This window comes from Dendrobates tinctorius, unplaced genomic scaffold (genome assembly GCF_039654945.1).
Source record: "Dendrobates tinctorius isolate UK_male_01 unplaced genomic scaffold, ASM3965494v1 ptg000063l, whole genome shotgun sequence".
Taxonomy (NCBI): Eukaryota; Metazoa; Chordata; class Amphibia; order Anura; family Dendrobatidae; genus Dendrobates; species Dendrobates tinctorius.
Window position 1 is genome coordinate 4,239,003 of NW_027361731.1, and position 110,552 is coordinate 4,349,554.

The 110,552-nt window shown below is 46.2% G+C and overlaps 1 pseudogene; it reads right to left on the bottom strand.

The window, feature by feature from the left end:
* Positions 1–2,052: 2,052 nt before the first annotated feature.
* Positions 2,053–66,148, bottom strand: LOC141094182 (uncharacterized; annotated as a pseudogene).
* Positions 66,149–110,552: the final 44,404 nt, after the last annotated feature.

The following is a 110,552-nucleotide window of genomic DNA, read 5'->3' on the forward strand; positions in this document are numbered from 1 at the left end:
TGGACATGTGACCTCTCAGCTACTACTAGGTGTTCTTTGTTCTGCACTGAAGGGGGGGTTTATAATACCAGGCCAAACAAGATACAAATGATTGACATGAAATTATATCTCCAATATTTGTCACACTATTAAAATAAAAAATTAATTAACCTGGTAGGTACTGTAAATGTCACAATCTCCCCCAAAATGGTATCATCATTAGCTCAGGGCACAAAAAATACTGTAGGGGAGGCTATGGGGTGCATAATACTGTATGTATAACTATGGGAAGTGAATTATACTATAATTATGACTACAGGGAATGAAGTATACTAAATGAAGAACTATGGGGAGTGCATTATTCCATATGGATAACTATGGGAAGTGCATTATACTATATGGATGACTATAAGGAGTGCATTATACTGTATAGATGACTACGGGGATTGTATTATACTATATAAAGGACTATGGGGAGTGCAGTATACTGTGCGGAGGACTATGGGGAGTGCATTATACTACAGTATATGGGAGGATTAAAAAAAAAAAGTCCCTATTTTTGTCATTATCTTTTAAGATACATCTGTATATCACCTTGAAAAATAACTTGTATCAATGTACAGGAGCGCAATGTGCCCAGAATCCTCTAAAGGATATCAATATGCATTTTTTAACAAATTAAAACATTAGTACATTACATTTTTTCAATTGTTGAATTTTTTTTTTTAATGGCACCTTTCCTTTAAGGAAATGTCTCTTCTCAACAGCCCGAGAGCTGGCAGCTCCAACCTCTATTGGTTCCGCCTCAAGTAGGTGGATGGACTTGAGAAGAATGACTGAAACGTTCTGCCGCTCATCACATGTCTCATGAATTCTTCAATCGATTTGAATGGCCTTTGTCATGGCCTCCCCCAAAGGAACAAGGTGGATCTTTCAGAATATCTGAGAGGCCTCTGTGGAACTAGCATCTCAGAACTGCATCATTCCACAGCACTTCAGTGGACCATTGCCGAAACTCAGAACTAGAGTCTTCAACAGTGCAGCCCCACTGTGTCAGGTTCATGATCTTTGACTCCGCGATCTTGATTCTGTTTAGTTCATCATAGATCATCCCTAAGGCGTCAAAAAAGGTGTCAACTGAAGACCTTTCTGGGACAAAAAAAATGCCCAACTTTGAGTTTTTCCTCGCAGTAGGGACATGATTATCCTACCCACTAGGACTACTCCCTCAGAGACCGAGGTTGTAAGGTAAACAGTCTACAGCTCTCCCTGAATACCCTTGTTTGGTCTTTTTCACATAAAAAAAACATCAGGATGAGCCACTACTGGTTTGTGAGAGACCAACTGAAAGTCAGAAAGTACCGAAGTCATAACTACAGTCAGTAGCGGAGAGCTTTGAGAAGCAACTTATAGTACTAGAAAACTGGGACTGTAAAGATTCTAGCTTCTGGTGCTCCCTGGACTATCTGGATAAGATTGATCACCTGATAACACACAGGTCAGAATACCAGGGAGATAGCGGATCAGTGCAAAGTTCAGGCAGCAAAAGATCAACAAATAGTGCACAGAAATACAAGGCAAACCACTGAGCAGATGCTACGTCTTGCAGATCTGGGACTGACATGTCACCTAAGTAGCTAGATAATCTCGTGGAACAGAAAACATCTGAAAGACGTTTGGCACCTCCCAGACATAGAATTTACAGCTGAAATATATCCATCAAAACATCGACAGCTCAACAAACCCCTGCACCAGATTGGAAGACTAAGCTATCAGTCACCGGATCCAAGACACACTGAGCAGAGCAATCGTGACACACTGATGTTTATTAAGAGTAGATTTCTGTGTAAATTATAAAATATTTCCAACATGAAAAGGCTTCTCCCCTATGTAACTGCTCTGATTTCTAAGAAAAGATGAATTCTTCACAAATCATTTTCTACTTTCTGAACAGAAAAAAAGGCTTCTCCCATATGTGTTAACTGAGCATGCTCACATGTTAGTCATATATATTAATATGATTAAATGCTCAAAATGTAATCGTAAACATCAAAAAATAGAAGCTCAAAATGATTTCAAGAATAATACAAAATTTATTTAAGCATAAACAATGTGACAAAAAGAGTGTCTGGGTACGCACACATGAAGGTAGGAGAAGGGAAAAAAGGGAGAGAGATTTTCCGGAGTCCAATGATAAAGATAAACATGTTCACAATAATCATTTATACATTATGTGACCCAATAAATTGTAAACACACCCCAGACAAAAAAGGGGGGCGGAAGCACTCCTCTGAATCCACCACACAGGACACCGTAACTAGATCAGTAATGAAAATGCCAGTCTGATACAAGTAAAGGCCTATCAGGGTTAAATTACCCAAGTCTGAATAGGATATGTAGTGGCTAAGTTCTAATCTGCACTATTCAGAACGAGGTACTGACAAATTTTTTTTGAATTTTATTTATTTTTTTTTTTTTTAATTGTTTTGGTTTTTCTTGGTTTAATTAATTGGTCTAGAGGCTCTTCCACCTGACTATGTGGAATAGTTTTTTGGTTTAATTCTCCCATATGTGGGTTCTCTGGTACTTAACACAATTTGATTTCTTTGTAAAATATTTTCCACATTGTTAACAGGAAAAAAAGCTTCTTTCCTGTGTGAGTTTGTTGGTGTAAAACAAGATTTAATTTCTTATTAAAATATTTCTCACATTCTGAACAGGAAAAAGACTACTATCCTGTGTGGGTTCTTTGGTGCTTAACCAAATCAGATTTCTGATTAAAACATTTCCCACATTCTGAACATGAAAAAGGCTTCTCCCCTGTGTGAGTTCTTTGGTGTAAAACAAGATTCCAATTTTTGTTAAAACATTTCCCACATTCTGAACAGGAAAATGGCTTCTCCCCTGTGTGAGTTCTCTGGTGGTTAACATAATCACATTTGTATTTAAAAGATTTCCCACAATCTGAACAAGAAAAAGGCTTCTCCCCTGTGTGGGTTCTCTGGTGTTTAACAAAATCTGATTCGCGGTGAAAACATTTCTCACATTCTGAACATGAAAAAGGCTTCTCCCATGAGTGGGTTCTTTGGTGCTTAACAAAATCTGATTTACGGCTAAAACATTTCCCACATTCTGAACATGAAAATGGTTTCTCCCCTGTGTGAATTCTCTGGTGCATAACAAGATTTGATTTCTGGTTAAAACATTTTGCACATTCTGAACAGGAAAAAGGCTTCTCCCCTGTGTGAGTTCTCTGGTGACTAACAAAATTTGATTTATGTGTAAAGATTTTTCCACATTCTGAACATAAAAATGACTTCTCCCCTGTGTGACTTCTCTGGTGACTAAGAAGGTCTGATTTCTGGTTGAAACATTTCCCACATTTGGAACAAGAAAATCTGTTCTCTGTTGTATGAATTATTTGAGGTTTAAGAAAAGACTTTTCGAGGGGAAAACTATTCCCATATTCTGAATGTGAAAACGGCTTCTCTGCGATAAGAGCAGTTACGTTTTTAATGCTTATTTTGCCACTTTGATTTTCCTTAGTAGTCGGCAATGAATCAGAATACAGGACCTGTTTCAATGGATCAGATGATTGACCTTTGCTGTGAAGGGATGATGGTATATCTGGAGTAATCGAATTCACTTCAGTTGTATCTTGTGGGATCTCAAGATCATCTGATTTAAAAATTGAAAATGTCAGCTGTCCCTCTGATCTCCTGGTACTGTCATCTGCCAAGAATAAAACCAATTATTATTTTTAAAATATCCTTTAGATTTTTTATCATTTCTACTTAAACTGTAAAAATAGCAAGTTATTAGAGATGAGCGAGCGTTAAAATGCTCAGATGCTCGTTACTCGAATCGAGCAATTCCTAAAGCTCAAATGCCCATTTCGAGTAACTAGTACGGAAAGTAGGATAGTCAGACCCCTTTACATTTTTCACTCTTTGTTTCTTTGCAGCCATTTGGTAAATTCAAAAAAGTTCATTTTTCTCATTAATGTACACTCTGCACCCAATCTTAACTGAAAAAAAAAAAAAAAAAAAAGAAATGTAGAAATTTCTGCAAATTTATAATAAAAAAAAAATACTGAAATATCACATGGCCATAAGTATTCAGACCCTTTGCTAAGACACTCATATTTAAGTCACATCATGTACTCAAGGTTCCTAAGAGCACAGTGAAAGAGTGAAAAATTTAAAAGGGGTCTGAATACTTTCCATACCCACCGTATAATGGGAGTCAATGTGAAATCTGAGCATTTTTCAGGCAGACCCTGCAAAGAAGTCTACAGGATAGTGAAAATGTCAAAATGGATGGATAAAGTGCTGAACAGAAGTAGAACAGCATAGGGGAGACCCCTGGAAGCATATCCGACTCCCAGATTGCTGCTGAGAACAATGGTGTCACACTTTTACTCCACTTTAAGGACTAACAATAAAACATTCAAAATTAACAAGAAACTATAGTTTACATGAAAATAAATGTCAAGAAATATTCTTTCCTGTACAATTAGTTTTATATAAGGCAAAATTTAAACAGGATTTAAAAAATAAGAATATAATATTTTCAGCCCATGTTATTGCACTTTGTGTTGGGCGGTATGATGATAAAGCATTATTTTTGACTTTTTTTAAGGGGTTCACTAAAGGAGTTAACTAGTGGGACAGTTTTATAGGGTGGGTAGTTACGGATGTGGCGATACTAAATATGTGTACTTTTTTTTTATTTACAAAAATAAATGAATTTATTGGGGAATATTTTTTTCCTTTATTTAGGAATTTAAAAAAAAAAAATATTTTTACACTTTTTTTTTTTTTTTTTACATATACTTTTTTACTTAGTCCCAGGGTGGGACATTACTATATAGTGTCAGATCGCTGATCTGGCACTTTGCACTGCACTGTGTCAGATCAGTGATCTGACAGGCAGTGTAGGAGGCTTCTCAGCGCCTGCTCTCCGCAGGTGCTGAGAATCCCCTTCCCTGCAGGACCCGAAAGGACCCCACAGCCATCTTGGATCTGGGGGCCTGCAGGGAGGAGGCCCTCAGAACAACGCGAGCACATCACGTTATTCCAAGGGTCTCAGGGAAGCATGCAGGGAGCCCTCTCCCTGCGCGATGCTTCACTATACCCCCCGGAACACTGTGATCATGTTTGATCGCAGTGTGCCAGGGGTTAATGATGCAAAAACAGAAGCCGCGGAGACACCATCACATGTTTCTCAACGCAAGCAATGACTAGCCAGGTCTTTCACCGGGAAGGAACAACCACGGGAAGGGCAGTCTCCAATGAAGGAAACCACCTATGCCAAAGCACGGTATCCATCCACAGACAGCTGTTTCGGGGTATTGCCCCTCATCAGTGTGGAGTAGGAGCGGTCAGAGACTGATCCTGGCACATAGTGCCTGGTGTCAGCTGTGATAATCAGCTGACACCCAGCCGCGATCAGCTGCGTTCCCCCCGTGAGCGCAGCTGATCGCTATGACGTACTATTCTGTCCATGGGCATTAAGGCCCAGGTCACATGGACGGGATAGTACGTCATATTTCAGGAAAGGGTTAAATGTCTGCTGGCAAATGCAAGAAGTATAGCAAACAAAATGAATGAACTGGAGACTCTTATGACAGTCACAGAATACGATGTGGTGGGCATTACGGAAACCTGGCTTGACGAAACCCATGACTGGGTGACAAACAGAGGGTTACACTACATTTAGAAAGGACAGGAAAGATTAAAAAAAAAGGTGGAGGGGTGTGCATCTCCGTAAAATCCACATTAATAATAAATAATAATAAATTTTATTTCTATAGCGCTGACTTATTTCGCAGCACTTTACATTTCAGAGGGGACTTGTACAGACAATATACATTACAGCATAACAATAATCATATAGATTATAACAAATACCAAGAGGAATGAGGGCCCTGTTTGCAAGCTTACAGTCTATGAGCTAAGAGGTAGACACGAAAGGTGGGTGGTAACATTATGGCTGGTCCATACAATCAGGGCAACTGTTAAGTGTGTAACAGTACAGATACAGAGGGCTAATGGATGCATAAAGCATGTGGGAACATGATGCGTGGAACCTGGTTATGGTAAAAAAAACTTTTGGCTGTGCCACACAGGGATAGATTAGGTTACTGTGTTGAGGCAGTAGGCCAGTCTGAATAAATGCGTTTTCAGGGCACGCTTAAAATTGTGGAGATTGGGGACTAATCGTATTGACCTGGGAAGTGCATTTCAAAAAATTTGCGCAGCACGTGTATAGTCTTGAAGACGGGAGTGGGAGGTTCTGATTATTGAGGATGCCAACCTCAGGTCATCAGCAGAACGGAGGGCACGAGTAGGATGGTATACTGAAACAAGGGAGATGTAGGATGGTGCTGAGCAATGAAGAGCTTTGTGGGTGAGGGTAATAAGTTTGTACTGGATTCTGGATTGGATGGGTAGCCAGTGTAATGACTGGCACAAGGTAGAGGCATCGGTGTAACGATTGGCGAGGAATATGATCCTGGCAGCTGCATTCAAGACAGATTGGAGGGGGGAGAGTTTGGTAAGAGGGAGACCGATTAGAAGGGAGTTATAATAGTCAAGAAGAGAATGAATAAGAGAAACAGTCAGAGTTTTTTTAGAATCAAAAGTAAGAAAAGGTCGAATTCTAGAAATGTGTTATGAATGAGTCACCGAAGGAGGAAAAAACAAAAATACAAGCTAAGTCCAGAAAACCGGAGAGGTTGGTAGCTATCGGATTGCAGACCCCTGATCCTATCCACAGCAACTAACAGTAGCCGTGGGGGGTTCCTACGATGCCCTAGACCCCTCGATCACAGCCAGAGAACTAAATAGGCCCAAAGAAAGAAAGGGGAAATCTAAACTGCCCCAGAGCAGACCTCAAAGCAATAGGCAGCCCCCAACATATAATGACGGTGAAGCAAGATGGAAACACTAACACAGATAGAAAGATAGGTTGAGCAAACGATGGGGCCCAAGCTAACTAAAAAGGACAGGATAGAAAAGCTGCTGTCTGCAATGCTTAAAAAAAAACCCTACCAAAAAATGTCCCAACCGTCTGATAGGAAAAACAGGCCCTGAAGTCGCTAGGACTTCAAAAAGACTATATCAGCACTCAGGTAAATTCTGAAGACAGAGCAAAGAGACAAACTGATCAGAGACAAAAATGGAACTCAGCACACCCCCGACCGGGGATGGCTGAACTCCAAAAAACAAGGTAAACAAAACAAAACTAATAAGTTCAATAGCAGAGCAAAAACTTATCTTTGGGAAGCAGGAATCAGACTGCTTCTCCATGGTCTCCCTTCCTGCCTTCAGCGGTCACGTGGTACCGCTCATTAATCTCATGAATATGCGCATATTCATGAGTGTAATGAGTGGTATCACATGACCGCTGAAGGCAGGGAGACCATGGAGAAATGGGGCTGCAGAGACCGCGCCAGAAGGGGGTAAGTAGGGCGATATTCACCTGTCCCTCGGTCCATCGCTGCTCACTCACTGCTGTCTGCTGCGTCCTGTGTCAGTGACATTTAGCCAGCAGAGGGCAGGGTGACGTGGTTAGTGCGCGCTGCGCCCTCTGCTGGCTGAACAGTCACTGACACAGGAAGCGTCAGACAGCGGTGAGCAGCAATGGACCCCGGACAGGTGAATAACTCAGGTGCCGGGTCCTGAGCAGGAGAGGTGAATATGGCATTTTTTTTTGCATCAGCAGCATATGGGGGTATAATATATGGAACATCTTTTGGGGGCAGCATATGGGGGCATATTCTATGGGGCAGTATATGGGGGCATATTCTATGGAGCAGCATATGACAGCATAATCTGTGGAGCAGCATATGGCGGCATATTCTATGGGGCAGCATATGGGGCATATTCTATGGGATGTGAATTGGCCATATTCTAGAATACCTGATGCGTTAGAATCAGGCCACCATTTAGTATATATTAAATGGGAGTATATTTGGGCCCACAGAACTGGAAAAGGATTTGGGGACTTTAACTTAATACTTTGCTGCGTCACCTTTTGCTGCAATTACAGCTGCAAGTCGCTTGGGGTATGTCTATCTGTTTTGTACATCGAGAGACAGAAATTCTTGCCCATTCTTCCTTGGCAAACAGCTCGAGCTCAGTGAGGTTTATCGTTTGTAAACAACAGTTTTCAGCTATTTCCAGAGATTCTCGATTGGATTCAGGTCTGGACTTTGACTTGGCCATTCTAACACCTGGATACGTTTATTTGTGAACCATTCCATTGTAGATTTTGCTTTATGTTTGGGATCATTGTCTTGTTGAAAGACAAATTTCCGTCCCTTTGATTTTGGTTTCATCTGACAAGAGCACCTTCTTCCACATGTTTCGTGTGTCTCCTAGGTGGCTTGTTGCAAACTTTAAACAACACTTTTTATGGATATCTTTGAGAAATTGCTTTCTTCTTGCCACTCTTCCATAAAGGCCAGATTTGTGCAGTGTATGACTGATTGTTGGCCTATGGACAGGCTGTACCACCTCAGCTGTAGATCTCTGCAGTTCATCCAGAGTGATCATGGGCCTCTTTTGGCTGCATCTCTGATCAGTCTTCTCCTTGTTTGAGATGAAAATTTAGAAGGGACGACCGGGTCTTGGTAGATTTGCAGTTGGTATGATACTCCGTCCATTTCAATATGATCGCTTGCACAGTGCTCCTTGGGATGTTTAAAGTTTTGGAAAATCATTTTGTATCCAAATCCGGCTTTAAACTTCTCCACAACAGTATCACGGACCTGCCTGTTGTGTTCCTTGGTCTTCATGATGCTCTCAGTGATTCAAACAGGACCCTGAGACTATCAGAGAGCAGGTGCATTATACAGAGACTTGATTACACACAGGTGGATATTTATCATCATTAGTCATTTAGGACAACATTGGATCATTCAGAGATCCACAATTAACTTCTCGAGTGAGTTTCCTGCACTGAAAGTAAAGGGGCTGAATAATATTGCATGCCCCACTTTTCAGTTTTTGCATTTTCACAAAAATATAAAATAACCAGTAAATTTTGTTCAACTTCACAATTGTGTTCCACTTGTTGTTGATTCTACACCAAAAATTTACATTTGGTATCTTTATGTTTGAAGCATGATATGTGGGAAAAGGTTGAAAAGTTCCAGGGGGCTAAATACTTTTGCAAGGAATTGTAAGTACAGTTGTGGTACTCATCCACTCATAAAAGTTCTGCACAGTGCAAAGCCTCCCAAAAATTACAAACAGGGTCATCCATGCACCCATGAAAGCACTAACTGTACTACCTCTGTCAAAAATTAATTAACCAAACAAAGGGGCATATGTAAAAAAGCTCATCCATAAATTAATATCAGAAAAACCCTAAAAAATGGATACCAGAGTGATATTAACCATACAAAAATTTTATTGGTATGTATAAAATAAAAATCACATAATCACACAAAAGATAGTTAAAAAAGAATAAATATAAAAGGAGATCGACACCCTAGTAACACGTCAATGCAGGAATGTGAGGCACGGTCTACACCTGAAGTAAAAGTTAGAACATGTAAAAAAAAAAAGTCAGATGAAATCCGTATAGTAAGCCCCCCGAAGAAGCATTAAGCGAAACGCGCATAGAGGACTTCCACATTTTGTGCAGGTCTGTTTTGCAGGTCTTTCATCATTATTTTCTTATCGTTACTTATTGGTCTGTTGTGGGCAATATTTATAATTTTATGAAATGCTGTATTCTTATTATGGGATATGATTTATTCATATATTATGGCACTATTCACTTTATGTAAATAATTATATGCCACCATGGATATTCACCTGAAAATGTTATTTGTCTATATACTGTGGCATTAGACACCTTACAATTCATGTTATATATTTATTTTTTTCTATTTATGTTATAAAGCACTACGCACTTTATTTTTAAATTTTACTTTTTTATCTATCATTACTAATCTGTGCAGTGTTTTATGCCAATTGATTGGATTGAAGTTATATATATATATATATTTTTTATGGATCATTTGATTTTGGTACTTGCATTTTTTTTATATATGCGATTCCTCTCACGTACTAGACGGATTTCATCTGACTTTTTTTTTTTTTTTTTTTTTTAACATGTTCTAACTTTACTTCAAGTGTTTATGTAGACCTTGCCTCACATTCCTAAACTGACGTGGCACTAAGGTGTCATTCCCCTTTATATTTATTCTTTTTTAACTATCTTGTGTGGTTATGTGATTTTATTTTATATACAGTATACCAATAAAATTATTGAATTGTTAATATCGCTCTGGTATCCATTTTTGGTTTTTTTTTCTTTCAAATATTGGTAGCAAAGTATAGTTGTGGTACTACTCTACTCATAAAAGTTCTGCACAATACAAAGCATGTCAAAAATTACAAAGCAGGGTCATCTATACACCCTTGAAGGCAAAAACTGGACGGCCTCATTAAAATATTAAGAAAGTGTACACCTGTAGCAGGCCAAATTTTGTTTTTTTATTTCAAACCAACGAAGTTTCACACAATACAGGTTCTACAGTATATTACAATAATCAATTTTTTACCAAAAATATTTTGTGAACTGTACGAGGCCAAAAGTGTTTTTTAATAATAATAATCTTTTATATAGCGCTAACATATTCCGCAGCACTTTACAGTTTGCACACATTATCATCACTGTCCCTGATGGAGCTCACAATCTAAATTCCCTATCAGTATGTCTTTGGAGTGTGGGAGGAAACCAGAGTGCCCAGAGGAACCCCACGCAAACATGGGGAGAACATACATAAAAAGTTTTTTTTTTTTTTTTTGTAGTTTAATACACCGGCAAAGTGTATCAAAAACCACGTTACAGTGTATGGATGAATCATTGAATCCATAAAACATTTTTGAAGGTTTTTTTTTTTTTTTAGAGTTTAATATACCACCAAAATGTAAAAGAAAGCACGTAATTCTCTATGCATGACTAATTGAATCCATAAATTGTTTTGGAAGGGTTATTATTTTAGAATTTAATATACCAGTAAAATATTATGAGAACCTCGTTAGAGTGTATGGATGAATCACTGAATGCATGCATAAACATTTTTTCAAGGCTTTTGGGGATTTTTATATAACACTGAAATGTAACAGAAAGCACATAATACTGTATGAATGAGTAATTCAATCCAAACAAATTTCTCACTGCTTTTTTTTGTAGTGTTATATACTAACTAAATGTACCACAGACCAGGGAATATAGTATGGATCAGTAATTGAATCCAAGCAAATTTTTCAATGCTTTTTTGAAGAGTTATTTACCACTGAAATGTACCACAGAGCACGTAATAAAGTATGGGTGAGTTACTCAATCAAGAATAATTTTACAATGCTTTTTGTGAGTGTTAAAATACCAATGAAATGAACCCCAGAACATGTAATACTCTATGGATGAGCAATAGAATACTGATTTTTTAACAATTTTTTTGAGGGTAAGATACCACCGAAGAGGACCCAAGAAAACATAATACTCTATGGAATCAACAATATAATGCCAATACATTTTTGAACAATTTTTGGGAGAGTTATAGGTCACCGAAATCCACTATGAATGAGCAATATAATATTGATACATTTTGAATCAATTTTTTGAGGATTATATACAGTGGGGAAAAAAAAGTATTTGGTCAGCCACAAATTGTGCAAGTTCTCCCACTTAAAAATATGAGAGAGGCCTGTAGACCACAACTATGAGAGTCAAAACAAGAAAACAAATCCAAAAAAAATCACCTTGTCTGATTTGGCAAGATTTATTTTTGCAAATTATGGTGGAAAATAAGTATTTGGTCACCTAAAAACATGCAAGATTTCTGGCTCTCACAGACCTGTAACTTCTTCTTTAAAAGGCTCCTCTGTTCTCAACTCATTACCTGTAGCAATGGCACCTGTTTGAACTTGTTATCATTATAAAAGACACCTGTCCACAAACTCAAGCAGTCACACTCCAAACTCTACGATGTTGAAGACCAAAGAGCTGCCGAAGTACACCAGAAACAAAATAGTAGCCCTGCACCAGGCTAGGAAGACTGAATCTGCAATAGGCAAGCAGCTTCGTGTGATGAAATCAACTGTGGGAGCAATAACAAGAAAATGGAAGACATACAAGACCACTGGTAATCCCTGGATCTGGGGCTCCACACAAGATCTCACCCCTTGGGTTCTAAATGATCACAAGAATGGTGAGAAAAAAATCCCAGAACCACACAGGGGGACCTAGTGAATGACCTGCATAGAGCTGGGACCACCGTAACAAAGGCTATCATCAGTAACACTACACCGCCAGGGACTCAGATCCTTCAGTGACAGACATGTCCCCCTGCTAATAGGGAATCTGTCAGCCTTTTTTTCCAAATATGAGCTGCCGGCACCGCCATCAGGGGCTTATCTACAGCATTCTGTAATGCTGTAGATAATCCACTGATGTAACCTGAAAGAAAAAAAAAAAGTTAGATTATACTCACCCCGGCATCCATTTCGGTCCGATGGGTGTCGCCGTCCAGTCCGGCGCCTCCCATCTTCATATGATGCCGTCCTCTTCTTTACTTCCTATCATGGCTCCAGCGCAGGCGCACTGCTCTGCCCTGTTGAGGGCAGAGCAGAATACTGCAGTGCGCAGGCGCCGGACCGCTCTAACCTTTCCCAGCGCCTGCGCACTGCAGTACTCTGCTCTGCCCTCAATAGGGCAGAGCAGTGCACCTGCGCAGGAGCCACGACAGGTAGGAAAGAGGACGGCATCGTAGGAAGATGGGAGGCGCCGGACAGGACGGCGACACCCATTGGACCGAAACTGACTTTGGGGTGAATATAATCTAGCTTTTTTCTTATCTTTCAGGTAACATTGGGGCTTATCTACAGCATTACAGAATGCTGTAGATAAGCCCCTGATGGCGGTGCCGGCAGCTCATATTCGAAAAAAGGGGTGATAGATTCCCTTTAAGCCAGTACATGTCCAGGCCCTTCTGAAGTTTGCTAGAGAGCATTTGGATTATCCAGAAGAGTATTGAGAGAATGTGATATGGTCTGATGAAACCAAAGGAGAACTGTTTGGTAGAAACAAAAAACTCTGCGTGTTTGGAGGAGACAGAATGCTGAGTTGCATCTAAAGAACACCATATCTACTGTGAAGCATGGGTGTGGCAAAATCATGCTTTAGGACTGTTTCTCTGAAAAGGGACCAGGACGACTGATCCATGTACATGAAAGAATGAATGGGGCCATGTATTGTGAGATTTTGAGTGCCAACCTGCTTCCATCAGCAAGGCCATTGAAGATGAAACGTGGATGGGTCTTTCAGCATGATAATGATCCCAAGCACACCGCCAAGGCAACAAATGAGTGGCTTCGTAAGAAGCATATGAAGGTCCTGGAGTGGCCTAGCCAGTCTCCAGATCTCAACCCCATTGAAAACCTTTGGAGGGATTTGAAAGTCTATGTTGCGAAGTGACAGGCCCAAAGCATCATTGCTCTAGAGGAGATCTGCATGGAGGAATGGGCCAACTTACCACCAACCAGTGTGTGCCAACCTTGTGAATACATACAGAAAACACTTGACCTCGGTCATTGCTAACAAAATTTTGAGATGAACTTTTGTTAATGACTAAATACTTATTTTCCACCATAATTTGAAAAATAAAACTTGCCAAATCATACAAGCTGATTTTTTGGATTTGTTTTCTCATTTTGACTCTCATAGTTGTGGTCTACTTATGAAGTCAATTACAGGCCTCTCTCATCTTTTTAAGTGGGAGAACATGCACAATTGGTGGCTGACTAAATACTTTTTTCCCCACTGTACCAATAAAAGTACCCAAGAACACTCTATTCATGGGTAATTGAAAACGGATACATTTTTTAACGCTTTCTTAGAGGGTTAGATATCACAAAAATTTACCCCACACCACGGAATAGTGTACGGGTGAGAAATTTAACCCAGCCAAATTTTTTAACGCTTTTTTGGAGATTTACTTACCACCATAAAGTAGCAATAACTGACTTAAACTGTATGGATAACTACCCATAAATAAAATTGGGAACTAAATATTTTGAAAGTGTAGTTTATGTACTTATACACTCATAAAGGAAAAAATTATCAGAACTGTCATCCATAAACCCCTGAAAGGCAATAACTTTTGGGCCTCATTGAAATATTTTAAAATGTAATTGCTATACTCCTACACTCATAAAAGCTTTGCACAAAGTACACAGCCAGTAAAAAATTAAAAGGAGGATAATACAGTAATCCTCTTCAGGTATCCACTTCTTCTTTACCTTCCTCGGAAGGCTGGGTGGACTGCCTCCCTCTGTTTCCTGAAGCCTGATTCCCAGGTGCCTGTGATGTGACCTGGATTCCACTAGTGCTGTAGCCTCCAACGTATAGAAAAACACCATTGGCTGCTCCTGCAAAGGAGGTAGGGAACCCCAAGGATAGAACGCTCTCTAGAGGATTGTAGTAGCCATGTCTCAAGCCGCATCAAAGAACCTCTCCCAGGCCCATTCATTCCTTAAGAAGGATTCATCATGCTAACTTCCTTTTGATATCACGCCCACTGCATTCCAGCGATGTTGTCCCTCCATTTTGAGGAACGTAACTCTGGTTCCAGCAGTAGGCTCTTGCAGCCTTTGAGGCAACTTTTCCGTCTCTAATGCCCAACGGTTGCAAAAGATATGATGATGGGTCCCAAAACTCTTTAATGTACCCCCTTCTCCCCTGACGGTCGTAAGTAATGACCACACCCCGGGATGCCAACTCTTGGTACATTGCAGCTAGCGGGCCCGATAAGATTTCTTCAAACCTGGTCATGGCTCACTTCTTTGTCTCTTTCGACCAGCCAAAGCCCCACAGTCCGCTTACCAGCTACTGGATCCTGGCTCTCCCATCCTCAGTCTGTAAGAACCCCAGGGGTAAAGGATGTGTCCTGGGTTCGGGCCTTGGTGGTTCCAGGAAATTGACCGGATCCAGACCACAAGCTCCTGCCACCTCTGCTGTTGCGCCAGCTTCCTCTGAATCCAGTGTCCCTCTGGTCACTCCCTCAGGAGTCTTGTGTGGTCTGCCGTCTTTGTCACCCACTAAGCACGTTACACTGTATGGATGACTAATTGAATACAGCAAAAACTATTAAACACTCTTTTTGAGTGTTATATACCACATAATTGTACCCTAGACCACGAAATAGTGAATGGGTGAGAAATTTGACCCAACTAATTTTTTTAATGCTTTTTGAGTGTTATATATCAAAGAAATTTACCTCACACCACGGAATAGTGTATATATGAGAAATTTAACCTAGAAAAAATTTTTATCGCTTGTTTGGAGTGTTAGATAAAAAAAAATGTACCCCAGACCACAGAATACTGTATGCGTGAGTTTAGTCCAGAAATAAATTTCAACACTTTTTTGGAGCGTTTTATAACACCAAAATGTACCACAAGGCAAATAATACTCAATGGATCATACAATATATTCAATTTTTTCACACCAAAAAAAAATGTTGTGGCTATATATTTTCCGAGCAACTGCACAGCCATAATCCCTTTCTACAGACTGTATTCTGCCACTCTCCCTAATCCTGGATCTCTTTCCCTCCCTAGATTAAATGCAGGATGTTAATGATACAAACAGTAAAGCAAACAATTAGCCCTTAGAAGGGCTGTTATTATAATGGTTCAGCTTCAGCTCCAGTATCAACACTACAGGACTCTGATTCATTATACTGTACACACAGGCCTAGACAAGCACTCTATCTTAATACAAAGTATCACAGAGTTGTGCAATGGCGTCAGTATGCCAAGCCGGGCGGCACCTGTTCTTTTATAATGCCTGATGTCAGCCAAACACAGTAATGCAATTGCCAAGATGGCTACCACATTACAGTGACTCTGAGACAATCCCCTCATGCCTATGGGTTATGTAACAGGTGTCAAACAAGCAGGGTGGGAATTTGAATTTGAAACTGAGCAACGCCCAATGCTCGTTGAGTAACGAGCACGTCCGAGCACTCATATACACGAGTGATAGCTGAGCGTCACCGAGCATGATTGCTCATCCCTATAAGTAATGTAAAAATATTGGATTATTCACGAAGACAATGACAGTTCACAGACTAATGGAAAACCTAATAGCATGACCTAGTAGACCGTGGTGTTCAACTGTTTGTTCATTCTGCCTCACACCTATTGGAATAAAAAGCCACCAACGTTATGCAGATGAAAATGATACCAATAAAAACTTCTACTCGTCCTGGGAAAAAAAAAAGTCCCCACTCAAGTCCACCATCTGTCAAGGGAAAAACAGAGTTTTACACATTAGTGGCTCAAAGGCTCTTGAAAAGCAACATGACTTCCATAAACCAATCCACCAATATCCGCACACCCAAAATCAAATCTCCCCCTTGCTTCTGAGCCTTGCAGTATGCCCAAACCACATTTAGTATCCATGTACAGTGGGTACGGAAAGCATTCAGACCTCTTTAAATTTTTCACTCTTTGTTTCATTGCAGCCATATGGTAAATTAAAAAAGTTCATTTTTTTCTCATTAATGTACAGTACACTCTGCACCCCATCTTGACTGAAAAAATGTAGAAATTTTTGAAAATGTATTACAAAAGAAAAACTGAAATATCACATGGTCAGAAGTATTCAGACCCTATGTTCAGACACTCATATTTAAGTCAAATGCTGTCCATTTCCTTGTGATCCTCCTTAAGATGGTTCTACTCCTTCATTGGAGTCCAGCTGTGTTTAATTAAACTGATAGGACTTGATTTGTAAAGGTGCACACCTGTCTATATAAGAGCTTGATAGGAACTGAAGGAGTTAAATTGAGTTCTGTCTATGTTGCATTCTCTTGTTTAAAACCTTATCTGTTCTTCGAGGAGATGTCTCAGACATCTCCCTTGTGAACCAAGGTCAAATACCTCTGCTTTTTCGCCTAAATGACTTTCTTTGTCGAAAACAAGTTGTAAAATCATTTGTACTGCGCATGTCTGTAAAATGTTTAAATTCTTTACTATAAAAGACGGAAGCCTAACTGATAAGCCAGAGGCGTCTTGGAGGCATCCCGAGTGGTATCATACAGCCGTGTCTGTGTTATCCTTCTCGACGGAGCAATTGATTAGAGACATATGGTGCTTCACACCTAAGAACATCGGTCCTTCAGATGAAAGAGTAATCTGAGGGATCCCGACAGTTTCCTGGCGCCCGAAACAGGGACCTGATATAGGCACCTCTCCAAGACTACCCGATCTACAGACCACTCCAGTTACTGATGAAATTGTGAACAGCAGACCTAAAGACCTGGCCAGGTAAGAGATCAATTTTTCTCTTCTCTGCTCTTCATAATCTATCATTATAACTAAGGTCCGTATAAAGGGGAATCTAGTAGAGGAGGGGGCCGTAAAATCAGGTCCATATAAGAACTCTGAGGAAATCGGGTGTGACACGCATATGTAATTTCTGCTCGAATGAGAGGTTACTGTAGGTTCTGTCTGTGCACAGCTATTTTTAGAAAAAGAGCTGATGCAAATCAAAATGGGAGAGGTCTGACATTACGGAATATAAGGCTGGGTGAACAGTTCATACTGCGCAGCCCGGACGGACAAGTTTTTCACAATAGACGGTTCCGCACTAGGAATAGAGGAGGTTGTTGAATGGCTACTTTGATTTGAAGGACTGTGGAAAGTAGACAAATAAGCTGCACAGTAGGTATTCGTTCAAAGAGTGGTGATATTGCCTAACTGGGTCATGTGACAGCGTCCTTTCGGGGAGGTCACCGCCTAAGCTTAAATAAACACCCTTTACGAATAAACCTTGTGACAGATAAGAGTGTGACCGAATGAGCACAGGACCGTGAAATGAGCCTGTGACAGGATATGACTGAAGAACCCCAGTAGATGGACACTTTATTTACAATCCTGTGTGTTGTGGGAGTATTTCTGTTCGGATGCTACATAGCATATAAGTACACGAAACACGTAGTACACCGAGGAACAGACACTCCATTTAGCCTGTTAGCACCTTAGGAAGAAGGTAACGAGGTATAGTAGAGCCTAGTCTTGAGCTTACCCAATACACCACCTAAGGCAGGGGACTAACAGGAAGACAACAAGAGAGACAGGATAAGAATAAAAGATAAGATGGGGGAACAGTCAGGGAAAGACACCTGAAGAAGGAAATCGGTTATGTGATATAATTGAGGATAGATATGGAAGTAGTGCAGCAAAGAACCTGGAAAAAGTATTAATCAAATCCAAAGTGCAAGATAGGCAGGCTGTGTGAATCCTTGTATATATGTCTATGAGAACCTCTGAATAAGATGAGAGATGAGTAATTGAGTATAAAAAAAAAAAAAAAAAAAATCAGTGAATGAGCACGTATGAATGAATCATCACACATCATTTTTGTGTCAAGAGATTTGTGACCTTTCTAGTTGTGGTGGAATCCCGGACAGATGCGTTCTAGATATTTCAAATCTACATCTGAGACTGAATGAATTGAGTAACGATATAGTTCGTGTTATATGTGGCATTACATTGTAAAGTTTCCTGAATGCATTTGGCCAGAAAAAGGGCAAGGCATGGTTAATCTCATTATACAGTTATCTGCCCTTACAGTGAAATCCCGTGATTTTGAGTTTCTTTGTAGAAATTGATTTTGATAAGTCTAAAGAACTACAGAATTCTGTGAAGGACGACGCTGCATTCTGATGGGAGGGGGGGAAGGATGGCGCTGCGCAGTTTTTCTTCTCCCTTCGCTCTTATCTCTGCTGAGTGTGAGCTGTGCTCAAAATTCTCTGTAATTCTATCCGTAAGGTACGCGCTGAAAGATTTGTGCATTTTAAAGCAACAGTACTTAATTGAAGATTGGAAGTTAAAAGTAAGATATGGTGCCTAATTTAGAAGGGAATTGTAAGTGATTGTTTGGTCATTAATGTGTTTGAACCTGCTTCTAGTTGTGTGATTGATTTGTATAGCAAATTGTGTCAAATTACAAAAGACAGAGAAGGAAGGAAGCAGTAAAACAAGTGGGACAAATATTGAAAAAGGCAAAAATACCAGAGTGTGAATGTTTGGATGTACAAAAAGGCACAGACAAGGGAAGAAAATAGCAAGTGAATAAATGATGCTTGAGAATGTGCAGCAGTATGGGAGGTGTATTATGAATGTTTGATTGACAAAGTGTAACCAGAGACCCAGACAAAACAGATGGACTTGTAAACACTGTGGTCAGACTCAGACAAATCCAGACTGAATAGCTACTTGTGTGACCTGTGCTACTGACCTAAGAGAATTGCACTAAATCCTATCCAGACTAGATCATAAGAAGCTGACATAATAGTGTGGATAGTGGGTAGTGGGGACATTGGCCCTTGAGGAGTAAGCTGACAGTAGACATCAGACGGCCAACCCCATCAGGACCTAGAAGTGTGACTAGAATAAGAAAGATACAGGTGTATTATCCCTGGAGCCCCTCTGACCAGCTAGCTTTGCTGAAGCAGCTGCCTGCCCCTGAAGACCAACCATTCCCGTTTTACAGACACATAAAGGAAGTACAGCAGACATATAAGTGTACCTGGGCAGACCTAGAGAGGTTGGTGAGTTTAAAGGCAGGTGACGCACTAGATCATATAATTAAGACACACACAGATGTGACAAAGAATCAGGCTTGGGGCATGGATGATAAATCTGCACGATCTGGGGAGACGTACTGTGAGTCACTAAGACAATGGGCTGCAGTGGAACAATCAGAGCAGTCTGTACTCCTGACTAATGTGACACAGCAAAGAGGAGAGAGTGTAGAGATATACCTTGGACGGTTACAGCTGAAATGGGCAGACATGGGGTACATTTGCATAAACCCACTTGATGTTAGAATACTGGTGAATGCATTCATTGACGGTATGAACAAAGACTTACGAGACGCAGTACAGACAGCCAGACCTGAATGGAGACATGTAGATCCGAAAGACCTCCTTAAGGTAGCTAAAGAAATTGAGCAAACAAGGACAATAAAACGACCTGTCATGTATGCTGGAGCACAAGGAAAAAAGTGGAGACGTAATAGGGAAGGCATGTGAGATGACACTGACGTTTCTTTTGACAATCTATTCCCCACATGACATCCATGCCATACTCCTACAAGTTCAACCAAAACATCTGTCTATGGCCAGACAGCTCCGACTTGAGTGTGCTCTACTAATTCCTCAGTATGTCACTCCTCAAAAGATGTAACGTTCTGAATCCAGCCACCCTCCTGCCTGTGGATTCAGAAAAGGGGGAATTGGTGACCGTATTGGCAAGTGAGGAAGGATACTTTGACATGACGCATGAACATGTCTGCATAGAACTGATGAGTCAGGAGACAGTTGGGTTTGCACACATTCATGAAAAACCTGTTCCTAATGCAGACTTTGAGTTTCTTTTTTGTAGATGGCCCCAGATACCACCAGGATGGACGATTCTACACTGGATATGCAGTAGTATCCTCACATGAGGTAATCCGAGCGGAACCACTCTCTCCTCACATGTCGGCGCAGGAGGCAGAGTTGAAGGCACTCACTGAGGCGTGTAGAGCCGCTGCAGGTAAAGTCGCTAATATTTTCACAGATTCGAAGCCCATTAAAAATGCAGAGCTGGTGAAACAATTGATGGAGGCATTGATGTTACCAGTCCAGGTTGGCATTGTCAAGGTAAAAGCACACACAAAGGTGACTCCGTGGAGGTAGAGGGCAATAGAAGGGCGAACGAGTCTGCTAAAATAGCACAAGGCGGCCTAGAGAGAGCAGTGGACGGTGGCGGGGAGTCAGCGTATTCCAGCCACATTGGGTCTAGATGTCCTGAAATCCCTCCAGCAAAAGGCTGCCCAAACAGAGAAGGTACACCGGGGGAGACTGGGAGCTGAGCTGAACTCAAATGGAGTATGGGAGAATAAGGATAAAATGTGCCCACCAAAGTCCCTGTTCCCAATCATGGCGCAAGCAGCACATGGCCCCAATCACACCTCAAAAAGTCACATGTGTGCCATGGTAGATGCCTTCTGGATCGCTCCTGGCTTCAGTTGCGCAGCCGCGAAACTTGTACAATCATGCCTCATCTGTGCACAGCACAACCCAGGTAAAACAGTAAAAGTCCCTAAGAAAGCGACACCTAGGCCTCTCTACCCATTTCAGAGACGGCAGATTGACGACATACAGCTACCAAGGTAGGAGTGTATGCAAATATCCTAGTATGTGTAGATCTCTTCTCTGGATGGCCAGAGGCCTACCCGGTGAAAACGGCTACAGCTCGAGCCACTGCAAAGACACTGGTGATGGAACTAGTACCACGATTCGGTGTCCCTGAAACAATTGAATCAGACAGAGGTACACACTTTACTGCTGAGGTAATGCAAAATGTAATGCAAATGATAGGTGTAGAACAAGCATTTCATACACCCTACCACCCACAGAGTTCAGGGAAGGTAGAGAGAATGAACGGGACACTAAAATTGAAAATACAGAAAACCATGGAACAAACCCATAGACCATGGCCAGAGTGTCTCCCATTAGCATTATTCTCAGTAAGGTACACACCCACGGGGAAAACTAAACTGTCACCCTTCGAGATACTGTTTGGAAGACCACCGAACACAGGGTTGTACTACCCACAGGTCTTAACACTCAATGTGGATAATTTGACAAGTTATGTAATCCAGTTGCAAAAGCATTTAACTCAAATGCATTCTCTAGTTTTCTCTTCCACTCCAGATCCAGATAGTGTGGAAGGAACTCATTGTCTACAACCTGGTGATTACGTATATGTCAAGAAACACTCCAGAAAGACCCTTGAACCCTGATATCAAGGACCTTACTAAGTACTCCTAACAACGCCTACTTCTGTTAAGTTGGAAGGACGACCAACCTGGATCCACGCATCGCATTGCAAACTAGCCACAGGAGTTAACAAAGCATAAGAGTAATATACCTTGCAACGAGTCATCTGGATATGAGAAAGGAACTCCCACCTGTGGAAATCCCGATGTAGGGTATTGTAGCCCTTAAGGACAACTTCCAAATTGGTGTATGCTTCAGAATGTATCTGCGTTCATAGATTTAGTTCATAGACTGGTATTACAACATTCAGCCCTATGGGACCTACCTAGTGACATGTACTGGATATGTGGAGACAATGCATATAAATGGTTGCCAGTAGGGGTAAGAGGTGCTTGTACTCTGGGTCGTTTGACTCCAGCTACCTTTGTTATTCCGAATGACCAGTTGAATACTCAGAGCATACCTAAACACACGTTGTACAAAAGAGCTGCTGACAATACACCTCGCCTCTCTGGGAGACCACATATAGTGCAGATGAGTGTGGCTAATAAAATTGTCAGTTCTATTTTTATTTATCCTATGATTACTCAAATGTGGGATAAATTAGTCAGGGCTACAGATTACTTAGATGACCAAATATGGGATATATTGGATATATTGAACACCACCGTTGCTGTCCAAAATCAGCTCATCATAGCCACTAATCAGCATACCATAGTACTAGATTATTTAACTGCAGCGCAAGGAGGTATGTGTCAAGTCATCGGACCAGCTTGCTGTCATTATATAGATCCCAACAGCATTATAAAGTTAAAATTGAAAATAGAGGATGTTCAAAAACTTAGAGATCAGTACGATAAAGACAATGATCGTACTAAGGATAGTTGGTGGTCAGATACATTCTCCTTTCTTAATCCAGCTAATTGGTTTAAGGGTATTGGAGGCTGGATAACTGGGATTATACTAAGTCTATTACGTATTGTTGTTTGTATCTTCGTAATATATGTGCTATTGAAACTTGTTTTTTGGTGTATCTCTGTATGCAAGAAAAGATGTAGAAATAGATAAGGAAGTTTGACTGTAAACAACAAGAATTTAACTATTATTCCTTTGAGTCCTAGATTGACATCTCATTTCTGGCATGAAGGAGCGTACTCTTGCAATGATGGACGTGGCTTCAGTATCTGGGGGATGGAGAAGGTAGAAGACCTGTCTCCCTTGGGCAACCCGTCGGCCTGGGATAGTACCTGGTGAACGAGCCACTATCCACTGTTGTTGCAGGATCCAGTGTTCCAGATTGTGGAAAATGAAGATGTCAAAGGGGGGAATGATAGGAACTGAAGGAGTTAAATTGAGTTCTGTCTATGTTGCATTCTCTTGTTTAAAACCTTATCTGTTCTTCGAGGAGATGTCTCAGACATCTCCCTTGTGAACCAAGGTCAAATACCTCTGCTTTTTCGCCTAAATGACTTTCTTTGTCGAAAACAAGTTGTAAAATCATTTGTACTGCGCATGTCTGTAAAATGTTTAAATTCTTTACTATAAAAGACGGAAGCCTAACTGATAAGCCAGAGGCGTCTTGGAGGCATCCCGAGTGGTATCATACAGCCGTGTCTGTGTTATCCTTCTCGACGGAGCAATTGATTAGAGACATATGGTGCTTCACACCTAAGAACATCGGTCCTTCAGATGAAAGAGTAATCTGAGGGATCCCGACAAGCTCACAGTGCATGTCAGATCGAATGAAAATCATGAGGTCAAAAGGAACTGGCCGAGGAGCTCAGAGACAGAATTGAGGCAATGCACAGATCTGGCAAAGGTTACATAAGAATTTCTGCAGTACTCAAGGTTCCTAAGAGCACAGTGGCCTCCATAATCCTTAAATGGAAGAAGTTTGGGACCACCAGAAGTCTTCCTAGACCTGGCTAGCCAGCCAAACTGAGCAATCATGGGAGAAGAGCCTTGGTGAGAGGTAAAGAACAACCCCAAGATCACTGTGGCTGAGCTCCACAGATGTAGTAGGAAGATGGGAGAAAGTTCCACACAGTCAACTATCACTGTAGCCCTCCACCAGTTGGGCCTTTACGGCAGAGTGGCCTGATGGAAACCTCGTCTCAGTGCAAGAAATATGAAAGACTGCATAGAGTTTGCTAAAAACAAAAACACATGAAGGACTCGCTATGAGAAATAAGATTCTCTGGTCTGATGATATGAAGATAGAATTTTTTGGTGATAATTCTAAGCAGTATGTGTGGAGAAAACCAGGCACTGCTCACCACCTGCCCAATACAATCCCAACAGTGAAATATGGTGGTGGCAGCATCATGCTATGGGGTGTTTTTCAGCTGCAGGAACAGGATGACTGGTTGCAATTGAAGGAAACATGAATGCAGCCAAGTACAGAGAAATTCTGGATGAAAACCTCTTCCAGAGTGCTCTGGACCTCAGACTTGGCCGAAGGTTCACCTTTCAACAAGACAATGACCCTAAGCACACAGCTAAAATAACAAAGGGGTGGCTTCAGAACTACTCTGACCTTTCTTGTGTAAGGGGGTGAAGTACAGGAAGAGCCGATGGAGGGTTGCCTCCTCTGCTCCGTGCCCAGAACCAGGGCAGCAGGTTCCCCGGGGGGACACAAAAGCAGCCTGTTCAGCAGTCAGGAACAGGAAGGGAGGTGAGCTGAGAGCGGGAAAAGCGCACGGGCTTTCTTCAGCGCTGAGCAGACAACAGACAGGGGAGGACGCTGATGTAGGGAAGGTGACCTGACGGACGGACGGACTAGTCAGAGTGAAGAAGGAAAGGTTTGCACAGTGTAGGTAGGTGTCAGTTATTACAGTGGGGAAACAGCTAGGAAAGTGTAGTGGACATGCAGTACCTTGGGTTGACCATTAGATGGCAGGGAGGAGTGTGCGCAAAGGACTTGACATCAGCTTAGGGCTTTAGAAACCGTTGGTCATGGGGAGCTATAAATACTGAGGGAGGGTTCCAGAAGGTTCCAGTCCCCCTGGGGGAGCTCCAGTGACAGGAGGACTGCGACAGTCTGTGTGCTGTGAGGAGAATGAACATCAGGGGGGTGGTCCTGACAGGAAGAACTGCAGAAGGGACGAGGCACTGGGTGTGAGACACCGTATTTGACACGACGACTGATCAGTGGAATCGCTGTTGGTTTACGTGCCTAAGGCGGCCACAGTGATGGACCTGTCAGGAGCGTCGACGAGTGAGGAGGGGACGGTGTGTGCAGACACGTCCCTAGTATAAAGTACGGTGTGAGAAGCGGCTCTGGAAACGGAGGGCCGACAAGTAAAGTGTATTGCTTTGAAGTGCGGTATACTGTGGAGGCTGTCAAGTGGACGGCCAGAGAATAAAGCTTGGACCTGTTGCACCCTGAACTTGCCTCCATCTTGTCTCTGTTTCGTCTCTGCGCGGTAAGAAGAGGGACCACCCCCCAGCTCGGCCCTCCTACCCTACATTTGGCGTAGTCGGCAGGATCGCCGCCGCTAATACATCATCTTCTGCGGCAGGCCTGCCTTAAAGAACTTGGACTGTGCTGCTTGGATTAACTGTGGATTACAACTGGCTTACCTGTGGATTACAAATTGGGAGAGCTGTGGTGACTCAGTGGAGCTGACAGAAGATCCGGGGCAGCATCAGGCATTACTACAGCGCAGGGGAGAGGTCCGGGTGTTTGCAGTCGTGTTGAATGGACTGGGACCCCCTCCAACGTACCCCCGTGGACAGCAGGATGTGCCCGGAGGCCGACGCTCCCATGTACTGGACCCTGGCAGATGGGTGGAAAGGCCTGCCGACGCCCCACCCCACGGGAAAGCTGGGGTGCGGCTGCTTGGCGCCATTTGATTACTGCCCACCGGACGGTATGAGACGCTGCGGGTGTCGGGGCATCGGCCGCCTGGAGTGGCGATGGCGGCGAGAGAACACGTCATCCTCGGGTCCCTGGACAAGAAGCGGAGCTGGTGCTGAGCCCGTGCGGAGCCAGAAGGAGCGGCCGCCATTGATACCGGCGGAGAACTACCCCATGGAGCTCCTGAGCCTGGAGGCTAGGCCCGCTGAACACCGAGTTGGAGAGCAGAGAGACTGCGGGAGGAGCCGCGTGGTGACGTGGTGGAGACCGCGGCGCCGGGGAAGGTGAGAATTCCCCCGGCTCTGCCGGCGGCTTCACAAGCGGCCCCTATCATTCTGCCACAGCAAGCAGTCTCCAGCATACCGGAAGGTCTGGCTGCAGAGGGCCCTATGGTATATGCAGAGTTGAGTAAGGGCCCTGCCCCCGTCCCTGGGCCATCCCGCCCGGAGTCATCAGGCCGGAGCTCGTTTGCGGAAGACACGGCTGTGCTCCCTCGGCCGGAAAAAGTTCCATCACCAGAACCGGCCGTCATTTCGGCCCTGCTGGAAGAATTGGATGTGGCCTACCCTGCGGCCGCGGTTATGCCAGCGTTAGAACCGGCTGCGGCCTGTTTGAGGGCTGGAGTTACAGGGCCTGTCAAGGACCCGGCTGTCCCCATCCGCCACCCGGCCCCAGCGGCTGCTGGGCCGTAGATATCATCGGCCGCCTCTGCCCCACGCGCTTTTACAGCGAAGTCCGGCCCACCGGACTCTGGGACTGGCACGGCACCCTCCGTTTGGGTCGCGGAGGTGATCAAACAGAAGAAAGTCTGCTCCACTCAAAGGGGGAGGCTGGCATGGCGGTGCAGAGATCACGGGGACGGCTGGTATACACCGTCGACAGGGGGTACGGCTTCATCCGTGACACAACCGGCCAGAAGGTATATGTGAATGTGGCCTCCATACAGCATGGTCGGGCGCTTAAGGAAGGGGACTGGGTTTCCTACTATAAAGAGTACTGCCCCCGCGGGTATTATGTGGTGGCAGTGCTAGCGGAGCCCGAAGGAAGCGAACCCCTGTAAAGAGGACTTGAATGGACACCCTCAGTATTCCCGGAACTCCACGGCTGTGGGGTCCCTCACTACTGACTGCTAGAAGGCGGATTGAACTGTCAGGAGTTTGCAGCAGGTTATAAGGACAGTTGCATTTGAAAAAAATATGTTTTGTTGATGTTTATCTGATGCAACTATTTTTCTCTCTTTCTTTCTTCTTTCTATGTTCCTTGTACGTAAATATGTTTACGTACAAGGAACATAGAAATGTTCGTATGTAAATATGTTTCAGTTCCTTTTTATAATACTATATGTGGGTCTTGTATGTGGTTGGGTTTGTATGTCCACAATTAGTGTTTTTTATTCTGTTTTAATATTTAATGTATTTGATTTTAGTTTATAAAGATTTTCATCTGACCTCTCTTTTCATTGAATCATCCTCTTGAAGTGGGACGTGCTAAGTAGGGATCTCTTGAAGAATTTTCTGCATCGTTCAAGAATTTCTACTACAGTATACTGTATATAATATTATGTACATTACAGTATGGTTAAATGATTTATTTTACTAGATTGTAGTCTACTTTTGTATATTGCAGTATTTTGGTTTTGTATATATATTTTTTTGTATATATTACTTTTGTATTGTACTATTGGCTATGCTAATGTATTGACATCTCATTTATATCATATTTTGGCTTTTTTAGAGCTTCCCTAGAGATGATACAATATCTGCTTTAACTGCTCTGTGGAGTGCGCATGTCCGGCTCGTTCAAACTCCGACCTTTGACGGGCGGACAATGGGAAAGTAGTGCGCTTGCGCGGTCGTCTTGACGACGCGCCGCCGCTTCTGGTCCGGGTCCTCCCATCCGTGGTCTCCTTATAGGGAGTGTGACGCCAGCGGCACATGCGCCATGAAGACAGGAAGCAGTGATACGTAATGGGGTCGGATTGCATGTCAATCTAGTGACGTGCATATGTTGCTAACTTTTGATTGGCCGTCCAGTATATTTAACACCCACCCATCTAGCCGTTAGACACGCCTCCTGCCGAAGAAGCGAAACGCGCGTTGGGGCGAGTGGGAAGCCAGCGCCATTACTTATATCTTGTAAGTGTCCTTACCATATTGTTAGTATGTTTGTGTATTTGCCTCACACATATTGCTCATAGCTGGGCTCTTTTAGTAATTGATACGTGATCACGGAGTGGTTGTGTGTATACCCACTGTGGAAAGTACTGTGAGTTCAGTAACATTTGCGCTGTTCTCTTTTGGCTATTCAGCTAGATGTAGCAAAGTACATGCCACTCTCTGATCAATATTTGTAATTGTTCCATATCTGTATTTACATTTGGTTAAACGGGCACTAGTGCAATATGGCTCCTGCTTTGGATAGCAGTCACCCTTGTGTGTAATTTTTATCTCTGTATTTTTGTATTCAATAAAAGTGTTAATTTTTGGGCAATTTATACTTATTCTTGTTGTTTATGGATTCTAATCTGAGTTTTTGCCGTTATTATTCATTGGGTTTTTGTTGTTTAACGTAAATATGTTTGCCTTACAGAACGGGAATACGGAAAAGCGGAGGAGTGTCCTGGTCCAAGGAAGGGGGGAGGACGAGAGGGGATCTGCAATGTTATGTTGTATTATGTTGGTTTTAAAATGAGCAAAAGAAAACGAAAAAAAAAATATAAAAATGGGTACTTGTGCTGTTATAAAGTTGTTTAATGTATAATATGCCAAAGTAAAATGCAACAGGTCCGGGTAAGGGAAGGTCTGTGGGACCAAAGGAAAGTGTGAGATCCGGTAGGGATCTAAGAGTTGAGGAGGTCTGGGAGACCGGGACGCCGACCATGACATGTAATTGAAAGAAGGGAAAATGAGTTGGAAGACGTGAGAAAGACAGCCGTCCTAGGTCAGGTCCCCAACACCACGGACACCCCTGAAGGAGGAAGGCGGGCGCTGGTAATGATCTGGAAGGTAAGAGACCTCGATCATGGAGTACCGAATAGTGGAAGGTGACAGTAGGGGAGAGTAGGCGAAGGTACACGCCATAGAGAGAATATGGGTGTACCTAGCCCAATTTGAAAGACGTCATGTGGCGTGCGCGCTGGTGAGTAGCAGTAGGCTGCTCAGAGCATAGTGCTCCCAGTATGGTTCGGCCCCCGCAGATAGTGGGTTTGGCTCAACAGCTGGTCCGACAACAGAATGTAGGTGTAGCTTCAGAACGACGAAGGCAGGGATGATGATTGTCAAGGATGACAATGGACAAAGGAAGGGAGAGTGTAGGGAAGGTGACCTGACGGACGGACTAGTCAGAGAGAAGGAAAGGTTTGCACAGTGTAGGTAGGTGTCAGTTATTACAGTGGGGAAACAGCTAGGAAAGTGTAGTGGACGTGCAGTACCTTGGGTTGACCATTAGATGGCAGGGAGGAGTGTGAGCAAAGGACTTGACATCAGCTTAGGGCTTTAGAAACCGTTGGTCATGGGGGGCGGGGTTACAGTGACAGGGGACCGGGAGAGCTATAAATACTGAGGGAGGGTTCCAGAAGGTTCCAGTCTCCAGGGGGAGCTCCAGTGACAGGAGGACTGCGACAGTCTGTGTGCTGTGAGGAGAATCTAAACAAGGGGGACTGAGGAGAGAGAACGTCAGGGGTGGTCCTGACAGGAAGAACCGCAGAAGGGACGAGGCACTGGGTGTGAGACACCGTATTTGACACGACGACTGATCAGTAGAAGCGCTGTTGGTTTATGGGCCTAAGGCGGCCACAGTGACGGACCTGTCAGGAGCGTCGACGAGTGAGGGGACGGTGTGTGCAGACACGTCCCTAGTATAAAGTACGGTGTGAGAAGCGGCTCTGGAAACGGAGGGCCGACAAGCGAAGCAAAGTAAAGTGTATTGCTTTGAAGTGCGGTATACTGTGGAGGCTGTCAAGTGGACGGCCAGAGAATAAAGCTTGGACCTGTTGCACCCTGAACTTGCCTCCATCTTGTCTCTGTTTCGTCTCTGCGCGGTAAGAAGAGGGACCACCCCCCAAGCTCGGCCCTCTGACCCTACACTGCCACAGACGGAGAGAGAACTCCGATATAGCCGCCAGAGTCAGAGAGACCGCGGACAAAGACTGCTGACCATGAGTACGTGATGCTGGGTACTGCAGCGTCAGGAAGGTTGCGCACTCCTCCCTGTGATAAGATGCTTCCCTGCAAAGAGACTGTGCTCAGTGACAAGATGCTTCCCTGCAGAGAGACTGTGTTCAGTGACAAGACGTTTCCCTGCAAAGAGACTGCGCTCAGTAACAGAGCTGTGACTTGCTTAGAGACTGTACCACGTACGAAGGTCCGGTGACCTTTGTGTTAATGCAGAGCCCCTGATTCTGGTGAGGAAGCACCGCTACGGAGTAAAAGAGAAGGACTTGGAGCATAGGGGATATCATCAGTCTCATACCCCTCTGGCTCCCACAGTAACCCCACATACCCCGGCTGGACTTTGTTAAAGGCACAGGATACAGAGTACCTCAGACGACAAGCGCTGCTGGGGATTCGGCGCCAACGTTGGAGAAGAGTGACCCCTTCAATCAAGTCCCCTGCAGACTGATAAGTTCTACCATAAGTTCCAATTCACTCTGACCAAGGCGCCTGTTTCCAGGGGCGAGTGATGGAAGAACTGTATCGCATGTATCAGACTGAGAAATCTCGGACGACGCCTTACCATCCCCAAGGAAATGGGACCTGTGAACGGTTCAATAGAACCTTGATCCAAATGTTAAGGATGTTAGAGGAAGACAGAAAAGTTTGCTGGCCTGAGTTTCTGGCTGAACTAGTTTGGGTGTACAATAACAGAGTACATCGCACCACTGGATACACCCCATACACCATGCTGTTTGGCCAACTGGGGTGATAGATCACTGAGCTGGAGTTGAAACCAGAGGAGGAATTCCCGTGGACGGGGATGTCCACCTGGGATCGAGAACATTGTCACCGTTTGCAAACGCTACATTGGCTCGTGCAGACCAAGTTTCAGGAACTTGAACATCCTGAAGTGACTTCCCTACGAGGGACAGCTCTCAAGGCCGGAGACCGTGTATTAGTCCAAGACAAATGCCCCTGAGGCACGTTGCAGTTCCGATGGGAGAACCCGTATCGAGAATGAGCTCTGAAGGTCCCGTCTATGAAGTCCAACTTGAGGGAAAAGAAGATGCTCCCACTCAGGTCGTTCATCAGAATATACTACGTCCTTGCCTGTCAAGGGATCCTGACAAAATGGAGGACATGCAAAGTATACCTGAGGTATCACCGCCTGCAGCTGTTGATGATGATGAGGAAGAATTTCTCGACCCGCCATCTCTTGGCCCAGGAGAGGAACAGGCTCCTGAAATGGCTGCTCCTTTGGACTTGGGCGCATCTCCGTCCTTGCCCACTCAACCTAATTCTACTACCCAACATGATTCCACTACTCAAACTGACTTACGCCGCACCGAACGATCAACAGCTGCAATACCCCCCAACAGATTCAATCAGGACCAATTTATTTGGCAGTGAATCATCCAGAAAATGGAAGAATGTTAGTGGTTACTGCAGGAGCCCTCACCCGTGGAATAGCGAGCAAAAGGAGAGGGGGAGTGTAAGCAGAAGGCCAGGGGTACCTTTCTTGTGCCGGGTCCGGAACTGTCGGGCCTGTTTCCTCTGTTGTCTGGGGGAAAGCTTAAGGAACTGGACCAACCTTTGCACTTGGCAGCAGGGGGTGTGTCTGAGGCTAAAAAGCAAAAGTGCACGTGGAAACAGGCAGACATGGCGGGAAGAGACAGTGCACAGCAGGGGAAGCGAGTGCCCCGTCCCTCGAGCATCATAGCAGCGCAGGCCTGCACCCGGGCATCCCTGCTGCCACCCTCAGAAACTGGGAGCAGAGGCTTGCAGTGTGCCCATTGACTCCCGTAAAGCATGGTGCCAAACTCTCCAGGTCCGTGAGTACTGTGCGCGTGCTGCATAAGAAGGACCAGGTGTGTGACCAGGAACTGTACCCTGGCCACATTGGGTTCCGATAGTGCTGTGGCCTGTGCCTTACCCCCCCACCGCAACCCCTGCACCAAGGATCCCACAGGAGACATCAGAGACTAATCGCTGCCAGCAGGACTGGGCTAGATGTCGTCTTCAGGACCTTACCGGACCAACCCTGCACTGACCGTTGTTGGCACCATCGCTTGTTTTGTGGACTCTACAGTCAGGAAGTCATCTGATCGGATAACTTACATCTTAAGAACTACAATTGCCATTATTTCCTGCAATTCCAAACCGCATACCCTTTTGTTTCATATTACCTGTATTACTCCTGTTTAACTGTTTACCTCCGTGTGTGGAGTATAACCTTGTTAAAATACGTTAATCCTTGCTCTGTCTACTGTCCATCACTGCATCCCGCAACATGCTCACAAGTGGATCCTCCAGCTTGTAATCTATTCTATTATTTCTAAACACTGTTTTTCGGTGATTCCTTTGTGTCCCCGTTCATACTGCACCCACAAACAAATGATACACCATTTGAAAGGAAAACTTGCCCCCTTCAGCAAGAAAATAGCCAAACAAACCACACATCCACGATTTCATCACAAAATATAGTTTACACATTCATTTTCATAAACCTGGAGTAAGGAAAAATGACCTGCAAGTGGCACCACAGTACCCCAAAGCACACTATCAACACATTCGTATACATGCACTGCTTTTTTTGGGGATTACTTCGCCCCACACACACATATGATACACCATTTGAAAGGTAAACTTGCTCCCTTCAGCAAGAAAACAGCCAAACAAACCACACATTCACGATTTTATCACTAAATACAGTTTAAACATTAATTTTCATAAACCTGCAGAAAGACACAATCACCTGCAGGTGGCACCCTCAACTGGAAAACATTTTTTGGCCTCTACTTATCAAAACAATTTATTGTATTACTAATCTACATATATAAATACCTGTCTGTGTTCATCAGCTCATGAAATACATTTACATTTGACCAGCTAGCTTTTTCTGAAATTGCCTGTGCCCACGAAGAGCAATGTGCGAAAATTTCGCACAGGCCAAGCTAGTTTCTAAAGAAAAGGGCTTTCACAATTTCTCAAGGTAATTCTGTGACTTCTCTGCATTTAGTGGTTACTACTCACCTGGGTAGCCATATGTAGGAATCTCCTCTCACATATGTCTCTGTAGTATTAATATGGGTCAAATCTTCACCCTGGAACAAATATTGTAAAAGTCACAGAGAGATGGAGAAGTCACATATATGATCAGCTCTAATCCTGCCATCTCCACCATTCTCATTATGCAAGTATTTTGTCTTTTGCAATGATGTCTTTTTTAAGGACAACATCAGAAATATGCTAGAAGTGAGCAGAAGGTACGACTACCCCCTGTGTTTACATGTACTACATTTCTTTTGCCTTCAAACTTACTCTCACCATGCTGACATACGCTCTATCAGTTTTGGCTCCATTACTCCTCACTCCTTCGCTATCCGCAAACCCCAGCACCCGCTAACCAAATATTAATCTCGCCTTCCCTCTTGCCACCCCACCTGAACTCCTCTGCTGACCTACTCCTCGACTTCAGAGCTCTCCTAATAAAATACAAAACAAGCCGCCCACTCTCCTTCTCCCACCTGCTCTCCCTCTCTCAGCTTCTCCTCACTGCTGGCAACATATCTCCTAATCCCGTACGCCCACAGCTCATACTTCCCATTATTATCCCCTTCTATCTTTCCCAACCCAATACAAACACCAGAAATCTTTCCCACCTTAAATCTGTGCCCTTGACAACCACCACCCTGCTCCCACTCTCGGGATCACTCTGGAATGCCCGTTCCGTCCGCAATAAACTCCATGTTATTTACGACCTCTTTATGTCTCGTACTTTTTCCTTCTTTGGCCTCACCGAAACATGGCTGACACACTTTGACACCGCCTCCCCTGCTGCGCTATGCGAGAGTGGACTCCACTTCACCCACATTCCTCGCCCTGGCAACAGACATGGTGAAGGAGTGGTCCTTCTCCTTTCTTCCAACTGCACCTTCAACCCAATCCCACCTCTTCCATCCCTAACCCTCCCCTCTTTTGAAGTCCACTCTGTCCTTATCTACTCCCCCTCCAACCTCCAAGTGGCCATCATTTACCGACCTCCAGGCCCTACCACTGCCTTTATTGACCAATTCTCCACCTGGCTCCTTCACTTTCTCTCTGCTGACATTCCCACCATCATCATAGGCGATTTCAACATCCCCATTGACACCCACCAGTCAGCAGCCTCCAAACTCCTGTCTCTTACTTCATCTTTAGGACTTACTCATTGGTCCTCCTCAGCCACCCACACAGACGGCCACACATTAAACCTGGTCTTCACCCGTCTCTGCTCCCCATCTAACTTCACAACCTCCCCTCTCCCTCTATCTGACCACCATCAACTCACTTTCTCCTCACCTGTCACCCATGTCCAGCAATATGCACACCCCTGCAAAAACCTTGCACATCTAGACACTCTCTGACTCTATTCTACCACTGTCCTCCATAGCTTCACTCCACGACACTGATACTAGTTTCTACAATGCCACTCTTGCATCAGCCATCGACTCTTTCGCCCCTGTCATCCATAACAGAGTGCGACAAATCAATAGACAATCCTGGCACAATAACACCACTAAAAAGCTTTGGCAATCATCCAGAATTGCTGAACGGTGCTGGAAGAAAACACATTCGCAAGGCGACTTCACTGCACTCAAAAAGGAAACACTCGCATTCAAATCTTTCCTCACCTCTGCTAAACAGGCCTGCTTTACATCCCTTGTATCTTCCTTATCCCACAACCCCAAACAGTTGTTCAATACTTTTAACTCCATCCTCCGCCCACCACTGCCCCCTCCATCTTCCCTAATCTCTGCCGAGTACTTTGCCGCAGACTTCAAAAACAAGATAGACCAAACACGGCAAGTCTTTATTGCTCAACCACCACAACCCTTTGCACGCCAGACCAATGCCCAAACCCCATAAACTCCCTATCTAACATCACTGAAGAGGCTCTTGCTCATCATCTCTCTAAATCACACCTCACCACTTGTGCACTTGACCCTATCTCATCCCACCTCCTCCCCAACATCACCACCACTCTTATCCCATCCCTAACCCACCTCTTCAATCTATCACTATCTTCTGGTACCTTCCCTTCTGCTTTCAAACATGCCACAATCATGCCTATCCTTAAAAAGCCAACCCTCGACCCAACAGCCATGTCCAGCTATCACCCAATATCGCTGCTTGCATTCGCTTCTAAACTCCTGGAGCAGCACGTCCACACTGAACTTTCCTCCTACCTCTCATCTAACTTGCTCTTTGATAATCTACAATCTAGATTCCGTCCCCATCATTCCACTGAGAAAGTTCTGACCAAAATTACCAACGACCTACTTACAGCCAAAGCTAACGGACAATACTCTATACTCCTACTTCGAGACCTGTCCTCTGCTTTTGACACAGTTGACCACTGCCTCCTACTAAAGATCCTCTCCTCCTTTGGCATCAAAGACCTTGCCCTATCCTGGATCTCCTCATACTTTTCCAACCGCACATTCAGCGTCTCCCACTCCCACACTACCTCCTCATCCCACACTCTCTCTGTTGGAGTCCCCCAAGGCTCTGTTCTAGGACCCCTACTCTTCTCAATCTATACACTTGTCCTGGGGCAACTCATAAAGTCCCATGGATTCCAGTACCACCTTTATGCTGATGACACTCAGATCTACCTCTCTGGCCCAGACATCACCTCTCTGCTGTCCGGAATCCCGGAGTGTCTATCAGCCATATCCTCCTTCTCCTCTCGCTTCCTCAAACTCAATGTGTACAAACCTGAACTGATCATCTTTCCCCCATCTCACAGATCTTCCTTACCCGATCTATCTACAACAAGTGACGACATCACGCTTTCCCCCGTACCAGAGGTCCGCTGCCTCGGAGTAACCATTGACTCTATCCTTCAAACCGCACATCCAAGCTCTCTCCACCTCCTGTCGCCTCCAGCTAAAAAATATTTCCAGAATCTGTCCCTTCCTCAACCCTCATTCTACTAAAATGCTTGTACATGCCCTCATCATCTCCTGCCTCGACTATTGCAACATCCTTTTCTGTGGCCTCCCTGCTAACACCCTCACACCTCTTCAATCCATCCTTAACTCTGCCGCCCGACTAATTCATCTCTCTCCTCCTCTGCTTCTCCTCTCTGCAGATCTCTTCACTGGCTCCCATTCCATCAGCGTATCCAATTCAAATTACTAATACTGACCTACAAGGCCATCTATAACCTGTCTCCCCCATATATCTCTGAACTAATCTCCCGATATCTTCCCTCACTTAATCTCCGATCCTCTCAAGACCTTCTTCTCTCCTCCACACTTATTCTCTCCTCACCCAACCGCCTTCAAGACTTCTCCCAAATATCCCCCATCCTCTGGAATTCTTTGCCCCAACAAGTCCGACTATCAACCACACTCGTATCCTTCAGACGGAACCTGAAAACCCATCTGTTCAGGAAAGCTGTGTACCACCACAGATGGCGCTTGCTGCCCCACGCTTCCAGCTCATCTCAGGACCTCTGCCTGGTCCCTGCCAGACCGGACTTTTACATATGGCACTTTAGTGAGGTTTGAAAAAGACCCGACATAGGGTCGAAACGTTACCTCAACGCACTATTCCCCTGTGGTGTCTTCAATAAAAAAATTTTTGCATTGAAAATCAAAATTTCCCAGAGTGCAGCTGTTTTCTCTTCACTGTACCCATAACTGCACCTCCTGTGTGAACAGGTCCAAAACCTGTTCCTTCCTATTCCACTCCTTCCTTCCTGTATCCATACCTGCACCCGCTGTGTGAACAGGTCCAAACCTGTTCCTTCATATTCCACTCCTTCCTGCCTGTATCAGTACAGGCACCCGCTGTGTGAACAGGTCTCTACCTGTTTCTGCATATACCACTCCTGCCTGCCCTATGTCTCTCCTGCCCTGTGCCTCAAAGCCGTGCCTGCTTGCCAGTGCCTCAAAGCTGTGCCAGTGTGTCTCAATCCATGCCCGCATGCCCTGTGTCTCAAGCCGTGCCCGCCTGCCCTGTATCTCAGGCGTGCCTGCCGTGTCTACTTGCCTGCCTGTCGGTCGCACCTGTCCAAGTGCCTTGTCCCCGAGTGGGATCAGCAGTCACAGCCAGACACCACCCTGGAGTAGAACCTGGCAGCTACCTGCTGCACAAGCCTGACCTCACCATCAGAGGCTCCAGCGAAGACCGAGGTAGCTGTCATAGTCATGCCCCTTCCAGGGTAGTCTGGTTTGTGGCACAGAGGGACCACAACCCCCCGGCTCGTGCCAATGAGCCAAGGCGCGAGCGTGACAGAATCAATAATAATAAAAGTATAAGACATATAATACTGGTGGATAAAACAAGACTGAGCACAAAACGTTCACAGCCGTCTACACATCATAGGGGAGATCTCATGACACCTTCTCTCCATCTACCTGATGATCCTGAGGAACATTGGGATCTTCTTGCTTACAGTCCTGTGGAAGAAGAGGATGGGGACATATCTCTGGTGTTGTCCTCTTACTGGATAGATCTGGAGGAAACACATACAGGGACTGAATTCATTCTTTACTTACAGATAATTATAGGCCGTGTGTATTCAGTCCTGTCTATTACCTGGTGATGTGAGGGGTTGGGGAACCTCCATCATGACGTCCTTGTACATATCTTTGTGTCCTTCTAAATACTCCCACTCCTCCATGGAGAAATAGACAGCGACATCCTGACATCTTATAGGAACCTGACACATACAATGATACCGTCATCCCCCGATCCCTTCATACTGTATAATATCCCAGCATTCCCAGCAGTGTCACCTCTCCAGTCAGCAGCTCAATCATCTTGTAGATGAGTTCTAGGATCTTCTGGTCATTGATGTCCTCATACATCAGGGGGTGAGGTGGAGGTCCCGTGATTGGGCTCAGGGGTCTTCCCTCAGACACAGGGTCCTGGCAGCGATCACTAGAGGTCTTCTTCACTACTGTGTACTCCTGGTTATGGAGAGACACATTAATAAATCTCACTACAGACATTTCCAGAGTCCTCACCTCTCCAGTTCTGTCCATCTGTATATTCCCATAGATAACAATGATATAATGTGACGTCATCAGAATCTCTCACCTCTCCAGTAAGCCGGAAGAGGATCTCTAGGGTGAGATGTAATATCCTCTCCGCCATCTTGCCTCTGTCCATATCCATCCTTGATGGGTAAATCAGGAAAATTCTCTTATATAGAAGATCTTCACTGACAGGATCTGATATTGTAGAGAACTGAATGAGGTGAGCCGATGTTTCCTGGATTCTTCTTGTGGGAATTGGCTGTGATATTCCCTGTGCAATATATTTCTAGTATTAATGCGCCAGTAATGGGAAATCTCCAGCACCGACCTCCACCCTCAGAGCCGCACTCCACATAGAGAATAATGGAGCCTCCGGCACTTACCTCCAACCGCAGAGCCGCACTCCACATAGAGAATAATGGAGCCTCCAGCACCGACCTCCACCCGCAGAGCCACACTCCACAGAGAATAATGGAGCCTCCAGCACCTACCTCCACCCGCAGAGCCACACTCCACATATACGGCTGCTCTGTGCGCACAGGACCTGTGATGAGGTCACAGGGGGGAGGAGTCAGGGGTCACATGATCTCCGGAGTGCAGACGCTAAATGGAGACTTCTCCTCAGTGACCTTCCCGCCATTATTCCCCCGCGCCCCCTTTTCTACACAGTGTTATGTGTGGAATGTAACGTGTGATTTCTCTGGAGACAAATAGACCCCACACATGAGGGAATTATCACCAGTTACCGGACGTTTACTATATGGCGGCATATGATTGTGCTATCGACTCCATACCAGGAGCTAAAATGCCGACATCTCATGTATAACCTCTTCCAGGGAGGGCAGCCTTCACAGACTATATTAAGAGTCCGGCTAAGGGCGCATTCACATTAGAGTATTATATAGAGAACTAAGAAAGCAATCTTTTATACAGAACATTCCAGCAATCGCCCAATATCGCTGCTCCCATTCGCTTCCAAACTCCTGGAGCAGCACGTCCATGCTGAACTTTCCTCCCACCTCTCATCTAACTTGCTCTTTGACAATCTACAATCTGGTTTCCGTCCCCATCATTCCACTGAGACTGTCCTGACCAAAATTACTAACGACCTACTTACAGCCAAAGCTAACAGACAATACTCTATACTCCTCCTTCTAGACTTTTCCTCTACTTTCGACACAGTTGATCACTGCCACCTACTACAGATCCTCTCCTCCTTTGGCATCAAGGACCTTGCCCTATCCTGGATCTCCTCATACCTTTCCAACCGCACATTCAGTGTCTTCCACTCCCACACTACCTCCTCATCCCACACTCTCTCTGTTAGAATCCCCAAGGCTCTGATCTAGGACCCCTACTCTTCTCAATCTATACCCTTGGCCTGGGGCAACTCAAAGTCCCACGGATTCCAGTACCACCTGTATGCTGATGACACTCAGTTCTACCTCTCTGGCCCAGACGTCACCTCTCTGCTGTCCAGACTCCCGGAGTGTCTATCAGCCATATCCTTCTCCTCCCTCTGCCTCAAACTCAATGTGGACAAATCTGAACTGATCATCTTTCCTCCATCTCACAGATCTTCCTTACCTGACCTATCTATAACAAATTACGACATCACTAGAGATGAGCGACGTTGCCTTTTTTAGGGTAGTCGGGTTTCATGAAACCCGACTTTTCTCCAAAGTCGAGTCGAACGAAATCGGCCGATTATAGGGAAAAGTCATGAAACACGAAACCCAATGCAAGTCAAAGGAGAGAAAAGTTGGCAGTGAGTGGAGGACTGTAAACACACCTGGAATGAATTTTAACCCTAGAGGCGGCGAAATCTCTCTCTCTTCCCTCTCTCCCACTCCCGCTACGCTTCTCTCATTGGCTGAAAAAAGTCACGTGCAAGCATTCGGCGAAACACGACTTTGGCGCTTGGGTCGCAGACCTCATGGCCGACTTCACACTGTGGTCGGGTTTCGTTTCATGAAACCCGACTTTGGCGAAAGTCGGCGACTTTTGAATCTGACCGACCTGTTTCGCTCAACTCTAGACATCACTCTTTCCCCCTTACCAGAGGTCCACTGCCTCAGAGTAACCCTTGACTCTGTCCTGTCCTTCAAACTGCACATACAAGCTCTTTCTACCTCCTGTCGCCTCCAGCTCAAAAATCTTTCCAGAATCCATCCCTTCTTCAACCCTCAATCTACTAAAATGCTTGTACATGTCCTCATTATATCCCGCCTCAACTACTGCAACAGCCTTTTCTGTGGCCTCCCTGCTAACATCCTCGCACCTCTCCAGTCCATCCTTAACTCTGCCGCCCAACTAATCCACCTCTCTCCTCGCTACTCCTCCACTTCTCCCCTCTGCAAATCTCTTCACTGGCTCCCATTCCATCAGTGTATCCAATTCAAATTACTAATACTGATCTACAAGGCCATCGGTAACCTGTCTCTTCCATATGTCTCTGAACTAATCTCCCGGTATCTACCCTCACGTAATCTCCGGTCCTCCCAAGACCTCCTTCTCTCCTCCACACTTATTCGCTCTTCCTCACCCAACCGCCTCCAAGACTTCTCCCGTATATCCCCCATCCTCTGGAATTCTTTGCCCCAACAAGTCCGACGATCAACCACACTCAGATCCTTCAGACGGAACCTGAAAACCCACCTCTTCATGAAAGCTTAGAGCCTGCAATGATCCCTGCTGCCTCCTCACCACTGCTGGAGCTACCGCCTCACAATCACTGGAGCTGCTGCAACCCCCCAACCTACTGTTTCCTTCCCCATCACACTGTAGAATGTAAGCCCGAAAGGGCAGGGTCCTCTCTCCCCTCTATATCAGTCTGTCATTGTTAGTTTGTTTACTGTAAGTGATATCTGTAATTTGTATGTTATCCCTTCTCATATACAGCACCATGGATTCAATGGTGCCTTATAGATAATAAGAAATAATAAACTAACAAAGCAATCTTATATACAGAACTAAGAAAGAAAACTAAGAAAGCAATCTTATATACAGGACTAAGAAAGCAATCATATACAGAACTAAAAAAGCCATCTTATATACAGAACTAATAAAGCAATCTTATATGCAGAACTAAGAAAGCAATCTTATATACAAAACTAAGAAAGCAATCTTATATACAGGACTAAGAAAGCAATCTCATATACAGAACATGGCCTTCGACAGTCTTCAAGTCAGAAAATGATGTTGGACCCTTGACAACATGAAGTAACATGTGCAGGTAGAAGCACTCTGCATATGGCGGATGAATAGTCTAGACGCAACCAAGAGTATCATTTGCTTTTACCCCTGGATGGCCTTCAACATCAAGCCCCTGTTTCCTCTGGTCCAGTGTTTTTAAGGATGTGTTCCAAGTGTAATACTTTGGTAGATCACAGTAGAATATTGTATTGTTTTTCAAATGTATCTTGTTGACAAAGTTCAAAAAAATGCCAAGAGGGTGGTGTGAGAAGCTGCTGGATCAAGTTCGCTGGGTCAGAGTAAATCCTCTATCCATGTTCTAAATAAACACTAGGATGCATACCTGGTGAGTAGCGCTCATGAATGGAGAACCCTAGTATTTTCCAAACAGCTTCATTGCTGCTGATGTACCTGCCCATCTAGAATGCCTCTATTTCATCAATGAGTCAATTTTTCTGGACATCAAACACTGCTTGATCACTTCCTTTGTAGACATATTTTCATATGTACTTGATTGATTTCACATAGTGGCAAGATTCGACGTTGATGTGAGCCTGGAAAATTTTTGAGAGCAGAGGATTGTCAGGCACCACCCACTTGTCATTTCTATCTCTTGGGGTGATTATCCAACCTGCATTTTGAGCTTCGCTATGAAACCACCATCCCCTTGTTTTCTTCTTCGGTAGACTGGATATCCATCTTGTCCAGTTTGTGTTTCTTCGACCAGGTTTCGTGGGTAATTCTTTGAACACCTGCCATCAACCATGCAGGGATAATTTTTGTTGAGATTCCCACAGGGAACATGGATCATGTTCTTTGTGATGTTGTGAAACAGCTGTTACAGTTCTGCGGCACAGGAACAGGATAGGAGGGGGGGAAAACCGACCCTGCACTTTGACTAGGTTGATACCCTATGATGGAGTGGGCGACCCATTCCTGCGAATAGACCCACCGACGATCCTAGCGAAGACCTATAGATAGGGGGAAGGGTGTCCCTGAAAGATCTAAGGACTGGGTACAAAAACAGGTCACCTCCTAGCAGAAAACAAAGAGAAGGCTGCAGAAACAAACTGAAAACAGAAACTAAGACTAGCAGAACCAGAGGTCTCAGCACTGCACTAATTAAACACACAGAAGGCAAAGCAAAGCTCCAAGCCAGAACTCAAGCGAATTAACACTGTTGTCCAGCAGGGAATGGCAGACAGGTGCAGGTTAATAAAAAGTGATACCAATCACGTGACCCAAGACAAACCCAGCACCAGAGGAAAAAAAAACCAGCAGCCAGAACACTACAAGAAAATGGCGGATAGTCACAAACTAAACAGATTCTAACAGTACCTCCCCTTTAACGAGGATCCCCTAGATCCTCTAGGCCGAGCCTTATTCAGAAATCTCCTGTGAAAAGTCTTAAGTAATCATGAGGCTGAGACGTCCACAGCTTTCACCCAGGAATTATCCTCGGGGCCGAAACCCTTCCAGGACACGAGATACTGTAAGCCTCCTCTGTGCCACCTGGAATCAAGAATGCGTGAAATCTCAAACTCACAGTCCTCATCAATTGGAGGAGCAGATGGCATAGCCACCTTATCTGGCGTGTCAACTTTCTTCAGCAAAGATACATGAAAAACTGAATTAATTTTCCAGGACAAAGGAATGTCCAAGATGACCGCTGCCGAGTTGACAATCTGAACCACTTTGAAGGGTCCTACAAACTTTGGCCCCAACTCGTCTCCCTTCTTCTCTTGTCAAAATATTTCTTAGACCTCCTATTAGCCTGATTCACATTATGACACACACTGGTACATACCCTTTCCAAATTTCCAGAAAAACTCTCCTCCTCAGGCACTGCTGCCCCAATCCTAGAAAAAGGACCGAAAGATGGATGCTTCCCAGTAAAACAAAAAAATGAGAACACCCAGCCGAAGAACACGTATGATTATTGAGGGCAAACTCAGCTAATGGTAGATATTCCGACTACATCTCCTGATCTGCTACAAAACATCTCAAAAATTGCTCAACGTCCTGGTTCTTCCTCTCAGTCTGTCCATTGGACTCCGGATGATAACCAGATGAAAATGACAAAATGAACCTTAAGTCTGTTACAAAAGGCACGCCAAAAATCGAGCCACAAACTGTGGTCCCCTATCGTAGACAATGTCCATGGGGATACCTTGGAGTCTGACAATCTCTTTCACAAATGCCCTGGCAAGTGTCTTAGCGCAGGGTAATTTATTGAACGGGACCAGATGACACATCTTACTAAACCGGTCCACCACAACCCAGATGACAGAAAAAACCTCAGAGACCGGCAGGTCGGTGATAAAAACCATTGCAAGATGCGTCCATGGGGGAACTAGGAACCTCTAACGGGCACAGCAACCCTGCCACTGGACCATGAGAATCCTTAGACCTAGCGCACACAGTACACTGACGCACCCACTTGACAATTTCTCTTAGCCACCCCGGCCACCAGAAACTATGACCGATCAACTTTCTAGTTTTGGCAATCCCTGGATGACCCACCAAACAAGACTCATGACATTCCGTAAACAAAGCACTCCTCAGGGCTTTAGGCACAAATCACTCCCCATACGGAGTGTTAGTTGGTGCCGCATCCTGGGCTTTAAGAACGCTATTTTCCAACTCAGAACCTAAAGCTGCCACCACCACCCCTTTCTGCAGAATAGATTCCTCCTTTTCAGTATTAACTTCGGGACAAAGCATCAGCTTTAACATTCTTTGTCCCAGGGATATATGTCACAGAAAAATGGAACCAGGCAAAAAACAATGCCCACCTAGCTTGACGAGCATTCAAACATTTAGCAGCATCCAGATAGATCAGATTCTTATAATCAGTAAAGACTTGTATAGGATGTCTAGCACCCTCCAAAAAATGTCACCAATGCTCAAACGCAAGCTTAATAGCCAGCAATTCTCGGTTCCCAACATCGTAGTTGAGCTCCGCCTCTGAAAATTTCTTAGAAAAGAATGCACAGGGATGTACCCCATCCTCTCCCTCCTGTGACATAACAGCCCCCACTCCTACTGATGAGGCATTCACCTCTACCAGAAAGGGCTTAGTCTCGTCTGTCAGGATCAAAACAGGAGCAGAGCTAAACTTCTCCTTGAGAAGCTCAAAGGCCTTAACAGCCTCAGGGGACCATTGGACAGTATTGGCACCCTTCTTAGTCAGATCAGTAAGGGGTTTGGTGATAGCAGAAAAATTCTTTATGTCTTTTCTGTAATAATTAGCAAACCCCAAGAATCTCTGAATTGAGCATTCAGGTCTAGGCCACTGCAATACCACCTGAACCTTTATCAGGTCCGTCTCAAACCCATCACTGGAAACAATGTACCCCAAGAAGCTAATTTTCTGTACCGCAAACTCGCATTTCTCTAGTTTAGCAAAGATTGTGTTTTCTCTCAGAATCTGCAGAACCTCGCGGACTCTTTGCCAATACGACTCCAGATCGGGCGAGTAGATCAAAATATCATCCAAATAAACGATAACACTCCTACCGATTTACGGCCTCAGAATGTTGTTGATGAAATTTTGAAAAAACGCCGGAGCACTTGTAAGGCTGAAAGGCTTTACTAGGCACTCAAAATGACTTTCTGGGGTATTAAAGGCTGCCTTCCATTCATCGCCTTCTTTAATCCGCAGCAAATTATCTGGACCTGTTGAAGCGTGTATAACGCGAAACAGCTGTAGACTTTTTCCCTGTATATTGTTCACGCACCTAGCCCTCATGCTGACCTTGTCCAACTAATTCAATAAAGGACTATGGTTTTTTAATGGATTCCACAAGTGCTGCATTTTTCTTCATTTTTTGGCTTTATCCTGGATTTTAGTTCTGATATTATTGGGGGGGGGGGGAGAACGGTCTATCCAATGAAGAGCCAACAATTTTCTGGCTAGAATAATATTCTTGAGTTATTGCCATATGGGACTTTGAGGAATTTGGGACATTCTTTGTGACTCCGACATGTAAAGTTTAGGTGTCAAATACAGCATATTCCCCCATTGCTCCTCAGATAAGGGACCCACATCCTCCTCCCATTTTGTCTTAACTATCAAACGTAGGTCCAATAACTGCCTACAAATAAGGGATATTAGACCTATTTTATCCACCGCTGTAGGAACAGTATCTATTGTGAGATATCTATAAATCAGTATGGCTTTTATTCTAGATAGTGTACTATACACATGACGTATTTACAGATACTGATAGGGGACCCTATACGGAAGGTTTAAATTGGCCTTTATTTGTTCAAAGCTCTTGAATAGTCCATCCCTCAAGATTTGTGATACCAAACACATACCCCTATCCTCCCACTCACTAACATTTTTTGGATTCTGTAGCTCGAGTCTGGTAAGTTAGAGTTGTGCCATAAAGGAATATAGTTTCTGTACTTTCTATTCTCCAGAATATTTTTACTCCTATCACACACCTTATATATTAAATTTAGTGTAGGACAGTTTGAGTCATTTTCTCGAGAAGGTGCCATATCTATTACCGAGAATGGAAGCTTCCAGTTGGTTCCTTCCGAAAGTAGGTGCCCTGAAATTGCACAATATTTGCCTGTACCCCATCCATGAAACTATCTTAGCTCCTTTCTAGCGTTAAGCAGATCAGCGTATATATGGAGAGAAGCAAATGGGAGACTTGAGCTGCTCTCTTTTTTTCTTACCCTGGATCCATGCTTTCTAAGTATCCTGAGTATGCATTTGAGTGCTTCCAATTCAAATGGTAAGGCAGTGTCATCATGCTCATAGATCTGAAGGAATCTACAGTCTAATGAAGGTCTGAGACACAGAGTGAGTCTTTCAGCAGATTATCATTTCCGATCCAACATCTGAAGCCTTGGTGGAGTCCGGTACAGTCAGATTACAGTATACAGGAGCATGATCTGGGCATATAGCAGGTTCTGAGATGTAGGTTGCCATGTAAGCAAGTATGGCAAAGTAAGAAAAGGGCTATATAGGAGAATACTACCTATGACCCTTTACATCTGGATGTAGCATCCTCCATACATCGACCAGTTGGAGAGATCGGAGCACGTTTAACAAAGCTTTTGTTAGTGATTTATATTTCTGATTCCGACCCAGGGACGCCGGAGTCAGAAGAATCCAAAACAAAATTAGAGTCTCCTCCAATTATGATTATGCCCTCTGCAAAATATTTTAAATTGTTCAAGTATTTGCAGCATGTCTTAATTTGGTGACATTGAGAGAGATAGAAGATTGCCAAAGGCGACAATTTGGAGGAGACAGAAATGTTATCAGACACACACCTCTCCTCCGTGTCAGTGTTTCTAACATAGTCTGCGGCAGTGATTTGTGTCGGCCCATACTCAGCACCTTAGACCTCGAGACAGCATTTGTACTGTGGCTCCAAGATGAATAATATCTGCTAGTAACTGAGGTGTATGATCGCCCCTAAAGAGGGTCTCCTGAAGAGAGAGACAATGTCCGTGTAGTTTCTGCATCTGATAAAACACTGGAGCTATTTTCTCTGTAACATTCATTCATCTGACAGACAATGAGAACGTTTTCAGTTGTGCCATATCATATGGAAAAAAGGGAGAGGGAAAGGGAAAAAGGAGAGAAAGATGAAGAGCCAGGAGGGAGTGCAGATGGTAGATAGTAACGTCTACCTCTCAGCGTGTAAGACGTATAGATTATGGAGATATCCAACACAAGGAGCAGGTGGCCAGTAAGATATATGGATTCTGGGAATGTCCAGGGCATCACAGAATGTTCTCATGTGGCTTGGATCTTTGAAAATATACAGCTGGAATGTGTAGCCCGAGGAATACATCAAGCCATTTTCACAGAGGGTATTTAATGGTTTCAATATCCTTTGTTGTGTCCCACGAATGGGAACAACCTGTAATGTATATTCTCTGTGTGGAGTTTTTTCCTCCAATCAGCAAAATTCCCTGTTGTTGCTAGGTAGAATTAGACTGTGTGACGGTTGTCCCTATGTTCCTCCTGTAGTTGAGCTCTGTATTAGGTTGCTTCTCCCTTCTCAGTTTTACTCTACAGCAGCCATTACTCTAGATGCATGTGTACTGCCCTGTACAGATTACTTCTTTTAACCTACTGTTCATTGTAAACTAATACATGATTTTGGAAGAAAAGAGCATCGTTTCTCCTGGTCTTTCTACAGTTGCAGTAGCGGATGCCTGGTGGTGTTAGTACAAGTTATGCAATTTTCTAAGAAGCTGATAATTAGAACGCTTGGAATTTGCAGTCATTAGGAAGAGGCAGACAACCCTTCTTTGAGAAAGTGTCATTCAGAAATGATCTGTGAGCAATTGTATGCATTTTACATTGAAATCAAAAAGACCCAACTCAGCAGGGAGCATATCTTCGCATACTACTGCCGTGCTAGGATACAGGAATATCAGCGTCCAACTGAACTTTGAACTTCCCCTTGTGGACTGAACGTCTACTGTTGGGTTGGTGGAAGAGTTGGCATGTTGTGGCTTCCCCAATCCAAAGATGGGTTTTGTATTGGATTCATTTTTCCATTTTTTCATTCAAGGACTACGTTTTACTGCAAGTATGGACTTGATTACTCTATTATTGTTGCATTGTTTTTCCTTCTCTCTGCTCATTGCAGGTTTCATGATGTCGAGGGACAGAGTCGACTCCTTACGTTGTATAAAGACTTATGAAATCTGACGATTTCAGACGGGGAGTGTTGTGTCCCACGAATGTAATATTCGCTGTGTTGAGGCTTTTACTCCAATCAGCAAAATTCCCTGTTGTTTCTAGGTAGAACTAGACTTTGTGAAGATTGTCCCTGCTGTAGTTGAGCTCTGTATTAGCTTGCTGCTTCCTTCTTCAGTTTTTCTCTACAGCAGCTATTACTTTAGATGCATGTGTACTGCCCTGTACAGATTACTCCTTTTTACCTACTGTTCATTGTAAACTAGTACAAGATTTTGGAAGAAAACAGCATTGTTTCTCCTGGTCTTTCTACAGTTGTAGTGGTGGTCGAGTTAAAACTATCTGCGGACGCCTGGTGGTGCGAGTACGAATTATACATTTATCTAAGAAGCTGATAATAAAAACGCTTGGAATTCGCAGTCATTAGGAAGAGGCAGAAAACCCTTCTTTTAGAAAGTGTCATTCAGAAAGGATCTGTGAGCAATTGTATGCATTTTACATTGAAATCAAAAAGACCCAACCCTCTTGTTTTCCTCATAACGGGCTCATTTACATTGAAAAAATGTGTGACAGATAATGTCTATTGGACTCTCAGAATCTGAGCCATGATTGTCTAGTGTACGGTGCGTCCTATCAATCTCCAGCTCCTTATCAATAAGATCACCAAGGATATTATTGAATAATGTCCACAGTGTTTGCATAATCACTTGTGTATTGATGCTTTCAGGTATACCCCTTATCCAGATATTATTGTAATTTTCTAGGTCATCAACCATTATGAACAGACTGTTTATTTGCTAGCTGTGAAGATCAAGTGTTTGTTTCTAAGCATTTTGATGGTCCAAAACTTGAACAACATCATCCTCTAATCTCTAATACAATTCCCAACAAGAGGAAAATAGGGTATATCAATGTAAAATCCATTGATATATAAACAAAAAAATCTCAACCCCAAAATACATAAAAAAATGGACTAAGATTGTATACTCCAGATAACAAATCGCTACACCAAAAAATGGAGTTCCATACAGAGAATAAAAAAGTATCACTTTTATTATATCAAATTTTGTACATATGTAACAAACAAGTAAAAAACCCTAACAAATCTTCCTTTAATTACATAGGTCCAGGGCATGTAAAAAAAATGTATTGCACATAAGCCATAAAATTGTATTACAATCTTGACATGAAAATCCCACAAACTAATAACATATGAGAAAATTACTGTATTTTTTGGATTATAAGACGCACTTTTTTCCCGAAATTTTTTTTGGGAAAATGGGGGTGCGTCTTATAGTCAGAATATACTCACAAGTAGTGTGGCGGCAGCAGGAGTCGGGCGATTCTGTGGCGGTCCGACGCTGCGGGGTGATAATCACACTCCCATCCCAAGCTGGTGCGGCAGGATTCGGTGGTGTGCAGTGGTGTGGGGACACCGTCGACATTTTCTGAAAGCCTGGAGCCTCTGCACTTTCATTGCTGTGATGGGTGACTTCCGCGAAATTGGCTGCCAGAAGCGGCGCGTGCGCAGATTAGGATTTCGGCAACGAGATCTCGGTGCCGAGATCTCAATCTGCGCATGCGTCAACCCGGCGGCCATTTTCCCGGAGGCCACCACATTGTGGCAGTGGGGATGTGTGGGGCTCCGGGCTTTCACAAAATGTCAGCGGAGCCCCGCACCACTGAGCACCGATGAACCTGCTGCACCAGCCTGGGATGGGATTTTCCGGAAAGCCCACCGCTTCACAGCAAGGGATGTGCGGGAGCTCCGGGCTTTCAGAAAATGTCGGCGGCGGCCACCGCACCATGACCACCGCAGATCCTGTCATATCAGTCTGGGATGGGAGTCATATCATCGCCGGACCACCGAACACCCTCTGTGACCACGCTCCACCAGCGCTACCGATTTCCCCTGGTAAGCTGAATTAGGACTGTAAGCCAGACCTCTATTTGACGCATTAATTTTTTTCGCCCTATTTTCCTTCTGAAAATTTGGGGTGCGTCTTATGGTCTGGTGCGTCTTATAGTCCGAAAAATACGGTATATGTCCTCAAAAAACCGCAGGCATTAAGTTTCATATAATGGGAATTAACCCTCAATCTGTATACAGCCCAGCGTTTATTCAGAGGACAACCATATATTACCATAAAGCATGCTTATTAGTGCTTACCCATAAGTAATACTGTTGTGCCCAGGAGCCTCATGCCACCCCTTAAGGTGGCTTATGTGCAACACATTTTTTTACATGCCCTGGATCTATGTAATTAAAGGAAGATTTGTTAGTTTTTTTTTTTACTTGGTTGTTACATATGTACAAAACACCAAGGTTACTTACCGGTAGCCGGTTTTTTCGGAGCCCATGACGGCACACATGAGAGAGGGGATCCGCCCAGTCAGGACAGGAGCCCTACTGAAGATAAAAGGGGCGGTACCTCTCCCTCGCTTCAGTTGGTTTACAGAGCATGAGAGGTCCCCCTGGGTTAGTACACATGGTAAAACTATCACCACATTATATCTAACTAAAAAAAGCACCCAAACTATAGTGCACACCAAAGGAGTGAAAGAGGGGGGCAATATACAGGTGCCGTCATGGGCTCCAGAAAAACCGGCTACCGGTAAGTAACCTTGCTGTTTTCCCATCTCCCATGACGGCACACGAGACTTTTGTAGAATAAGACACCTTAGGGAGGGACCACCGCTTGCAGCACCCTTCTACCAAAGGTTAGGTCAGTAGAGGAAGACAGATCAAGTCGGTAGTGCATAAAAAAGGTGGAAGGTGAGGACCAAGTAGCGGCTTTACAAATTTGTTCAATCGATACCTCAGCCTTCTCTGCCCAGGAGGTAGCCACGGCTCTGGTGGAGTGAGCCTTGATGCCTTCTGGAACCGGAGCGCCACTTGCGGAGTAGGATAACATAATGGCCTCCCTGATCCATCTGGCAATGGTACTCTTAGCTACCCAGTGCCCTTTTCTACTACCCTGAAAGGCTACAAAAAGGGACTGATCTTTCCTCCACTGACTAGTTACTGACATACATTGTACTATGGCTCTTCTTACATCTAATGTATGGAACTTTTGCTCCCCAGGGTTTCTAGGATTGTTACAGAAAGATGGCAAGGAGATCTCCTGAGTCCTATGAAACTTTTGGACTACCTTGGGGAGATAGGCCGGGTCTGGTCTTAGAACCACTCGGTCATCCAAGATTTGTGTATATGGAGGACATATAGATAGAGCTTGTAGGTCGTTCACTCTTCGGGCTGATGTTAAGGCTACCAGTAAGACAGTTTTAAGTGTAAGTAGCTTTGGTGACAGCTCTAGTAGTGGTTCAAAGGGATCTTTGGTTGAGGCCTCTAAGACTAGGTTGAGGTCCCAGGGTGGTATCTTTGGGATAATGACCAGCCTTGACCTGCCACAGGACTTTATGAAATCGGGACACCCACCTATTGGCTGCTAAGTTGCAGTTGTATAGGGCCCCCAAAGCTGAGACTTGGACTTTGAGTGTGTTAGTGGCTAACCCCAGTTGCAGCCCCGACTAAGAATTCTAGGATAGGTCCCACTGGCGCTACATCCCCCAAGGGTTCCCCCAGGAAGTCTAGGAACTTTTTCCACGTTCTACCGTAGATTTGGGATGTTATAGGTTTCCTTCTTTTCAACAGGGTGGAGACTAACCCTGGAGAGAATCCCTGGCGACTCAGTAGCGCCCTCTCAAATTCCAGGCTGCTAGATGGCAGCCCTTCACCTGAGAGTGGACCACTGGTCCCTGGGAAAGCAGGTCTGGAATCTCCGGTAATATCCATGGATCTGTCACCGACATGAGTCTCAGAAGGGAGAACCAAGGTCTCCTCGGCCAAAAACGGTGCTATAAGAATTATTCTCGCTTGATCCTCCCTGATTTTCCTGACCACTACTGGGATCATTGTTATCGGGGGAAATGCATAGGCCAGGATGAACTTCCAGGGTATTTGTAGGGCATCTACTGCGAAGGGGTTTTCCCTTGGATTTAGTGAGCAGAACTTCCTGACCTTCCGGTTGTGTGTGGTAGCGAACAGGTCTATTTTTGGTTTGCCCCAGGCCTGAACTATTTGTTGGAAGACTTGGGGGTTTAGGGACCATTCCCCTTGTCTTAGGTACCTGCGACTCAGGAAGTCTGCCTGTATATTTTCTATCCCCTTTATGTGCAGTGCTGTGATGGATAAGAGATGTTGTTCTGCTAGCTGGAAGAGTAGATCCAATATTTGCATGAGCCCCGAGATCTCGTTCCCCCCTGGTGATTGACGTAGGCTACTACTGCCTGATTGTCCGTCATGACTCGGGTGTGGCGGCCCCGAAGTAAAGGAAGGAAATGTTTCACGGCTTTTTCTACTGCCAATAGTTCTTTTACATTTGAATCGTGATCCTTTTCTAGCGAGGACCAGGTCCCCTGTATTGAGTGGGATCTCAGGTGTGCTCCCCATCCTGTGGCACTCGCGTCTGTTGTAATGATGTCTTCAAACAGAGGCTGGACAGACATCTGACTGGGATGATTTAGCGAATCCTGCTTTGAGCAGGGGGTTGGACCAGATGGCCCAGGAGGTCCCTTCCAAGTCTACAATTCTATAATTCTATGATGTCCTCGACTGGTTTTTGCCACGGGACACCAGCTGTTAGATTCTTTTCTACAGTCCACCAGAGCAGGTAATCTCTTACAGCCACTGAGAGACATACGCGTAGTTTGACTTCTAAATGCCCTTTTAATTGTTTCTGTGCTGACAGAACTTCCCACTGTAGTTGCCTTAAGTGGTACTGCGCCCATGCTACTGCGGGTATGCATAATGTCAATGAGCCTAAAAGGGACATTGCGTTCCTCAGTGTCATATTTGGTCTTTGTATTGCTGTGCGAGCTAGGCCTCTTATCTTGGTCACTTTGCTCTCTGGTAGGAGGCAGCGTTGTTGCTCGGAGTCCAATATCAACCCTAGGAATGATTGCTCTTTTACTGGGGTTATCCTTGACTTGGGGATGTTTACTATGCATCCTAGTCCTACTAGAATTGCTATCACTTCCTTCACTTGATGTGCGCAGTGGGACTCCGACCTCCCTATTACAAGAAAGTCATCTAGGTATGGGACGATCACTATGTCCCTGGAACGAAGAAAAGACATTACTTCGGCCATCACTTTGGTGAATACTCTGGGGGCTGTAGACAGGCCAAACGGAAGGGCTGCATATTGGCAGTGTTTCACCTGCCCCTGGACATAGAGCACTACTCTCAAATATTTTTGATACTCCCGATGAAGTGGGATGTGATAGTAGGCATCTTTTAAGTCTATCACTGCCATGAGGCAATGCTGGAACAGGATCTTTGTGGCAGTGTTGATTGACTCCATTTTGAAGGAGCAATTGTCTACCCACTGATTGAGTCTCCTCAGGTTGACAATGGTTCTCCAAGAGCCATCTGGTTTTTGTATTAAGTAGAGGGGGGGGGGGGGGGGGGGAGTAGAACCCCCTTCCTTCTTCTTGCACTGGGACTTCCTGTAGGACTTGTTTTTTCACTAGTCCAAAGACTTCCGTCTCCAGGGTCAGCTGTTACTCTTGGGCTTTCCTTCTGGGTGTCATTGTGAAGGTATGCCTGGGCGGACGGATGAGTTTTATTTTTAAACCGTCCTTTATTATGTTTAGGACCCATGTACTGGGGGAGATATTTGCCCAGGCGGAAAGGAAGAGAGAAAGCCTTCCCCCTACCTCCGGCCCGATGTCATTGGGGAGATTTTTTGGAGGAAGTGGAGGACCCTTTAAACATATTGCCTGATCCTCTTCTTTCTTTAAAGTCCCAGTTTTTTTTTCCTATCTCCCGGGGGACGACCCCTGTTAAATCTCCTCCTCCAAAAGGGCTGCTTTTTAGGTTCTCCCGGAAATCGGGGAAAGCTTTTCTTCCTATCCCCCGCATGTTCCAAAATCTCTTCTAGTTTTTTTCAGAAGTGGAATTGGCCATCGCATGGAATGGAACATAACCTATGTTTTGATGGTAAATCTCCGGGACACCCTTTAAGCCACAGGGTTCGTCTTGCTGCATTTGACAGGCTTGCTGCTCTAGCAGTCAATCTTGCGGAATCTGCAGAGGAATCCGCTAGGAAAGCCGCTGCTCCGTGTACCAGTGTCAGATTAGACAGAATTTCGTCCCTACGAACTCTATCCCTGATCTGGTCTTCTATTTGTTGTAGCCAGACCACGAGGGCACGAGCGGTACAGGTACCAGCTATCGCTGGCTTTAATCCACCTGCCGAAGCTTCCCAGATATGTTTTAAGAAACCATCTGCTTTTTTTATCAAGCGGGTCTTTCAACATGCCCGAGTCCTCTAATGGTAGTGATACCTTTTTTGAGGATTTGGCTACGGCCCCATCAATTTTTGGGACTTTCCCAGGTCTCTGAATCCTTTTGTTCAAAAGGGTACCTTCTTTTTGACGTAGAAGGCAAGCCCCCTCACCTCTCAGGTTTTTTTCCATTCAGTGTCAATTAGGGCCTTTATTTTATCATTTACAGGGAAGGTATGTTTTTTTCCTTTCCTCCAATCCTCCGAACATCATATCCTCCAATGATTTAGGAGTCTTTTCCTCCTTAAGGCCCATTGTAGCCCTAATAGCTTTGACGAGCTTTTCCACATCCTCTGTTGGGAAACATGGACGGCCGCCTATATCGCTGTCCGAGGAGGATTCTGAGGACTGAGTAGAGGAAGAGGAGGTGGAGTGGGACAAGGATCTTTCCCGCCCCTTCTGCCCTGGCGAGGCCTCTGAATCAGAATCCCTTCTATGACCTCTTTTATCCTTCTTTTTAAGGGCTGCCTTTAGGGAACCTTTCACCTCATGCTGTATTAACGCCTTAAGGCTGGTTACCAAACCAGGGGTTTCCTCCTGTATAGTTTTATTTATACAGTCAGCGCAGAGGTCTTTCTGCCACTGATCTGCCAGCGGGTGTTTGCATAGGGTGCATTCTCTATTTTTGGTTTTGCTGCTGGCCTTCCTTGACCCCTAGTGATCAAACAGAGAAAAATGGAACCCCGTTACCATAAGGGTGACATTCACGTAGATCACTCACCACCGCTGTCAATCAGGGGTACCGATCTCGGAGGCTCCTCAGATGCACTCATGACGTTTCTTCTGGACGTCTCAGATTCATGCCGGTCGCGTTTACGACTGCCGCTCCCATCACTCGAGCGGCTGCTCCTGGTATGCTGGCAGCCCGGCCTGGCATCTGGCGAGAGCTCTTGCTGCTGCTGACGCTGCTGCTGACGCTGCTGCTGCTCATCTTGCCCCACTTCCATCATGAAGCCATGGGCATAAGTGCATCTTCTGTGGTCATCCCCCTTATGTAAGGGAGATCCACAGCACTCTCCGCCTCCTCCGGTTACCCCCACAGCCCCTCCCCCCCGCCATGCCGCCGGGATCTTATCTTGCCGGCCGGCGTTTTTCCCTATGGGTGCCGCCATCTTGGATCCTGGCGCCGCCTCCCAACGTTACGCGGGCACGCCCCTTCCCAGCGTGCCCTGCGTGTGACGTCAGAGGGGCGCAACCTGGAAGTGGCCGCTCCTGATGCTGCTTTCTCCGTGCTCCAGGACGCAGCAGAGGGGGAGAGGGCGGTGCGGCAGCCACGGCAGAGCCCCAGGACCCCAGGCCGTGCTGCTACTGCGCCCGCTCGGACGCTGAGCCCCCGGGGACCCGCGGACGGCGCTTCCCTCTCCCGACGCACAGCGCCCAGGACCCTGCCTGTTCTTCCACGCTGGCACGAGAGAGGGGTAGGTACGTGATCTTCTGTACACGGGTCCCTGTCAGGACAGGACACCCAACTGAAGCGAGGGAGAGGTACCGCCCCTTTTATCTTCAGTAGAGTTCCTTTCCTGACTGGGCGGATCCCCTCTCTCATGGGAGACGGGAAAATTTGATATAAAAAAAGTGATACTTTTTTTATTATTCTCTGCCTGGAACTCCATTTTTTGGTGTAGCGCTTTAATCCTCTAATCTCTGTAGCTGGTCAGTAAACTGTGACAGACTAGAAGTGAGGGAACATATTTCAGTTTTGTAAGTGGTCTCCAGCCTTTGTATATATTGCTCCATATCTTGTTTATTAGGGATAGATGCAATATGATATACAAATCAATTATGGCGTTCCCCATATCAGAATCCCCTGTGGCTTGGGAGGAGGGGAGGTAAATTCCCCTGTGAAGCAAACATTGCTCGGTATGTGGGCTTCAGTGAGAGCACAAGTAAATTTGTGGAGCTGTTTTCTTGTGAGACCGACATTAAGAAAGTAGAAATTGCAGGACTTACAGGCTTGAGCTGTCTTGCATTATGAGGGTTAAGAGTGCTTCTTTTTCCAAGCTGAGGCAGTAATGGCACCGGAGTGGGAAGATTTGAAAAGAAATGCGGGAACAAGAATCGCAACACCATGGAAGGAGAGTATAAGTGTTTTTTTTTTTTTTTAAAGAGACAAAACATGAGAAATGAGAAAGGTACAATTTTCGGTTAAAACAACAGTCTGAAGATGAAAAGGAGATTTTTGTGTACTCACCGTAAAATCTCGCCTCTAATTGGGGGGGGGGGGGGGACACAGAACCATGGGTGTTATGCTGCTGTCCTCTAGGAGGCGACACTATGCATAATCTGAAAAAGATTAACTATGGCTCCTCCTCTGCAGTATACACCCCTGGACGGCGTCAGCCTTCTCCAGTTTTGTGCAAAAGCATTAGGAGGAAGTTAACAGAAATAACATAACTATGCCTGTAATAAGGCTACCATGTACGAGCTCAAAGAACAATATGAAAACTCAACCGTAACAACGTCCCGTAAGGGCAACAGGGTGGGACCTGTGTCCCCCAATTAGAGGCTAAGAGAAAGAGATTTTACGGTGAGTACACAAAAATCTCCTTTACTCTGTCGCCACATTGGGGGACACAGAACCATGGGACGTCCTAAAGCAGTCCCAGGGTGGGAAGCAATGGACGAATATTGTGCAGACAGGTCCCTAAACTTGGGGCACTGCCACCTGCAGAACCTGTCTACCCAGGCTCACATCCGCTGAGGATTGGGTATGAACTCTGTAGTGTTTTGTAAACGTGTGTAAGCTTGTCCAAGTGTCCGTCTTACACACCTGTTGTGCCGAAGCCTGGTGCCGAATGGCCCAGGAGGCCCCTACTGCCCGCGTAGAGTGTGCCGTGATACCAGCCGCAAGAGGAGAATTGTTGAGGCGGTAAGCCTCTTGTATGGTGGACTTGATCCACCTGGCAAGTGTAGCTTTGGAAGCCTGCAAACCCTTGCGAACGCCTTCCGGAAGAAGGAAAAGGGAATCAGACTTCCGGAAGGGCGCAGTCCTAGACACGTATATACGCAATGCCCTGACGAGGTCAAGCGTATGCAGAGCTTTCTCCACTCTATGAACCGGAACAGGGCAAAGGGATGGCAGTGAAATTTCCTCATTGAGGTGGAAGTTTGACACAACCTTCGGAAGGAAGGATGGGACTGTACGGAGTACCACCTTGTCCTGGTGAAAGGCTAGGAAGGGCTGTCTGCAGGAGAGTGCTGACAATTCAGACACCCTGCGAAGCGAGGTGACTGCCACCAGAAAAACCACCTTCTGTGATAGAATGCGGAGTGGGACTTCCTTAAGGGGTTCAAAAGGTGGTGCCTGCAATGCTGTCAGGACCAGGTTGAGGTCCCACGTTTCTAGTGGACGTCTGTAGGGGGAACCAATCGGGAAACCCCTTAGAGAAAGGTCCTAACTTGCGGTTTGTTAGTGATGCGCCTCTGAAAAAGCACAGAGCGCTGACACCTGGCTCTTAAGCGAGCCCAGGGTTAGCCTGGCGTCCAGGCCCGATTGGAGAAAGCCAAGGACTTTTGGGAGGGAATAAGGGAGTGGAATCTGGCCGCGAGATTTGCACCAGGTGAAGAAAGCTCTCCAGGTATGGTAATAAATCTTGGCGGAGGCTGGCTTCCGTGCCCTGATCATAGTTCTAATGACGTCCGTTGAGAGTCCTGCCTGGGTTAGAACCCAGGTCTCAAGGGCCACGCTGTCAAATTGAGAGCCCCTGAGTTCTGGTGGTAGAACGGGCCTTGTGACAGAAGATCGGGACGGTCGGGGAGACACCACGGGACGTCTGCTGTATGTTGTACGACGTCGGCGTACCATGTACGTCTGGGCCAGTCTGGCGCGATCAGGATGATTGGAACTCCCTCGTGTTTGATTTTCCTCACGACTCTGGATATCAGGGGGAGAGGTGGAAAGATGTACAGAAGCTGGAACTGGGTCTAGTCCTGAACCAGTGCATCTGCTGCGAGCAACCACGGATCGCGAGTCCTGGCCATGAAGTTGGAGACCTTGGCATTGAGATGGGATGCCATTAGGTCCAAGTCCGGGGTCCCCCAGCGATGGCAGATCTGTCGAAAGATTTCGGGATGGAGAGACCACTCTCCCGAGTCCATTCCTTGTCTGCTTAGGAAGTCGGCTTCCCAGTTGTCCACACCCGGAATGTGGACCGCAGAGAGTACTGACCCCGTGTCTTCCACCCAATGGAGGATATGTGCCACTTCTCTCATCGCCTGGGTACTGCGGGTCCTGCCTTGGTGGTTTACATATGCCACTGCAGTGGCATTGTCCGACTGTACTCTAATATTAGAGGCTGCCAGTAAGTGACGAAAGGCTCTCAATGCCAGGAAGATGGCCCGAATTTCCAAGATGTTGATGGGCATGTTCGCTTCCACTGGTGACCACTTGCCCTGTGCCTTGTGATGTAAGTGCACCGCACCCCAACCTGTCAGGCCCGCGTCGGTGGTCAGGACCTTCCATTGACCTGAGAGAAAGGATTTTCCCATTGCCAGTGAGGTTGGCTTGAGCCACCAGTGCAGGGACCTCCTGGTTGCCGATGTTAGCCGGAACTCCCTGTCGAGGAAGAAAGGATTCCTGTCCCAGGACTTGAGGATGGCTAGTTGAAGAGGCCAGAGGTGAAACTGGGCAAATGGTACCGCCTCCATTGCTGCTGCCATCCTGCCGAGGACTCTCATGGCAAACCGGAGAGATCGGGGGGGATTGCAGAGGAGTATGCGAACTCCTAGACGGAGAGCCAGTGCCTTGTCTCTGGGAAGGAGCACCAGACCCCTGGAGGTGTCGAATAGCATCCCCAGGAAGGTCAGAGACTGACTCGGGGTAGTCGATGACTTTTGCAAGTTGACTAACCAGCCCAGGCGACTTAGAGTGTCGATTGTGATTGAGACGCTGACCTCGCAGTCCTTGAAGGTGGAAGCCTTGATGAGAAAGTCATCCAGGTATGGAACGACTACTATGCCTCTGGAGTGTAGAACGTCCATGGTGGCAGCCATGACCTTGGTAAATGTTCTGGGAGCCGTGGCGAGTCCGAACGGGAGAGCCACGAACTGGTAGTGGTCCTGGTCGACTGCGAACCTGAGAAATCTCTGATGGGCGGGAGCAATCGGTATTTGCAGGTATGCGTCCTGTATGTGTATGGAGGCGAGATATTGTCCTTGCTCCATGGACGCAATGATGGACCGAAGAGACTCCATGCGAAAGTGACGAACTCGTACATACTTGTTGAGTTGTTTTAGGTCTAGTATGGGCCAGACGCTGCCTCCTTTCTTGGGGACTACGAATAGATTGGAGTAGAACCCTCGGAAATGTTCGGCCACGGGAACCGGTACTACGACTCCTGCTTGAGGGAGAGAGGAAACCGCTTGGTGGAAAGCACAAGCCTTTTCTGGCGGTTTTGGTGGAACAGAGAGGAAGAACCGGTTCGGTGGACTGGAAGTGAACTCTATCTTGTATCCGGATGACACTATTTCCCTGACCCACCTGTCTTCTGTAATATGCAGCCAGACTTGCTAAAAGAGTAGAAGTCGTCCGCCTACGGGTGGGGTGTCTTCCGGAGTTCGTGAGTCATGATGAGGAGAAATTCTGAGGTTTTCCTCCTTTGGGCTTCACCTGGCCTGTTTTCGACTGCCAGTTACTGTCTGGCCTCTTCGCTGCCCGTGGGTTGACCCTGCGTGGAGAGCGGTTACGATTCAGTGCTGGACGCGAGGCGGACCAGCCTGAAGAATTCCGAAAGGATCGGAATCGTGTTTGGTTACGCCGTTTGAACGTGCGTTTAGGTTTTAGTTGAGGGAGAGAGGTACTCTTACCCCCAATGGCTTTGGATATCATTGTGTCCAACTTTTCACCAAAAAGCCGTCCACTGAGATACGGGAGATGCGTGAGGGACTTCTTTGAGGCCGCATCCGCTTTCCATTCCCGCAGCCAGAGGATACGCCGAATCGTGATGGCGTTTGATGCTATCCCCGCTACACCTCTTGCCGAATCCAGGGCTGCATGAAGCATGTAATCTGCTACCACTGCTATTTGAACCGCTTGGTCCGACAGCTCAGGGTTTGAAGCTTGGTGGCCAGTTTGCAATTTTTTGGCCCAAGCCAGAATGGCCTTAGCCGCCCATATTGAAGCGAACGCGGGAGCCAGGGAGGCCCCTGCAGCTTCGAAAATTGAACGAGCCATGCGTTCTACTTGCCGGTCTGCAGCGTCCCTGAGGGTTGAGCTATCTGGCAGTGATAGGAGGGTCTGTGCTGCTAGTCTAGAGACTGGGAGGTCCACTTCGGGTGGACCTGTCCACTCCTTGGTGTCCTTTTGTGGGAAGGGGTACCTAGCCTCCAAATATTTGCGATTGGTGAATTTCTTCTCAGGCTGCGAAAACTGCTTAGTAAGGATCGCCTGAAATTCCGGGTGGTTAGAGAAGACCTTAGGTGGTTTCAGAACACCTTCAAAGCAAATCTTGTGTTCTGGGGCTTCCGGGGTTGGATCGGAAATGTCCAGCACCCGATGGATGGAAGAGATTATGTCCTCAACTAGCGCTGTATTGCTAGGGGGACAAGGGACCTGAGACCGCTCCGTTTCGTTGTTGGAGTCACAGATGCCTTCCGAATCCTGCGTATCGCCGAGGCGTTCCTTGGTGGGCGAGCTGGGGCGAAGGCCTTCTGTCGTCAGGGATCGCTATGGAGATCTGCGTTGTCTGTCTCTGGTAGGGGACGGTCTAGGTGACCTGGAACTACGATGTCTCTCCCTAGAGGGGGATGACCGTGTGCTATGGGATGACGCAGAGGAACGCGACGTGTGGGCGTGCTTACGTCTGGGAGAGCCAGAAACGGCCTGTCCCTGAGTGAAGCTGTCCCTTTGCTGGGTAACGCTCATAGCCGAGACATGACCCTGCAGAGCCTGGAGCTATGTGGAGGTTAGGTTATCTATGGAGTGCGTCATAGACTGCGACATCTGGGTAGCCCATTCCGGTGTGGTAGCAGCCGCTGAAGCATTGGTAGGAGCCTCTTGGGGTTCTGACCCAGTATTCTGGATACAGTCCCGACAGTGCGGGTACGTGCTGCCACTGGGGAGAGTGGTTTTGCAGGCTATGCAGAATGCATAAAAGCAGTCCTGCCTGGTTCTCTTGGACCTTGAGCCCGGCATAGTGCACGGAGTGTGGAAGGGCTGGCTATGAGAGGGACCTACAGGGGTGGCTATGCAGGGAAAAAAAACCTATAAGAGAGCCTTATAGGGAATCCGGATTCACAGCCGAGTAAAAAACCCGAGCTGTGATCTTACCCCACCAGCGTTCCCCTAGATCCAGTGCCGAAGATCCACAGTCCTGTGCCCCCCGGAGACTGGCTGGCGTGGTGCTGCTGATGCCTGCAGAGGAAATGGCTGCCGAGAGGATGAGGAGGGAGAAGGGGGCGGAGAGCTGAGAAAGAGCACGCAGAGATGTGTAAAAACGCACCGTCTCAATCCGCCCCTTCTATGACACTGTAGAGTGTCATATTTGTCACCAGGGGGGCGGACCGGGGGGCGGAGAGGAGGCGGCGACCTCAGCTAGGCCGAAGCCGCGGCCTAAATTAGTTACCGATGCCCAGAAAGGGCTCCAGGCCGGCGCGGAAGTCCGGGAGGGGGTCAGATCTGAACCGGACCCCCCCGGATTGAAAGGCAGGATAGCGGTGGGGCCACCATTGGAAGCGGGGCCCTGTGAGGGGTCCCCCTGAGACGCCATGGAGCTGGTGCTGCCGCAGAGACAGGGGCGCAGGGAGCCATGTGTCTGTATGTGCCATGCCTGCCCGCACTCTCCCCCGGCCCCGACAGGATCCCGCAGCTGGGCTGGGGTCCCTGGATACTGTGAGCTGCAGATTGCCGTGGTACAGACCATACCTGAGGCGTCTCAACCTAATTCCCCCAGAGGGGGGCTTCTTCCTCGCCTCGACCTCAACCCAAGACCAAAAGGAATTGGGGAAGGAGGGGGGGTCTCGACTTCGAACCAGGACTGGGGAAGGAGCGACATGGGGAACAGTCATCTCAACTTCAACCGGGCACCCCATAACTGGGGGCCGAGGAAGGAGCCACGCCGGGAGTCTCACAGGAGACCCACTTTTCTTCATCTGTCATCCGGAAAAAAAACGGAGTGAAAAAGAGAAAAAAATTCTTTAGGTGTGCCTCCTATGCGACACTAAGCAAAAACTGGAGAAGGCGGACGCCGTCCAGGGGTGTATACTGCAGAGGAGGAGCCATAGTTAATCTTTTTCAGATTATGCATAGTGTCGCCTCCTAGTGGACAGCAGCATAACACCCATGGTTCTGTGTCCCCCAATGAGGCGACAGAGTAAAAAGCTTCTCCCCTGTGTGAGTTCTATGGTGGCTATCAAGATGTGTATTCTGGTTAAAACATTTCCCACATTCTGAACATGAAAAAGGCTACTCCCCTGTGTGGGTTCTATGGTGGCTATCAAGACCTGCTTTACTGTTAAAACACTTCTCACATTCTGAACAGGAAAATGGCTTTTCCCCTGTGTGAGTTCTCTGATGTGTGATAAGATTTGATTTATGGTTAAAACATTTTCCACATTCGGAACATGAAAATGGCTTCTCACTTGTGTGATTTCTCTGGTGTGTCACAAGATGTGATTTCTGGTTAAAACATTTCCCACATTCTGAACAGGAAAAAGGCTTCTCCCCTGTGTGGGTTCTATGGTGGTTATCAAGACATGCTTTAATGTTAAAACATTTCCCACATTCTGAACAGGAAAATGGCTTTTCCCCTGTGTGAGTTCTCTGATGTGTGATAAGATTTGATTTATGGTTAAAACATTTCCCACATTCGGAACATGAAAAAGGCTTCTCCTCAGTGTGAGTTCTATGATGTGTGATAAGATTTGATTTCTGGTTAAAACATTTTCCACATTCTGAACATGAAAATGGCTTCTCACTTGTGTGATTTCTCTGATGTGTGATAAGACTTGATTTCTGTTTAAAACATTTTCCACATACTGAACAGGAAAATAGCTTCTCCCCTGTGTGACTTTTCTGATGTGTGATAAGATTTGATATCTGGTTAAAACGTTTTCCACATTCTGAACATGAAAAAGGCTTCTCCCCTGTGTGAGTTTTATGGTGCCTATCAAGATGTGCTTTCCTGTTAAAACATTTCCCACATTCTGAACATGAAAATGGCTTCTCCCCTGTGTGAGTTTTCTGATGTGTGAGAAGATTTGATTTCTGGTTAAAACATTTCCCACATTCTGAACATGAAAATGGCTTCTCACTTCTGTGATTTCTCTGATGTGTGATAAGACTTGACTTCTGTTTAAAGCATTTTCCACATTCTGAACTGGAAAACGGCTTCTCCCCTGTGTGTGTCCTCTGATGTGTAACAAGGTGTGATTTCTGGTTAAAACTTTTCCCACACTTTGAACAAGAAAATCTTTTCTCCGCTGTGTGAATTTTTTGATATTTAAGAGACTTTGTGAGGGGAAAACTATTTACATATTCAGAGCGTGAAAATGGCTTCTTAGCTTTATCAGTTTGTTTTTTAATGCTTATTTTGTGATCTTCATTTTCCTCAGGGGTCGGTAATGAATCAGAAGACAGGACCTGTTTCAAAGGATCCGATGGTAGATCTTTGCTGTGTAGGGATGATGGTATATCTGGAGTAATGGCATTCACTTCAATTGTATCCTGTGTAATCTCAAGACTATCCGATTTAACAATTGAAGATGTCAGCTGTCCCCCTGATCTCTTGGTACAGTCATCTGCCAAGAATAAAACCAATTATTATTTTTGAATAAAATCCTTGAAATGTATATTTTTTAACATGTCTACTTAATCTATCTTTAAAAATGCAAGTTATGATAAAACAAAAGTTTAATTATTCACCAAGACAATGACATTTCACAGTCTGATAGAAAACCTCATAGCATGAACCAGTAGAGCGTGGTGTTCAACTGTTTGCTCATTCTGCCTCCCAAACGTAGGTGAAAATAACAATAAAAACTTATACCCATCTCACAAAAAACAAGCCCCACTCAGGTACATCATCTGCCAGAGGAAATACAGAGGTTTACACATTATTAGTGGCTCAAAGGCTCTTGAAAAGCAACATGACTTCCATAAACCAAACCAATTCAGCAATATCCGCTCTCGCAAAATGAAATCTTTCCCTCACTTCTGAGCCTTGCAGTCTGCCCAAACCACATTCAACATTCATGTATTTGGCTTTTAGAGACCCATCTTAATATTTTTCTTCAAGTGATTTTCTAGCTTGTCAGGATATTCTACGTATGCCGTCATTTGGCTTTTTAGTTTACAGACTTGGGCAGGTAATGATCAGCGTCTTCTGATCCCAGGTCGTAATTGGATCCTCCAGGTTTTAACTTCTATAGAAAAGGGCTTTCAATGTCATTTGAACTGTTTTGGGTGGAGGAGAATGTTGTGGTCTAGCCGCAAAATGCTGATCTCACGATTGTGATATGGCCGGACTACACCACCGATAAAGCAGCCACAGCTAGTGACTGAGAAGAATCTCTGACTTCTCTATATTTAGTGGTTACTACTCACCTGACCGGTTATATGTAGTAATCTCCTCTTTACACCGCTCATCACCCCTCACATATGTCTCTGTAGTGTTAATATGGGTCAGATCTTCACCCTGAAACAAATATTGTAAAAGTCTTAGACAGATGGAGAAGTCCCATCTATGATCAGCTCTAATCCTGCCATATCCACCGTTCTCATTATACAAGTATAAAACATGAGAAAATGGAGAAAAATCTGACCAAAATGCAGGGATCACTGCAAAATTACAAATTTTATTGGTAACAAAAATACAACATCCACGTAACAACATGGATGTTGTCTTTTTGTTACCAATAAAATTTGTAATTTTGCAGTGATCCCTGCATTTTGGTCAGTAGCTTTTTCTCCATTTTCTCAGTTTGTGTTTATACTGACTGCTGGTTGATCCGCATATCTTATTTCAGTAGTGCCCTCCTGAGTTTTTACATATATACAAGTATAAAACATATAATACTGGTGGATAAAACAAGACTGAGCACAAGACCTTCACAGCCGTCTACACATCATAGGGGAGATCTCATGACACCTTCTCTCCATCTACCTGATGATTCTCATAAACACTGGGATCTTCTTGTTTATAGTCCTGTGGTGGAGGAGGATGGGGACATCTTTGTGGTGTTGTCCTCTTACTGGATAGATCTGGAGGAAACACATACAGGGACTGAATTCATTCTTTACATACAGATAATTATAGGCCGTGTGTATTTAGTCCTGTCTATTACCTGGTGATGTGAGGGGCTGGGGAACCTCCATCATGACATTCGTGTACAGATCTCTGTGTCCTTCTAAATACTCCCACTCCTCCATGGAGAAATAGACAGCGACATCCTGACACCTTATAGGAACCTGACACATACAATGATACTGTCATGCCCCGATCCCTCCATAGCGTTACTGTGTAATGTCCCAACATTCCCCTTAGTGTCACCTCTCCAGTCAGCAGCTCAATCATCTTGTAGATGAGTTCTAGGATCTTCTGGTCATTGATGTCCTCATGTATCAGGGGGTGAGGTGGAGGACCCGTGATTGGGCTCAGGGGTCTTCCGCATCCCTCAGACACAGGGTCCTGACAGCGCTCACTAGGGGTCTTCTTCACCACTGTGTAATCCTGGTTATGGAGAGACACATTAATAAATCTCACTACAGACATTTCCAGAGTCCTCACATCTCCAGTTCTGTCCATCTGTTATTCCCATAGATAAGAATGATGTAATGTGACGTCATCAGGATCTCTCACCTCTCCAGTAAGCCGGAAGAGGATCTCTAGGGTGAGGTGTAATATCCTCTCCGCCATCTTGTCTCTGTCCAAATCCATTCTTGTTGATTAATTCAGAAAACTGCTCTTACAAGATCTTCACTGAGAGGAACCGATATTGTAGAGACCTGAATGAGAAGAAGATGAGCCGATGTAACATCATAAAAATCCTGTGTAATAATACAATTACTGGAGATAATAAGGGAAACATATGAGATTTATTATTTTACAGTATTTAGTTTCCTTCTTTACATCTACTAATAAAACCTATATACAGTCATATGTAAAAGTTTAGGCACCCCTATTAATGTTAACCTTTTTTCTTTATAACAATTTTGTTTTTTGCAACAGGTATTTCAGTTTCATATATCTAATAACTGATGGACTCAGTTATATTTCTGGATTCAAATGAGGTTTATTGTACTAACAGAAAATGTGCAATCTGCATTTAAACAAAATTTGACCGGTGCAAAAGTATGGGCACCCTTATCATTTTCTTGATTTGAACACTCCTAACTACTTTTTACTGACTTCCTGAAGCACTAAATTGGTTTTGTAACCTCATTGAGCTTTGATCTTCATAGCCAGGTGTATCAAATCATGAGAAAAGGTATTTAAGGTGGCCACTTGCAAGTAGTTCTCCTATTTGATTCTCCTATGAAGAGTGGCATCATGGGCTCCTCAAAACAACTCTCAAATGATCTGAAAACAAAGATTATTCAACATAGCTTTTCAGGGGAAGGATACATAAAGTTGTCTCAGAGATTTAACCTGTCAGTTTCCACTGTGAGGAACATAGTAAGGAAATGGAAGAACACAGGTACAGTTCTTGTTAAGCCCAGAAGTGGCAGGCCAAGAAAAATATCAGAAAGGCAGAGAAGAAGAATGGTGAGAACAGTCAAGGACAATCCACAGACCACCTCCAAAGACCTGCAGCATCATCTTGCTGCAGATGGTGTCACTGTGCATCGGTCAACAATACAGCGCACTTTGCACAAGGAGAAGCTGTATGGGAGAGTGATGCGACAGAAGCCGTTTCTGCAAGCACGCCACAAACAGAGTCGCCTGAGGTATGCAAAAGCACATTTGGACAAGCCAGTTACATTTTGGAAGAAGGTCCTGTGGACTGATGAAACAAAGATTGAGTTGTTTGGTCATACAAAAAGGCGTTATGCATGAGCTGTATTGTTGACCGATGCCCAGTGACACCATCTGCAGCAAGATGATGCTGCAGGTCTTTGGAGGTGGTCTGTGGATTGTCCTTGACTGTTCTCACCATTCTTCTTCTCTGCCTTTCTGATATTTTTCTTGGCCTGCCACTTCTGGGCTTAACAAGAACTGTACCTGTGTTCTTCCATTTCCTTACTATGTTCCTCACAGTGGAAACTGACAGGTTAAATCTCTGAGACAACTTTTTGTATCCTTCCCCTGAAAAGCTATGTTGAATAATCTTTGTTTCCAGATAATTTGAGAGTTGTTTTGAGGAGCCCATGATGCCACTCTTCATAGGAGAATCAAATAGGAGAACTACTTGCAAGTGGCCACCTTAAATACCTTTTCTCATGATTTGATACACCTGGCTGTGAAGATCAAAGCTCAATGAGGTTACAAAACCAATTTAGTGCTTCAGGAAGTCAGTAAAAAGTAGTTAGGAGTGTTCAAATCAAGAAAATGATAAGGGTGCCCATACTTTTGCACCGGTCAAATTTTGTTTAAATGCAGATTGCACATTTTCTGTTAGTACAAGAAACCTCATTTGAATCCAGAAATATAACTGTGTCCATCAGTTATTAGATATATAAAACTGAAATAGCTGTTGCAAAAACCAAAATTGTTATAAAGAAAAAAGGTTAACATTAATAGGGGTGCCCAAACTTTTACATATGACTGTATTTAGTCCACAGACAACAAGCAGTTTCTTCCTCGGAGTCGGCAGCTGAATACGTTCCTCATAGACTCATCTTCCATAACGCTAATTCTCGTCTCATTTCCCGACACTGGAATCGGCATTAGCAATACTGCAGGAGATATTCATTACACGTGACAGGAGAAATAACTACTTCATGATGAGGACGACATCTTCATCTTCTACTACGGCTCTAGGAACAGATTTGGCCAGAGTCCATCACTGACTCCATCCCCACCGGCCGTCTATATGAAGGTTTCCCGACAATACTGTGTGTGGAGGCCTCGTACTATGAGAGTGATACATGTTTCCTTGGCTCCTGTCTTTCATAGATGGGTCGTTTTCATCTATGTGAATCTTAAAAGGAGAAGACACAAAACCCCTAAATATAACATTTTATAACAAACCCACAATTTGTGACTCCTCAGGGTAAATCGCTCTCTCACCATTGGATTAGAGCTGATAATATGAAGCTAAAGAGACTAAACAGACTTTCTGTCACCTCCATAAAGGGGCACTTTCCCGTGTTTGTCACAACTGTCCGAGGTTTATTAGAGGTGATAGTTCCCCCCAATTAGAAGGGACACCTGTGGATATTGGAGTCTTTACCTGCTACAGTTCTGATGTGGAGCCTCCAGCACCGACCTCCACCCGCAGAGCCACACTCCACATAGAGAATAATGGAGCCTCCAGCACCGACCTCCACCCGCAGAGCCGCACTCCACATAGAGAATAATGGAGCCTCCAGCACCGACCTCCACCCGCAGAGCCGCACCCCACATAGAGAATAATGGAGCCTCCAGCACCGACCTCCACCCGCAGAACCGCACTCCACATAGAGAATAATGGAGCCTCCAGCACTTACCTCCACCCGCAGAGCCGCACTCCACATAGAGAATAATGGAGCCTCCAGCACTTACCTCCACCCGCAGAGCCACACTCCACATAGAGAATAATGGAGCCTCCAGCACCGACCTCCACCCGCAGAGCCACACTCCACATAGAGAATAATGGAGCCTCCAGCACCGACCTCCACCCGCAGAGCCGCACTCCACATAGAGAATAATGGAGCCTCCAGCACCGACCTCCACCCGCAGAGCCGCACCCCACATAGAGAATAATGGAGCCTCCAGCACCGACCTCCACCCGCAGAGCCGCACTCCACATAGAGAATAATGGAGCCTCCAGCACCGACCTCCACCCGCAGAGCCGCACTCCACATAGAGAATAATGGAGCCTCCAGCACTTACCTCCACCCGCAGAGCCGCACTCCACATAGAGAATAATGGAGCCTCCAGCACTTACCTCCACCCGCAGAGCCGCACTCCACATAGAGAATAATGGAGCCTCCAGCACCGACCTCCACCCGCAGAGCCGCACTCCACATAGAGAATAATGGAGCCTCCAGCACCGACCTCCACCCGCAGAGCCGCACTCCACATAGAGAATAATGGAGCCTCCAGCACCGACCTCCACCCGCAGAGCCGCACTCCACATAGAGAATAATGGAGCCTCCAGCACCGACCTCCACCCGCAGAGCCGCACTCCACATAGAGAATAATGGAGCCTCCAGCACCTACCTCCACCCGCAGAGCCGCACTCCACATAGAGAATAATGGAGCCTCCAGCACCGACCTCCACCCGCAGAGCCGCACTCCACATAGAGAATAATGGAGCCTCCAGCACCTACCTCCACCCGCACTCCACATAGAGAATAATGGAGCCTCCAGCACCGACCTCCACCCGCAGAGCCGCACTCCACATAGAGAATAATGGAGCCTCCAGCACTGACCTCCACCCGCAGAGCCACACTCCACATAGAGAATAATGGAGCCTCCAGCACCGACCTCCACCCGCAGAGCCGCACTCCACAGAGAATAATGGAGCCTCCGGCACTGACCTCCACCCGCAGAGCCGCACTCCACAGAGAATAATGGAGCCTCCAGCACCTACCTCCACCCGCAGAGCCGCACTCCACATAGAGAATAATGGAGCCTCCAGCACCGACCTCCACCCACAGAGCCGCACTCCACATAGAGAATAATGGAGCCTCCAGCACCGACCTCCACCCGCAGAGCCGCACTCCACATAGAGAATAATGGAGCCTCCAGCACCGACCTCCACCCACACTCCACATAGAGAATAATGGAGCCTCCAGCACTTACCTCCACCCGCAGAGCCGCACTCCACATAGAGAATAATGGAGCCTCCAGCACCGACCTCCACCCGCAGAGCCGCACTCCACATAGAGAATAATGGAGACTCCAGCACCAACCTCCACCCGCAGAGCCGCACTCCACATAGAGAATAATGGAGCCTCCAGCACCGACCTCCACCCGCAGAGCCGCACTCTACATAGAGAATAATGGAGCCTCCAGCACCGACCTCCACCCGCAGAGCCGCACTCCACATATATGGCTGCTCTGTGCGCACAGGACCTGTGATGAGGTCACAGGAGGGGAGGAGTCAGGGGTCACATGATCAGGGCCTCAGTGTGTGCAGGACTCTGCTGTGCTGGTTATCATGGTGCTGGATGAGGGAAGTTTATGAGTATGTGCACAGGTTGCAGACTTGTCTGCGGAATTTTCTGCACAGAATCTGCGTCTCTTGGCAGAAAACGAAGGTAAAAATCCACACGTTTTTGAAAGCTAAATAAACATCTATTATTTAACAAAAAAAAAAGAGTTGTCATCTAATTTCCTTGTCCAACCTCTTATTTTATATACTCCATTGAAGAATAATGTTTACACACACAGATAGATATGGGATAGATATATCTATAGATATAAAAAATCTGCATTTGGTCGGGGTCACACTTGCGAGAAACTCGCACGAGTCTCGTACCTCAGTACCCGGCACTGCCGCCGGCACTTGGACCGGAGGGTTCTGCTGCATAGAAATACATACAGCTGCACACTCCGGTCCCGAGTGCCGGCGGCAGTACCGGGTACTGAGGTACGAGACTCGTGCGAGTTTCTCGCAAGTGTGACCCCGGCCTAACGCAATATCATTTTAATTTAATCTTTTTTTAACACCAGCTACGAGCCGCCCCAGAAATGGCGCATCTCTAAGATGCGCCAATTCCGGCACTTAGCCGCTCTCTTCCCATTGCAGTGTAGCGGTGGCATATGGTGTAATAAGGGGTTAATGTCACCTCTGATTGTAAGGTGACATTAAGCCCGGTTAATAATGGAAAGGCACCAATAAGATGCCTATCCATTACTAATCCTATAGCTATTAATGGGTTAAAAAAAAGACACCCAGAAAAAGTATTTTATTTAAATAAAACACTACACAGTTTTTCATAATTTTTACTCCACATCTAATTCCCCGAAGCCATCGATCTCCTGTAAAAAATTTAAAATAATAAACAAACACAAATACTCCCTGTCCAATGTAATCCCATTAATAACGATTGTCCCACAATGATCTCCACTATAAAGCTGTCCACTATCAGCAGATGTGACCTCTCTATATGGCCTCCAATGACACATTAACTGGAGATAACCCTCCGGCAGTGTGTCATCGGAGTTAAGCCTCTCGCTTTACGGCACTACAGCGTGAGAAAATTCTCACGCTATAGTGCCACAAAGTGACAGGATGAACTCAGGTAACCTGTTGGCGGCGGAGTGATACAATGTGGAGGATTATCTCCGTCATTGTATCACCGGAGCCCCTGGAGAGCGGTAGCATCAGCTGATGTGACAGCTCTCCACGGGAGAACGTTGTGGGGCAATCGTTATTAATTGAATTACGTCGGACACGGAATATATTGTTGGTTTTTCATTTTAATTTTATTTGCAGATGATCAATGGCTTCGGGTATTAGATATATATGGTAAGTATGTACTATATGTTTACTGTATGTGTGTTTTTTTTAACATTCCACATATTAGCAGGATGATGGGGCAACTAATTTCCCATCATTGGCTAATGTGTCAATCACTGTCACTGTAGCAGGCATCGCTGGATGGGACAAGTAGTCCCACCGGACGATGCCTGCCTGCACAAAGCCCCGCAGACCCACACACACAGATTCACACTGACACCGGCACCCACACTACATGCAGACCACCGCACACATAGACGCACGGAATCACCACCCACACACTTCCCTCCTCCCGATCTGCAGCATTTCTCGCACCCACATCCGCAGCAAATCTGCAGATCTTTTTTACACCTGCGGTTTTGATGCGGATGTGCCTGACTCAATGTGTGCAGAAATGCTGCAAATGCGCAAAAAGAATTGACATGCTGCGGAAAAAATAACGCTGCAAATCTGCGCTGATTTTTTCGCAGCGTGTGCACAACAAATCTCCATTTCCCATAGATTAACATTGGCTGTGGATTTGATGCGAATCCATGAGGCCAAAAATGCTGCAGATCCACATCTAAATCTACAACGTGTGCACACAGCCTAAGTCTCCTCCTCCACTCCTCCCGGCCCCCAGTCAGGCAGGAAGAAGTTAAGCAAACAGCAGGGAAAGAAAAAAAAATCTGGCTCAGCTCCCAGTGGTGAGTGGCTCCCATTGACATCAAAGAGTCGTGTCCTTCATGAACGATCCCAGACGAAGAACCATTACTAGGTAATCACGGGGGAAGGGGGAGATGCGTGTGTGTAACTCATGTCATGGTTATACTCACTCCAGACTAGGATTCCCTGTCAGCTATACAGTTATTCTGGCTGTGTGTCTGACCCCCCTGGTGTGCGTGGATACTGCATTGCTTGTTTGATTCCCGTGTATGACCCGGTCCCTCCCCTCACTCAGTTCTCTGTCTCACGTTTTGGTATTATTGTCTTCTCTGGTTCTGACCTCCTGGCTTGGCTAGTATTACTCCTTTACAGTTTGTCCCTATTGTACCGTCTATTGCCCGTTCTGGTTTTCTGATCTATTGCTACGTCCTGACTATTCGCTGTCTAACCCTTTGGTAATGTCCTGCTATCTCGTGCTTTGACCCGGCGTGATCTGGTTTACGTCCCTGTCTATGCCCCTTGGTAACTTGTCCCGTAGTTACCTTTCTAGGAGTTTCCCTGCAGCTCCTAGCTCTGTGGAGCTTAGGTCACGCCCCCAGACAGGCTCGGTGGGCACTTTTTTTTTTCTCAATATCATTTTACCATCACGTTTCGACCAGGGTCTAAAAATGTAAAGGAGGATGCCTTATCCCGAAGTTTTGATTCTGTGTCCCCTCCAGAACCTCCTTTGTTGTGAGTTCATTTTCCCCTTCACTACTGAGGCCCGAGGAACTCCCTCTTCTGGTGAAGAAAGGTAGTGAGCCTGATTGTCAAACACCTGGTGCTGATGATGATGACTGGCTGAGTGGAGTTAATGACTGGATATAAGGCTGCCGACGCCCTTCTGGCCTGCGGGTGATTTCTCTGTGGACTTCTAGGAAACCAGTCTGATTCCTGCTCATCTAAAGCTAAGATTTCTGCTTTGCCTTTTTGCATTAGTGTTTTGTTTTCCTTGCTTTTCTGGATTCTGCCATTCCCTGCTGGGGTGAGCTCAATCTCCTTTTGCCTGTTGCTCTGCTTTCAGAATATTCCTGAGTACTGACATAGCCTTTTTGAAGCCTAGCGTCTTCAGGGCCTTTTTTACTGTCAGTTTGTTGGCTCTTATTTTCATAGGGATTTTCACGGATTGCAGACAGCAGCCTTCCTGTCCTTTCCTATCTAAGCTAGCTTGGGCCCCATCTTTGCTCAGTCTATCTTTCTGCCTGTGTTTTGTTCTTTCTTCTTGCTTCACCGTCATTATAGGTGGGGGGCTGCCTTTTGCTTTGGGGTCTGCTCTGGGGCAGTTTAGATTTCCCTTTCTGTCTTTAGGCTATGTAGTCCTCCGGCTGTGACCGAGGGGCCTAGGGCATCGTAGGAGCCCCCCACGGCTACTGCTAGTTGTGTTGATAGGTTCAGGGGTCTGCAATCCGATAGCTGCCAACTTCTCTGGTTTTCTGGACTTAGCTAGCATTTCTATTTTTGCCTCCTACGGTGACTCAATCATAACAGAATCACCCGCCATACCGCAAATCCTAGGGTACTCAATTGCAGGAAAGAATTGTATAAAAAAAAATAAAAAAAAAGTGTGTATATTTTTTCCTCTATATCTCTGAGGCCGTAGGGGGAATTTTTTTTTCTCTCAATGGAGATAAAGCAATTGTCTGATCGTGTGGAGCAGCTCGCTGCGGAAGTGCGGGGAATTTCCGCCTACCTTGCTCATTCACATGCTGCTGAACCAAAGATTCCTACACCTGATGTATTTTTTGGGGATCGGTCTAAATTTTTGAATTTCAAAAATAACTGTAAATTATTTTTTGCCTTGAAGCCTAACTCGTCAGGGAGCACCGCGCAGCAGGTTAAAATTGTCATCTCTTTGCTGCGTGGCGATCCCCAGGATTGGGCGTTTTCTTTGAAACCAGATGATCCTACTCTGACTAATGTGAACGCATTTTTTCAGGCCTTGGGGTTGTTGTATGACGAACCTAATGCCATTGATCAGGCTGAAAAGACCCTGCTGGCATTGAACCAGGGTCGTGATTCTGCAGAATTGTAATGTCAAAAATTCCGAAAGTGGGCAGTACTTACTACCTGGAATGATAATGCCTTGGCTGCTCTCTTTCGGAAGGGGTTGTCAGAAGCCGTAAAAGATACTATGGTGGGATTTCCTGTTCCCTCTGGTCTTGACGATTCTATGTCTTTAGCCATTCAGGTTGATCGGCATTTGCGCGAACGCAGAGCTGCACGAGAGGTGTTGCCACTAGAGTTGAGCGAAACGGGTCGAAAAAATTCAAAAGTCGCCGACTTTTGGCAAAGTCGGGTTTCATGAAACGAAACCCGACCCTAGGATGAGGTCGGCCACGAGGTCGGCGACTTACGCGCCAAAGTCGCGTTTCAAAAGTTTGTTTTGCGCTCTTTTTCAGCCAATCAGGATCCACGGACACTGTGGGCAACGTGATGACATAGGCACGGGTCACCACCATCTTTCAGAAGGGCATGCAAGTGATTGGCTTGCTTTGGTGGGCGTCACAGGGGGTATAAAAGGGCATGTAGGGAGAGCGTTAGGCAGGGAAGAAGACAAAAAAACTGCTTCTGCTGCTAGCGATTTGGCCTGCACAACACACCAGTCACTGTGTGTGCAGTGCAAGGGGAGGCTATATAGTGGTGTATCAGTGGTGTTGGTTGTTGGGCTGCCTTCTAAGGCTTCCTGACAGGCTGGCATTGCTGTTTACCCACTGCTCCGCAAACTGCTTTTTTAAAAGCAATCCAATCTCCCTTATCCTCTAGTCACTTTGGTCACAGCTGCGCCATCGAGCCTGTCACATAGCGCTCAGATATTCATTGGGCCTCAAACTGCTTAAGCAATCCCAATTTTTTTTTTTTGTCCTGCTGAGAAGAAAAAAAAACTGCTTCTGCTGCTGATAGCAATTTGGCCTGCACAACACACCAGTCACTGTGTGTGCAGTGCAAGGGGAGGCTATATAGTGGTGTATCAGTGGTGTTGGTTGTTGGGCTGCCTTTTAAGGCTTCCTGACAGGCTGGCTGTAACGTCCGTCTGCGGTTCTGGGCTGCAGCCAGGCAACACCCCGAGAAACACTGATACCCTTTACCCCTATACAGGGATCTGGATTTACAACAGAGCCCAGGAGGTACTGTCTGAATAGGAGCAGTGGCCAGAGCAGGACGGTCGTCAGAGTGAAGTACAAAAATGGCAGGCAATAGCAGAGTCAATTTCAGGCCAAGGTCAGAGTCAAAAACCAGGAGGGCGGCAGAGGTACAGAATCGTTAGGAAGTAGCAGAGTCAGAATATCCAGGCCAAGGTCACAAACCAGGAGAGTAGCAGAAGTACAGAATCGTCAGGCAAAAGAGGGGTCAGAAATCCAGGCTGAGGTCAGAGTCAAACAGAAATCAATCACTAAGTAACACACAGGGGAACCAAGAATATATCCGGCGGCTTGCAAGACCTGTCCCAAGGTATTTGAGGGATCAGGTCATCCCTCACAGGTTCCTGGACTGGTGATGTCATTAGGGCCGCCCCCAGGACCAGGCCAGATGGAGTTGCAGTAACCCCCTGATGACTGACAGAGGAGCGGAGCCTGCGCCCACCAGATGCCTGCGCAGGAGCCACTTCTCTGTCACCACCATAACTCACGGGCGGACCACGGCGCCTCCCAGTGGCCGAGGCAGGAACAGCCGTCCCCGAGTCTGACAGTGAAGTGGCGGTCTGGCGCCTCCTAGTGGCCGTGACCGGAACAGCAGGCCTCGAATCCAACGGTGACGTGACAGACCGGCGCCTCCTAGTGGCTAAAGCTGGGACCATAGGCCCTGAGTCTGACGGCGACGTAATAGAACCACGGCGCCTCCCAGTGGCCGAGGCAGGAACAGCCGTCCCCGAGTCTGACGGTGAAGTGGCGGCCCGGCGCCTCCTAGTGGCTGCGACCGGAACAGCAGGCCCCAAATCTGACGGAGACGTGACACTGGCATTGCTGTTTACCCACTGCTCCGCAAACTGCTTTTTTAAAAGCAATCCAATCTCCTTTATCCTCTAGTCACTTTGGTCACAGCTGTGCCATCGAGCCTGTCACATAGCGCTCAGATATTCATTGGGCCTCACACAATCCAAAAGTGTCCAGTGTCCAAAAGTGTGTGCAGACATTCAAAATCTCACTTATCCTCTCGTCACTTAGGTCACAGCTGTGCCATCGAGCCTGTCACATAGCGCTCAGATATTCATTGGGCCTCACACAATCCAAAAGTGTCCAGTGTCCAAAAGTGTGTGCAGACATTCAAAATCTCACTTATCCTCTAGTCACTTAGGTCACAGCTGTGCCATCGAGCCTGTCACATAGCGCTCAGATATTCATTGGGCCTCACACAATCCAAAAGTGTCCAGTGTCCAAAAGTGTGTGCAGAGATTCAAAATCTCACTTATCCTCTAGTCACTTAGGTCACAGCTGTGCCATCGAGCCTGTCACATAGCGCTCAGATATTCATTGGGCCTCACACAATCCATAAGTGTCCAGTGTCCAAAAGTGTGTGCAGACATTCAAAATCTCACTTATCCTCTAGTCACTTAGGTCACAGCTGTGCCATCGAGCCTGTCACATAGCGCTCAGATATTCATTGGGCCTCACACAATCCAAAAGTGTCCAGTGTCCAAAAGTGTGTGCAGAGATTCAAAATCTCACTTATCCTCTAGTCACTTAGGTCACAGCTGTGCCATCGAGCCTGTCACATAGCGCTCAGATATTCATTGGGCCTCACACAATCCAAAAGTGTCCAGTGTCCAAAAGTGTGTGCAGAGATTCAAAATCTCACTTTTCCTCTAGTCACTTAGGTCACAGCTGTGCCATCGAGCCTGTCACATAGCGCTCAGATATTCATTGGGCCTCACACAATCCAAAAGTGTCCAGTGTCCAAAAGTGTGTGCAGAGATTCAAAATCTCACTTATCCTCTAATCACTTAGGTCACAGCTGTGCCATCGAGCCTGTCACATAGCGCTCAGATATTCATTGGGCCTCACACAATCCAAAAGTGTCCAGTGTCCAAAAGTGTGTGCAGACATTCAAAATCTCCCCTGTCCTATAGACACCTTGTACCTTGTTTTACATACTATATAGTTTGTTGGATTTTGTCTACATTTCTACCAAAAATGAGGAAGGCTGGTGGAAGAGGCCGTGGAATTGGGCGGGGGTTGGCAGCTGGTAATGATGGTGTTGGTGTTGCTGGTAGTGGCAAGAGCAAAATAGGACCGAATGCAGGAGGTGTTGAGCCTGCGTCATCATCTGGCTACATAAGGCCTCGAACGCTTAGTTTTCTAGGAGTTGGCAAACCGCTTTTAAAGCCAGAGCATCAGGAAAAAGTTTTGTCTTACATTGCTGACTCAGCCTCCAGCTCTATCGCCTCCTCTTCTTCAGTTGTAAAAAGTAAAAGCACTGAGTCGTCATTGGAAGCTCATGTTCATGAACCACACCTTTCCTTGTGTCCTTCACCCCAACCAAGATTGAAGGATGACGCAGGCCATACTACTGATTACTCCATGGAGCTGTTTTCACATACCATGCCTGGATTATCAAGTGAAATGGTGAATTACCCAGGCCAAGATGAATCTGACATGGAGTGCACTGATGCACAGCCGCTGATGGATGATTCTGCTGGTACATTCACTCAGAGCACTACATTGTCCTCGCAGTGTACAGAGCCAGATTCTGACCCTGATGAGACTCAGGTGCCCCTTCCCGCACACTATACCACCATACACGGTGACACAGAGGAAGGTGCACATGACATAGAAGAGGAGGTGATGGATGACCCAGTTGTTGACCCAGATTGGCATCCATTGGGGGAAGAGGGTGCTGCTTCCAATAGCTCAGATGAGGAGCATCCACAGCAGACATCGACATCGCAACAGCTGTTATCTGGCAGGCCCGTAGCACTCCAAAGACAGGTTCCAAACATCAAAAGAGTTGCTGGACAGCTTGTCCAGAGGGTCAAAAGATCACAGCGTGCTAGGCCGCAAAATGTCTGCCAAAGTAGGAAGAGTGCAGTGTGGCACTTTTTTGAACAAAATCCTCATGATCAGGCCAAGGTTATCTGTAAGAAGTGCGCAAAGACCTTTAGCCGAGGGAAAAATCTGAAAAATTTGAATACCAGTTGCATGCTTAGACATTTAACCAGCATGCACTTGCAAGCGTGGACACAACACCAAACCTCAAGTGCCACATGTGCAACTGACCACAACGAAGGTAGTCATCAACGCTACATTGTTTCCCCCACTGTAAGCCCACCGGTTAGCACAGCAGCAAATGTTGAGGTGTCGTTGCAAGGCCACAGCAGTCAGGGAATCCCACTGTTATATCAACGAAAGACTGATTCTAGGCCATCAGAAAGAACACCAACTCCATCACCATCATCAACCCTCTCTCAGTCCGCCCTGTCCACCGCTACTTCCACCATATGCAGCTCTCAAGTCCAGCTCACCCTCCCAGACACTATGAGTAGGTCAAGAAAGTACTCAGTCTCTCATCCGCGTACACTGGGTTTGAACGCCCACATTGCCAAACTAATCTCGTTTGAGATGATGCCCTTTCGGTTGGTGGAAAGCATAGCTTTCCGCGAACTCATGGCCTATGCAGTACCACGCTATGACCTACCCAGTCGCCACTTCTTCTCTCGCAAAGCCATCCCAGCCCTCCACCATCATGTGAAAAACCGCATTGTCCATGCACTCAAGCAGTCAGTGAGCGGAAAGGTGCACCTCACAACTGATGCATGGTCCAGTCGGCATGGCCAGGGCCGTTACGTGTCCATCACTGCGCACTGGGTTAATGTGGTGGATGCAGGGTCCACAGGGGACAGCGGTGGTGGGACAGTGCTGCCTAGCCCACGGTATAGGAAACAGTTGGCTGTAGGCGTTCCACCCTCCTCCTCCTCCTCCTCCTCCTCCTCCTCCAGAAGCGAAAGCTCGTCCACAGAGCGCAGTCGTACGAGCACTCCATCTGCAGCTGCCACTGTTGCACACGATGTGTCCCCCTATCGAGCAGCTAGTGGAAAGTGTCAGCAGGCTGTGTTGCAGATGATGTGTTTGGGCGACAGACATACCGCCGAGGTGCTGGCCGAGTACTTGAAGCGACAAACTGAGTCATGGCTGGGCAGTGTACATCTTGAGGCAGGCAATGTAGTTAGTGATAACGGCCGTAATTTTGTGGCAGCCATAGCCCTTTCAAAACTCAGCCACATACCTTGCTTGGCTCACACCTTGAACCTGGTGGTGCAGTGCTTCCTCAAAAATTATCCTGAGTTAACAGCCCTGCTCCAGAAGGTGCGAAGACTGTGCGCGCACATCCGCCGGTCGCCTGTACACTCCGTTCGTATGCAGAAGCTGCAGCGATTGCTCCACCTTCCCAACCACTGCCTCATTATCGACATTGCAACAAGGTGGAACTCCACCCTGCATATGGTGGAGCGGCTGTGCGAGCAGAGGCAGGCCATAATGCATTTGTGGGAGGATACACGGCCAGGCACTTTGAGAGCAGACATGGAGTTGACAGGTGTGCAGTGGTCGAAGCTGAAAGACCTTTGTAAAGTCCTTCAGTGTTTTGAGGAATGCACACGGCTGGTAAGCGCAGACGACGCCATCCTAAGCATGAGCATCCCACTTATGCGTCTGCTCATGCAAACTTTGACGCACCTTAAGGAGCAGGCGTCTGCAGCCAATGTTGATGAGGAGGAAGAGGAGGAGGGAATCCTTGATGACATTCAGCCATTGTCTGCTCAGGGACCTCTCCTGGACGAGGTGGAGGAAGAAGAGGAGGAGGAGGAGGAGGATGATGGGGATGATTACTTAGGGGAGGAGGATGCATCTCGTGGGGCAAGTGAAAATGTTGGCGTGGCAAGGTCTGGTACAGGGTTTGTGCGTGACTGGAGGGATGTGGATTTGCCAGAAAGTGCTCCTCCACCCAGCACTCGCAGTGCATCATTGACACCGGGAACATTGGCCCACATGTCAGATTATGCCTTGCGGATCCTAAAAAGGGACCCCCGCATTGCCAAAATGATGAACGATGACGACTACTGGTTGGCCAGCATCCTGGATCCACGCTATAAAGGCAAATTACAAAACATCATGCCACAGGAGAACCTTGACCTAATATTGGCTAATAAACAAGCAACTCTGGTAAATCGGTTGCTTGAGGCATTCCCAGCACACAGCAGCGGTGATGGTTCTCACACGAGCCGTACGGGCCGGGGGCAGCTTGGCAGAGGTGTTCGTGGTGCACACAGCAGAAGTGGCGTTGGAGACAGGGGTTTCATGACAATGTTGTGGACTGATTTTTCAAATACCGCTCACACAACTGGTAATACTGCATCGATGGAAAGTGACAGGAGACAGCAGTTGTCAACTATGGTTACAAACTACTTTTCCTCCCATATCGATGTTCTCCCACACAGGTCATTCCCCTTTGACTATTGGGCCGCTAAACTGGACACCTGGCCTGAATTGGCCCAATATGCCTTACAGGAGCTCGCTTGCCCAGCTGCAAGTGTGCTATCGGAAAGAGTCTTCAGTGCAGCTGGATCAATCCTGACAGAAAAAAGGACCCGTCTGTCAACCCAAAATGTGGATGATCTAACCTTCATTAAAATGAACCACGCATGGGTTTCCAAGGATTTTGTCCCACCTTCCCCTGATGACACATAGGGTGACAGAAAAATGGCTTGCTTTGGTCCACCTCTTCCTGGTACTTCACCTATTTCGCCTTTTGCATCAGCTGAATGTCCAACATCAACATATGCCACTTTCTAAAACTCCCTAACTGTGCTGCCTCCCCCCCCATGGCCGGGGTCACCACCTAGCGCACGACACCGTGCGAGTGCCGTTGCCCTGGACAGGTGGGTAGGCCGACTCTTGGGCGCGGGCACTGGCACAGGGTCCCTCATAGTGCAATCAAGTGTCTCTGACGGGGGTGGTGCACACCCGCCGTCAGACACACCGCTGTACTATGAGGGGCCCAGTGCCAGTACCGACGCCCACGAGTGGGCCCCCCTTGCTTGGGCAGGGCCCCAGCATTTGCAATCTTTACCTCTCCCTGCTCCTCCGCTGTGTAATCTGGGCCGTCAAATCCATACTGTGCCTGACACCGTCTGAGCCTGCCTCCTGATGTATAGACATATATTTTGAATGTGTACGCTATCCATACATGTTATCCGGGGATACGGTACCCTTTCTAACATTTATGCAATCACGTGCAATCCATACTGGGCCTAACACCGTCTGAGCCTGCCTCATGCTGTATAGACATATATTTTGAATGTGTACGCTATCCATACATGTTATCCGGTGATACGGTACCCTTTCTAACCTTTGTGCAATCACGTGCAATCCATACTGGGCCTAACACCGTCTGAGCCTGCCTCATGCTGTATAGACATATATTTTGAATGTGTACGCTATCCATACATGTTATCTGGGGAAACGGTACCCTTTCTAACCTTTGTGCAATCACGTGCAATCCTTACTGGGCCTAACACCGTCTGAGCCTGCCTCATGCTGTATAGACATATATTTTGAATGTGTACGCTATCCATACATGTTATCCGGGGATACGGTACCCTTTCTAACCTTTGTGCAATCACGTGCAATCCATACTGGGCCTAACACCGTCTGAGCCTGCCTCATGCTGTATAGACATATATTTTGAATGTGTACGCTATCCATACATGTTATCCGGTGATACGGTACCCTTTCTAACCTTTGTGCAATCACGTGCAATCCATACTGGGCCTAACACCGTCTGAGCCTGCCTCATGCTGTATAGACATATATTTTGAATGTGTACGCTATCCATACATGTTATCTGGGGAAACGGTACCCTTTCTAACCTTTGTGCAATCACGTGCAATCCTTACTGGGCCTAAAACCGTCTGAGCCTGCCTCATGCTGTATAGACATATATTTTGAATGTGTACGCTATCCATACATGTTATCCGGGGATACGGTACCCTTTCTAACCTTTGTGCAATCACGTGCAATCCATACTGGGCCTAACACCGTCTGAGCCTGCCTCATGCTGTATAGACATATATTTTGAATGTGTACGCTATCCATACATGTTATCCGGTGATACGGTACCCTTTCTAACCTTTGTGCAATCACGTGCAATCCATACTGGGCCTAACACCGTCTGAGCCTGCCTCCTGAGACATATATTTTGAATGTGTACGCTATCCATACATGTTATCTGGGGATACGGTACCCTTTCTCACCTTGGTGCAATCACGTGTAATCCATACTGGGCGTGAGAACGGCTGGCGAGCTGTTAAGCAAGCTACAGCACCTGTCCAGACAAGTACAGGGATTCCCTAGCGAGGAGACTTATTTGATTGTTTTCAATGTTGGGACAGCAATTTTTGGGGAGCACTATACTCTGGAGAATGATAGATGGGGCCCACCATACACTGGAACATTCCAAAGGTGGACATCAGACACTGGAGCAGCATTTACAGGGCCCATTATACACTAGAGCATTAGAAATGGGGCCTGTGGGGATGTGGCTCGCTTAGGTGCAGCGGGAGACAAATATGAGACAGGTTCTTCAACAGTGCTTGCGGTTTATTCACGGCACAAACGCACAAGGCAACGTAACACCAAACAAATAGCCTTTTAGCTCAGGCAAAATAACACAAAATGTCCGTAGTTGTAGACTCAGAGCAGGAGTCTCAGCACACATGGGAGGCTTAGTCCTCCCCACACACAACTCCCTGGTTCAGGAGCAGGCCCCATTATAAGGCTGTAGCCACACCCACAAACTCAGCAGCTGACTGGTCACCTGTGACCTCACCACAGGTCCTTCAAACAACCACAATAATAATATCTGGTACGCTTTACTTATGCCTTACATTATAGAGACAAGCCATTTATGAGGCACATATCTCCCATCAATTACACGACCCTTAGCCCTGCCACATACCTCCCCCCTCTGCCTAAAGCCGTGGGGCTTGGCACTTTCACCTACCAGGCAAGGGATTCTGGAGAGGGCATCGGCATTCCCATGTAGCTTCCCGGCCCTATGCTCTACATGGAAGCTGAAGTCTTGTAGGGCTAAGAACCAGCGGGTGACCCTAGCATTCTTGCCCTTTGTTTCCCTCATCCACCTGAGTGGGGCATGGTCGGATATTAATCTAAACTTCCGTCCCACCAGGTAGTACCGTAATGTGTCCACTGCCCATTTTATGGCCAAACACTCCTTCTCTACAACTGAGTAATTTCTCTCACAAGGAGTCAACTTCCTACTCAAGTAGAGAACAGGATGCTCCTCCCCACGTATCTCTTGGGAGAAGACTGCTCCTATCCCGACATCTGAGGCATCTGTCTGGAGGACAAATTCACGTTTAAAGTCTGGGGCCACCAAAACGGGTTGCTTGCAAAGAGCTCCCTTCATTTCTTGGAAGGCTGACTCTGCTTCTTCGGACCAGCTGACCATCACTGACTTCGTCCCCTTAAGCAGATCAGTTAGAGGTGCAGCCATTGTGGCGAAGTTTGGTATGAACCTCCTGTAATATCCCACAATCCCCAGGAAAGCTTTAACTTGCTTCTTTGACAGAGGTCTCGGCCATGTCTGAATTGCTTCCACTTTATTGATTTGGGGTTTGATCTCGCCACGCCCCACTACATATCCGAGGTACTTGGCTTCTTCTCTCCCCAAGGCACACTTCTTCGGGTTTATTGTAAACCCCGCCTCTCTTAGAGCATCAAACACTGCTTGGACCTTCTCCAGGTGAGTCTCCCAGTCCGGGGTAAAGATGACGATATCATCTAGATATGCGGCAGCATATAGCTTATGAGGCGCAAGGATTCTATCCATCGCCCTCTGGAAGGTTGCTGGAGCTCCCTGTAGGCCAAACGGCATCCGGACATACTGGAAGCACCCGTCTGGTGTGGAGAATGCCGTCTTCTCCTTGGCTTCCTGTGCCATGGGAATCTGCCAATATCCCTTTGTCAGATCCAAAGTGGTTATGTATCTGGCCGGTCCAAGCCTCTCGATGAGCTCATCAACGCGTGGCATGGGATAAGCGTCGAACTTGGAGACCTCATTCAGCTTTCGGTAATCGTTGCAGAACCTCCATTCACCATCAGGTTTTGGGACCAGGACAATCGGGCTCGATCAGCCGCTCTTGGATTCCTCAATGACCCCGAGCTTCACCATACGCTGCACCTCCTTGGAGATTACCTCTCGCCGGGCCTCAGGAATACGATAGGGTTTCACGTTCACCCGCACATGTGGCTCGGTCAGAATTTCGTGCTCCACCACCTTCGTGCTCCCCGGTAACTCTGAGAACAGGTCGCGGTTTTTCTGGAGTAACTCCCGGCACTGCTGTTTCTGGGCCTTCTACAGAGTCTCCGCTATGGTAATGGCTCCAACCTCCCCTTCTAGGTTGCCCAGCAAGCACGGAGTTACCCCTGGCTCTCTATCTTGCCATGGCTTGATAAGGTTAATATGGTAAACCTGGTATGGCTTCCGTCTTCCGGGTTGGTGGATCTTGTAGTTTACGTCTCCCAGCTTCTCCACCACCTCATATGGCCCTTGCCACTTGGCCAAGAACTTACTTTCCACCGTCGGGATTAGCACGAGAACTCGGTCTCCCGGATTGAACTGCCTCACTCTGGCTGACCGGTTGTAGACCCTGGCCTGAGCCTCTTGTGCCTGGCGGAGATGTTCTTTAACAATGGGCATCACCTTCGCAACCCTGCTGCATCAGTGCCACATGCTCAATGACGCTTCTGTGGGGCGTGACTTCGGCTTCCCAGGTTTCCTTGGCTATATCTAGGAGACCTCGTGGATGCCGGCCGTACAGAAGCTCGAAGGGGGAGAACCCCGTGGAGGCCTGGGGAACTTCACGGATAGAAAACAGTAAATACGGTAGGAGACAATCCCAGTCTCTACCATCTTCCTCTATGACTTTTCTCAGCATGCTCTTCAGTGTCTTGTTAAACCTCTCAACAAGGCCATCTGACTGCGGATGGTACACTGAAGTCCCTAACTGGGAAATTTGCAAGACTCTGCACAATTCTCTCATCACTTTGCTCATAAAAGGTGTCCCCTGGTCGGTCAGGATCTCCTTCGGCAAACCCGTCCGGGAAAACACATGGACCAGCTCACGGGCTATACTCTTCGCGGAGGAGTTTCTCAGGGGAATGGCCTCAGGATAGCGTGTGGCATAGTCCAGGATGACTAATATATACTGATGCCCCCGAGCTGATTTAACTAAGGGACCGACCAAGTCCATGGCAATTCTCTCAAATGGCACCTCAATAATGGGCAGTGGCACAAGAGGGTTCCGAAAATGAGATGTGGGGGCAGTTAACTGACATGTCGGGCATTACCTGCAATAGTTTACTATTTCCTGGTGACACCCAGGCCAATAGAACCTCTGTACAACCCGTTCCTGGGTTTTTTCCACCCCCAGGTGTCCCCCCAAGATGTGTGAATGGGCCATGTCCAACACTTTTCGTCTATAGGGGCCTGGTACTATTAACTGCTCTGCCACCTCCTCCCTTATTTTCGTGACCCGGTACAACAATTCCCCACTCAACATAAAATGGGGAAACCTTGTGTCTGCTCCTGGCTCTTGTGCAACCCCATTAATGACGGTGACATTGTTAAAGGCTTCCCTTAGTGTGGGGTCCCTATGTTGGGCAGTCCCAAAATTCTCCCCGGCCACCCCTAACTCCGGGATGTCAGGTACAGGGGACCCTTCCTCTTCATCCCCAACAAGGACACATAAAGGAAAGTCGTCTGCCTCTGGTGGTGGCGATACCTCAGTGGGTTGGATTGGTTCCCTGCTCTTGCTAGCACACTCAGAACCCCTCCCCCACAGATCCCAAAACAGACAGAAATCCCGGCCAATAATTATGGGATGCAACAAGTCTCGAACAACACCAACTTCATGCGACTCGGTGCCATGCGCCGTTTCAATCTTCACCCTAGCCATAGGGTAGTCCTTTGCATCGCCATGTATGCACCGAACACCAATCTTTTTACCCGGGAGTATGTTTAGAGGAAAACTGGCCCTCACAAGGGTCACCAAGCTCCCGAAGTCCAGAAGCGCCATTGCTGCTCGACCGTTCACCTTCACGGGACACGCTTGTGGCCCCTTGTTAGGTAGCGAGTTCACACTGCAAGCTGGATATGCGTAGTATGAACTACGGCGTCCCATGCTGCAGTCCATCTGCTCGGTGGTCTGGGGATAACGGGCCGCTATATGTCCTGGCTCATGACATTTCCAGCAAATAACACCCGAGAGGACCTTGGGCACCGCCTCCCCCACCCCTTTTGACCTTGGACGCACCACGCCTTTTTGTGACTCCGCCCCCTGCTGGGACCCCCAATACGGAATGGGCTGCTTCCCCAGGGAACCTTCCATCCCCTGGTATCTCTCGACCAGCCCAACCAGTTCATCAGCATTTTGGGGATCACCCTGGGCAACCCAAGTCTGTAGAGGTCTCGGCAGAGAATGCACAAACCGATCCATCACAACTCGCTCTACCATCTGTGCCGGGGAAGCCGACTCTGGCTGCAGCCATTTCTGGACCAGGTGCAACAGGTCAAACATTTGGGAGCGCGGGGGTTTGTCCCGGTGATAGGCCCAACGATGCACTCTCTGTGCCCTGGTAGTCATTGTTACCCCCAAGCGGGCGAGAATTTCCGCTTTTAATTTGGGATACTCTCTGGCATCTTGTACCGTCAGGTCAAAGTACGCCTTCTGGGGCTCCCCCGTTAGGTATGGGGCCAGTACCTCCGCCCACCGCTCTGGCTGAAGTTTTTCCCTCTCAGCCACCCTTTCAAACACCGTCAGGAAGGCCTCAACATCATCCTCAGGGGTCATTTTCTGTAATGCGCGTCTTACCGCCTTCTTGACGTCGGTGGCATCAGCCCGACCTGGGGTTGGGGCGCTCGTCCTGCCCTCCTGGATGGCGGTTGCCAGAAGCTGCATCTGCTGCCGTTGTTCCTGCTGGCTCTGCTGGAACTGCTGCCGCTGCTCCTGCTGGCCTTGCTGGATCTGCTGTAACAACAGCTTGTTGGTTTCCTGCTGCAGTGCCTGGGACTGGACCAGGTGTTTCAGCAGGTCCTCCATGATTCCCGGCAGTACTTGTTGCCCCGCTGCAAACTTCACCCAGGACATGCAGCAACTGTCTCAAGTCTCTGCTGAGACCGCTGCCCGCACGTGTACCACCAATTGTGGGGATGTGGCTCGCTTAGGTGCAGCGGGAGACAAATATGAGACAGGTTCTTCAACAGTGCTTGCGGTTTATTCACGGCATAAACGCACAAGGCAACGTAACACCAAACAAATAGCCTTTTAGCTCAGGCAAAATAACACAAAATGTCCGTAGTTGAAGACTCAGAGCAGGAGTCTCAGCACACATGGGAGGCTTAGTCCTCCCCACACACAACTCCCTGGTTCAGGAGCAGGCCCTATTATAAGGCTGTAGCCACACCCACAAACTCAGCAGCTGACTGGTCACCTGACTGTGACCTCACCACAGGTCCTTCAAACAACCACAATAATAATATCTGGTACGCTTTACTTATGCCTTACATTATAGAGACAAGCCATTTATGAGGCACATATCTCCCATCAATTACACGACCCTTAGCCCTGCCACAGGCCCATTATGTTTGGAGCATTATTTGGGCCCATAAGACAGTGGAGCTTCATCCATGGGGACCAACATATACTGTAGCATTATGTGGAGCTCATCATATACTGTTTCAAACATTATATGGGACCAATGATTCTGTATGGAGAAATAGATGGGCCTCGTCATGAGATGTAAAAAGTGAGGTATTTTTCATTGGACTATACCGCTATTTCTCTGCCGTATCGGAGCATGATGAGTTGTGGTATGTGTTAAAGGGGCGCTCTTTCGCCCAGGGCACATGAAAACCTGGAGCCAGCCCCCCCCCCCACAGTTTGTAGCCAAATAACCCCCATTTTTCAGTGCGTAACTTGTATTATGAAGTTAATTAAGGTTGACAAGCTTAAGAAAGAAGAATTGATGCTTTTGGCATTCAAATGGGCACTGTAGGTGTGTTTCCTGTCCTCCTCTCACTGCCGACTTTTATTCCCCATTGACTTACATTGGGTTTCGTGTTTCGGGACGACCCCGACTTTTCCCTATAATCGGACGATCTTGCTCGACCCGACTTTTGGAAAAGTCGGGTTTCACGAAACGAAACGCGACCCTAAAAAACCAAAAGTCGCTCAACTCTAGTTGCCACCTGTTGAACAGATGTCTGAACCTATGCAATGTAATAGAGTTTTTTCCAGAGAGCAGCGTCAGGAGTTCAGAAGGCGTAATAAGTTGTGTTTTTTCTGTGGAGATGCCTCACATATTATTTCTGTCTGTCCTAAACGCGAGAAACGCCTTGCACACACGTTTTCTGTTGGTGGTGTTCAACCTAAGTTTCTTCTGGCTATTACTCTAATCTGCTCCCTGTCCACATTTTCCGCCAAGGCTTTTGTGGATTCGGGAGCAGCTCTAAACCTAATGGACTTGGATTTTGCTAAACGTTGTGGATTTCCGATGACACCTCTGCAGACGCCTATCCCTTTGAGGGGGATTGATGCTACTCCTTTGGCTAAAAATAAACCTCAGTTTTGGACCCAGGTGGTAATGCGGGTCGCCCCAGACCATCAAGAAAATTGCAGGTTTTTGGTGTTACATAATCTGCATGATACTATTGTTCTGGGGTTTCCCTGGTTACAAATTCATAATCCAGTTTTGGATTGGAAATCTGTGTCTGTGGTGAGTTGGGGTTGTCGGTGTGCCTTTAGTGAGGCTCCGGTGTTTTCCACCTCTCCTCAGCCGCATGATGTTCCTGATTATTTGGCGGACTTTTATGATGTATTTAGTGAGAATGAGTCTGCGTCTCTGCCTCCTCATAGGAGTTATGACTGTGCAATTGAACTGAGCCCGGGGTGTAAATTTCCCAAGGGTCGGCTCTTCAATTTATCTGTACCCGACAACGAGGCTATGCGATCCTATATTAAGGAGGCGTTGGAGAAAGGTCATATTAGACCATCCTCGTCACCCTTAGGTGCCGTTTTTTTTTTTGTAGCCAAAAAGGATGGATCATTAAGACCTTGTATTGATTATCGTGCTCTCAACAAAATTACTGTTAAATATCAGTATCCGTTACCCCTTATTTCTGATCTATTCTCCAGAGTTAAAGGTGCTTGCTGGTTTACCAAGCTTGACCTCAGGGGGGCGTATAATCTTATTCGCATTAAGCATGGGGATGAATGGAAGACGGCGTTTATAACTCCGGAGGGACATTTTGAGTACCTGGTGATGCCTTTTGGGCTCACTAATGCCCCTTCTGTCTTCCAGTGCTTCATGAACGATATTTTCCGAGATTTTGTCGATAAATTTTTGATTATCTATCTGGATGATATTTTGATCTTCTCCAAGGATTGGGATTCTCATGTGGAACATATTCGGACTGTGTTCCGGATCTTGAGGGAGAATTCCCTGTATGTCAAAGGATCTAAATGCCTTTTTGGAGTACAGAGGATTTCTTTTTTGGGATTTATTTTGTCCCCGTCAACTATTGAAATGGACCCGGCCAAGGTACAGGCCATTTACGATTGGGTTCAGCCCACTTCTTTGAAGGCCCTCCAGAAGTTTTTGGGTTTTGCTAATTTTTATCGGAAATTTATAGCAAAATTTTCTAGTATTGCCAAGCCATTGACTGATTTGACTAAGAAGGGTGCTGATGTGTTAAATTGGTCTCCGGAGGCTGTTTCTTCCTTTCAGGAGCTGAAGCGAAGATTCACCTCCTCCCCGGTTTTGCGGCAACCTGATGTCTCACTTCCGTTCCAGGTAGAGGTGGATGCTTCTGAGATTGGTGCAGGAGCTGTTTTGTCCCAAAAGGATCCTGTAACATCTAAAATGAATCCCTGTGCTTTCTTTTCCCGAAAGTTCTCTCCATCTGAACGTAACTATGATGTGGGGAATCGGGAACTGTTAGCCATGAAATGGGCATTTGAGGAGTGGAGACATTGGTTGGAGGGAGCTAAGCATCAAGTCGTGGTCCTCACTGACCACAAGAATTTGATTTACCTAGAGTCGGCTAAGCGCTTGAACCCTAGACAGGCTAGATGGGCCTTGTTTTTTACACGTTTTGATTTTGTGGTTTCTTTTCTTCCTGGAACTAAGAATGTCAAGGCTGACGCCCTCTCTAGGAGCTTCTTTGCTGATTCTCCTGTGGTGACCAAGCCTGCTACCATCTTAGGCGAAGGGGTAGTTCTTTCTGCCATCTCGCCCGATTTGAGACGTGCTCTGGAAGAGTTCCAGGAGGACAAACCTGAGCGTTGTCCCAGTGGAAAGTTGTATGTTCCTGACCAGTGGAAGAAGAGAGTGATGTCTGAAGTTCATTGCTCTGCTTTGGCTGGTCATCCAGGTATTTTTGGTACTAGAGATCTGGTGAGTCGGTCTTTTTGGTGGCCCTCCTTGTCTCGTGATGTCAGGAATTTTGTGCAGTCCTGTGGGACGTGCTCCCGGTCTAAATCGTGTTCTCGCTCTAGTGGATTGTTGATGCCTTTGCCTGTCCCCAAGAGGCCATGGACCCATATTTCAATGGATTTCATCTCTGATATGCCTGTCTCTCAAAGGATGACTGTTATTTGGGTGATTTGTGATAGGTTCTCTAAGATGGTTCATCTTGTACCACTCCCTAAGTTGCCGTCTTCCTCTGAATTGGTGCCCCTGTTTTTACAACAGGTGGTTCGCTTGCACAGGATTCCTGAGAACATTGTATCTGACAGAGGAGTCCAGTTTGTGTCTAGATTTTGGAGAACTTTCTGTTCCAAGCTGGGAATTCAGTTGTCCTTCTCCTCTGCTTTTCACCCTCAGACCAATGAGCAGACAGAGAGAACAAACCAGACCTTGGAGTCATATTTGAGATGTTTTATTTCTGCTGATCAGGATGATTGGGTTTCATTTTTGCCCTTGGCCGAATTTGCTTTAAATAATAGAGCTAGTTCTGCCACTTTGATGTCACCTTTTTTTTGTAACTTTGGGTTTCATCCTCGATTTTCTTCAGGGCAGGTGGAGCCCTCTGCCTGCCCAGGTGTTGACACTGTGGTGGAGAGAATGCACCAGATCTGGGACCAAGTGGTGGATAAGTTATCTCTCTCCCAGGAAAAGGACCAGCGGTTTTCCAACTGACATAGGACCATTGGTCCCCAGTTTAAGGTTGGTGATATGGTGTGGTTATCATCAAAAAATATTGCTATGAAGGTGGCTTCTCCTAAGTTTAAGCTTAGATTTATTGGACCTTACAAGATTTTTTCACGGATTGCAGACAGCAGCCTTCCTGTCCTTTCCTATCTAAGCTAGCTTGGGCCCCATCTTTGCTCAGTCTATCTTTCTGTCTGTGTTTTGTTCTTTCTTCTTGCTTCACCGTCATTATATGTGGGGGGCTGTCTTTTGCTTTGGGGTCTGCTCTGGGGCAGTTTAGATTTCCCTTTCTGTCTTTAGGCTATGTAGTCCTCCGGCTGTGATCGAGGGGCCTAGGGCATCATAGGAGCCCCCCACGGCTACTGCTAGTTGTGTTGATAGGTTCAGGGGTCTGCAATCCGATAGCTGCCAACTTCTCTGGTTTTTTGGACTTAGCTAGCATTTCTATTTTTGCCTCCTACGGTGACTCAATCATAACACTCCTTCCTCCATTCTTCACCCGGGAGTGGTTGTAGCTGAAATCTCCTCTGAGTTACAGAGAGAGATTCTGGAAGCACAAGCACAAGCTCCAAGGGATAAACCCCCAGGTAAATTGTTTGTACCCGAACAATTCCGTCTCACACTCCTTCAAGAATTTCATGATTCTGTGATAAGTGCACACCCTGGTATTGCAGCTACCCGGGGGGCAGTAGCTAGGGGTTTTTGGTGGCCCTCTATGGGTACTGATATAAAAAGGTTTGTAAATACTTGTGGGGTGTGCGCGCGCTCTAAAAGTTCTCAGGTCCGGCCGGCCGGGGAATTGGTGCCTTTGCCAATTCCGGATAAACCATGGACACACCTGTCCATGGACTTTATCACTAATCTTCCATCTTCTAAGGGCAACTCAGTGGTATGGGTAGTGGTTGATAGATTTTCTAAGCAAGCCCACTTTGTGTCATTACCTGCGTTACCATCTGCTGAAACCTTGGCCCGCTTGTTTATACAGAACATTGTTCGATTGCATGGAGTGCCCGTGAACATGGTGTCGGACAGGGGTGTGCAATTTGTGGCCAAGTTTTGGAGAGCGTTTTGTATAAAGTTGGGGGTCACGTTGTCATTCTCCTCTGCCTATCACCCGGAATCCAATGGACAGACTGAACACACCAACCAGTCGTTGGAGCAGATTCTGAGATGCCTGGCCTCCTCCAGACAGGAAGACTGGTGTGAGGTATTGCCCATGGCAGAATTTGCAATCAACTGTCGTATTAATCAGTCTACCGGAAAGTCTCCCTTTCAGGTCAATTATGGGTTTGTTCCGCAGTTTGGGGAATTTTCCCGTTTGGATTCGGATTGCCCTGGTGCCGAGGGGATGGTACAACAGTTAAAAACCCTCTGGAGGGAGGTGCAGGGGAACATCTCCAAAGTCCAGAAGAAGTATAAACATTTTGCGGACAGGAGGAGGCGGTTGGGTCCTGCGTTAACATTGGGTGGAAAAGTCTGGTTATCCACCCGTAACATCAAACTTAAAATACCCTCTATGAAGTTGGGCCCAAAATTTATTGGCCCATACAAAATTGTAGAGGTGATCAACCCGGTGACATACAGATTACAGTTGCCCACCTCCTTCAAAATATCTAACGTCTTCCACAGGTCCCTATTAAACCTGTGGGGACAGTTAGAGAAGATCCCTCATCTGTGGCTCCACCAGTGTTGGTAGAGGGTCATCTGGAGTATGAGGTAGGGCGCATCATTGATTCACGGTGGGTGCGCCGGAGACTTCAGTACCTTATTCATTGGAAGGGATATTCCATTGCGGATCGGTCATGGGTTCTGGCCAGTTCGGTGCACGCTGATCAACTGGTGCGGGCTTTTCGTGCCAGATACCCTGAGAAACCTGGGGGTCCAGTGGCCCCCCATTAAGAGGGGGGTACTGTCATGGTTAGTGTCCTGTTCTCACAGGGTTAACTTTTGCCGGCCTCTCTTTGGATCTAGGAGGGGTATTTATACTCACTCCAGACTAGGATTCCTTGTCAGCTATACTGTTATTCTGGCTGTGTGTATGACCCCCCTGGTGTGTGTGGATGCTGCATTGCTTGTTTGATTCCCATGTATGACCCGGTCCGTCCCCTCACTCAGTTCTCTGTCTCACGTTTTGGTATTATTGTCTTCTCTGGTTCTGACCTCCTGGCTTGGCTATTATTACTCCTTTACAGTTTGCCCCTATTGTACCGTCTATTGCCCGTTCTGGTTTTCTGATCTATTGCTACGTCCTGACTATCTGCTCTGGTTAACCCTTTGGTACTGTCCTGCTATCTCATGCTTTGACCCGGCTTGATCTGTTTTACATCTCTGTCTATGCCCCTTGGTAACTTGTCCCGTAGTTACTTTTCTAGGAGTTTCCCTGCAGCTCCTAGCTCTGTGGAGCTTAGGCCATGCCCCCAGCAGTCATGTGCTTCAGGTCCTGAAGGACGCATCGTCACCGCTGCTGCCCTGCTCCACAGGTATCTTTGAGCACTGTTTTTGTACTCAGGACACGCGCACTGGCTCAGTGAGCAAGTGCAGTGCAGTGTTCCTGACACCTCAGGGGCTGATAAAAGATCAAGGCAAATTATGATCTGTGTTCGATGCTGAGGAAGATTCATGTCAGTGTAAGGTTGATCCAGTTACCAGATGCTTTCTACAGGATTGCTTCCATCCGCTAGTTGACTTATCTCTGCGATTGGCGCAGTAAGTTTCTTCTGTTTATCTCTTTTATTGTCTGTAACTGTATATGTGTATTGCTTGTTCCTTTTGTAAAATCTTTTGTATATTTTCCATAAACACCACCTCCCTTTGGATTAACTAAAAAATGTAATAGTTCTGTTCCTTTTGTTCTGTAACCGTGCCTCGCAGCCAAATGCTACTACAACCAGAACCAGGCCTCTAGTCAGCCTGCAAAAATGACTGGTGGTGGCGGTGAGTAGTCTGAGGTTATCGGGGAGATAGTGGTGATAGTACAGGGATATATACATACTCTATGTGTTGGAATCCAGAGGTGTGTATACCATACGCTCACTGCTAGTTTTACGATAACTGTCTGTTAGTGCAAACAGCCTGAGGCCCTCCTCTGTTATTTGTTGGTCAATCATGTAATTGTCTGGATGATAGGGGGCAGCAGAGAGAAGTTTGCTCCAAAGATCACAGCGGGCAGTTCTCATTACCTTCCCGGCCTGTGATATTGTGAAATTTGTGATGTGTGATTATAGTCACGGCTCCGCTCCGTACACATCATACACACACGGCTCCAATCCGAACACACGGCACAAACACGTCGCACGCACAGCTCCACTCTGCATACAGAGCTACCCTTCATACACACGCAGCTCGGCTACGCACACACACTACTTCCTACACAAAGCTCTGCTCTGTACACACACACTGCCTGACTCCTCTCCGTACAACTGCACCTACACAAGCTGCTCCGCTCTGTACACCTTGTACACACGCGGCTCCTCTCCGTACACGTCGTACACACATGGTTCCGCTCCGTACACATCGTACGCTACGGATCTGCAACACAGGACTAGGTTAGATGGGTAAAAATGACCCTGCACTATGACTAGGCTGAAACCCTACGATGGAGTGGGCAACCCATTCCTTGCGAATAGACCCACAGAGGATCCTAGGTTAATCTCAAGCGAAGACCTATAGATGGGGGGAAGGGGGTCCCTGAATGATCTAAGGACTGGGCACAAAAAAGGTCACCTCCTAATAGATAGCACAGAGAAGGCTGCAGAAACCAAAGGAATACAGAAACAATGACTAGCGGAACCAAAGGTCCCAGCACTGCACAAATTACACACACAGAAGGCAATGCAAAGCACCAAGCCAGAACTCAAGCGGATTAACACTGGTGTCCAGTAAGGACTGGGAGGCAGGTGCCGGGTAATAAAGAGTGATACAATCACCTGACCCAAGACAAACCCAGCACCAGAGGAAAAAGACCAGCAGCCAAAACACCACAAGAAAATGGCGGATAGTCACAAACTAAACAGATTCTAACAGTACCTCCCCTTTAATGAGGATCCCCCGGATCCTCTAGGCCGGGCCTTATTCGGAAATCTCCTGTGAAAAGCCTTAAAGAACCTTGAGGCTGAGATGTCCACAGCTTTCACCCAGGAATTGTCCTCAGGATCGAAACCCTTCCAGGACACGAGATACTGTAACCCTCTTCTGTGCCACCTGGAATCAAGAATGCATGAAATCTCAACTCAAACTCACAGTCCTCATCAAATGAAGGAGCAGACAGCATGACCACCTTATCTGGCACGTCAACTTTCTTCAGCAAAGATACATGAAAAACTGAATTAATTTTCCAGGACGAAGGAATGTCTAAACTCACCGCTGCCGAGTTGACAATCTGAACCACTTTGAAGGGTCCCACAAACTTAGGCCCCAAATTTTTAGAAGGGATCTTCAAGCGCAGATTCCTAGAGGACAACCAAACCATGTCCCCAACAACAAACTTCACCTCCCTTCTTCTGTTGTCAAAATATTTCTTAGACATCCTATTAGCCTGTTTCAGATTATGGCGCACACTGGTCCAAACCCTTTCCAAATTTCCAGTAAAAATCTCCTCAGGCACCGCCGCCCCAATCCTAGAAAAAGGACCCAAGAATGGATGCTTCCCAGTACAACAAAAAAAGGAGAACACCCAGCCGAAGAAGACATATGATTATTGAGAGCAATCTCAGTTAATGGTAGATATTCCGACCACGTCTCCTGATTGCTACAAAACATCTCAAAAACTGCTCAACGTCCTGGTTCTTCCTCTCGGTCTGTCCATTGGGCTCTGGATGATAACCCGATGAAAATGACAAATGAACCTTAAGTCTGTCACAAAAGGCACGCCAAAAGCGAGCCACAAACTATGGTCCCCTATCAGAGACAATGTCCATGGGAACATCATGGAGCGTGACAATCTCCTTCACAAATGCCCTGGCAAGTGTCTTAGCGCAGGGTAATTTATTGAACGGGACCAGATGACACACCTTACTAAACCGGTCCACTACAACCAGATGACAGAAAAACCCTCAGAGACTGGCAGATCGGTGATAAAATCCATCGCAAGATGCGTCCATGGAGAACTAGGAACCTCTAAAGGGCAAAGTGACCCTGCAGCCGGAGCATGATAAGCCTTAGACCAAGCACACACGGTACACTGACGCACACATTTGACGATTTCTCTTAGCCACCTCGGCCACCAGAATCTCCGACCAATTGACTTTCTAGTTTTGGCAATCCCTGGATGATCTGGCAAACGAACCTCATGACATTCTATAAACAAAGCTCTCCTCAGGGTTTTAGGCACAAATAATTTCCCATACGGAGTTTTAGTTGGTGCCGCATTCTGGGCTTTAAGAATGCTATTTTCCAACTCAGAACCTAATGCTGCCACCACCACCCCTCTCTGCAGAATAGTTTCCTCCTTTTCAGTATTAACCGCTGGGGAGAAACTTCGAGACAAAGCATTAGCTTTAACATTCTTTGTCCCAGGGATATATGTCACAGAGAAATGGAACCGGGCAAAAAACAATGCCCACCTAGCTTGACAGGCATTCAAACATTTAGCAGCATCCAGATAGATCAGATTCTTATGATCAGTAAAGACTTGCATAGGATGTCTAGCACCCTCCAAAAAATGTTGCCAGTGCTCAAACGCAAGCTTAATAGCCAGCAATTCTCGGTTCCCAACATCGTAGTTGAGCTCCGCCTCCGAAAATTTCTTAGAAAAGAACGCACAGGGATGCACCCCATCCTCTCCTTCCTGTGACAGAACAGCCCCCACTCCTACTGATGAGGCATCCACCTCTACCAGAAAGGGCTTAGTCTCATCTGTCTGGATCAAAACAGGAGCAGAACTAAACCTCTCATTGAAATGCTCAAAAGTCTTACCAGCCTCAGGAGACCATTGGACAGTACTGGAACCCTTCTTAGTAAGATCAGTAAGGGTTTAGCGATAACAGAAAAATTCTTTATGAATTTTCTATAATAATTTGCAAACCCCAAGAATCTCTGAATCGACTTCAAGCATTCAGGTCTAGGCGACTCCAACACCGCCTGAATCTTCACCGGGTCCATCTCAAACCCCTCACTGGAAACAAAGTACCCCAAAAAAACTAATTTTCTGTACCGCAAACTCGCATTTCTTCAGTTTAGCAAAGAGTGTGTTTTCTCTCAGAATCTGCAGAACCTCGCGGACTCTCTGCCAATGCGACTCCAGATCAGGCAAGTAGATCAAAATATCATCCAAATAAACAATAACACTCCTAACTATCAAGGGCCTCAGAATGTCATTGATGAAATTTTGAAAGAACGCCGGAGCATTTGTAAGGCCGAAAGGCATTACTAGACACTCAAAATGATCTTCCGGGGTATTAAAGGCTGTCTTCCATTCATCGCCTTCTTTTACCCACAGCAAATTATATCCCCCACGGAGATCGATCTCAGAGAACCACTTGGCTCCAACTAATTGGTTAAACAAATCCGGAATTAGCGGCAAGGGGTAAGGATTGCGCACAGTGATCTTATTAATCTCCCTGAAATAAGACACGGCCTAAGACCCCCATCTTTTTTTATGACCTGCAGCATGACTAGTCTGCAGGTATTCCTATAAGGCCTCCCTCTCGGGAATCGCCAGATTAAATAAATGACTTTTAGGGAGAGTCGCACCTGGGACGAACTCAATAGTGCAATCGTAATCTCTATGAGGCGGTAGAGCTTGTGACTCAACTTCTGAAAATACTTTCCAGAATTCCTGAATGGCTTCAGGTAACTCACTCTTCACAACAGCAGCAATGTGTACATCGCAACATTTCTCTTAACACCCCTGACCCCAGGATCTTATCGTACTTTATTTTTAGAATTTTGGATAACGAGAGGAGGAAGACCTGTGAAGACTCAGACGTCAAGGTTAGATTTCAGAAAGGCTGATTTTAAGGGATTTAGAAAGAGAATTGGAGGGATCCAATGACTGGATATCCATATCCTTAAGGACAAAAATGTCCAGGAAGGATGGGAAATCTTGAAAAATGAAATTCTCAAAGCACAATAGTTAACAATTCCGAAAAGAGGGAAAAATAGGAATCATTTATGGAAACCAGGATGGATGAACACAGAACTTAAGCACATGCTAAAAAGGAAGAAAGAAATGTTTATAAAATGGAAAGAGGGAGGCATATCTAAAGAAGAATATAATGCTGTCTGCAGAACCTGCAGGGCATGAATCAGATTATTAAAGCTGACAATGAATTGAGGCTTGCAAGAGATGCCAAAAGCAATAATAAAGGATTTTGGGGATATGTCAAAAGTAAAAGAAAAGTCAAAGATGCTATAGGATTTTTACAGGATGAAAATGATGAAATGGCAAGACAGGATGTTGAGAAAGCCGAACTTTTAAATTCCTATTTTGCATCTGTTTTCTCTCAGAAAGGAAATGTAACATCAACTATTCTTTACTGTCCTACTAAGGGAATAGAAGAATCCAGGATAACTATAAACAGAAATATGGTGAGTAAACACTTAGATAACCTAAATGAATTCAAGTCTCCAGGTCCAGATGAATTACACCCCAGAGTACTGAAGGAGATAGCAGAAGAAATGTTTGAACCCCTCTCCATAATCTTTGAAAGTTCATGGAGAACAGGAGAAGTCCCAGAAGACTGGAGAAGAGCAAATGTTGTTCCTATCTTCAAAAAGGGGAAGAAGGTGGACCCAGGCAACTATAGGCCGGTGAGTCTGACTTCTATACCAGGAAAGATCTTTGAACAAATTATTAAACAACATGTATGTCAGTACCTGGATAAGAATGAAGTGATAATGAAGTGATTAAACAGAGTCAGCATGGGCTTGTAACTAATAATAATAATAATAAATTTTATTTTTATAGCGCCGACATATTCCGCAGCACTTTACATTTCAGAGGGGATTTGTACAGACAATAGACATTACAGCATAACAATAATCACATACAGTAGATTATAACAAATACCAAGAGGAGTGAGGGCCCTGCTCGCAAGCTTACAGTCTATGAGGAAAGAGGTAGACACGAAAGGTGGGTGGTAACAGTTGCCCTGATTGTATGGACCAGCCATAATGTTAAGTGTGTAACAGTACAGACACAGAGGGCTAATGGATGAATAAAGCATGTGGGAACATGATGCTGGGAACCTGGTTATGGTAAAATTTTTGGCTCTGCCACACAGGGATAGGTTAGGTTAATGTGTTGAGGCGATAGGCCAGTCTGAATAAATGCGTTTTCAGGACACGCTTAAAATTGTGGGGACTGGGGACTAATCGTATTGACCTGGGAAGTGCATTCCAAAGAATTGGCGCGGCACGTGTAAAGTCTTGGAGACGGGAGTGGGAGGTTCTGACTATTGAGGATACTAACCTCAGGTCATCAGCAGAACGGAGGGCGCGGGTAGGGTGGTATACTGAAACAAGGGAGGAGATGTAGGGTGGTGCTGAGCCATGGAGGGCTTTGTGGGTGAGGGTAATAAGTTTATACTGAATTCTGGAGTGGATGGGTAGCCAGTGTAATGACTGGCACAAGGTAGAGGCATCGGTGTAACGATTGGTGAGGAATATGATCCTGGCTGCAGCATTCAAGACAGATTGGAGAGGGGAGAGTTTTGTAAGAGGGAGACCGATTAGAAGAGAGTTACAATAGTCGAGACGAGAATGAATAAGAGAAACAGTAAGAGTTTTTGCAGAGTCAAAAGTAAGAAAAGGTCGAATTCTAGAAATGTTTTTGAGGTGCAGATGACAAGAGCGAGCCAGTGATCGAATGTGGGGGGCAAAGGAAAGCTCGGAATCAAGTATGACCCCAAGACAGCGGGCATGTTGCTGGGGAGTAATAGTGGAACCACAGACGGAAATGGCAATGTCGGGTGTAGGTACATTAGTAGCGGGAGGAAACACAAGGAGTTCAGTCTTTGATAGGTTCAGTTTCAGATATAGTGAGGACATGATATTAGACACAGCGTTTAGACAATCGCCAGTGTTTTCTAGAAAGGCTGGCATGATGTCAGGAGAAGAAGCGTATAATTGGGTGTCATCAGCATAGAGATGGTACTGGAAACCAAATCTACTGATTGTTTGACCAATAGGGGCAGTGTACAAGGAGAAGAGGAGGGGGCCTAGAACCGATCCTTGAGGAACCCCAACAGTAAGAGGAAGGTGAGAGGAGGAGGAACCGGCAAAAGAAACAGTAAAGGAGCGGTCGGAGAGATAGGAGGAGAACCAGGAGAGAACGGTGTCCTTGAGGCCAATGGAACGGAGCATAGTGAGGAGGAGCTGATGATCCACAGTGTCGAATGCTGCAGAGAGATCCAAGAGAATTAGCATGTCAGACTAACTTAATTTCCTTCTATGACAGAGTCACTGATTGAGTGGATCAGGGAAATGCTGTAGATATAGAATATCTTGACTTCAGCAAAGCATTTGACAAAGTATCTCACACAATCCTTATTGAAAAAATGACTAAGTATGGAATGGACAAGGCAACTGTTAGGTGGATTCATAACTAGCTTAGTGATCGGACCCAAAGAGTGGTCGTAAATGGCTGCACATCCAGTTGGAAGAATGTCTCAAGTGGGGTACCACAGGGCTCTGTCCTGGGCCCTGTATTGTTCAACATCTTTATCAACGATTTAGATGAAGGAATTGAGGGTAAACTGATTAAATTTGCTGATGACACAAAGCTAGGAGGGATAGCTAATACTAGAGAAGAGAGGGGTTTCAAAAAGATATAAATAAACTGGAGCAGTGGGCAGCAACTAACAGAATGGTTTTTAGCAGGGAAAAATGCAAAGTACTACATCTGGGCAATAAAAATGAAAAAAGCATATACAGAATGGGAGGAATAGGGCTAAGCAACAGCACATGTGAAAAAGATTTGGGTATACTAATAGAGCACAGACCGAAAACGAGTCAACAGTGTGATGCAGCAGCAAAAAAGGCAAATGCAATTCAAGGATCTATTAACAGAAGCATACAGTCTAGATCACGTGAAGTCACTATTGCCCTCTACTCCTCTTTGGTCAGATCTCATCTGGAATACTGTGTCCAGTTTTGGGTGCCACATTTTAAAAAAGACATCAACAAACTGGAGCAAGTTCACAAAAGAGCGACCAGAATGGTGACCGGTCTGCAAACCCTGTCTTATGAGGAAAGGTTGCAGGAGTAGGGAATTTTTAGCCTGCAAAAGAGAAGACTGAGAGGAGACTTAATAACTGTCTACAAATATCTCAAGGGCTGTCACATTGCAGAAGGATCATCTTTATTCTCATTAGCACAAGGAAAGACTAGAAGCAATGGGATGAAACTGAATGGAAGGAGACACAGATTACATGTTAGAAAATATTTTTTGACAGAGTGATCAATGAGTGGAACAGGTTGCCACGATAGGTGGTGAGTTCCCCTTCAATAGAAGTCTTCAGAGGCTGGACAGACATCTGTCTGGGATGATTTAGCGAATCCTGCTTTGAGCAGGAGGTTGGACCAGATAGCCCAGGAGGTCTGTTATGATTGAGTCACTGTAGGAGGCAAAAATAGAAATGCTAGCTAAGTCCAGAAAACCAGAGAAGTTGGCAGCTATCGGATTGCAGACCCCTGAACCTATCAACACAACTAACAGTAGCCGTGGGGGGCTCCTACGATGCCCTAGGCCCCTCGATCACAGCCAGAGGACTACATAGCCTAAAGACAGAAAGGGAAATCTAAACTGCCCCAGAGCAGACCCCAAAGCAAAAGGCAGCCCCCCACATATAATGACGGTGAAGCAAGAAGAAAGAACAAAACACAGATAGAAAGATAGACTGAGCAAAGATGGGGCCCAAGCTAGCTTAGATAGGAAAGGACAGGAAGGCTGCTGTCTGCAATCCGTGAAAAAACCCTATGAAAATAAGAGCCAACAAACTGACAGTAAAAAAAGGCCCTGAAGACGCTAGGCTTCAAAAAGGCTATGTCAGTACTCAGGAATATTCTGAAGACAGAGCAACAGGCAAAAGGAGATTCAGCTCACCCCAGCAGGGAATGGAAGAATCCAGAAAAGCAAGGAAAACAAAACACTAATGCAAAAAGGCAAAGCAGAAATCTTAGCTTTAGATGAGCAGGAATCAGACTGGTTTCCTAGAAGTCCACAGAGAAATCACCCGCAGGCCAGAAGGGCGTCGGCAGCCTTATATCCAGTCATTAACTCCACTCAGCCAGTCATCATCATCAGCCCCAGGTGTTTGACAATCAGGCTCACTACCTTTCTTCACCAGAAGAGGGAGTTCCTCGGGCCTCAGTAGTGAAGGGGAAAATGAACTCACAACAGTACCTCCCCCTTGAGGAGGGGTCACCGAACCCTCAACCACGCCACCAGGGCGATCAGGGTGAGCCCGATGAAAGGCACGCACCAATCTTTTGGCATGAATATCAGAGGCAGAGACCCAGGAATTATCCTCCTGACCATAACCCTTCCACTTAACCAAATAATGGAGTCTCCGTCTAGCCAGACGGGAATCCAGTACTTTCTCTACCTCATATTCCATGTTACCTTCAACCAATACATGGTCTGGAGGTGCAACCCCCGGAACAACAGGTTCAACAAACCTCTTCAACAAAGATTTATGGAACACATTATGGATTTTAAATGTGACAGGAAGAGCCAAACGAAAAGAGACCGGATTAATAATCTCCAAAATCTTGTAAGGTCCAATAAATCTAGGCTTAAACTTAGGAGAAGCCACCTTCATAGCAATATTTTTTGATGATAACCACACCATATCACCAACCTTAAACTGGGGACCAATGGTCCTATGTCGGTTGGAAAACCGCTGGGCCTTTTCCTGGGAGAGAGATAACTTATCCACCACTTGGTCCCAGATCTGGTGCATTCTCTCCACCACAGTGTCAACACCTGGGCAGGCAGAGGGCTCCACCTGCCCTGAAGAAAATTTGAGGATGAAACCCAAAGTTACAAAAAAAAGGTGACATCAAAGTGGCAGAACTAGCTCTATTATTTAAAGCAAATTCGGCCAAGGGCAAAAATGAAACCCAATCATCTTGATCAGCAGAAATAAAACATCTCAAATATGACTCCAAGGTCTGGTTTGTTCTCTCTGTCTGCCCATTGGTCTGAGGGTGAAAAGCAGAGGAGAAGGACAACTGAATTCCCAGCTTGGAACAGAAAGTTCTCCAAAATCTAGACACAAACTGGACTCCTCTGTCAGATACAATGTTCTCAGGAATCCCGTGCAAGCGAACCACCTGTTGTAAAAACAGGGGCACCAATTCAGAGGAAGACGGCAACTTAGGGAGTGGTACAAGATGAACCATCTTAGAGAACCTATCACAAATCACCCAAATAACAGTCATCCTTTGAGAGACAGGCATATCAGAGATGAAATCCATTGAAATATGGGTCCATGGCCTCTTGGGGACAGGCAAAGGCATCAACAATCCACTAGAGCGAGAACACGATTTAGACCGGGAGCACGTCCCACAGGACTGCACAAAATTCCTGACATCACGAGACAAGGAGGGCCACCAAAAAGACCGACTCACCAGATCTCTAGTACCAAAAATACCTGGATGACCAGCCAAAGCAGAGCAATGAACTTCAGACATCACTCTCTTCTTCCACTGGTCAGGAACATACAACTTTCCACTGGGACAACGCTCAGGTTTGTCCTCCTGGAACTCTTCCAGAGCACGTCTCAAATCGGGCGAGATGGCAGAAAGAACTACCCCTTCGCCTAAGATGGTAGCAGGCTTGGTCACCACAGGAGAATCAGCAAAGAAGCTCCTAGAGAGGGTGTCAGCCTTGACATTCTTAGTTCCAGGAAGAAAAGAAACCACAAAATCAAAACGTGTAAAAAACAAGGCCCATCTAGCCTGTCTAGGGTTCAAGCGCTTAGCCGATTCTAGGTAAATCAAATTCTTGTGGTCAGTGAGGACCACGACTTGATGCTTAGCTCCCTCCAACCAATGTCTCCACTCCTCAAATGCCCATTTCATGGCTAACAGTTCCCGATTCCCCACATCATAGTTACGTTCAGATGGAGAGAACTTTCGGGAAAAGAAAGCACAGGGATTCATTTTAGATGTTACAGGATCCTTTTGGGACAAAACAGCTCCTGCACCAATCTCAGAAGCATCCACCTCTACCTGGAACGGAAGTGAGACATCAGGTTGCCGCAAAACCGGGGAGGAGGTGAATCTTCGCTTCAGCTCCTGAAAGGAAGAAACAGCCTCCGGAGACCAATTTAACACATCAGCACCCTTCTTAGTCAAATCAGTCAATGGCTTGGCAATACTAGAAAATTTTGCTATAAATTTCCGATAAAAATTAGCAAAACCCAAAAACTTCTGGAGGGCCTTCAAAGAAGTGGGCTGAACCCAATCGTAAATGGCCTGTACCTTGGCCGGGTCCATTTCAATAGTTGACGGGGACAAAATAAATCCCAAAAAAGAAATCCTCTGTACTCCAAAAAGGCATTTAGATCCTTTGACATACAGGGAATTCTCCCTCAAGATCCGGAACACAGTCCGAATATGTTCCACATGAGAATCCCAATCCTTGGAGAAGATCAAAATATCATCCAGATATATAATCAAAAATTTATCGACAAAATCTCGGAAAATATCGTTCATGAAGCACTGGAAGACAGAAGGGGCATTAGTGAGCCCAAAAGGCATCACCAGGTACTCAAAATGTCCCTCCGGAGTATTAAACGCCGTCTTCCATTCATCCCCATGCTTAATGCGAATAAGATTATACGCCCCCTGAGGTCAAGCTTGGTAAACCAGCAAGCACCTTTAACTCTGGAGAATAGATCAGAAATAAGGGGTAACGGATACTGATATTTAACAGTAATTTTGTTGAGAGCACGATAATCAATACAAGGTCTTAATGATCCATCCTTTTTGGCTACAAAAAAAAAACCGGCACCTAAGGGTGACGAGGATGGTCTAATATGACCCTTCTCCAACGCCTCCTTAATATAGGATCGCATAGCCTCGTGCTCGGGTACAGATAAATTGAAGAGCCGACCCTTGGGAAATTTACACCCCGGGCTCAGTTCAATTGCACAGTCATAACTCCTATGAGGAGGCAGAGACGCAGACTCATTCTCACTAAATACATCATAAAAGTCCGCCAAATAATCAGGAACATCATGCGGCTGAGGAGAGGTAGAAAACACCGGAGCCTCACTAAAGGCACACCGACAACCCCAACTCACCACAGACACAGATTTCCAATACAAAACTGGATTATGAATTTGTAACCAGGGAATCCCCAGAACAATAGTATCATGCAGATTATGTAACACCAAAAACCTGCAATTTTCTTGATGGTCTGGGGCGACCCGCATTACCACCTGGGTCCAAAACTGAGGTTTATTTTTAGCCAAAGGAGTAGCATCAATCCCCCTCAAAGGGATAGGCGTCTGCAGAGGTGTCATCGGAAATCCACAACGTTTAGCAAAATCCAAGTCCATTAGGTTTAGAGCTGCTCCCGAATCCACAAAAGCCTTGGCGGAAAATGTGGACAGGGAGCAGATCAGAGTAATAGCCAGAAGAAACTTAGGTTGAACACCACCAACAGAAAACGTGTGTGCAAGGCGTTTCTCGCGTTTAGGACAGACAGAAATAATATGTGAGGCATCTCCACAGAAAAAACACAACTTATTACGCCTTCTGAACTCCTGACGCTGCTCTCTGGAAAAAACTCTATCACATTGCATAGGTTCAGACATCTGTTCAACAGGTGGCAACACCTCTCGTGCAGCTCTGCGTTTGCGCAAACGCCGATCAACCTGAATGGCTAAAGACATAGAATCGTCAAGACCAGAGGGAACAGGAAATCCCACCATAGTATCTTTTACGGCTTCTGACAACCCCTTCCGAAAGAGAGCAGCCAAGGCATTATCATTCCAGGTAGTAAGTACTGCCCACTTTCGGAATTTTTGACATTACAATTCTGCAGAATCACGACCCTGGTTCAATGCCAGCAGGGTCTTTTCAGCCTGATCAATGGCATTAGGTTCGTCATATAACAACCCCAAGGCCTGAAAAAATGCGTTCACATTAGTCAGAATAGGATCATCTGGTTTCAAAGAAAACGCCCAATCCTGGGGATCGCCACGCAGCAAAGAGATGACAATTTTAACCTGCTGCACGGAGCTCCCTGACGAGTTAGGCTTCAAGGCAAAAAATAATTTACAATTATTTTTGAAATTCAAAAATTTAGACCGATCCCCAAAAAATACATCAGGTGTAGGAATCTTTGGTTCAGCAGCATGTGAATGAGCAAGGTAGGCGGAAATTCCCCGCACTTCCGCAGTGAGCTGCTCCACACGATCAGACAATTGCTTTATCTCCATTGAGAGAAAAAAAATTCCCCCTACGGCCTCAGAGATATAGAGGAAAAAATATACACACTTTTTTTTTTTTTTTTTTTTTATACAATTCTTTCCTGCAATTGAGTACCCTAGGATCTGCGGTATGGCGGGTGATTCTGTTATGATTGAGTCACCGTAGGAGGCAAAAATAGAAATGCTAGCTAAGTCCAGAAAACCAGAGAAGTTGGCAGCTATCGGATTGCAGACCCCTGAACCTATCAACACAACTAGCAGTAGCCGTGGGGGGCTCCTACGATGCCCTAGGCCCCTCGATCACAGCCGGAGGACTACATAGCCTAAAGACAGAAAGGGAAATCTAAACTGCCCCAGAGCAGACCCCAAAGCAAAAGGCAGCCCCCCACATATAATGACAGTGAATCAAGAAGAAAGAACAAAACACAGACAGAAAGATAGACTGAGCAAAGATGGGGCCCAAGCTAGCTTAGATAGGAAAGGACAGGAAGGCTGCTGTCTGCAATCCATGAAAAAACCCTATGAAAATAAGAGCCAACAAACTGACAGTAAAAAAAGGCCCTGAAGACGCTAGGCTTCAAAAAGGCTATGTCAGTACTCAGGAATATTCTGAAGACAGAGCAACAGGCAAAAGGAGATTGAGCTCACCCCAGCAGGGAATGGCAGAATCCAGAAAAGCAAGGAAAACAAAACACTAATGCAAAAAGGCAAAGCAGAAATCTTAGCTTTAGATGAGCAGGAATCAGACTGGTTTCCTAGAAGTCCACAGAGAAATCACCCGCAGGCCAGAAGGGCGTCGGCAGCCTTATATCCAGTCATTAACTCCACTCAGCCAGTCATCATCATCAGCCCCAGGTGTTTGACAATCAGGCTCACTACCTTTCTTCACCAGAAGAGGGAGTTCCTCTGGCCTCAGTAGTGAAGGGGAAAATGAACTCACAACAGAGGTCCCTTCCTACTCTACGATTCTATGATTCTACTTGACGGCCAGTCCAGTACAGGATTGTGCATTTTTAACCAAGGTATCCCCAGGACAACTGGAAAAGGCAATTTATCAAGTACAAACAAATCTAAGGATTCCTGGTGTTCCATATTCACAGTGAGTGGAAACCCGGTGACCTTTTGAGAAACGCACCCTTGCTCTACCGGAGTGTTATCAATCGCCACTACAGGAAAAGGGGATGATAAGGTACAGACTCAATCTTATACTTTTCTAGAAATTGTTGATCAATCAAATTAAGTGCGGATCCACAGTCCACCATTACTTGAAAATCAATAGAATGACCACGACAGGTAGAACTATCAGAAAAAGAAACTCCTGTGGACCAAAAAAATGCAATACGAGCGGGAGGGTTACTCTGACCTTCTTTTTTCTCTTTTCCTTGCTTATGCATCCTTCACATTGCTTAATAAAATGGTCAGCCTTACCACAATAAAGGCATAGGCCCTCAGAGAACCTTCTCTCCCTTTCCTGGGAACGAGAGGACATCGCCCCAAGTTGCATGGTTTCCCCACAGTCAACGGGGCTCTCCTGAGAGACAGGGTCCAGCAAAATTGAAGCCTTCTCCTCATTCTGCCTACCTCTCAATCTTCTATCCACCTGGATAGCTAACTGCATAGCAGCTTCCAGCGTAGCAGGTGCAGGATATGCAATGAGTAAATCTTTTACCCTGTCATTCAAATCTGCTAAAAACTGACTCCTGAGTGCTGGATCATTCCAGCTGACTACTGCAGACCATCGTCTGAACTGGATACGATATCTCTCAGCGTCGCTAGAACCGTTTCAGCCTCCTGAGTTCTGACTCTGCTGTGGCGACCCGATCAGGATCGTCATATATCAACACCATAGCAGAAAAAAACGCTTCTACTGACATCAAACAAGGGTCATCCAGATGCAGTGAAAATGCCCAAACTTGTGTCTCACCTCGCAATAAGGACATAATAATCCCCACACGCTGTAATTCAGCCCCTGAAGACCTGGGTCTAAGCCAAAAATAAAGTAAACATGCATTTTTCAATTAAAAAAATTCCTGCTGTTTACCAGAAAAACATTCAGGTAAACCCACATTAGGTTCTTCAGAGCGGACTCCAGGGCAATTACTCGTGTGCTGTTGTAAGCTGGCAACTTCCAACGTTAACCCTTGCAGGCGTTGAGCAAGATCTTGAACGCTGTTCATCCTGCAGAAATCCGGGAGGGTTTTTTTTTTTTTGGGGGGGGGGGGGCTGGACAAACTGTTACGGATCTATAACACAGGACTAGGATAGAAGGGGCAAACTGACCCTGCACTATGTGTTAGGCGTCAGATTCCTGCGGCTACACAGCAGGAGTCCAGAGCCTCACATACTGCTTCGCAGCAAGTTACTCCTCAGGCTAAATCCCTCTGCCGCTCCTCTGAGCATGCTCATGAGACGATCTCCCATTGGAGGTCGGGAGTCACGTGCTCAGGTCCTTCTCCTGATCTGATTGGTCCATCTCAGAGATCTGGAAGGTCCCGGCAGCGCATGGCTATAAAAGGGCCGCATGGCCTTTCGGCCATGCGCTAGTATACACTCTTCTTGCTAGATGTGTGACTGGTGATGGATGTATGATTCTGGTGACTGACTCATTAAGATTCCCCTCCCTCTGATATTACACATGTGGATAGGGAACTATAGTTAGAGTCCGCGCCAGTCAGTGGCAAGCCATAGACCACTGTGCACACCGCACCTCTACACTAGCGTCCGGTGGTGTCACATCTCTCAAGGCACCATCGCTTAGCGACTGTGTCTGCCGCCGCGCTGCATGTAGCAGCACTTACTGGCGTCCGCAGCAGCGATGCCGCACACACAGTAGGTCTAGATGGACACCGTCCCCTGTCTTGGAACAGTGTCCTGTGACCTGATACTGTGCGTGCAATTTGTCTGAGACTTGTGAGTCTAACAGGCTCGGTGTTTGTTTATGTTACAGCGCCTCTGTGAGTTAACAGAGTCCGCTCTGCGCACATCGGGTGATGTTGAACCAGAGCGCATTATACCGCCATATAGCGTGTCTGCCATTGTTTAGCAGCGGTTTTAACACCTACTGCACGGTGAACCCAGAGCGGCGAACGCACTTTATTTATTTAGTGCGTTCCGCCGTTCCTAACACTATGACTAGGCTTATACCCTACGATGGAGTGGGCGACCCATTCCTTGTGAATAGACCCACCGACGATCCTAGGTTATTCTCAAGTGAAGAGCTATAGATAGGGAGAAGGGGGTCCCTGAAAGATCTAAAGACTGGGCACAAAAACAGGTGATCTCCTAATAGATAGCACAGAGAAGGCTGCAGAAACCAACGGAATACAGAAACAATGACTAGCGGAACCAGAGGTCCCAGCACTGCACAAATTACACACACAGAAGGCAAAGCATTAAGCCAGAACTCAAGCGGATTAACACTGGTGTCCAGCAAGGAATGGGAGACAGTGTCTGGGAAATGAAGAGTGATACAATCACCTGACCCAAGACAAACCCAGCACCCTAGGAAAAAGATCATTAGCCAGAACACCACAAGAAAATGGCGGATAGCCACAAACTAAACAGATTCTAACAGTACACACATGGCTCCGCTCCGTACACCCC